This window comes from Saccopteryx bilineata, chromosome 4 (assembly GCF_036850765.1).
Source record: "Saccopteryx bilineata isolate mSacBil1 chromosome 4, mSacBil1_pri_phased_curated, whole genome shotgun sequence".
NCBI classification, from domain to species: Eukaryota; Metazoa; Chordata; class Mammalia; order Chiroptera; family Emballonuridae; genus Saccopteryx; species Saccopteryx bilineata.
In genome coordinates this window covers 266,354,862-266,494,911 of record NC_089493.1, presented here as the reverse complement: position 1 = coordinate 266,494,911, position 140,050 = coordinate 266,354,862, and the positions used below count along the sequence as shown (strand labels likewise).

General features: G+C 49.4%; 6 protein-coding genes, 1 long non-coding RNA gene and 1 other non-coding gene across 13 annotated transcripts; 4 read left to right on the top strand and 4 right to left on the bottom strand.

Annotated features, from left to right (window-relative positions):
- The first annotated feature begins 35,104 nt into the window (after positions 1-35,104).
- Positions 35,105-36,466, top strand: CLDN3 (claudin 3). Its single transcript, XM_066274551.1, has one exon. The coding sequence runs from the start codon at positions 35,441-35,443 to the stop codon at positions 36,101-36,103; it is 663 nt and encodes a 220-aa protein (XP_066130648.1). The 5' UTR covers positions 35,105-35,440; the 3' UTR covers positions 36,104-36,466.
- A 26,490-nt stretch (positions 36,467-62,956) lies between these two features.
- Positions 62,957-65,729, top strand: ABHD11 (abhydrolase domain containing 11). Of its 4 annotated transcripts, none has more exons than XM_066274545.1 (6): positions 62,957-63,460; positions 63,627-63,762; positions 64,343-64,588; positions 64,743-64,931; positions 65,032-65,213; positions 65,434-65,729. In XM_066274545.1, exons 1-6 carry the CDS (start codon positions 63,342-63,344, stop codon positions 65,564-65,566), a joined length of 1,005 nt encoding a protein of 334 aa, XP_066130642.1. In that variant the 5' UTR covers positions 62,957-63,341; the 3' UTR covers positions 65,567-65,729. The 4 variants fall into 4 exon arrangements, with proteins under 4 accessions (XP_066130642.1, XP_066130644.1, XP_066130645.1 ...); XM_066274547.1 differs by having other exon boundaries at positions 62,966-63,460; positions 64,761-64,931; XM_066274548.1 differs by having other exon boundaries at positions 62,974-63,460; positions 64,415-64,588.
- Positions 65,686-66,893, bottom strand: LOC136334411 (uncharacterized). The gene is made up of 4 exons (XR_010731152.1): positions 66,743-66,893; positions 66,316-66,410; positions 65,972-66,092; positions 65,686-65,890 (listed from the first exon to the last, which is right to left on the bottom strand). It is a non-coding gene; the product is annotated as an uncharacterized lncRNA (long non-coding RNA).
- A 15,256-nt stretch (positions 66,894-82,149) lies between these two features.
- Positions 82,150-101,682, top strand: STX1A (syntaxin 1A). 3 transcript variants are annotated; one of them, XR_010731151.1, is made up of 10 exons: positions 82,150-82,212; positions 92,774-92,851; positions 93,219-93,318; positions 95,917-95,991; positions 96,745-96,818; positions 96,914-97,022; positions 97,124-97,197; positions 98,039-98,176; positions 99,781-99,970; positions 100,312-101,682. XR_010731151.1 is itself a non-coding variant. In XM_066274542.1 (10 exons), exons 1-10 carry the CDS (start codon positions 82,183-82,185, stop codon positions 100,387-100,389), a joined length of 867 nt encoding a protein of 288 aa, XP_066130639.1. In that variant the 5' UTR covers positions 82,150-82,182; the 3' UTR covers positions 100,390-101,682. The 3 variants fall into 3 exon arrangements, 2 of the variants coding, with proteins under 2 accessions (XP_066130639.1, XP_066130638.1); XM_066274542.1 differs by having other exon boundaries at positions 99,860-99,970; XM_066274541.1 differs by lacking the exon at positions 100,312-101,682 and having other exon boundaries at positions 99,860-100,302.
- A 1,104-nt stretch (positions 101,683-102,786) lies between these two features.
- Positions 102,787-117,794, bottom strand: BUD23 (BUD23 rRNA methyltransferase and ribosome maturation factor). The gene is made up of 12 exons (XM_066274543.1): positions 117,660-117,794; positions 117,532-117,569; positions 115,996-116,091; positions 115,839-115,921; positions 115,643-115,739; positions 110,446-110,542; positions 109,216-109,266; positions 107,915-108,000; positions 107,684-107,729; positions 107,462-107,520; positions 103,266-103,355; positions 102,787-103,115 (listed from the first exon to the last, which is right to left on the bottom strand). The coding sequence occupies exons 1-12, from the start codon at positions 117,705-117,707 to the stop codon at positions 103,061-103,063; spliced, it is 846 nt and encodes a 281-aa protein (XP_066130640.1). The 5' UTR covers positions 117,708-117,794; the 3' UTR covers positions 102,787-103,060.
- Positions 103,769-103,899, bottom strand: LOC136336710 (small Cajal body-specific RNA 20). Its single transcript, XR_010731537.1, has one exon. It is a non-coding gene; the product is annotated as a small Cajal body-specific RNA 20 (non-coding RNA).
- An 87-nt stretch (positions 117,795-117,881) lies between the features above and the next one.
- Positions 117,882-119,949, top strand: DNAJC30 (DnaJ heat shock protein family (Hsp40) member C30). The gene has a single exon (XM_066274544.1). It carries the CDS (start codon positions 117,916-117,918, stop codon positions 118,591-118,593), a length of 678 nt encoding a protein of 225 aa, XP_066130641.1. The 5' UTR covers positions 117,882-117,915; the 3' UTR covers positions 118,594-119,949.
- Positions 119,950-125,912: 5,963 nt separating this feature from the next.
- Positions 125,913-129,942, bottom strand: VPS37D (VPS37D subunit of ESCRT-I). The gene is made up of 4 exons (XM_066278105.1): positions 129,713-129,942; positions 128,190-128,361; positions 127,599-127,681; positions 125,913-127,053 (listed from the first exon to the last, which is right to left on the bottom strand). Exons 1-4 carry the CDS (start codon positions 129,848-129,850, stop codon positions 126,691-126,693), a joined length of 756 nt encoding a protein of 251 aa, XP_066134202.1. The 5' UTR covers positions 129,851-129,942; the 3' UTR covers positions 125,913-126,690.
- Between the last annotated feature and the right edge of the window lie 10,108 nt (positions 129,943-140,050).

Here is a 140,050-nt window from a genome sequence, read left to right as displayed (position 1 = left end):
CTGGTTAAGGCACATATGGGAGTTGATGCTTCCTGCTCCTCCCCCCTTCTCTCTCTCTCTCTTCTTTCTAAAAAATGAATAAAAAATTTTTTAAAAAAAGCAATATGGCAATATCTTAAATAACAGTTTATTGTGTTTTGTCAGGTATTATTTAATATTTTTTCATTAGTATGTTAAAACTCTTTCTATAACATAATCTAGTTTTGTTCACCTCTTTTATTGTTCTTATTTAAGTATTAAGTGCATGAAATAATAAACTACCTTTCAGTATATCATTTTTTATACTTCTAACAATCATTAGGGCAGAGCACCGGTTGTTAAATTATTTGAATCCCACCACTGCATTTAAGGATATAATAAATATCTTTATAAAACTGGAGGAAAAAAGGAAGGAGTCACTCTCAGCTCAAAAATTAGTCTAGCTGGAGGTTGGTCCAAACTATTTCTTTTTGAAGAAGTTCACTGACTTCTCAGACCACAGACAGAAGTTAAAATTCTAGGTTTTTTTTAACCAGAGACAACGCCATTATGTTATAAAAATTTCTAATTTCAGCCTGACCTGTGGTGGCACAGTGGGATAAAGCATCGACACCTGGAACACTGAGGTTGCTGGTTCGAAACCTTGAGCTTGCCTGGTCAAGGCACATGTGGGAGTTGATGCTTCCTGCTCCTCCCCTTCTCTCTGTCTCTCTCTTTCTCTCTCACTCCTCTCTCTCTAAAAATCAATAAATAAAATATTTTAAATAAATAAAAAATAATAATAATAATTTCTAATTTCAGTCTGTGACCTGCAGTGGGGTGTCATATTCCTCTGTGAGTGTACAATCACTTCAGGGCCAGCTCCCTGAACTGTTCCAAAGGAGGATTTCCCAGAATCTTATAGCAAACAGGCAGACAATTCCAAACCTGGCTGGTATGGACTGGCCACCTTCTGCCTGGTTCTGGAAGCAATGGGGATTTCCCCAGGGCGGGCCCAGCCATGGCCAGAAGGGCTGGGAGCGCTGGTCCCCAGGCTGGGACTTTCAGAATCTACGGGAAGCTGTGGTGACTGACCCCTTTGTGGCTCTCATCTGCAATGACCCCAGCCTTCTCTGGGTCGAGTCCCACTCTGCCACTACCAGTTCTGTGACATTGGGCAATAGAATTAAACTCTCTCAACCAATTCCCTCATCTGGGTAAGAGGATGACACCTCCCTCCCAGACTCTGGGAGGCTCGGTGAAGACACGCAGTGAAGGCCCAGGAGCTGGGCCTACCGAGATTCCTCTGGCTTCCCTAACAGGGGGTCCAGTGGGTCAAGCACAGGCTCTAGAAAGCCACAGGCCCTGGACTCAGAAGTGGAGGTCCAGCCTAGGCTAAGCAGGTAGCTTCCGGGGTCTCGGCCCTGCGGCCAGTGCCATTGGCCATTCTCTCACTTGGCCCAGGACCGGGTAATGACAGACCCTGACGGCACAGGAGGCCTAGCTGCCCAGCTGGCCAGACTGGCTGAGCAGGTGCTGCCCCCAGGCTGGGCCCCACGTGGGCTGAGAGAGAAGGTGGGGGTGGGGGAGGCCACAGGTGAGGAGTCTCCCAGGAAGAGAAGCAAGGCCACACTGTGACCTGCTGGCTGGAGTCCCATAGTCCAGGCAGAAAGGGCAGCTCTCGGGACAGGATTGAAGGACAGGAGATGGGGCAAAGAGAGGGAGCAGCTGAGTGAGATGTTAGAAGCTCAGTGAATGGACTTAGAGAGAGGCCCAGATGAGGGAAAGGGGAGGAGATTTAATGAGAGAATGGGACTTTTTTTTAGTGGGTTTTTAAAATTAGTGCATCCAGCCCTGGCCGTACAGCTTGGTTGGTTGTCCTGATACAAAAGAGTTGCAGGTTCGATCCCCCATCAGGGCACATACAGGAAGAGATCAATGTTTTTGTCTCTCTCTCTCTCCCTCTCCCTCTAAAATCAGTCAATCAATAAAGCACCTTTCAACTTAGTGCATCTACCTGGCCTGTGGTGGTGCAGTGGATAGAATGTCAGCCTGGAATGCTGATGTTGCCGGTTCTAAACTCCGGGCTTGCCTGGTCAAGGCACATGCAGGAAGCAACTATGAGTTGATGCTTCCTGCTCCTCCCCCACCCCCACCCCTGCCTTTCTCTCTCTCTCTCTCTCTCTCTCTCTCTCTCTCTCTCCTCTCTAAAATCAATAAATAAAATCTTTTAAAATAATTTTTTTGTATTTTTCTGAAGCTGGAAACAGGGAGAGACAGTCAGACAGACTCCCGCATGCGCCCGACCGGGATCCACCCGGCACGCCCACCAGGGGCAACGCTCTGCCCACCAGGGGGCGATGCTCTGCCCCTCCGGGGTGTCGCTGTGCCGTGACCAGAGCCACTCTAGCGCCTGGGGCAGAGGCCAAGGAGCCATCCCCAGTGCCCGGGCCATCTTTGCTCCAATGGAGCCTTGGCTGCGGGAGGGGAAGAGAGAGACAGAGAGGAAGGGGGGGGTGGAGAAGCAAATGGGCGCTTCTCCTATGTGCCCTGGCCGGGAATCGAACCCGGGTCCCCCACACGCCAGGCTGACGCTCTACCGCTGAGCCAACCGGCCAGGGCCTAAAATAATTTTTTTCTAGATCAGTGCATCCAACTCCAGCTTCCATCTGTTGGTTTCAAAAGCCCCATATTCACCTGGCCAGTTAGATCAGTTGGTTAAAGCGTCATCCCAACACACTCCAAGGTTGAAGGTTTAATTTCCTGCTCAGGACACACACAGGAATCAACCAATGAATGCATAAATAAGTGGAACAACAAATTGATGTTTCTCTCTCCTTCTCTCTCTCTCTGATATCAATCTTTTTTTTTTAAATCCTCACAAATAAAAGTAAAAATAACAACCAAAAAAAAAAATCCCCACATTCATTTATGACCTTGGCTTCCTTCACCATCCCACCCAGCTGTCCAGCCCTTCCCAGGCCACTCCGCTACTTCTCAGAGAGGCCCATCCCAGGTGCCAGACATGGGACCTCCTTCCCAGCCCCCCGCCCCCTGCTCCCCTACCTCACTTCAGTGATGACTTCTTCTCTGATGGTCGTGAGCTCAACTTTTCAGAAGCAGTGGAAGGAGAGGCCTTGAAGACCAGGGGATCCCAGAGGACTTTCCAACCTGATGGCGCAGTCAGCTCTTCCCAGCCTCACTCTCCCCAGCTAGGGAAGTCTCCTTTTATCCTCTCTCAGTCAGCTGGTCAGCACACATTTTTGAGCACCCTGTTATGTACCAGACACTTGGCTAGGTGCCTTAGTATTTTTTTTTAAAAATATCATTTTCTCTTACTGCAAAACTATGCAGGGCATTATCATTCCCATCTTAGAGATGAGAAAATAAGGCTGCGATTGCTGATGTGACATTCCAGGGCCACCAGAATAATGACAAGATCAGGATTCACAGTAGCCTTGCCTGACCCTGGGGCTCATTTTCTACACCCACCCTATCATTTATTACTCCTCTTTTGTTTCTCCTTTCTTTCTTTCACAAAGAATGTACTGAGGACCTGCACTGGGCCAGCCGGACTGGGCATGGATTTCAGCAGGGAACTGGGCTGATGCCTGCCCTCAAACCCCCACCACCACCACCTGACCATCTAAATAGCCAACTCCTGACACCAGAGAAGCCAGCTTTATGTGAACTCTGGAGAGGAAACAGCCTCCCCAAGGCTCAAGGCAGGCTTCCTGGAGGAGGTGGCAGGTGGAGAGGGGACCTGAGGGGTAAGTAAAAGCTTAGAAGTTTATGAAGAAAGAGTTCTCCAAAATGGGGGGTGGCAAGCGGCAGAGCTAGGGGCCTCCGAGAGGCCTGGAGCGGGGCAGGTGACGGAGCTGGCCTGGAAAGCAAGTTGGGCAGCTCAGGAAAAGCCTTAGGCACCCAGCCCAGGAGCGCAGGGACACAGGAGCCAGGGACAGGTTTTGAGCAAAGGCAGGCCCTGCCAGATGTGATTTGTGGGCAGAGGCAGATTAAGGTCGGTTGAAGCCCTGGGTGCAGAAGAAAATATTAGGCCCCTTACATTAGAAAAAAGTGTAAAGTTGAGGTTTTGCGGGGCCCTTCAGAAGTGGGGGCCCAGGCCCCTCCCCCCGTTAAATCCGCCTCTACTTGTGGGAGGTAACTGGGCCAGTGTGGCAGGTGGTTGTAGGGGAAGAGACAGGAGGGCCGCTCCACTGTGGTTGGACGATAAAGCCTCCAACCAGAAGGGGTGGGGCTTCTTTGAGGGCATATCTTGACGCAGCACCATCCCAGACGCCCAGAGCAGCCCCCTGGCCCCAGGTCCAGAACAGGCCTGGTCTCTAATGGGCAGAGCCAGGGTGGGGGGTAGGGTCATCCCAGTCTGCTTCCTCTCCACTCCTCTGGTGAGAGCCTCAGAGGGTCCTGGAACCCAGCACCCTTCTCCAAGAAGCCAGGGCAGGTCAAGCACCTGATGACGACAGCTTACAGAGGAGCTGTCTCTGCTTCCATGACACACCGAAAGGGAGAGAGAGAGAAACCAGCAGGCTGATCAGGGGACTCCCGGGCAGGCAGCCAGTGAGTCAGTGCTGACAGGCCAGGGACAAAACCCAGAAGTCTAGGGATCATCAGTGCCCCAGCCCCAGGTGACTCAGAGATTAGATTGCCCCTCCCTCCCAGTGCAGAGGCCCCCAGACCTGGCCTTCCGGGCATCCAACCTCTCCCCTGCTCCATGCCTCCTGGCATGGGTGGGTATATACCACCCATGCTCATTCCTGGCACACACAGATCCTGACCCCTTGCCTTCTTGGGGCCCAGAGGCCCAGCTGCCAGATCTTGGCCTTACTGCCAGATGCTCCTACAGGCCCAGCCTGGCTGGCAACCCTCATTCCCTGCTGGCTCCCGGTTCTGGATCAGACTAGCCCCAAGGAAGGGCACGCCCCACCCCGACCTGCCTCATCAGCTGGGGAGCAGAAAGTGGGGCCAAGCCTGGAACAGCCACACTTGTGGTTAGGTTTGAACTTTTTTATTTTGAATGTTCTTTTTATAGCAGGGCTTAACTTACATGTTTGAACTTTTGACATCTGCCTTGTGCCTGAGTACTCACTCAATCATACCCTCACTCGCTCCCTCATTTTGCACACTCCCTGCTTCTCTCCAACTGGGCTGGGGGAACTGACGATGCCCAGGGGCTGGCCAGCCACCATGGGTTCAGTGTCCCTGCCGCTCAGTATCACCCCCACAGTTCACCCAGGTCAGGCCTCCCCACCTGCAGGCTCTGCGAAGCTCCTACCACACACTCGAGCATGCAACAAGGGTCCCAAGTTTCTTTTTTTTTTTAACTAATACAGCAGGCTTTTCTTTTTTATTTTTCTTTATTTATTTAATTTTTAGCAAGAAAGAGAGAGACAGAGACAGAGAGATGAGAAACATCAACTCCTAGTTGCATCACTTTAGTTGTTCATTGATTGCTTCTCATACCGTAGCAGGAAGCGACCCAATGGAGGATAAGACACTCAGATAACTTGATCAGAGGAAAGAGAATTTATTAAAAGCCAGTGGAGCACGTGAGAATAGTAGCTCCAAAGACACATATTCCCCGAGATTTTCTTACAGGTTATATACCTTTTACAGAATACATGTGTCCATGCAAGGGGCTGGTGATCCCTTTGTCTAGAGGTATATGTCATTCTCATGACTCCAGGAGGGGAGGGTGAGTTTTGGTGGGGTCAGCAAGGGGGAAGGGGTTTCAGGACCACAGTTCTCAGCTACAAGTCCTGTCCTTGCTTTCTATTGTAACCGGCTCCAGGCAACCTTTCAGGAAACTATAAGAAGTAGTTAATCTAGGCCCTGGCCGGTTGGCTCAGCGGTAGAGCGTCCGCCTGGCGTGCGGGGGACCCAGGTTCGATTCCCAGCCAGGGCACATAGGAGAAGCGCCCATTTGCTTCTCCACCCACCCACCCCTCCTTCCTCTCTGTCTCTCTCTTCCCCTCCCGCAGCCAAGGCTCCATTGGAGCAGAGATGGCCCAGGCACTGGGGATGGCTCCTTGGCCTCTGCCCCAGGCGCTAGAGTGGCTCTGGTCGCGGCAGAGCGACGCCCTGGAAGAGCAGAGCATCGCCCCCTGGTGGGCAGAGCATCGCCCCTGGTGGGCGTGCCGGGTGGATCCCGGTAGGGCGCATGCGGGAGTCTGTCTGACTGTCTCTCCCCATTTCCAGCTTCAGAAAAATACAAAAAAAAAAAAAAAAGTAGTTGATCTACACCTGGCTGACTCAGTGGCCCCCTGCAGGCTGCTTCCTCTTGCATTCTTTTCATTTCTTCCTTCTCAGGGAAGAGGGGGCCTGCCCCTCCTTCTTCAATATGTGCCTTGACTGTGGGCGGGAGGGGGCTCTAGCCAAGCCAGTGACCCTTTGCTGAAGCCTTCCTTGGGTTCAAGTCAGTGACCTTCGAGCTTAAGCCAGTGACCATGGGATCATGTCTATGATCTCATGCTTAAGCCAGCAGCCCCACGCTCAAGCTGGCAATCCTGTACTCAAGCTGGATGAGCTCGCCCGCAAGCCAACGACCTCGGGGTTTCGAACCTGAGTCCTCAGCATCTCAGTTCGATGCTCTCTATCCACTGCACCACCAGTGGATTGAAAGGCTTTATTTCCTTTCAATCAACTCCATTCCAGTTCTTTGCTATTCCAGCAAGCTGACGGGACTCTCAATCTCAATCGTTCTTAAAGCTCCTTCTCTGAGCTTCAGGGATATTCCAAGTCGCAGGACATTGGGAACTCCTTCTTGTTCAGTTACTGCCAAGCCCTGGCTGCCATAGAAACCTCCAGGCTCCAGTCTATGTGCCCTCTTCAGTGTCCCAGGCACACTGAGGAATCAGAAATCATTGGCCGGGAGCCACGCAGCCATCAACTGAAAGGTTTCACTTTTGTTCCTGTGAAAACTGCCACAGTGACCTTTCAACACACACTCATCTTCCCCACTCACCCATAGAAGTCTCCCTGGCACTCCCTAAGTGAGCAAGACGATGTCTTACCCCAGTTGTAGATACTAAAGTCTGCCCTAGTCTGGCCCAGCCTCCTGTCCTGCTTCATATCCTGATAGCCTGGCCACCACACCCACCAGCCACTCATCCCTCACTAAGCTTTGAGTAAGTAGTTTGAGTAGTGAGGGCCCATGAGTCTTAGCACATGCTGAGGCTTCTGCCTGAAGTGCCAAATGGCAAACCCTGTCCCATCCTTCACACCCCAGCTCCAAAGCTGTTCAGGGACTGCCTCAGGGCTCCCCCAAATGCTTGCCATCACTCCCATGAGAGTACTCGCCACTCTGTGTGGAGGTGGCTTCTTCCTCCCGCCTAACTGCAGCTAGTCTGGGAGTTCTTTGAAGACAGGGACAGCATTTTCTTCTTCTCCACCTTCCCCAGGAACAGCCTCTGGGTGTCAAAATATGCATCAATGATAAGCTACTGAATTAATATTATTACTAAACAAGAGTAAAAAAAGAAGCCAGATATTGATCTGAAGGAAGGAAGGAAAGAAGGGAGGGAGGGAGGAAGGAAGGAAGGAAGGAAGGAAGGAAGGAAGGAAGGAAGGAAGGAAGGAAGGAAGGAGAGCCAAAACTCCCATATAGAAAAGCTCCAAAAAATGTATGTGGATACGGAGCCCTCATGGAGGGGGAGCATAAGCCATCCTCCTCAAGTATGGACTGCATTGGAAGTGACTTCCTTCCAATGAAAACAATATGGAAAAGAAGAACTTTACAGTGGAAAAACCTGACAAACACTGCCTCAGCCTGGTGATCAAGGTCAACGTCAATAGCCATAACTCATGCTGATAGTATGTATGTCCTTGCTATACTCTGGGGGGAAAATGGCACTTGACCTCCATGATCTTTTCTTCTTCAAAACCCATAATCCCAGTCTAATCATGAGAAAAACATCAGACAATTTGCAGTAGAGGAACGTTCTATATGTTTGGTCAGGATGCCTCAAAACTGTCAAAGCCATCAAAAAGAGAAAAGTCTGAGAAATTGTGGCAGCCCAGAGGAGCATCTAAGGAGACAAAAGCAATCTGGCATCTTTGATGGGGTCCTCGGAGCAAAAATGTCTATTAGAAAAAAAGAAAAAAAATGTCTATTAAGTAAAAGCCAAATAAATATAAAATACAGGGGGTCCTCGGGTTATGACACAGTTCTGTTTCTACAACAGTGACATAACCTGAATTTTGGTGTAAGTCGAAACATACCCTAGCCTGTTACTTACCTATCCTAACACAGTTTTAAAATCATAATCTAGAACATAAAAACACAACTAAGCCACAGAAAAGAAGAAAAGGACATAAATATCCTACTGCATACTGTACTGTAGTAACAGAAAAAATGAGTGTAAAAAAAAATTTCTTACCTTTATTCCTGTGGTTGGCTTGCACACTGGAGGGGGCATTGCAAAGTAGGAGAGAATGACCTATTGGGAGGAGGAAGCTAGAGAGGCAGGAGAACCTGCAGAAGGTGCTGGAGATACTGGGTCAGGTGAATCAGGGTTGCCTATGGAACATGCAGGAGACACTGGAGATAATTCTACCTGTACTACAGGTGTTTCATCTTGAGAAGCAACTGATGTGGAGGGTACAGGATCTCTTGCAGGCCTCTCTCTACCTTCTTCTCCCTCCCCCCTTTTTTTTTACAGAGACAGAGCGAGAGTCAGAGAGAGGGATAGACAGACAGGAACGCAGAGAGATGAGAAGCATCAGTCATCAGTTTTTTGTTGAGACACCTTAGTTGTTGATTGCTTTCTCACATGTGCCTTGACCGCGGGCCTTCAGCAGACCGAGTAACGCCTTGCTCGAGCCAGTGACCTTGGGTCCCAGCTGGTGAGCTTTGCTCAAACCAGCTGAGCCCGTGCTCAAGCTGGCGACCTCGGGGTCTCGAACCTGGGTCCTCCGCATCCCAGTCCAACACTCTATCCACTGCGCCACCACCCGGCCAGGCATCTCTCTACCTTCTTAAAGAATTGTTCCAGGCTAGTCAGGAATGTTGATGATCTCTTCCAAAATCTGCCTATAGCATTGCAAGGCATCCATAACAGCTCTGTAGACCTCACTGAATTTGTCATCACTAGGGTCCTCGGCCTGAAATTTTGCCAACCCATCCCCTACCATAGAAAAGCCTTCTGCCAAACCCTTGGTAGTAAATCTCTTGGGTTCTGGGGTCTATGTCTCTTCCTCTTCAATCAGCTGCTTCTCAGCAGACAGCTCCTCTCCGTGTAATGCCAGTAGCGCTCTGACATCCTCAGCCTATGCTAATGGCATCTCAATTTTTTTAAGTTTTTATGGGAGTGAGCATCATAAACTCAAAACATCATATGTAGAGACTATGTAATCTGAGGACCCCCTGTAAAGACTTTAGTTAGTAATAATGTATCAATATTGGCTCATTAATTGAAGCAAATGTGGCATACTAATATAAGATGTTAATAAGAAGAACACTAGGGCCCTGGCCGGTTAGATCAGTGGTAGAGCGTCGGCCTGGTGTGCAGGAGTCCCGGGTTTGATTCCCGGCCAGGGCACACAGGAGAAGCGCCCATCTGCTTCTCCACCCCTTCCCCTCTCCTTCCTCTCTGTCTCTCTCTTCCCCTCCCGCAGCCAAGGCTCCATTGGAGCAAAGTTGGCCCAAGTGCTAAAGATGGCTCTGTGGTCTCTGCCTCAGGTGCTAGAATGGCTCTGGTTGCAACAGAGCGACGCCCCAGATGGGCAGAGCACCGCCCCCTGGTTGGCATGCCAAGTGGATCCCGGTCGGGCGCATGCGGGAGTCTGTCTGACTGCCTCCCCATTTCCATCTTCAGAAAAATAAAAAAATAAAAAATTAAAAAAAAAAAAAAAGAAGTACACTGGGTGTGGGAGTTACCATATTCCCACGTATAAGACACACCCTTTTTGAAAATTTGGGGTCTAAAAACTGGGTGCATCTTTTTTTTTGTGACAGAGACAGAGAGGGATAGATAGGGACAGACAGACAGGAAGGGAGAAAGATGAGAAGCATCAGTTCTTCGTTGCAGCACCTTAGTTGTTCATTGATTGCTTTCTCATATGTGCCTTGACTAGGGTGGGGGGCTACTGCAGACCAAGTAACCCCTTACTCAAGCCAGTGACCTTGGGCTCAAGCTGGTGAGCCTTGCTCAAACCAGATGAGCCTGCGCTCAAGTCGGCGACCTCTGGGTGTTGAACCTGGGTCCTTCGTGTCCCAGTCCAACACTATCCACTGCACCACCGCCTGGTCAGGCTAAAAACTTGGTGCATCTTATACAGTGGTTGTAGATATTTTTACTTGCATTTCCCGCTTTTTCACGTTTGTTTTTGTGCTCATTGTTGAAGACAGTGATTCGTCATTAGACACAGATGAGGACAAGCTAATGGATGGGAGTTTTGACAGTGATGAGGAGTTGTATGAATTTTATGATGAATAAAACTTGAGTTCAAAACTTTATGTGGCCTGACCAGGCGGTGGCGCAGTGGATAGAGCGTCGGACTGGGATGCGGAAGACCCAGGTTCGAGACCCCAAGGTCGCCAGCTTGAGCGGGGTCTTCTGGCTTGAGCAAAGCTCACCAGCTTGAGCCCAAGGTTGCTAGCTCAAGCAAGGGGTTACTCGGTCTACTGAAGGCCCGCGGTCAAGGCACATATGAGAAAGAATCAATGAACAACTGAGGTGTCGCAACGAAAACCTGATGATTGATGCTTCTCATCTCTCTCTGTTTCTGTCTGTCTATCCCTCTCTCTGACTCTCTCTCTCTGTCTCTGTAAAAAACAAAACAAATAACTTTATGTGCCCTGGCCAGTTGGCTCAGTGGTAGAGCATCGGCCTGGCATGCGGGGGACCTGGGTTTGATTCCCAGTCAGGACACATAGGAGAAGCGCCCATTTGCTTCTCCACCCCCCCTTCCTCTCTGTCTCCCTCTTTCCCTCCCGCAGCCAAGGCTCCATTGGAGCAAAGATGGCCCGGGTGCTGGGGATGGCTCCTTGGCCTCTGCCCCAGGTGCTAGAGTGGCTCTGGTCGCGGCAGAGCAACGCCCCGGAGGGGCAGAGCATCGCCCCCTGGTGGGCAGAGCATTGCCCCTGGTGGGCGTGCCGGGTGGATCCTGGTCGGGCGCATGCGGGAGTCTGTCTGACTGTCTCTCCTCATTTCCAGCTTCAGAAAAATACAAAAAATAAAAATAAAAATAAATAACTTTATGTAATACATTTATTTTCAAATTTTGGGCCCCAAAGTTAAGGTGTGTCTTATACATGGGGGAATACGTATGAGAACTCTCTGTATTATATTCTCAATATTTCTGAATCTAAAACTGTTCTAGGCTTGACCTGTGGCGGCGCAGTGGATAAAGCGTCGACCTGGAAATGCTGAGGTTGCCGGTTCGAAACCCTGGGCTTGCCTGGTCAAGGCACATATGGGAGTTGATGCTTCCAGCTCCTCCCCCCTTCTCTCTCTCTGTCTCTGTCTCTGTCTCTCTCTCCCTCTCCCTCTCCTCTCTAAAATGAATAAATAAAAAATTTAAAAAAAACTGTTCTAAAAATAAAGTATTTTTGTTTAATTACTATATTTAATAAAGCCTATTTTTAAAGAGAAGGAAAGAAGAAAATAAAGAGCTAGAGGAGCTGAGCCTCCCCTCTCCAGGAGCCTTCCGGGCTCACGCTTGGGCAGCGAAGGGGCAGCGAGGTGCCAGCACGCAGGACTCAGCACTCAGCCCTGCTCTCGTTCCAGAAGCTCTGTGGGGAAATGTCCTGTTCTCAGGCGGTGCATGCTGAAGTACTGAGCCGTCAACAGGCGTGGAGTGTTCACGTAACTCTCAAGAGGTTCAGGAAAAAAGTATGTGTGTAGGAAAGCGAGACAGAGTGTGCAGATGTGCCAAATGTTAACAGTTGGTGAACCTGGGTGAAAGGTATATGAATGGTCATTGCACTATTCTTGTAACTTTTTGGTAGGCTTTAAATTTTTCAAAATAAAAAGTTGAGGGAAAAATTAATAAGGGACTAGTCAGGCAAGTATGTAGGGCAAGCCACAAGTGCAGAGCTGGTGAGGCATGGGGGGGGGGGGATGCAGGAGCTGAAGCCTGGAGGGGAGGAGAGGGAAGAGAGTGGACAAGGTGCAAGGTGAAGGGTGGGGGAGGCCTGAATCTTCGGGGCCTGGCGGGTCAGGTGGGATGCTCAGGTAGAGCTCAGCCTGCGTGGGGACAGCAGCAGCCCATGGGCAATCTGTGGGGCAGAGAAGGAGCTCCCCGGGCCCGGCTTCCTCATCCAGCCCGTTCTACCACCTCAGCCCTAAATATAACTCCCTGTCCAGAATGAGCTGGGATGCCTAGCAAGGAGGCAGAGCCCCTGGGAGTGGCACTGCATCCCAGGGGACAAATGTTGGGTGTCCATCTCCTGGCCAAGACTGAGCCAGCCTGGCCCGCGGCGGGTTTCTCAAGAGCCGCCCTCTTGTGTTTGCAGCTGGGAACTGCAGCCCATTGACCGGACTTTGGAAAATTACTTCTATGCTGTGGCAGGTGGAGTGAGAAAGGAAGTCCTGACAGGCAGAAATATGATGGGTGTCCAAAAGTACCCCTCAAATGGACTTTGGTGAAGGTAGGGGTGACCCATAGGTGGGGTTTACATATTTTCCATCATGATGAAAATAAAAGCTGACCAGTGCCATGTGAGTGACAGGTCCATCCTCTCACAGCGAGTGAAGCTGGAGGTCACAGCAAGTGTGGCTGAGGCCCTGAGGCAGAGGCCGAGGAGGTGGTCATCCACAGCAGGACTATGACGTCCACAGGAAGGCAGTAGCCCACACCCGCTGGTGGTCCCAGGAGCAGGGGAGCGCCCCCTGGGGGAGACCACTGCCACTGCAGTCCCTGACCCAGAGCTGGCCTAGACCAAGGGTGGCCTGGACCACGGGCTGGGACCTGAGGGCTGAGAGCCTGGAGATGAGGGACTCCTTCCAAGCCCTCCACTGAGGGGGGAAGGAAGGGGGACAGGTAGATGAGTGACGGTTCTGTGAGGAGAGAGAAGGTGGGGAGGAGAGGCAGGAGCTGTCCAGGAACCCCTAGGACAGCGGCAATTCCAGACTTGCAACCTTCTACTCTTCCCTCTTCCCAGCAACAACACCCTCCATCACCGCCAGGCCTACGTAGGCCTGGGAAGATGGTGAAACCTTGGCCCACACATTCGTAATGGAAAGGAGAGCCAGCCATGCCACTGAAGACAGGCTGGCTACCTCCCAGACCCCAGCCTGAGCCCCCTCCCCTCTCTCAGCACCAACCCCTCTGAAACTCCTGCCTCTGGTCCCACCTACAACCTCCCCTGGCCCCTGGGGAGGAGAGAAGGGCTTTGTGAGGTGATGAGGCACAGACAGTGGAAAGAGACTCCAAGAGGGGGGTTCAGTGAAGGGAGGGCCTTCAACGAGAGGAGTGAGGACTCAAGGAGAAGAGGGGAGTCTGGGAGGGAAGAGACTTTCAGGGAGGGAGGGGCTCGACGTGGGCAGAGGGGGCTCAGGACCCAGACCGGTCCAGACCAGGCAAAGTCATGTGGAGCTGATCTCAGGCCACCTAGCTTCCATGGCAACGTGGTCCCCTCTGAGCAGCACCCTGGCACAGCTTCAAGGCAACCCCAGGCTCAGTTTTAGCAGGTCTCTGTGAAAGCGGAAAAGGCTTGGGCGGGGCCTCTTTATGGCTCCTGGTGAAACCTGGCCCTGGGGGCAGGGAAGAAGTTTCTCTGAGGCAAGTGGGGAGGGAGAAGTGACTCAGTCCTCTCTTCCAGGCTCCTAACACCTCAGAGCCTGGAAATTACCCAAAACCAGCCAACCAGGCCAGTCTGAGAGACAACAGCTCCACCCTGTCCTGGCCGCTCTTACCTCACAGCTCCCATGTCACCCACAGGAAGAGTCAGACCACGCCTGGAACTGCGGACACCCTGGGCAAGAAACCAACCCTCTCGCACAAGCACAAACCCACATACACATACACCCACGCACTAAATCCAAACACAGCCACCCTCCCCTAGAAATAAACACCCACCACACACAGACCCTCGCAGGATCCCACACACAGACCCTCGCAGGATCCCACACACAGCCCCTCAGTTCAGACCGCAGAAGACAGTCCATCAAGAAGCCCACCACAGCATACCACCCAGTGGACATAAAGACCTGCTCGCGGGCACAGCAAGTCCCAGGTGCGGGCCCACCCACTCTCTCACTGGCCCCAGAACCAGTTTCGCTTCTCAGGTGGCCAGTTTATGAGGCTCCTTGGGGAAAGAGAGGGAGGAGACAGGCAGCAGAGTGGAGAGGATACCAAACTGGAGTGGGGCACACCCCAGCGGCCCCCCCGCTGAGGAAGGAAAGCACAGATTGGGTTTTAACCGCAGGCCGAGCACTTGATCACCACAAAAGCCTGAGGTGTCCCTACGCTGCCTTCACTGACTCCTGCTCCCCTTTTCCCTGCTGCAGCCTGGGTCTCAGAGAACACACCTAAAGCTTGATGTCTATGTAACAAAAAGCTGGCTGCAAAATCACCCCTCCAGGGGTCCCCTGATGGAATTTTCTGTCAGGGCCGGGCAGCCGGGAAGCTCAGGGCTACAGCTTCCCATCTGTGGCATCTGCTGACTTATTCGGCAGCTTCTGGTATATGTGATGCTGCTGTTCCACCCAACTGAGACCCCAGGCCAGGGTCTGAGTCCCCTCAGAAAGGCCTCTCCAAAGGCAAGGCCATGTCTCTCCAATCAGACCAGGATCACTGGATTGGAGAGAGTGGATGTGCTAGATACGATTATTTGTATTGAAAGCAAGAAAAAATGACATTTTTTTTATTGATCTGAGAGAAAGAGGAAGGAAAGGAGAGAGAGAAACATCAATTTGTTGTTCCACTTATCTATACATTCATTGGTAGTTTCTTGTATGTGCTTTGACCAGGGATCAAACCTTGGTGTATTGGGACAATGCTCTGACCAACTGAGCTACTCAGACAGGGCCATAAATATAAAATTTTTATTATGCTGTATCTTTAAGATTTGTGTTTTTTGGCCTGATCAGCAGTGGTGCAGTGGATAGAGCATCAACCTGGAACGCTGAGGACCCAGGTTCAAAACCGCAAGGTCAGCCCTGGTCGGTTGGCTCAGTGGTAGAGCGTCGGCCTGGCGTGCAGGAGTCCCGGGTTCGATTCCCGGCCAGGGCACACAGGAGAGTGCCCATCTGCTTCTCCACCCCTCCCCCTCTCCTTCCTCTCTGTCTCTCTCTTCTCCTCCCGCAGCCAAGGCTCCATTGAAGCGAAGTTGGCCTGGGCGCTGTGGATGGCTCTGTGGCCTCTGCCTCAGGTGCTAGAATGGCTCTGGTCTCAACAGAGAGACACCCCAGATGGGCAGAGCATCTCCCCCTGGTGGGCGTGCCGGGTGGATCCCGGTCAGGCATATGCGGGAGTCTGTCTGACTGCCTCCCCGTTTCTGGCTTTGGAAAAATAAAAAATAAATAAATTAAATTAAATTTAAAAAAACCGCAAGGTCACCAGCTTGAGCACAGGCTCACCAACTTGAGCATGGAGTTATCAACTTGAGCATGGGATCATAGATATGATTTTATGTTCACCAATTTGAGCCCTAAAGTAGCTGGCTTGAAGCCCAAGGTCTTTGGCTTGAGCCTAAGGTTTCTGGCTTGAGCAAAGGGTCACTGGCTCACCTGGAGCCCCTCTGCCCCCAGTCAAGACACGTATGAGAAAGCAATCAGTGAACAACTAAGGTGCCACAATGAGTTGATGTTTCTCATCTCTCTCCCTTCCTGTCTCTCTCTCTCATACACACACTAAAATATATATATATATATATATTTTTTTTTTTTTTTTTAAGGACCCCGCTGAATATATTTTATGCCTCAAAAAAAAAAAAAAAGAAAGAAAGAAAGAAACAGCATGGTAAAAGGCAGAATAAAAATGTTAAAAGAGGCCCTGGCCAGTGGGCTCAGTGGTAGAGCGTCGGCCTGGCGTGCAGAAGTCCCGGGTTCAATTCCTGGCCAGGCCACACAGGAGAGGCGCCCATCTGCTTCTCCACCCCTCCCCCTCTCCTTCCTCTCTGTCTCTCTCTTCCCCTCCCACAGCCGAGGCTCCATTGGAGCAAAGATGGCCCGGGCGCTGGGGATGGCTCCTTGGCCTCTGCCCCAGGCACTGGAGTGGCTCTGGTCGCAACAGAGCGACACCTCGGAGGGGCAGAGCATCGCCCCCTGGTGGGCGTGCTGGGTGGATCCCGGTCGGGCGCATGCGGGAGTCTGTCTGACTGTCCCCATTTCCAACTTCAGAAAAATAAAAAAATAAAAAAAATTAAAAAATTTAAAAAATTGTTAAAAGAGGCCCTGGCTGGTTGGCTCAGTGGTAGAGCATCGGCCTGGCGTATGGAAGTCCAGGGTTCGATTCCTGGCCAGGGCACACAGGAGAAGTGCCCATCTACTTCTCCACCCTTCCCCCTCTACTTTCTCTTTATCTCTCTCTTCCCCTCCCACAGCCAAGGCTCCATGGGAGCAAAAGTTGGCCTGGGCACTGAGGATGGCTCCATGGCCTCCGCCTCAGGCACTAGAATGACTGGTGGCAACAGAGCATGCTCCAGATGGGCAGAGCATCACCCCCTAGTGGGCATGCTGGGTGGATCCTGGTCAGGGAGTCTCTCTGCCTCCCTGCTTCTCACTTCAGAAAAATACAAAAAAAAAAAAAAAAAGGTTATAAGATAAGTCATAGTCTTGGAGAAGATATTTGCAACCCAGATAACCAACGAGTGGTTGATACTCAGAACACATATAAAAAAATTCCAGGCCCTGGCCAGTTGGCTCAGCGGTAGAGCATCGGCCTGGTGTACAGGGGACCCGGGTTCAATTCCCAGCCAGGGCACATAGGAGAAGCGTCCATTTGCTTCTCCACCCCCACCCCCCCTCCTTCCTCTCTGTCTCTCTCTTCCCCTCCCGCAGCCGAGGCTCCATTGGAGCAAGGATGGCCTGGGCGCTGGGGATGGCTCTGTGGCCTCTGCCCCAGGCGCTAGAGTGGCTCCGGTCGCGACAGAGCGATGCCCCGGAGGGGCAGAGCATCACCCCCTGGTGGGCAGAGCGTCGCCCCTGGTGGGTGTGCCGGGTGGATCCCGGTCGGGTGCATGTGGGAGTCTGTCAGACTGTCTCTCCCCGTTTCCAGCTTCAGAAAAATACAAAAAATACACAAAAAAAAATCCAGCATGGCCCATAGTGGCGCAGTGGGATAAAGCGTCGACCTGGAACAATGAGGTTGCTGGTTTGAAACCCTGGGCTTGCCTGGTCAAGGCACATATGGGAGTTGATGCTTCCTGCTCTTTCCCCCCTTCTATCTCTCTCTCTCTCTTGCTCTGTCTTGCTTCTCTCCAAAATCAATAAATAAAATCCTAAAAAAAAGCATTATTTAAAAAAGAGGCCTGACCAGGCGGTGGCGCAGTGGATAGAGCGTCGGACTGGGATGCGGAAGTACCCAGGTTCAAGACTCCGAGGTCGCGCGCGGGCTCATCTGGCTTGAGCAAAGAGCTCGCCAGCTTGGACCCAAGGTCGCTGGCTCCAGCAAGGGGTTACTCGGTCTGCTGAAGGCCCATGGTCAAGGCACATGTGAGAAAGCAATCAATGAACAACTAAGAAGTCGCAACGCGCAACGAGAAACTGATGATTGATGCTTCTCATCTCTCTCTGTTCCTGTCTGTCTGTCCCTGTCTATCTCTGCCTCTGTAAAAAAAAAAAAAATAAAATAAAATAAAATAAAATAAAATAAAATAAAAAAGAGAAAGAAATTCTATAAATCTACAACAAAATTACAAACATCCCAATAGAAAACTGGGCAAATGGCATCAAGAAGAAGCTCATGAAGAGAACACCAAAATAAACAACAAACAAATGAAAAGATAAACCAGAAATGCAGATGCCTTGAGATGCCACTTGACACCCACAGAATGACAAAAACAATAAAAAGTCTGGTGCTACCAAGTGTTGGCATAGCTGTATTGCAACAGGGAGCTCTCTAACATGCTGGAGGAGGCGCCAATTAGTACAACAATTTTAGAGAATCATTTGGCAATACCTGGTAAGGTGGTATACCCTATGATCCAGCAGTTCCACTCCTAGAGATACTCTCATGCATATGCACCTGAGGCATGTACAAGGGCGTGTGTCACACCTTATTTGTAATAGCAAAACCGTTGGAAATTATCCAAATGTTCATTAACAGACTGGATATAAGCTGCAACCTACTCACACAGGGAATACTTCACAGCAGGTATAATAAATAAACTAGAGCCTCTTGTATAAACATAAATAAATTTCTTTTTTTTTTTAATATTTTTTATTTATTGATTTTTAGAGAGAGAGGAGTGAGAGAAAGAGGAAGAGAGAGAGAAGGGGGAGGAGCAGGAAGCATCAACTCCCATATGTGCCTTGACCATGGTTTCGAACCGGCGACCTCAGTGTTCCAGGTCAACGCTTTATCCCACTGCGCCACCACAGGTCAGGCACATAAATAAATTTCTAAACATAAGGTCAATTAAAATAGTAAGTCACATCCTGGCCATTTAGGTACATTGATTAAAGTATCATCCTGAAGTACAGAGGTTGTTGGTTCAATCTCTGGTCAGGACACCTACAGGAACATATCGATGCTCCTGTCTCTCTTTCTCTTTTTTTCTTTCTCCCTCCCTCAAATCAATAAATAAAAAGTTAGCCTGACCAGGTGGTGGTGCAGTGGATAGAGCCTTGGACTAGGATGCAGAGGACCCAGGTTCGAAACCCCAAGGTAGCTGGCTTGAGCACGGGCTCATGCGGCTTGAGCGGAGGCTTACCAGCTTTAGCAAGGGGTCGCTGGCTTGAGTATGGGATCATAGACATGACTCCATGGTCGCAGGTTTGAGCCCAACGGTCGCTGGCTTGAAGCCCAAGGTCACTGACTTGTGCCCAAGGTCACTGGGTTGACCAAGGGGTCACTCGTTCTGCTGTAGCCCCCACCCCCAGTCAAGGCAAATATGAGAAAGCAATCACTGAACAACTAAGGAGCCGCAATGAAGAATTGATGCTTCTCATATCTCTCCCTTCCTGTCTGTCTGTCCCTATCTGTCCCTCTTTCTGACTCCCTGTCTCTGTCAAAGTAAATAAATAAATAAATATTTTAAAACAAAAAAAGTAAATTGCCAAATATGTGCAACATAAGATGATCTATGTGAAAATGTTTGACGCACAAGACTGTTCTATGTATTGTGAATGAGTATATACCGAAGTAGCATAACTATAAATGCCTGGTCAGAGAGATGACACCTCAACTTCAGGACAGTGTGACCTGGAGGAAAACAAGGGAGTGGGAAAGGGAAGGGGTACAAAGAGCCTTTGGCAGAATGTTAAGACTTGTTCAATCTGAGTAGTAGGGTATGACTGTTTCTATATTATTCTTTGTACTTTTTTGTATGTTTGAAATATCTCATTATTTTAAAAATATGTTAAAAGGGAATGGGGCCTGACCAGGCGGTGGCGCAGTGGATAGAGCATCAGACTGGGATGCAGAGGACCCGGGTTTGAGACTCCGAGGTCACCAGGTTGAGTGTGGGCTCATCTGGTTTGAGGAAAAAGCCCACCAGCTTGAACCCAAGGTCACTGGCTCCAGCAAGGGGTTACTCGGTCTGCTGAAGGCCCGCAGTCAAGGCACATATGAGAAAGCAATCAATGATCAACTAAGGTGTTGCAACGCGCAATGAAAAACTAATGATTGATGCTTCTCATCTCTCTCCGTTCCTGTCTGTCTGTCCCTGTCTATCCCTCTCTCTTGACTCACTCTCTGTCTCTGTAAAATAAATAAATAAATAAATAAATAAATAAATAAAAAGGAATGGGGCAATTTTACAGTCTAGCAGCAAGAAGGTGGACTGTCATCTTGGTTTCTACCATGATTCCAGCTCTGCCTTCCTTCCTTCCCTCCACACTTCAGCATTGATAGCCTCTTCACTGGGCCTACACTCTCCTCCCGCACAGGTGACTTTGCCTTCATTCCTGGGCCTCCCAGCCCTTGGGAGTCCTGTCACTGGGGGTGGGAGGTGAGAGGGAGTGTCTTCTGTGAATGTTTATCAATTCCTGAATCCACAGATAACACCAAGATCCTAGAGACCTAACACAGCCCAGTCATGTTCCCAAAGCATGTTCTGGAAAGGCGTAGGAACCGGAACCCCCCTTATCCTTGTCTTTTGAAGGATGTCAAAGGTTTCAAAATATGTGGTCTACTGCAACACAGATGAGAGCCTCCTTTCCTCTTCTCTCTTCTCAACTCACACCCCATAACTGGTGCGAAGCAGATCTTCTAGAAGAAGTTGCCCACAAAACCTCTCTAGAATCTATCCCTGCTTAAAGAGCTCTGTTGCTTTCCTGCTCATCTAAACATTCTATTATGTATATCTGCATAGTCTTTCCCTCAGCAAGAAAGTCTTCCTCCTTTTGATGAGTGAGAGGGGGTAGGAGGGAAATCTGGTACAGTTACTGAACCTTCTTTAGCAGAAGCGGGGTGAAGGAACTCTGTGTTCTGCCTACAGGAGAAAGAGCACAAGGCATAACAAGCCTGTGCTAGATGGCAGGAACTCCCACACTACTGTCTCCAGGTGGAGTCAGCTTTATCGTCAAAAGGCCATTTCAGCCTGACCAGGCGGTGGTGCAGTGGATAGAGCGTCAGACTGGGATGCAGAGGACCCAAGTTCGAGACCCCGAGGTCGCCAGCTTGAGTGCGGGCTCATCTGGCTTGAGCAAAGCTCACCAGCTTGGACCCAAGGCCGCTGGCTCGAGCAAAGGGTTACTCAGTCTGCTGAAGGCCCGCGGTCAAGGCACATATGAGAAAGCAATCAATGAACAACTAAAGTGCCACAACGAGAAACTGATGATTGATGCTTCTCATCTCTCTCAATTCTTGTCTGTTTGTCCCTGTCTATCCCTCTTTCTCTGACTCTCTCTCTCTCTGTCTCTGTTAAAACAAAAAAAAAAAGGCCATTTCATTATCCTGCAAGGCCAGATGCTTTTCGATGGTGAGGTTCATGGTAAGAGCAGGCTGTCACCCCATACTTCTCTTTCTGTAAGGCAGCTTCTAGATCTGAAGCAATACTGCAATATTCACCAGAACAGCATATGAAGCATTAACAAGTTCATGAATGGTGGTACTAGCAATAGCATCATATGCAAGTAAGTATCTTTTTTGAAAGAGAGAGAGAGAAAGAGAGAAAGGGACAGACAGACAGGAAGGGAGAAAGATGAGAAGCATCAATTCATAGTTGCAGCACTTAAGTTGTTCATTGATTGCTTACTCATACGTGCTTCAACCGAGGGGCTCCAGCCAAGCCAGTGAACCCTTGCTCAAGCCAGAGACCATGGGGTCATGTCTATGATCTCATGCTCAAGTAGAGGACCCTGCACTCAAGCTGGTGAGCTCATGCTCAAGCTGGATGAGCCTGTGTTCAAGCCGGTGACCTCGGGGTTTGGAACCTGGGTCCTCAGCATCCCAGGCCGATGTTCTATCCATTGTACCACCACCTGGTCAAGTTTGCTTTTTTCTTTTCTTTTTTTTTAAGTGACAGGAGGGGAGATATTGAGAATCCCGCATGCACCCCCCCCCCCCAGGGATCCACCTGGCAACCCCTGTCTGGGGCTGACGCTTGAACCAACTGAGCTATCCTCAGCACTGGGGCAGACACTCAGACCAATCAAGCCACTGGGGGAGAGGGAGGGGAAGAGAAGTAGATAGTTGCTTCTCATGTGTGCCCTGACCAGGAATAGAACCTGATACATCCTCACGCCAAATGGATGCTCTATCCACTGGGCCAACAGGCTAGGGCCCAAATAAGCATCTTTTGAGGTATAGATAAATTGCTGATGACCTTACAACAGAGTCTGGAGTGATGGGGTCACATTAGCCTGGCTGGTCCCTAAGGAAAAGAGGTACTGTATTGGATTCCGGATTGGTGTTATTTTGCTGCCAGTGGGCACTCAGGTCACCCTAGAAGAAAGAAAACCTTCCATGGCCTCCTTACCTGCCATAGTGGCTGCTACGGTCTAAGCCTATTGAGCAGGCACTGGGCTGGCTGGAAAAGAAAGCACCCACAAGACAGTTAATAGGCTATTCGAGCCCCTCCAATAACAAGATGTTCCTTTGAGTGGGAGCTCAGAGTCAGGGCACACAGTGCCATGGGACTGCCCTAACAGCAGAACATGGCCTCTGCCAGCGATAAGGCAGGAGGCACTAAGGGTTGAGTAACCTCTGATAGAGCCCTATCTTAAATCAACTTCTTTCTCTTGGGCCTCAAAAGCTGCTTTGTTTAACGTCATGCTATTTGGTGAAGATATGATAAGATCCTCAGGGTTTAAATAAACTGAGAAGTCAACAGAGTCTATGACTCTCCATTCCCTAGGAGGGAGGTTTAGTGAGAGGTGAGGACACAAGACCCCGGAGGGGAGGGGACCAAGGTCTCACATTCCTCTCTCCCCTGCTGTTCCCCCAGGCCCAGCCCATCCCAAATGAAGTTCCCTTGAGTTTCTTTCTTTTCCTGTTTCTCGGTTTGGTTGCTAGTAGGGAACCGAGGACCAGAACATTGAAATACAAAGGCAAAGGCAGGCATCTCAAACTCAACTGGTTGCAGGAGCCAGATGGGAAATGAAAATGCATACAAGGAGCCAAGTAAAAGGCAGTGGGTGGGGGACTTCCACTTCCAAGAAAATAGAGTAGACATATATTTCCCTATTCTTTCTGCCAGGTACAACAGAAACCCATGGACTTTATAGAGAAAACAAACAAGAAAAGATTGAAAGTAAAGAGAAATAGACCAGCTAAGGATCGCCAGACCCAAGGACAAGTGACACTCTCATTGTTGTCACCTTGGCTGTCTTCAGGCTCTTCATGGCTCATGGGAAACTCCCTGGATGGTTATCTTTCTTTCTCTCTCTCTCTCTCTCTCTCTTTCTTTTCTTTTTTTTTTTTTTTTTTTTTTTTGTATTTTTCTGAAGTTGGAAATGGGGACGCAGTCAGACAGACTCCCGCATGCGCCCAACCAGGATCCACCCGGCATGCCCACCAGAGGGTGATGCTCTGCCCATCTGGGCGTTGCTCTGTTGCATCCAGAGCCATTCTAGCACCTGAGGCAGAGGCCACAGAGCCATCCTCAGTGCCCAGGCCAACTTTGCTCTAATGGAGCCTTGGCTGCGGGAGGGGAAGAGAGAGACAGAGAGGAAGGAGAGGGGAAGGGGTGGAGAAGCAGATAGGCGCTTCTCCTGTGTGCCCTGGCCTGAAATCAAACCTGGGACTCCTGCACGCCAGGCCAATGCTCTACCACTGAGCCAACCAGTCAGGGCCTTCTTTCCTTCTCTCATTGATTTTTAGAGAAACATCACTCTGTGTTCCTATATGTGCCCTGCCCAGGGATGGAGCCTACACACTTTGTATATCAAGACGACTGTCTAACTAACTAAGCTATCTGGCCAGGGAGTGCCCTGGGTTTTATTTTCCCTCACACATCAGCAGGCAAGTGAGAGACACCAATAGGCACAGACAGAAAAAGTCCCAACAAAAATATGTTTTCCCTAGTCCAGGGGTAGTCAACCTTTTTATACCTACCGCCCACTTTTGTATCTCTGTTAGTAGTAAAACTTTCTAATCGCCCACCAGTTCCATAGTAATGGTGATTTATAAAGTAGGGAAGTAACTTTACTTTATAAAATTTATAAAGCAGAGTTACAGCAAGTTAAAGCATATAATAATAATTACTTACCAAGTACTTTATATCAGATTTTCCCTAAGTTTGGTAGAATAAATCTTTTTTAATTTTTTTTTTTTTTTTACAGAGACAGAGAGAGAGTCACAGAGAGGGATAGACAGACAGGAATGGAGAGATGAGAAGCATCAATCATTAGTTTCTCGTTGTGCATTGCGACACCTTAGTTGTTCATTGATTGCTTTCTCATATGTGCCTTGACTGCAGGCCTTCAGCAGACTGAGTGACCCCTTGCTTAAGCCAGCGACCTTGGGTCTAAGCTGGTGAGCTTTGCTCAAACCAAATGAGCCCACGCTCAATCTGGCGACCTCGGGGTCTCAAACCTGGGTCCTTGGCATCCCAGTCTGACGCTCTATCCACTGCGCTACCACCTGGTCAGGCCAGAATAAATCTTTATGAAACAACTTACTATAGTTAAATCTATCTTTTTATTTATACTTTGGTTGCTCCGCTACGGCCCACCATGAACGCTGGAACGCCCACTATTGGGCGGTAGGGACCAGGTTGACTACCACTGCCCTAGTCAATGAATCAAGAAAGGGGCAGCCTAAAAAGACAGAATTTTTTTTTTTTACAGAGACAGAGAGAGAGTCAGAGAGAGGGATAGACAGGGACAGACAGACAGGAAGGGCGAGAGATGAGAAGCATCAATCATCAGTTTTTCGTTGTGACACTTTAGTTGTTCATTGATTGCTTTCTCATATGTGCCTCGACTGTGAGGCTTCAGCAGACCAAGTAACCCCTTGCTCGAACCAGCGACCTTAGGTCCAAGCTGGTGAGCTTTGCTCAAACTAGATGAACCCGCGCTCAAGCTGGCTAGCTCGAGGTCTCGAACCTGGGTCCTCCACATCCCAGTCTGACACTCTATCCACTGCGCCACTCCCTGGTCAGTCAAGACAGAAAATTTTTAAATAACCAGTGTACTCTAGCCAAACACCAGAGAAAAAAAAACTGTGGCCCCACCCCACCCACACTGCAAAGGCCAGGTGGGGAGCGTAGACTTTCACCCTCAAGAGGATGTAACAAAGCACACCAACACCCACATAAAACCCCCATCCTCACCATGTCAGTGGAGACCATGTGGGAAGTCTAGCCTTCCACACCCACCAAGTAGTAAAAAGGCACCGCACCCACTTCTACTGCATTGCTGTCAGAGGAAGCCATACAAATGTGCAATCAGTGGAAATCACTTAGAGGGTTGAAGTTCCCATCCCTGTTTAGAATGACAAAGGAGCCACCTTCTTCCCTTGCTCCAGGTGTCCATCAAGACCAAATGAGGAACCTGAACTTCTATCTGGCTATATAAGAAAGTCCCTAGCCCTTCTCCTGTAGTGTCAAAATAGAACAGATTGGGCCCTGGCCGGCTGGCTCAGTGGTAGAGCTTTGGCCTGGCGTGCAGGAGTCTCAAGTTCGATTCCCAGCCAGGGCACACAGGAGAAGTGCCCATCTGTTTCTCTACCCCTTCCCCTCTTCATCCTCTCTGTCTCTCTCTTCCCCTCCTGCAGCCAAGGCTCCATTGGAGCAAAGATGGCCTGGGTGCTGAAGATGGTTCTATGGCCTCTGCCTTAGGTGCTAGAATGGCTCTGGTTGCAACAGAGCGACCCCCCAGATGAGCAGAGCATCTCCCCCTGGTGGGCATGCCGGGTGTATCCTGGTCGGGCACATGCGGGGGTCTGTCTGACTGTCTCCCTGTTTCCAACTTCAGAAAAAAAAATAGAACAGAATGTTTATATATGATCCAGACTCTTGGAACATAAGTCAACAATGTCTAGGATTCAACTGAAAATCACTCATCATACTAAGAACCAGGAAAATCTCAAACTGAATGAAAATAGGTGCCAACACCAAGATGACAGAGATAATAAAATTGCTAAACAAAAATGATTTTATTTTAGCCCTGGCTGGATAGCTTGGTTGGTCAGAGCACCATCCTGAAGCACATAGGTTGTCGGTTTGATCCCCAGTCAGGGCACATACAGGGACAGATCTATGTTCTTGTCTTTTTCTCTCTCCCTTCTTCTCTCACTAAAATCAATAAAAATTTTAAAAATATACTATTTTATTTTATTTTATTTATTTTTCTGCCAAAGATAATTTTAAACCAATTGTGATAAAAATGATTACAAGAGTAATTATAAATGCACTTGAAACAAATGAGAAACAGAAAAGTTCAGCAATAATAATAAAAGAGCCCTGACCTGTGGTGGCACAGTGGGATAAAGCATCGACCTGGAACACTGAGGTCGCCAGTTCGAAACCCTGGGCTTGCCTGGTCAAGGCACATATGGGAGTTGATGCTTCCTGCTCCTCCCCCTTCTCTCTCTCTCTCTCTCTCTCTCTCTCTAAAAATCAATAAATAAAATATTAAAAAAACCATTTAATAATAATAAAAGATGTAAAGCAGAGCCAAAGGAAAGTTTAGAACTGAAAAAATACAATAACTGAAATAAAATTTTCAGCAGATGAGCTCAAGAGCAGAAGGAAGGAGACAGAGGGAAAAAATGAGTGAGCTGGAAGACAGAACAATAGAAATTACCCAATCTGAACAACAGAGAGAAAATAAGCTGGAAAAAAAAGTGAACAGAGAGCCTCAGGTAACTTCAGAACTATTACAAACACCTAACATTTGTGTCATCAGAGTCCCAGAAGGAGAAGATAAAAAGGGGAGAGCTAGAAAAGTACTTGACTAAATAATAGCTGAAAACTCCCCAAATTTGACAAGAGACATAAACCTACAGATGCAAGAAGCTAAGCAAATCTCAAACTGATTAAACACAAAGAAATGCACACCAAGCTATCATGTCCAGACTTCTGAAAACAAAAGACTGAGAGAAAACAAGGTTTTTTTAAGCAACCAGAGATAAATAACATCATACCTACAAAGGAAAACAATCAGAATGACAGCAAATTTATCATGAGATACCATGGAGGCCAGAAGGAATTGGCACATTTTTTTTATTCATTTATGGAGGGGAGAGCAGGAAGCATTAACTCCCATATGTGCCTTGACCAGGCAAGCCCAAGGTTTTTGAACCGGCAACCTCAGTGTTCCAGGTCAATGCTTTACCCACTGCGACACCACAGGTCAGGCATGGCACAATATTTTTCTAGTGCTAAAAGACAAGAACCTAGAATCCTGTATTCAGTGAAAATATTCTTAAAGAAAAAAGAAAATATCTAGGCCCTGGCTGGTTGGCTCAGTAGAGCATCTGCTGGCATGTGGAAGTCCCGGGTTCGATTCCCAGCCAGGGCACACAGGAGAAGCACCCATCTGCTTCTCCACCCCTCCCCCTCTCCTTTCTCTCTGCCTCTCTTCTCCTCCCGCAGCGGAGGCTTCATTGGAGCAAAGTTGGCCTGGGTGCTGAGGGTGGCTCCATGGCCTCTACCTCAGGCACTAGAATGGCTCCAATTGCAGCGGAGCACCACCTCAAATGATCAGAGCATCACCCTCTGGTGGGCATGCCAGGTGGATCCCAGTCAGGGTGCATGCGGGAGTCTGTCTCTGCCTCCCCACTTTTCACTTCAGGGGGGGGGAGGATACACACACACACACATACACACACACATTCACAGAAAAAGGAAAATTAAGAGGATTTGTCATAGGCAGACCTACCCCAAAAGAGTTACCATGACTGCCTCTGTAGAAAATATCAAGAAATCTAAAATAGCCTGACCTGTGGTGGTGCAGTGGATAAAGTGTCGACCTGGAAATGCTGAGGTCGCCGGTTCAAAACCCTGGGCTTGCCTGGTCACGGCACATATGGGAGTTGATGCTTCCTGCTCCTCCCCCCTTCTCTCTCTCTCTCTCTCTCTCTTTCTCTCTCTCCTCTAAAGTGAATAAATAAATAAAAAATTAAAAAAAAAAGAAATCTAAAATAATAATAATAATAATAATAATAATAGAGTTCAGCAAAGTCGCAGGATAAAAGGTAAACATATAAAGTACAACATAAAAAAGTTTTTGATCTGCCTGACCTGTGGTGGTGCAGTGGATAAAGCGTCGACCTGGAAATGCTGAGGTCGCCAGTTCGAAACCCTGGGCTTGCCTGGTCAAGGCACATATGGGAGTTGATGCTTCCAGCTTCTACCCCCTTCTCTCTCTCTCTCTCTCTCTCTCTCTCTCTCCTCTCCTCTCCTCTCCTCTCCTCTCTAAAATGAATAAAAATAAATAAATAAATAAGTTTATGATCTGTGGAAGAGCCTGTTAAGAGGATAAAAAGATAAGCTATAGAGTGGGGGATTATCTGCTAGCCACACTATTCTACAAAAGATAGTACTATCTAAGATATATAAAGAACTCTCAAAATTCAACAGTTATCCTGACCCGTGGTGGCACAGTGAATAGAGCATCGACCTGGAATGCTGAGGTCGCTGGTTTGAAACCCTGGCTTGCCCAGTCAAGGCACATACTAGAAGCTATCAATGATCAACTAAAGTGAAGCAATTATGATCTCACTCCTTCATTCTCACTCTCTCTCCCTCCCTCTCTAAAATCAATAAATAAAATCTTTAAACCCATTTAAAAAAAATGCAAGCAATCCAGTTAGAGCATGGACAAAAGACATGAAGAGACATTTCAATGAAGAAGATATACAGATGGCAAATAAGCATAGGCAATGATGTTTACCATCATTAGTCTCTAAGGAATTGCAAATTAAAACCACAAGGAATTGCCACTACACACATAGCAGAGCGATGAAAAAATATAGTGAAACCATCATGGGCTGGTAAGATTGCAGAGAACCTGGATGGCTCACACATTGCTGGTGGGTATGTGAATGGGAAGGCCTTGCTGGGGGCAACTCTGGAGAACGTTAGGGCAGTTTCTTTCTTTCTTTCTTTTTTTTAAAGTATCCTCTCGCCCTTTTTATTCTTTAATTTTATTTTTTACAGAGACAGAGAGAGAGATAGACAGGGACAGACAGGAATGGAGAGATGAGAGCATCAATCATTAGTTTTTCATCGCGCATTGTGACACTTTAGTTGTTCATTGATTGCTTTCTCATTTGTGCCTTGACCGCGGGCCTTCAGCAGACCGAGTAACCCCTTGCTCAAGCCAGGGACCTTGGGTCCAAGCTTGTGAGCTTCGCTCAAACCAGATGAGTCCGCGCTCAAGCTGGTGACCTCGGGGTCTCGAACCTGGGTCCTCGGTATCCCAGTCTGACGCTCTATCCACTGCGCCACCGCCTGGTCAGGCCATTATGGCAGTTTCTTAAAAAGTAAAACATGCAACAACCAGAATTTGCACTGCTAAGCATTTATCCCATAGAAATAAATATACTGCCCTGGCCGGTTGGCTCAGCGGTAGAGCGTCAGCCTGGCGTGCGGGGGACCCGGGTTCAATTCCTGGCCAGGGCACACAGGAGAAGCGCCCATTTGCTTCTCCACCCCTCCCCCTCCTTCCTCTCTGTCTCTCTCTTCCCCACCCGCAGCCAAGGCTTCATTGGAGCAAAGATGGCCCGGGCACTGGGGATGGCTCCTTGGCCTCTGCCCCAGGCGCTAGAGTGGCTCTGGTCGCAACAGAGTGACACCCCGGAGGGGCAGAGCATCGCCCCCTGGTGGGCAGAGTGTCACCCCTGGTGGGCGTGCCAGGTGGATCCCAGTCAGGCGCATGCGGGAGTCTGTCTGACTGTCTCTCCCCGTTTCCAGCTTCAGAAAAAAAAATAATAATAAAAAAAATAAATAAATAAAATAAATATACTGCTCACAAAAATTAGGGGATATTTAAAAATGAATATGAAGCAATAAAATGTCCCCTAATTTTTGTGAGCAGTATACATGTTCACACAGAAACCTGATGGCTACTTCTTGGGGATTGGAAAGTATGCAGGAGATAGAAAACAGGCTAAACTCCCAGCTGTGGGAATTCTTTTCTCAATCCCTCTTTTCTTGGCCCTTTGCTCCTTGGACTCACAGACAACATTCTTCCCCAACACACCTTGTCACCTCCACCAGCTAACTCCTTCTCCATCAACTTCTGCCCAACCTTCTATGGGAAGCTTTCCTGGAGCAATGTAGTCACAGGGCACCCCTTAATATGGTCACTTGGCACTTACCTTAAAGGGTCCATTCCTGTAGCATCTGACCCACCTTGGGCCATGCTGCTGTTTCTATACAAGAGGTTCAGGAATCTGTATGTGTATAGGTATGTGTGTGTGTGTGTGTGTGTGTACATGCATGTGCATCTGCCTGGAGCCCTGAGCCTCACCCTCCTCCCAACCCTTCACAGTACTCTCCATTCAAAAACAGCTTCATCCCACCCTCTGGGGTGCACACACACCCACACACATACACACACAGACACACATACCACACTGCAGGCCCCAAGCACCCTAGTGGTTTTCACTTAAAAGCTTTATCTAGATATATTGATAATTTACATACCATTGATTCATCAGTTTAAATTGTGCTATTGAAGAGTTTTTTAGTATATTCATAGAGTTATGTGACCATCAGCACAATCGAATGTAGGACATTTTCATCACCCCCAAAAGAAACCCTGTACCCATTAGCAGTCAAATGCTGTAACCCAGAAGCAGGAACACCCTCACCTCAGCCCCTGGCAAACACTGATCTACTTTCTGTCTCTGTAGATTTTCCTACTCTGGATAGTTTCTATATATAGAATCATACAACAGGTCATCCTTTGCAACTGGTATCTCTCGCTTACCATGATATTTTTGAGGTTCATCATGTTGTTGCATGTATTAAAACTATATTCCTTTCTATAGCTAAATAGTATTCTGTTGTATAGATATGCATATCACTTTTGCTTATCCATTTCGTCAACTGACATTCAGGATGTTTCCTTTTTTTAAAATACTTTTTTTAAATTTTTTTTTAAGATTTTATTTATTCATTATAGAGAGGGGGGAGAGAGAGAGAGAGAGAGAGAAGGGGGAGGAGCAAAAAACATCAACTCCCATATGTGCCTTGACCAGGCAAGCCCAGGGTTTTGTTTTTTATTTTATTTTATTTTTTTACAGAGACAGAGAGATAGTCAGAGAGAGGGATAGACAGGGACAGACAGACAGCAACAGAGAGATGAGAAGCATCAATCATTAGTTTTTCATTGCACATTGCAACACCTTAGTTGTTCATTGATTGGTTTCTCATATGTGCCTTGACCACCGGCCTTCAGCAGACTGAGTAACCCCTTGCTTGAGCCAGCGACCTTGGGACCTTGGGTCCAAGCTGGTGAGCTTTTGCTCAAACCAGATGAGCCCGCGCTCAAGTTGGTGACCTCTGGGTCTCAAACCTGGGTCCTCAGCATCCCAGTCCGACGCTCTATCCATTTCGCCACTGCCTGGTCAGGCAAGCCCAGGGTTTTGAACCGGCAACCTCAGCATTTCCAGGTTGACACTTTATCCACTGCGCTACCACAGGTCAGGCCTGTTTCCTTTTTTTTGAATATTATGAATAACGCTTCTATGAACATTTTTGTACAAATATTTTGTGAACATGTTTTTATTTCTCTTGGATAAATAGAATTTCTGGGTCTCATGTAAATCTACCTTTTGAGGAACAGACTGTTTTCAAAAGCAACTGTAGTGCTCGCTTCGGTAGCACATATACTAAAATTGGAACGATACAGAGAAAAGCAACTGTAATACTTTACTTTCCCACCAGCACTGTAGGAAGGCTCCAATTTCTCCATGTGCACTTTTTTTTTTTTTTTTTTAATTTTAAAGAAGACAGAGAAGGGGGAGAGGAGCGGGAAGCATTGACTCCCATATGTATGTGCCTTGCCAAGCAAGCCCAGGGTTTCAAACCTGCATTGTCAGTGTTCCAGGTCGATGCTCTATCCACTGCGCCGCCACAGGTCAGGCCACATGCTCTTTCTGATTTTCATACTCTGTGTGGTTTTGCTTTGCGTTTCTCTAATGACCAATGGTGTGGAACATCTTTTCATGTGATTTATGGACATTTGCATTCTTTTTTGCCTATTCTCAATGTCTATTTAGATTCTCTGACAATTTCCTTTTTTTTTATTATTTATTTATTCATTTTAGAGAGGAGAGGGAGAGACAGAGAGAGAAGGGAGGAGGATCTGGAAGCATCAACTCCCATATGTGCCTTGACCAGGCAAGCCCAGGGTTTCGAACCGCCGACCTCAGCATTCCCAGGTCGACGCTTTATCCACTGCGCCATCACAGGTCAGGCCTCTGACAATTTTCTAATTAGGATGTTTATCTTTCTATTATTGGGCTGGAAAACCCATGGTAGATATTAAGCAAAAAGTGAATTGGGCCTGACCTGTGGTGGCGCAGTGGATAAAGCCTTGACCTGGAAATGCTGAGGACGCCGGTTTGAAACCCTGGGCTTGCCTGGTCAAGGCACATATATATGGGAGTTGCTACTTCCTGCTTCTCCCTACCTTCTCTCTCTCTCTCTCTCTCTCTCTCTCTCTCTCTTCTCTGAAATGAATAAATAAAATAAAAATAATTTTTAAAAAAAGTGAATTGGAGCTGTTTCGCCCAGAGCCAAAGTCATATTCACAGAGTCCCTGAAGTTTGGCTGCTGGTCATCGGGCTTTCTGTCCTCATCTCCTCATAGCCTTCCCCAGCAGGTCTACCTCACTTAGATTCAGGAACAAGGGACCTCTTCCTGCTCTCCCCTCTTACCTGAGCAAATCAAAACATACCCCTATGCACAGATGAGGAAACTTAGGTTCAAGGTGGAAAAGGACTTGCTCAAGGTCATACGACTGGTGAGAGTAGAGACCAGCTCAAATTCAAGTCAATGTAACTAAACCTCTCACTTTCTCCACACAACTTCCCTGCGTATTGGCATGTCCTGAAATGGTTGTTTTATGGTTTACAATACACTTACATCACCTCCATGTCGTCACAAATCTGTGAGGTGAGTCATGTAGACATCATTTTTTTCATTTCACAGAGGAAACTGAGCCTAACAAAGGTAACATGACTTTCCCCAGCCTCACAGTTAGCAAGAGAAGAGCTCACGGCACCCCACCCAGAAACAACTAGCAGGGAACCCACTTTCTGGCCAAAGGACCTAATCTCTGCCCTCCACTAAGCCCATCCGCACTACCTGGGGGTTCTGCCTCCCTTCTGAACCAAAGCCACCCCCACTAATCAGGAAACTAGCAGCCAGCAGTCCACTGAAATGGACCTCGGCTCCACGAACTTCCTCCAGGGCAGCCCCCACCCAGCAGCAGCTAAGCCCTCTGGCCAGGCACTCCCAGCCCTGCCCAGCACAACCCTAATAGGCCCCACCCAAGACCTTTGCGCCTGCAAGTAGGACCCTGGTTTCCTGTGCTTCTGGTCCTGTCTACCTGCCTCTTCTATCATGCCAGGACTTGGGTACTTACAGACAAGGACACAAGCTACATGCCTGTGATTTGAGAGATGTAGAGAAAATTTAAAAAAAAAAAACCTCGGTCTCGCTCAATGAGGTTTCTTATCTAGTTGGATGTGTGCTGGTTCCTACTAGATTACAAAGCCCTGATTGAGGTAACACAGTCGTGTCCCATTATTAGTCATTTGTACCAATAGGAGGGTCCAGGCAGGCAAAGTTGCAAGAACACAAGAAAGTGATGCCCTCCCTTCTTTCAAATCCTGAAACCAACTTAGTACCCAGCCCTGTTCTAGGCACTGAATAAAACCAGCAGACATCCATGCTTGTTTGGGAACATTCTGGGTGTCCCAGTGAAGCTGACATATTGGAGCAGAGAGAGAGAGAAAATAAAATAAATAAGAGAAATATAGAGTATGGCAGGTGGTGTGAAATGCTCAGGAGAATATAAAATATGAAAAGAGGGCAGAACACGGTGGAGCGAGTAGTTGTCATTTTAAACAGTGTGGTCAGGGCAGGCAGACCTTGCTGGAAGCTAAAACCTGAAAGGTAGAGGGAGTGAGCCATGTGGGTATATGCAAGTGTCCCATTGTCACAAGCACAAGGGACTTGAAGTGGGAGCATGCGGGATAATAGAGGAACAGCCAGGAGATCCAAGCACTGGAGTGATGGAGAGAAAGAAGATGGAGGCAGAGACAGACTAGGCAGAGCCTCCAGGGCCAATCTGAAGGGCTCTAAGCAGGGTGAGGGAAGGCCCAGGTGTGGAAGCAAGAGCATTGCAGGCAATATCTCTTGACTTCCCACTTTTGCCGGAATCAAATCTTTCACCACCATTTCATTAAGGTGGATCCCAGCACTGACTCTGGGTCCAGAGGGAGGGATGACAGGGTGAGAGAGGAGAGGACTCAATAAGGAGGAGGAGGAGAACTTGTGCGAGGGGAGAGCAGCTCAGCTAAAGGGATCCAGAGTCATTGCGAGGGATAAGAGTTCAGGAGGCTGTAGTGGGGCTGTTGAATTTTGTTCAGCACTGGCTCAGGGGCGTCTTCTGGGTGCCTTTGCCAGCAGTCCCTGGCTATAGAGCACAGACCTCTAGGGCTGGCAACCTCATGGACCTGAATCAGTCCGAGATCGGCTCCTGAGTGCTTCCTTAAGAGGCCTGAGGAGAGACGGAGGAGCAGGGGCACAGCTCACTCGGGAAACAGCCCTAGCCACACCCGCTACACCTTCCAGTCCCCAGAGCAGCTGGCAGAGCCCCTTTCATTAGTCGCGTGGGTGCCAAAGGCCTTGAAAATACGGGGCAGCCCTGGTCGAATAGCTCAGTTGGTTAGAGCACCATCCCAAAGCACAGAGGTTGCTGGTTCCATCCCTGGTCAGGACACACACAGGAATAGATCAATGTTCTTTGTCTGTCTGCGCCCCCCCCCCCAACTCTCTAAAATTAAAAAAAAAAATTTTTTTAAGAAAATTCAAGGGCTGTAAAGGGGAGATAAACGGTGATGCAAGACGAATTTACTTGGGGTGGTGAACACAAAATGCAATATACAGATGACATGATATTATAGAATTGTACACCTGAGACCTCTATAATTTTATTACCCAGTGTCATCCCAATAAATTCAGTTATTAGTGCTGGCGTGCCCGGCCTGTGGTGGCAGTGGCCAGAGCCTCCACCTGGAACGCTGAGGTCGCAGGTTCCAAACCCTGGGCTTGCCCAGTCGATGCACCTACACCAAGCAAGCAATGAATAACTAAGGTGAAGTAACAATGAGTTGTACTTCTCGCTCCACCCCCTCCTCTCTCTGTAAATAAATAAATAAATAAAATCTGTTTTTAAAAAAATGCTGGGTGGGGCTGGTGGCCAAACAGATTGTGATGTGCACCCCATCCCCCACCTGCCCTGAGGAATTAGTTTACCAGTAGCCGGGAACTAGGAGAGAGAGGCGGGGGCTCAGGCCTAGGCCCCACCCTATCTTGCACACCAACTCCCTACCCTGCGCTGTGCGCCACCCCTGGCTAAGTTTTTCCTTCCCCGGCTCTCAGTCAAGGTGGGAAGAGGGGCCACGTCACTGTCTCCAGGCCCGGGAGAAAGCAGCTCCGCCCCTCCCGCCCGCGCTGGAGCGTTGGACACGGATCTAAGACCAATCGGCCCCTACTTAGGGCCAGCTCAGTCGCGCCGTCCCGCCCACAAAGCCACAGGCAGGTGCAGAGGCAGCCTCGGCGCGAGCGGCCAGAGCGCAGCCGTTACCGAGAGCGGGGTTCGTCGGTCTGTCCGTCGGGGCGTGCGTCGGTAGGCGCGCCTCCGTTCCTGCCCAGGCCCAGCGGCTGCGGCCCCTCGTCGTCCCCGACCCGGAGCTGCCCGGCAGAGCCGGCTTTGGAGCGGCAGCCATGTCCATGGGCCTGGAGATCGCGGGCACGTCGCTGGCCGTCCTGGGCTGGCTAGGCACCATCGTGTGCTGCGCGCTGCCCATGTGGCGGGTGTCGGCTTTCATCGGCAGCAGCATCATCACAGCACAGATCACCTGGGAGGGCCTGTGGATGAACTGCGTGGTGCAGAGCACCGGCCAGATGCAGTGCAAGGTGTACGACTCGCTGCTGGCGCTGCCGCAGGACCTGCAGGCGGCCCGCGCCCTCATCGTCGTCGCTATCCTGCTGGCTGCCTTTGGGCTCCTCGTGGCTCTCGTGGGCGCCCAGTGTACCAACTGCGTGCAGGACGACACTGCCAAGGCAAAGATCACCATCGTGGCGGGCGTGCTCTTCCTGCTAGCCGCCCTGCTCACCCTCGTGCCGGTGTCCTGGTCTGCCAACACCATCGTCCAGGACTTCTACAACCCCCTGGTGCCGGACGCGCAGAAGCGCGAGATAGGCTCCGGCCTGTATGTGGGCTGGGCGGCCGCGGCGCTGCAGCTTCTGGGGGGGGCGCTGCTCTGCTGCTCGTGCCCACCGAACGAGAAGAAATATGTGCCCGCCAAAATCCTCTACTCCGCGCCGCGCTCCACCGGGCCCGGCACTGGCACCGGCCCAGCCTACGACCGCAAAGACTACGTCTGAGGGACAGTCGCGTTCCACCATCTCTAAGCGCTGGAGCGCTCACCAGTCCATCGAGCCACCTTGCATCGGATACCAGACCAAACCAGATGTCAGGCAGCCCTCTCGCTGGACTGGAGGGACCCTCCCGGACCCGCCCATCGCCCCCTTCCTCAGCTGCCACCCCTCCGCGGGCAGGCAGCAGGAAAGCGGAACCTGGTAACCCGCATAGACAATGAAACCTCCCCCTCTGGAGCCCAGGCCAGAGCTACTTGCTCATCCTCCTTGGGCCAGGGCCCCCAGGCCCTTGTTGGTCAGGCACCGGCACCGGCAGCCTTGAAAAGGGCCACTTGATATTCTTCAATAAAAGCCTTTCGTTTTGCAGTTGCCGGCGCCTCGCCTCCTTGTCCTGAGTGCTCCGCGTGTCTCCACCTCCGTGCGAGAGTTGGGCCTTGGCTGAATTTTGCTAGGGACGAAGCTTAGAGAGGGACAGGGGTTCAGCAACAGAAGAAGTGAGGTTATAAACTGGATTGGGTGCCGGCTAGGCGGTCATTTGGCCTACTCACTAGGGATTCAGACAATTAACGCCCAATCTAGAGAGGCGGGTGCGGGCAGTTTCAGGTGTAGCAAAGAGCGGTGGGGGTAGGAGTGGGAGGAGGGTATCAGGGACCCCTTCTCTAGGTTGTGACATCTGGATTTGTGCTTGAAGCGTCAGTTTCCACAGTGGCTGCATACCAGAATCTCCCCAGTGTTGCATGAAAGAGCACATTCAATGCTATGATTTCATATTTGAAAAAGGAGAACAGAAAGACCTATTGTTTTCTACCAGAAGTAAAACTGGGCAGAATCTTCTCACCTGGGGGGAGAGATGAGAGAGGGGCCTCTCCCTGCCCCCCTCCCTTGGGGTCCTCCAGGGAAGGAAAGAGAGAGGGACTTGAACCCTCTGGTGACACTGAGATGCTGAAGATAAATGAGGTCTGGGAGGATTGGCATCTTGGAGAAGGTTCAGGACTTTCAGGCACTGGGAAAGGGGGCCGCCCGTGCCCAGGGCCAGGAAAGAGAAATTCCTCATCGCTGGATGGATAGCAAGGTGAGAGAGGAAGTGGCAATAAAGTCCAGGGGCTCAGAAAAGTCAAAGGCAGGGAGTATGTCCTGGGTGGAACGACAGACTTTGGACCTTACTCTGGTGTTATGGGAATCATGGAAGGGACGCACCTTGTCAGAGTTACGCTCTAATATAACCTCTTCATCAGCCCCTTCAGGGCTGGGATTTAAAGAGGCCAATGAAGGTGGGAGACCATCTGAGAGGCTGTGTAGCCATTCCAGATGAGATGATGCAGGCCAGAAACAAGGCAGGGGCAGTGGGGCTGGGAGGGGGACCTCATGGGCTGTTAAGGAAGCAAGATGAGCAGGGCTTGAGAACCATTTGAATATGCAAGGTGGGGAAGAGAAGAGAGCTAGGTCATTCATTGATTGGATGGTGGTACCATTTACCAAAATAGGGGGGCAGATTGCTGGGGGAAGATGGTAAGTTCAGTTTTGAGTGTACAGAGTTTGGCAGGCCTGAAGGACCTCTAGGCTGAGATGTCCAGGAAGTAGCTGGGCATAAAGCTCTTGAACTCAGGAGTGGCAAACTTGGCTGTTAGCGTATAGAAGGGAACCGAAACCAGGGAGTGGATGAGGTCAGTCTAGAAACCAAAGAGCGAAAGGGTTTCAAGAAGGCAGGCATTGGCCACAGTGTTCAAGGCTGCACAAGTGGTCAAACAAGATGAGACCGGAGGAGTAGCCACGGGATTAAAAGCAGCGAGGCATTCACTGGTGGCCTTAGCAAGAGGCGTGGGGGCAGACGCAGGGGACAGAAAGTGAGTGGGAGAAAAGAAGCAGAAACAGAACATGTAGACCCTGCATCCAAAATGTTTGCTTATAAAGGGAATCTAGGCCAAGTCAGCAACTTGAGGGGGAGTAAGGGTCACAGGACAGGTATTTAAGATTGGGAAAACTTGGCCTGATCTGTGGTGGCGCAGTGGATAAAGCATCGACCTGGAAATGCTGAGGTCGCCGGTTCAAAACCCTGGGCTTGCCTGGTCAAAGCACATATGGGAATTGATGCTTCCAGCTCTTCCCCCCCTTCTCTCTCTCTGTCTCTCTCTCTCTCTGTCTCTCCCTCTCCTCTCTAAAATGAATTAAAAAAATTTTAAAAAGATTGGGAAAACTTGAAATTGTTTCAAAGTCATTGTGTCTTGAAGTTCTTTGCCTGAAGCAAAGCTAAAGCAAAAGGTCCTAGTGGCAGATTTTTCAGTAGAACACTCCACTTAACTCCCAAGAAATTCTCTTCTGGTTAAGGAACACTGACATGCTATCACCCTGTATGACCCAAGGAAGAGGAAGTAGGTTACTATGAATGAATAGTAAGAGTACCCTATATTCAGGTCATCCTCTGTGTGAATCAGGAAAGAACTTGGGCTAGTCATTACTCTCTCTCCATCCAGTTCCCCCTTGGGAACCTCTCTTCTAGCCTGAGGGGAAGGAAACAGGGAGAGTGACTGGATATGAAGGTGAGGGGGACAATTGACATAGATGGGTCCTAGGGAGAGCTGGAGAAGGGATGTGGGCTCTGAAAAGCAGATCAGCTCAGTGAGGGCAAGATGGCATAGTGGGGGGACCTCAAGGGGAGGACCAATGAAAGGGCAGGGTATGAAGAGGTGGGGACTCAGTAAAGGGAAGGGTCAGAGAGGGAGGAGGCTTAGCAATAGGTGAGGGGGAGGGAACTGAGAGGAGAAAAGTCCTCTGGGCCTGTCTGGGATGGAATTTGGGGGGTGGGCAGAGAGCTAAGGGATTGCATCTGACTTTATCCCCTTAGTCACTGGCACGAATCTAGGTTGGGCCAAGCCAGAACTGAGGGGTACCAGGTGGCTTCTTGGTCCCAGAGAGCCCTGCAGACAGGAGCAAGGTTACTCATTCACCACTAGCTTCAAGAGAGCAGCCAGGACAGCCTGAGGCCCTGGACACTGCCTAACACTGCCTGCAGCAGAGCTGCAGCCTGCGGCCCAGAGCCTGCTGACCCACCCAGCACCCCCAAGCCAGAGATGTGTGGCAGAGAATGCAGGCTCGGGCCTCAGACTCTCCCCTGGCTCCCTGTGTCTCCCCAAGCCTGGGCTTCCCTGGGTCCTCTTAGGGCAGTGCTTCTCAAACTTTTGGAAGTCAGGGCGCATTTAAAATTCTACAAATAATTGTAGGTGCACTATATACAAACTTATGAGAAATATGTTATAATAATTAAGTCAAATGTTAAAGAAAAAAATATAAAGTCCAAGCATGCTTTTATGGTAATTAAATGAAATAAATATGACAAAATTAAATTTATTCTGACATTAAAAAACATTTTTATGTTACTTTTTTATTTTCTTTTGTGACAGAGACAGAGAGAGGGACAGATAGGGACAGGCAGGAAGGGAAAGAGATGAAAAGCACCAAATCTTTGTTGCAGCACCTTAGTTGTTCATTGATTGCTTTCTCATATGTGCCTTAATTGAGGGGCTACAGCAAACCGAGTGACCCCTTGCTTAAGCCAGCAACCTTGGGCTCAAGCTGGTGAGCCTTGCTCAAACCAGATGAACCCATGCTCAAGCTGGCGACCTCGGGGTTTCGAACCTGGGTTGTCTGTGTTCCAGACCGCCTAGTCAGTCCTATGTTACATTTTTTGAATTATGCTTTTTAGAATTTGTTAAAAAGAGGGGTTAAAAAATTAAAAACGACAAAAAAGTTATCTTTTTATATATACAGATACATTCTTTTTTTTTCTTTTTAAAAATTTTTTTTTTACAATTTATTTATTTTTTTCCATTTTATTTATTCATCTTTTTAGAGAGAGGAGACACAGAGAGAGAAAGACAGAGAGAGGAAAGAGAAAGAACAGAGGGAGAAGCAGGAAGCATCAACTCCCATATGTGCCTTGACCAGGCAAGCCTGGGGTTTCGAACCAGCGACCTCAGTGTTCCAGGTCAACGCTTTTACCCACTGCGCTACCACAGGTCAGGCTAGATACATTCTTAGTAAGATTTAGTCAATTTGGCAGGTCCCGGCACAAATGTATTAAGTTTTTTCATTCTTGTGTTTATGAGAAACATGAGCCTGATGTGTCCTAGCAATTTCTTCAATGTTTGGGCATATATTTGAAAGGCAAACTCTCATTTCCTTGTCAATACATTGAAGAATTCCTCTCTTTTTACTCTTAATTGTGATGAGGGTAGAAAATCCTAATTCACATAAATAAGATGTTGAAAATTGTAGTAAAATGTTCAAAGTTTTTTTAGATATTGCCACATATTCTTCTTTTATAGAAATCCAAAGGGCTTCAAGAGACAATTTCTTATGTTTAATCATCAATCCAAAACCCCCACCATACATATCATCTTAACTTTACACCAAACAAAGGATAGAAGAAACTTGCCTCCAGTCTTTCCGGGGAACATGGGGGGTAGTGTAAACAATCCCACACCACAGCTTAACAGCCTTTTGCAACCTAATCAAGCAAGTGAGGTGGGGGGTTGGGCAGACTGTCAGCTTATAGCCAATTCCCCACACCTCTTTCCCCCAAAAGTCTAAACTCCAAAAACCCTGTTGGTTTTTTGGTCCCCAACAGGCACATATTTCTCTGGAATACCATAGAGCACACCTAGAAATCTTCTAAGGCACACCAGTGGGCCCTGGCGCACACTTTGAGAACCACTGTCTTAGTGAGTAGTGAGTTATCCTACTCTAGTCTATGTCCCGCCCCCCCACACACACACACACAACAAGCACACACATCCTTGCCTGGCTTCAGAGCCTGTTCTAACTCATTCTCTTCTTGTCCTTTCTGGAGTTTAGGGTCTAAACAGTTGGTGGATTTTCAGCATATAAAATTTTCAACACAAGCTGAGGAAGGTCTCACATGAGGGGGTCCCAGGAAATCTTCAGATGGAGAAGAGACAGGCATTTGGTGTCAAGAAACACCCTGGACTGGGAATTAGGTGCTTTCTACAATAGATCCGCTCCTTTTCCTGTGTGACTCTGAGTAATTCGCTTCCCCTTCTGGTTCTCAGTTATCCCAGCATGTCAATAAGGGGTTTAGACTGGATAATTCAGGAGGGCCTCTCTAACTTGTCTTTATATCCTCATCCTTTTTTTTTTCCTTCATGCATTACTCAATAGTGCCACATTTATCATTTTTACCAAATACATTTAAACAACAGTTTTACAATTCCTTTGAGGACTCTCTAAGATGATTTTTTTTTTATAGAGACAGAGAGAGAGTCAGAGAGAGGGATAGACAGGGACAGAGGGACAGACAGACAGGAACAGAGAGATGAGAAGCATCAATCATTGGTCTTTCGTTGCGCATCGCAACACCTTAATTGTTCATTGATTGCCTTCTCATACGTGCCTTGACCGCGGGCCTTCAGGAGACTGAGTAACCCCTTGCTCGAGCCAGCAACCTTGGGCTCAAGCTGGTGAGCTTTTGCTCAAACCAGATGAGCCCTCCCTCACTCAAGCTGGAGACCTCGGGGTCTTGAACCTGGGTCTTCGTATCCCCGTCCGACGCTCTATCCACTGCGCCACCGCCCGGTCAGGCTATATCCCCCTTTTTATCCTTATCACCCCCTTCAGAAGAAAATTAGAACCAAACTGATGACCAGGAAAGCAGGTTAGTACATGCCTCTGAACCTCAGTTCTTTCCTTTTTTTTTTTTTTTTAAGATTTTATTTATTCATTTTACAGAGGAGAGAAAGAGAGAAGGGGGGAGGAGGAGGAAGCATCAATTCCCACATGTGCCTTAACAAGGCAAACCCAGGGATTTGAACCAGCGACCTCAGCATTCCAGGTTGATGCTCTATTCACTGCACCACCACAGGCCAGGCTGAACCTCAGTTTTTTCATCTACAAAATGGGTATGATAATAGCACTGGGCTGAGTTGAGGATTAGCTAAATAATCATCTGGGTTTTATGGAGCCTATTCTAACCGCATCACAGTACATATTATGCTATGTTATTGTTTTGTTTCTTGTCATATTTCCCCATCAGAAGGTCATCTTCCATCTTCCAAGATCAGGGGCACTTCCTTGAGTTTCTCTATCTGTAGCACCCAGTGCAGGCCAGCAGCAGCTTGTGGAATGAAGGCATGCCTGTGTGCATGAAACACATCTGGCACACAGTAGTTAAGGTGAGTAAGTATTGTTTTTTTTGGGGGGGGGGTTATTTTTATTTATTTATTTTTTACAGAGACAGAGAGAGAGTCAGAGAGAGGGATAGACAGGGACAGACAGACAGGAATGGAGAGAGATGAGAAGCATCCAATCATTAGTTTTTCATTGCGTGTTGCAACACCTTAGTTGTTCATTGATTGCTTTCTCATATGTGCCTTGACCGCGGGCCTTCAGCAGACCGAGTAACCCCTTGCTCGAGCCAGCGACCCTGGGTCCAAGCTGGTGAGCTTTGCTCAAACCCGATGAGTCTGTGGTCAAGCTGGCGACCTCAGGGTCTCAAACCTGGGTCCTTCCGCATCCCAGTCCGACGCTCTATCCACTGCGCCACAGCCGGCGGTGAGTAAGTATTGTTAATAGTTTGCTGTATCCTGGAAACATGAGGGAGATGGCTGGGTGGTAAGAAAGTTCCCAGATTTCTTCACAATCTACAGCCCTGAAGCCCACTGCCAGGCCCTGGCACCCTGTCCCATCCCTCCTTCCACTGTGGTGCCGCAACTCCCTGGTCTTGCCACACCTATTCTAGCTCTTCCTCCTGCTGAGACCAAAAGCCAAGTGTTTTATCAAACAAGCATAGCATTTATAGTGGCTCCCTCAAGGTCTACAGCAGGCTGGTAAGAACAGATAGTACCTTCCTTCTCCCTCCCCTACCAGGGCTACATTAAAGGTCATCTGTGCCAAGACAAGTATGCTGTGCAGAGCAGATAAAGAAAAGAGTGAGAGCACTGGCTCTGGTGCTCACAAAGGGACGTTGGGCAAGTCACTGGCTACTTCTCACTCTCATCAGAAAGAGAGGTGATACTGTTAAAACCAGCGTTCACGCTGCCTATCATCAGTTCAGAGACAGAGATTGAATCTTTATGGGTGCTTTACTCAGATAGATGGCCGGCAATCTCAACTCCCTTTCTCCAGCCAACCTCTTTATAAGAGGAAAAACAGGGTAGGTAAGGGCTTTGGGATTTCAAGGGAGATTTAAGCAGATCATAGGCAAAGTTTATTGGAGTACAAAGGCTTTGCTTGCAGTCCCCTGGGACACAAAGGTGGGTTGCTCACAGATCTTGTTAAATCTTTTTTTTTTTTAATTTTTTTTTTTTTATTTTTTATTTATTTATTCATTTTTAGAGAGGAGAGAGAGAGGTAGAGAGAAGGGGGGAGGAGCTGGAAGCATCAACTCCCATATGTACCTTGACCAGGCAAGCCCAGGGTTTTGAACCGGCGACCTCAGCATTTCCAGGTTGACGCTTTATCCACTGCGCCACCACAGGTCAGGCTTTAATTTTTTTAAAAGACTTTATTTATTCATTTTAGACAGGAGAGAGAGAGAGAGAGAGAGAGAGAGAGAGAGAAAGGAGGAGCAGGAAGCATCAACTCCCATATGTGCCTTACCCAGCAAGCCTAGGGTTTTGAACTGGCGACCTCAGCATTCCAGGTCGACGCTTTATCCACTGCGCCACCACAGGTCAGGCCAGATCTTGTTAAATCTTGATCTTGTTAAATCTTATAGGCCTGACAAAGGTGGATCACTCGCAGATTAAATCATGTAGACCTGCTCAGGTATCCCAGTGTTGTAAAGTATCGTACCCCAGTTGCTGAAAAGTACCGTACCTTCTGCGGGTTTATGTAGAGACATCAAGTCCAAAAATGAATTTTGAAGGATTTTATTAAAGGAGGAGATTTATTAAATATGCCGGCTGCATATGGCTGACACGGGGCATTTGCAGACCCAAATTATGTGCTCCAAATACATCTCAGGGGCTGGTTATATACCCTACCCTTGATCACACATGGGCTGGGGAGAGCATGACATCATGGCACAAGCTTACAACATTTGTTTAGGGGATACACAAAAACATTAAAACTTTCAAGGTAACACAATCAAAGATATTTACAATCTTCCAGGGTTCATCTTTCCTCCTTTGCCTAGAGGTATGTTACTCTCAGGATTCCAGGAAGGGGGGAGGAACTACAATCAATGCAAGGTGGTATGTAAATTCTGTCTCCCATTGAAAGAGAAGAAGTTTCTCGCCCTAGCTGGTTGGCTCAGTGGTAGAGCGTCGGCCTGGCGTGCAAGGGGTCCCGGGTTCGATTCCCGGCCAGGGCACACAGGAGAAGCGCCCATCTGCCTCTCCACCCTACCCCTTTCCTTCCTCTCTGTCTCTCTCTTCCCCTCCCGCAGCCGAGGCTCCATTGGAGCAAAAGATGGCCTGGGCACTGGGGATGGCTCCTTGGCCTCTGCCCCAGGCGCTGGAGTGGCTCTGGTCGCAACAGAGCGACGCCCCGGAGGGGCAGAGCATCGCCCCCTGGTGGGCAGAACGTCGCCCCCTGGTGGGCGTGCCGGGTGGATCCTGGTCAGGCGCATGCAGGAGTCTGTCTGACTGTCTCTCCCCGTTTCCAGCTTCAGAAAAATACAAAAAAAAAAAAAAAAGAAAGAGAAGAAGTTTCTCAGTTAACCTTTATTTTAGTTTTAAAACTAAATGAACCATTGTTCTTGCAAGCCAGAAACTTCTACATTCTTCTCCCTCCCCTCCCCAAAGGAAGGGCAGGACAGGAAAGCCTGACCTTTCCTCCTAGAATATCAATATTAATTTTTCAGGTTTTTGGTACCTTACTACAACAGTTCCTGAAACAAAGCTTTTACTTGCATTAACCATTATGCCCACTGACCATAACCAAAGCCACCATTATTTAAACTAAAATGTAAACTCGAGTTTCTCTAACACTGTCCCTTTGATCACCATAAGAACCCTGAAACGTAGGCATTACACAGTGAGGCCAATGATGAGACACCATTGTGGAAGAGAGGAGCCTGGCACTGTGGAAACATTCTCGTCCAGTAACTATTGCCTCCCTGGGGCCCTTCGCATTCCCCTATATCTCTGGCTGTGGTAAATGCAGCTTTTCTTATTGTTTAAGCCAGTCTGATTTAGGATTTCTAGCCAAATGCATCCTAAAAAAGTACAATTTGGCTGCCGTAAAAAAGAAATTAAGTACATCTCTTGTGAAGTAGTCTTGCAGAAAAATTAAAATAATAAATGAAACCTGAATCTGATCAATTTTCTAGATCTAGTAGATAAAATGGCTACTCAGCCACCATCTTAAGAACAATGTAGGCCTGCAGGAGGAAGAAGGACTTGCCTACTACTCAGTAATTAGGCTCAGACCTCCCTTGTAACTAGATGCTGATAAGGGACGATTGGATTAGGGTACAGACAATTTTGAGGAACTGTGGTGCCATTCCAAATCACAAACAGAAGAAGTTATCTTGCAGCTTTGTCCTTGCCTTGCAGTTATCTTGCCTTTGTCCAAGGCCCTTGACAAATCCATATAACCCTTGACCCAGCCCTCCCTCGGGGCTGACACCCTCTGCTGGTCTCAGCCCGCCTGCACTCAGGCATTTTTGAAATAAACTTTCTTTTTGGAATATACTAGCCTCGTGTTTTTGATGGCCCTCTGTTTCTGCCTTTCAAGATCCAGTTTCAATTTACAGGCCATGCAAAGGAGAGAGGAACACATTAACAAAACACAATCAGCGAAATCCAGATGTAAATTTATTGAACAAATAAATGGGTTTCTCAACAAAAGCTTTTCAAGGGAAATAAATGAGATGTTATAAAGTACCATACCCCAGATTCTGAAAGGCACTGTACCTCACTTCATCGAGTCCGCATAGAGACACCCAGTCCAGATGAATTTTGAAGAGTTTTATTGAAGGAGGAAATTTGTTAAATATGCCGGCTGCATATGGCTGACATGGGGCATAGCAGGCCCAAATCGTGATCGCCGAGTATATTTCAGGGGCTGGTTATATACCCTTTGACCACATAGAGGTTGGGGGGCATGACAGCATGACACAATCATTAACAAGATTATAACATTTGTCTCTAGGGGATTTACAAGAAACGTTAAAACTTTCAAGGTAATACAATCAAAGACATTCACAAATCCTTTTAGTATCTATTTCTCCTCCTTTGCCTAGAGCAGGGGTCGGGAACCTATGGCTAGCAAGCCAGATGTGGCTCTTTTTTTTTTTTTTTTTTACAGAGACAGAGAGAGTCAGAGAGGGGCATAGACAGACAGGAACAGAATGATGAGAAGCATCAATCATTAGTTTTTCGTTGCGCATTGTGACACCTTAGCTGTTCATTGATTGCTTTCTCATATGTGCCTTGACCACGGGCCATCAGCAGACCTAGTAACCCCTTGCTGGAGCCAGCGACCTTGGGTCCAAGCTGGTGAGCTTTTGCTCAAACCAGATGAGCCCGCGGTCAAGCTGGCAACCTCGAGGTCTCAAACCTGGGTCCTCTGCATCCCAGTCCGACTCTCTATCCACTGCGCCACCGCCTGGTCAGGCCCATCTGCTTCTCTTCCCTTCACTCTCCCCCTTCTCTTTATCTTCCTCTCTTACAGCCAGTGGTTTGATTGGTTCAAGCGTTGGTCAGGGCACTGAGGGTAACTTGGTTGATTCGAACATCAGCCCCAGATGGGAGTTGCCAGGTAAATCCCAGTCAGGGTACATGCTGGGGAGTTTGTCTCTGTACAACTTCATTAAATTATATTATTTTCCTTCTACTGATGGAACTGTCCCCCTTCCTCTTCCTATAATACCTTGTCTTTGCTAGTCAAACATTGTTTGGGCTTCTGCCTGAATTAATGATATTTGAATTATCCTTATTGATAATTCAATATATCCTTATTGATCTCAAATAAATGCTCATTTGCTTCCCACTTTGAAAGGCTTTTTCATTTTTAGTTATCACAAGGAATTATTACTTTTATGTTTATTTATTTTTAAATTTATTTTAGAGAGAGGAAGAGAGAAAAGGAGAGAGAGACAGGAACATCAATCTGTTCCGGTATGTGCCCTGGCTGAGGATCAAACTAGCAACATCTGTGCTTTGGGATGATGCTCTAACCAACCGAACTATCCAGCCAGGGCGAAGAATTATTACTTTTAAAAATGTGCAGATGATGTCGGACCAGGTGGTGGCGCAGTGAATAGAGTGTAGACCTGGGATGCCGAGGACCCAGGTTCAAGACCCCAAGGTCGCCAGCTTGAGCGCAGGCTCATCTGGTTTGAGCAAAAGCTCACCAGCTTGGACCCAAGGTCGCTGGCTCGAGTAAGGGGTTATTCGGTCTGCTGACAGCCCGCGGTCAAGGCACATATGAGAAAGCAATCAATGAACAACTAAGGTGTTGCAACACGCAGCAAAAAACTAATGATTGATGCTTCTCATCTCTCTGTTCCTGTCTGTCCCTGTCTATCCCTCCTTCTCTGTCTCTAAAAAAAATACAAACAAACAAAAAAACCAAGGTGGCTGGCTTGAGCACAGGCTCATCTGGCTTGAGCGTGGGATCATAGACATGACCCCATGGTCGCTGGCTTGAGCCCAAAGGTCACTGGCTTGAAGCCCAAAGTCACTGGCTCAGCTAGAGTGCCTCAGTCAAGGCACATATGAGAAAGCAATCAATGAACAACTAAGGTGCTGCAACTATGAGTTGATGCTTCTCATGGCTTTCCCTTCCTGTTTCCTTGTTTCTTTCTCTCTCTATCTCTATTTCTCTCTCCCTCAGAGGCAAATAAAAAAGGAAAACCTATATGTCACCAAATTCAGTAACCTAGAAGACATGGACAACTTAGAAATACATAACCTGAATTATGAAGAATTGGAAAACCTAAACAGACTGATCAAAAGAAAGAAAATGAGCCTGAGTAAGCAGTGGCACAGTGGATAGAGAGTAGGACTGGGATACAGAGGACCCATGTTCAAAATCCCGAGGTTGCCTGCTTGAGCATGGGCTCATCCAGCTTTAGTGCAGGCTCACCAGCTTGAGTGCAGGGTCGCTGGCTTGAGCGTGGGATCATAGACATGACTCCATGGTCACTGGCTTAAGCCCAAAGGTTGCTGGCTTGAAGCCTAAGGTCGCTGGCTTGAGCCCAAGGTGGCTGGCTTGAGCAAGGGGTCACTCACTATGCTGTAGACCAGGGGTCCCCAAACTATGGCCCACAGGCCACATGCGGCCCCCTGAGGCCATTTATCCGGCCCCCGCCGCACTTCCGGAAGGGGCACCTCTTTCATTGGTGGTCAGTGAGAGGAGCATAGTTCCCATTGAAATACTGGTCAGTTTGTTGATTTAAATTTACTTGTTCTTTATTTTAAATATTGTATTTGTTCTCGTTTTGTTTTTTACTTTAAAATAAGATATGTGCAGTGTGCATAGGGATTTGTTCATAGTTTTTTTATATAGTCTGGCCCTCCAACGGTCTGTAGGACAGTAAACTGGCCCCCTGTGTAAAAAGTTTGGGGACCCCTGCTGTAGACCCCCACTTGGCCCTGCTTAAAGCATATATGAGAAAGCAATCCATTAATGAACAACTAAGGAGCCGCAACAAAGAACTGATGCTTCTCATTTCTCTCCCTTCCTGTCTGTCTGTCCCGATCTGTCCCTCTCTCTGACTCTGTCTCTGTCAAAAAAAAAAAAAAGTAAGAAAGTTAACAGTCATTAAAAACCTCCCAAGCCTGACCTGTGGTGGTGCAGTGAATAAAGCAACCTGGAATGCTGAGGTTGACAGTTCCAAACCCTTAGCTTGCTGGGTGAAGGCACATATAGGAAGCAATTTCTACAAGTTGATGCTTCCAACTTCTCCCCCTACTTTCTCTCTCTCTCTCTAAAAGTCAATGAATAAAATCTAAAAAAAAAAAGAAAAAAGAAAAAAAAATTTTAAACCTCCCAAAAAACAAAAGTGCAGTACCAGATGGCTTAACTAGTGAATTCTATCATCATTCAAAGATTTATACCTTTGTGTGTGTGTGTGTGTGTGTGTGTGTGTGTGTGTGTGTGTGACAGAGACAGAGAGATAGAGAAAGGGACAGATAAGGACAAACAGGAAGGGAGAGAGATGAGAAGCATCAACTCTTCGATGAGGCACCTTAGTTGTTCATTGATTGCTTTCTCATATGTGCCTTGACCCGGGGGCCACAGCAGACCGAGTGACCCCTTGCTCAAGCCAACGACTTTGGGCTCAAGTGGTGAGCCTTGCTCAAACAACATGAGCCCGCACTCGAGCTGGCAACCTCGAGGTTTTAAACCTTGATCCTCTGCGTCCCAGTCCGACGCTCCATCCACTGCACCACCACCCAGTCAGGCTCAAAGATTTTTTTTTTTTTTTTTCATTTTTACAGAGACAGAGAGAGAGTCAGAGTGAGGGATAGACAGGGACAGACAGACAGGAACAGAGAGATGAGAAGCATCAATCATTAGTTTATTGTTGCGCATTGCGACACCTTAGTCGTTCATTGATTGCTTTCTCATATGTGCCTTGACCATGGGCCTTCAGCAGACTGAGTAACCCCTTGCTTGAGCCAGCGACCTTGGGTCCAAGCTGGTGAATTTTTTCTCAAACCAGATGAGCCCATGCTCAAGCTGGCGACCCCGGGGTCTCGAACCTGGGTCTTCCGCATCCCAGTTCAATGCTCTATCCACTGCACCACCGCCTGGCCAGGCATGGGCTCAAAGATTTAATACCTATCCTTCTCAAACTCTAAAATTGAAGAAGAGACAATACTTCCTAACTCATTTTATGAGACCAATATTACCCTGATCCAAAACAGGCAAGGACAACACATAAAAAGAAAATTAGGCCCTGGCCTGTTGGCTCAGTGGTAGAGTGCTGGCCTGGAGTGCAGGAGTCCCGGGTTCGATTCCCGGCCAGGGCACACAGGAGAAGCACCCATCTGCTTCTTCACTCCTCCCCCTCTCCTTCCTCTCTGTCTCTCTCTTCCCCTCCTGCAGCTAAGGCTCCATTGGAGCAAAGTTGGCCTAGGCACTGAGGATAGCTCTATGGCCTCTGCCTCAGGCGCTAAAATGGCTCCGGTTGCAACAGAGCAACGCCCCAGAGGGGCAGAGCATCGCCCCTGGTGGGCATGCCAGGTAGATCCCGGTTGGGCACATGTGGGAGTCTGTCTGACTGCCTCCCCGTTTCCAACTTCAGAAAAAAAAAAGAAAAGAAAATTACAGGCCAATATCTTTCATGAATATAGATGTGAAAATTCTAAACAATACATTAAATTGAATACAACAATATATTAAAAAGATAATACATCATAATCAAATGAGATTCATTCCAGGGACACAAGGATGGTTTAACATACACAGATCAATTAATGCAATAGGATTAAAATGATATGATCATATCAACAGATATAGAAAAAGCATTTGACAAGATAGAACATCCATTTATGATTAAAACACTCAATAAAATGAGTATAGAAGGAAAGTACCTAACAAAATAAAGGCCACATATGACATACTCTCAGCTAATATTATACTCAGTAGTGAAAAACTGAAAGCTTTCCTGTAGGATCAGGAACAAGACAAGGATGACCACTCTCACTACCGTTATTCAACATAGTACTAGAAGTAGGCCTGACCTGTGGTGGTGCAGTGGATAAAGCATTGACCTGGAAATGCTGAAGTTGCCGGTTCGAAACCCTGGGCTTGCCTGGTCAAGGCACATATGGGAGTTGATGCTTCTAGCTCCTCCCCCCTTCTCTTTCTCTCTCTCTCTCCTCTCTAAAAATGGATTTTAAAAAAAAGATTGAAAAAAACAAAAACAAAAACATAGTACTAGAAGTCCTAGCCATAGCAATCAGGCAAAAGAAAGAAATAAAAGGCATTCAAATTAGTAATGAAAACGCCTGACCTGTGTTGGAACAGTGGATATAGAGTCAACCTATAATGCTGAGATCACCAGTTTGAAACCCTGGCCTTGCCTGGTCAAAGCACACACAGGAAACAACTACTATGAGTTGATGCTTCCCACTTCTCTCCCTTCTTTCTTCCTCTCTCTCTCTCCTCTCTCTAAAAATCAATAAATAAAATCTATAAATAAATAAATAAATAAAAATAAAAAGGAATGAAGACACAAAATTGTCATTTTTTGCAGATGACATGATTCTATATATAGAAAACTCTAAAAACTCCACTAGAGCCTGACCAGGTGGTGGCGCAGTGGATAGAGCATCGGACTGGAACGAAGAGGACCCAGGTTTGAGACCCCGAGGTTGCCAGCTTGAGCACGGGCTCATCTGGTTTGAGCAAAGTTCACTAGCTTAAGCCCAAGATTGCTGGCTCGAGCAAGGGGTCACTCAGTCTGCTGTAGCCCCCCCGGTCAAGGCACATATGAGAGAACAATCAATGAACAACTAAGGTGCCGCAATGAAGATTGAAAAAAAAAAAAAAAGACTCCACTAGAAACTATTAGACAATAAAGAAGTTCAGTAAAGTTGCAGTATACACAAATCAATGTACAAAAATCCATAGATTAGCCTGACCAGGCGGTGGCGCAGTGGATAAAAGCATCGGACTGGGATGCAGAGGACCCAGGTTAGAGACTCCTAGGTCACCAGCTTGAGCGTGGACTCATCTGGTTTGAGCAAAAGCCCACCAGCTTGAACCCAAGGTCGCTGGCTCCAGCAAGGGGTTACTCGGTCTGCTGAAGGCCCATGGTCAAGGCACATATGAGAAAGCAATCAATGAACAACTAAGGTGTTGCAATGCGCAATGAAAAACTAATGATTGATGCTTCTCATCTCTCTTCGTTCCTATCTGTCTGTCCCTGTCTATCCCTCTCTCTGATTCTCTCTCTGTCTCTATAAAAAATAAATTAATTTAAAAAAATCCATAGACTAATTATGAAATATCAGAAAAAGAAATAAAGAAAGTTCTATTTATAATTTCACATTCAAAAAAGATAAAATACCTAGGAATAACATAAGGAAGTGAAGTCCAGTATACTGAAAACTGTAAGACATTGTTGAAAGAAACTGAAGAAATAAAAAAGAAAAGATATTCTATGTTGACAGATTGGAAGAAGAAACATAGTTAAAATGGCCATATTACCTAAAGCAATATATAGAGTTAATGCAATCCCATTCAAAATCCCAATGACATTTTTCAAAGAAATAGGTCCAAAAAATCATCAAACTTTTTGTGAAATCACAAAAGACTTCAAATAGCCAAAGCAATCTTGAGAAAAAAAGAACAAAACCAGAGGTATTACACTCTCTGACTTCAAATTATACTACAAAGCTACAATAATTTTTAAAGTATGGTATTGGCAGAAAAATACATAGATTAATGGAACAGAATTGAGAGCCTAGAAATAAACCCACTTGTATATGGGCAACTAATTTCCCACAAAGGAGCCAAAATGTACAATGGAGAAAGAAAAGACCCTTTAATAAATAGTGTTGGTGTAAAGCCAGCGCTGCCACCATCACAGCCGCCTGGCCAGTGCAGGTTCGCATTAGATTCAGACAGTCGGTAATGAAACAATGGAGCCAAGAACTGGTGGGCCATCACCTTTAATCCTAGCTTGCACTGGGCTCCAAAACCCACTCATTCAGTGCTCCCAAAGCCACTGACTTATCCGAGTTTTCCTAGGATCAAAAGTTTCTAGCTCACCAGTCTCATTCACCTCTGTTCCCCATCTCCTTCTCTCTGCACAAACTGGCTTCTCCTTCAGCACTCCACCATCTTGGCTGCTTTCCCTGGCCTCCTCCACGTGGCCTTTCTCTGCTATCCTCTCTAATGTTAATCTCAGGAACCATGAGAGAGCAAGCTCCCGGTCTGCCCCCATTTTTAGTGTAGAAATCAAAACCTTTAATCCACTATACAAATAAGGAAGTCTCTGATTCAAAGTCACTTATCTGAAGCATAATGGGATTCCTCATGAGAGTGCACCACCCCACACCATGCAATCAGTCAAGGGTATGGGGAAAAGCTATAACGACCCACTTGCTTACAGCCTGTCCCCCACACCCAATACAAACTATAAGCGAGCAAACATATATATCATATTTTAAAACTTATTTGACCAACAGTTGGGAAAGTTGGAAAGCCACATGCAAAAGAATGAAACTAAACTTCTATTTGACACCATACGCAAAAGTTAACTCAGGCCCTGGCCTGGTAGCTCAGTTGGTTAGAGCATCATCCCGACATGCCATGGTTGCAGGTTCAATCCCCAGTCAGAGCACATACAAGAATCAACCAATTAATGCATAAATACGTGGAACAACAAATCAGCATTTCTCTCTATCTCTCTAAAAATTAATGATAAAAAAATGTTTAGGCCCTGGCCAGTTGGCTCAGTGGTAGAGTGTCAGCCTGGTGTGCGGGAGTCCAGGGTTCAATTCCCAGCCAGGGCACATAGGAGAAGCGCCCATTTGCTCCACCCCCCCTCCTTCCTCTCTCTCTCTCTTCCCCTCCCACAGCTAAGGCTCCATTGGAGCAGAGTTGGCTAGGGTGCTGAGGATGGCTCTGTGGCCTCTGCCTCAGGCGCTAGAATGGCTCTGGTTGCGACAGAGCGACGCCCCAGATGAGCGAAGCATCGCCCCCTGGTGGGCATGCCGGGTGGATCCAGTCAGGCACATGCGGTAGTCTGTTGACTGCCTCCCCGTTTCCAACTTCAGAAAAATACAAAAAAAAAGTTTAAGTTAACTCAAAATGAGTTTAAAGACTTAAATATAAGATCTGAAACAATAAAACACATTAAAAAACAGATACTGAATTTATAGACCTTGGTCTCAGAGAGACTTTTATGAATTTTACCTCACAGGCAAGGGAAGTAAAAGCAAAAATAAACAAATGGGACTACATCAAACTAAAAAGCTTCTGCACAACAAAAGAAACCATCAACAAAACAAAAAGGCGACCAACCAAATGGAAGAAGATATTTGCAAACAATATCTCTGATAAGAGGATAATATCCAAAATATATAAAGAATTCATACAACTCAGCAACAATAATAACAACAAAAAATCTAATTAAAAAATGGGCAGAGGACCTAAATAGACACTTTTCCCAACAAGGCACACAAATGGCCAACAGATATATGAAAAGATGCTCAATTTCACTAGCTATAAGGAAATTACAAATGAAAATCACAATGAGATACATCTCACACCTGTTAGAATGGTTTTTATCAATAAGACAAGAAATAACAACTGTTGGAGACGATGTGGAGTAAAGGAAACCCTCATGTACTGCTGGTAAAAATCTAAACTGGCACAGCCACAGTACAGAAGTTCCTCAAAAAAAAAAATAAGAATAGAACAATCCTGCCTGGCCTGCGGTGGCTCAATGGAGAGAGTGTCAACCTAGAATGCTGAGGTCGCCAGTTTGAACCCCAGGGCTTGCCGGGTCAAGGCACATAAGACAAGCAATGAATGGACAACTAAAGTGAAGCAACCATGAGTTGGTATTTCTTGAGACTTCCCCAACACTGTAAAATCAATAAATAAAATCTTTTTTAAAAAATGTAAATAACCCTGGCAAGATGGTTCAATTGGTAAAGCTTTGTCCCAAAGTGCAGAGGTTGCAGGTTTTTTCCCTGGTTAGGGCACAGATAGATGTTCCTGTCTCTCTCTCTTGCTCTCCTTTCCTCTCTTTAAAGTCAATAAAATAAACATTTTTAAAAAGGTAAATCATATCTCTTCCTGCTTAAACCCTTTACTGGCTCTTTTTCTCTTAGAATAAAACCAACTCTCCTACTAGTTCCCTGCTTGGACAAACCCTAGCCCACCTCATATATGCTTTCCTCCCCTTGCTTTCTGTGCTCCAACTTCCTCTAACAAAGAAGGTCTTGTGTACCTCAGGGCCTTTGCACTCACTGTTCCCTCTATCTAGAACACTTTTCTGTCTGATGTCCAATACCTCCTTCTTATCCTTCAGATTTCACCTTACCTGAGGTTTTTCCTTATTGTGGTAGGCAGTTAAGACAGTCATAAGCAGAGCAAGGACTACAGATCAGGCACAGAAGGCCACCATGGCAGAAAGCCCTGGTTGCCTAGCAATGAGAAAAACTGGGAAAACAAGGACATTGCCCCCAGGGTAACCTTCTTCCCTTAGCTGGTCGTGCAGTTTAGACCCCCTGATTTAATATCACTGGTCATGGGATTCAGACCCTCCCTTTGTCATATCACCAGTCATGTGGTTTTAGACCCCTTAGAAGAGGAACAAACAAGAAAACCAAAGAATAGCACTTAAGCATTAACCCCTAGAGAAAACACCTAGGCTTCAGTTGTGTTTCAGCTCCAGGCCCAGAAAAGCAGCAAAACCAGACAAAGGGAAGCCCCAGCTGATGGGAGAGCTGATGAATATTCTATTGAGATCTTCTCCTGGAAACTTCCCTAAAATTCCCACCCTTAAAATCCCTTAGGATGCCTGACTGGTGGTGGCGCAGTGGATCAAGCATCTACCTGGAACGCTGAGGTCGCTGGTTCAAAACCCTGGGCTTGCCTGGTTAAGGCACATATGGGAGTTGATGCTTCCTGCTCCTCCCCCTCTTCTCTCTCTCTCTCTCTCCCTCTCTCTCTCTCATCTCTAAAATGAATAATAATTTAAAAAAATCCCTTAGGATGAGGTTCTAGTGCTCTCTCCCTTCTTCCTTTTGGGAACATGCCTGTCAGCATCTTTTCCTTTTCCCTCCTCCTTATCCTCTTCTTCCCCCCAGGCATATTTTCCTCACTCCTCTCTTTCACCTAAACTTTAAGGGACCCCAGAAAACAGCAACCAGTGCCTGACCAGGTGGTGGTGCAGTGGATAAAGCATCGGACTGGGGTGTGGAGGACCCAGGTTCGAGACCCTGAGCTAGCCAGCTTGAGCCCAAGGTTGCTGGCTCAAGCAAAGGGGTCACTCAGTCTGCTGTAGCCCCCCCCCACCTCATTAAGGCACATATGAGAAATCAATCAATGGACAACTAAGGAACTGCAGCAAAGAATTGATGTTTCTCATCTCTCTCCCTCCTTCCTGTCTGTCCCTCTGTCTGACTCTCTGTCTATGCCACAAGAGAAATAAAAAAGAAAACAGCAACCAGGGGAGTAGTGGGCAGCACCAGCTCATCCTAGGCTCCAAGGTCCCCTTTTCTCTAACTCTTCCTTCATTGCCAATAAATTCTTCCTTCACTTGCATCACTTTGTCTCTTATAATGTTATCATCCTACTTATTAGCTCCCACCCAATTATTATGGAACACAGCACCCTAATGTTGAACAAACAAGAGTGTTTGGCTGGCTTGCTTGAACTTTGCCTGATTGGCGCAGGAGGGGGGGGGGCAGCACTTCCTGTGTATAGTCTACGTAAGGCTGCAGGTGCTTGGCCCTCAGGGTGGCAGATTGTGGATTGCCGACTGCCTGCTGCCATTGGGAGGGGACATTGTTTGCTGGAGAAGGGGTTTCTCCCTCCCTGTTTTGGCTTGTGAGTCCAGAGAGAGAGAGAGACAGACAGACAGAGACAGAGAGACAGAGAGACAGAGAGAGGGAGAGGGAGAGAAGCGGTTCTTAGCTGCGTGCTCGTCCGCAGTTGCAACACTATAATAAATGGAATGGCCCACCATCCTTCAGCTCCACAGTTCCTTTACCGTCTGCCCGAATTCAATGTGAATCTTCGTGGCCATGACCACCAGCCTTACACCTACTTCCTGAATTTATCACAATTTGTAGTTATATAATAGGTCCATGTAATTGCCATATTCCTCTACAACTCATACATGGTATTAGCAGGTGGTCAGTAAATATGTGTTGAATGGATTATTGAATTGATTTAAAAAGAAAGTCGGTTGACAAAAGTGTATTGTATTGCAGCCATTATGAAAGTCACAAACTCAGACATGGAATGACATTATTTCCTGGATGCTCCATTTTGCCCAGGCAGTTGGAAATAAACTGAACTTTAATTCTCACGAGGTTGGGACACAGTTCCAGGATATTCAGCAGGATCAAATTTGCTGGGGGGTGAGGATCAGGAAGAAGGCTGGCAGGGGTGGGGGTGGGAGGGTAGGGGGTAGAGGCTGGACAGCATCCAGCTCTCAAGCAACAGTGATCACTGCTAAGACATCACCATCATGTCTCATTGGCCCCTTTAGTCTTATGATTTACACTGTGTCTGTTTGGGCTTGGAATCTAGAAACATTTTGTAAGCTGCCTATGGTCTTGCCTCCCTGGTAAGCCCACGAGCCATTCCTCTCTGGGGACCCTGCCAAGAAGCAGGTGACAGACCCCTCCCCCACTCCTATTCTTGGCCAAGATACTTGTCTCTGCTGAGGCATTCCTTTCCCCTCAGGGCTTCAGCTTTTAAAACGCAGAAACCAGCTTTTCTACTTTTGGGTCTGCCACATGTGTGCGTCCCCAAGGGGCAATGAGCTCAGAACCCAAAGCACAGAAAAATGCAGGAACGAAGAAACTAGATCAACATAGAAATACATTAGACGTTTAGTAAAGATCATGCTGGTTACCACTTAGGGACTGGAGTGGGCAAAATGGACAAATCCAGTGAGGAAGCAGCAATGCCCAGGAGAGATGGGGCCGTGGAGATGAAGAGAAGTAGCTGGGTATCAGCTACTGGGAGATAAAAATCAACACAGCTCTGTGAGGGATTGGGTTGGAGGGAGGGTGGGGGGTAAGGAAGAAAAGGAAGAAAGAGGCATCAAGAATGACTTCTATGATTCTGTACTGGGTGATGGAGTGGCTTTACCATGACACAAGGTGTTCCCAGTTTGGGCATACTTTCTTCCATTGTAACCCTCACCTGGCCAACTCCTACTAGTCCTTCAGCTCTCCATTCAAGCATCACTTCTTCAGAGCCAGGTGCCTTACCTCACCCGGGGGCCTGTCAGAGTCCTCAGTTTTATACTCTCACTTCCCTTTGTATATTTACTCAGTGTGTGATTACACTTCCATTAGTATAGTCCCCACCCGACTGCCAGGTCTGAGTTGATCTGGGCTCACCCTTGCATCCCCAGTGCCTAGTAAGTGTTCAATAAATGAAGGCTCCAAAATGCAGGCAGAGGAGGCTGGAGTGTACCTTGCAGGCTGGTTTTCTCTCCTTTTATTTTTTTAATTTTTTTATTTTTTACAGGGACAGAGAGAGAGGGATAGATAGGGACAGACAGACAGGAACAGAGAGAGATGAGAAGTATCAATCATCAGTTTTTCGTTGTGACACCTTAGTTGTTCATTGATTGCTCTCATATGTGCCTTGACCGTGGGCCTTCAGCAGACCGAGTAACCCCTTGCTCGAGCCAGTGACCTTGGGTCCAAGCTGGTGAGCTTTTGCTCAAGCCAGATGAGCCTGCGCTCAAGCTGGCAACCTCGGGGTCTCAAACCTGGGTCCTCCATCCCAGTCCGATGCTCTATCCACTGCGCCACTGCCTGGTCAGGCATAGGCTGGTTTTCTCAAGGGGGAGTGGAGGTTGCTGGTTTTCAAAATACAAGGGCTCCCTCCACCGCCTCCACTCCAAGAGGGAAGGTGACCTCACCGCACCCACTTCAAGAATCTGTGTGGAAAAAAAAAAATCTATGTGTGTGATGAGACTGTTACTGGGGATACAGTGACTGTGCACTTGGGACTGAGCGAAAAAAAAGTTGACAAACATTGCTGTTAGTAGGGCCTGTCTGAGGTTCTGAAGCAAAGAAGTGAGTGGATGAAAGCAAGAGATTGAAATGGGGGGTGGGAGCTTGGAGGGGAGGCGGTATGAGTGGGGCCTGGAGGTGGCAGAGAGGCCCCCAGAGGTGTTCGTCATACCAGAGCTATGGGGTGATCAAGTGCAGGGCCCCTCTTCAAACAGTGGTTCCCAGGGGTTTCCCTAACCTGCTCTGAAGAAAACAAACACTCCATGGAATCTACTGTTGGGTGGTTCACGAGCTGCTTGTTGTCTTCATGGCTGTGTCTACAAAGGTGCCTATGTGTTGAAGGGCATGTAGTAGAGAGGTTCTAAAAGTGTGGGTTGTTGAAGTAAGAAGAGAAAGGGCATGTTCTCAAAGTATTCGGTGAGTCTGTGGGAGATGCAGGGGATTGTCACTCCCACATGGGAAATGTGGGGATTAAACAAGATAATGTATATGAAAGTCCTTGCAGTTTAATAAACTCAGGTTCAAAATCTGGGAAGAAAAGCTGAGCTGGGGTGGTGGGGGAGGAGATTGGGTGGGAGTCACAGAGGGGCCCCTGAGGACAGCAGGACAGCCCCAGGGGTCTTCCAGAGCCCTAACCCATTCCAGCACGACTGACACCGCTGCCCCACCCTGACGGCCCTCAGGAATTTGCCCCGGTGACCTCCCCAGGCATACTCCTGTCACTATGGCGACCAACCCCGGAACAAGCGGCCTGATTGTCCCTGCTCAGCGGGGCAGGTGAAACCCTGGCCACGTGACCGATACTTGTCCAGGTGCGGTTATGGGACACCAGCCACCTCCCCGCTTTAACCCATTCAACGCCACCACCGCCGCCAAGGTGCAGTGTCTCAGCCTTTCCTGGCCGGCCACACCTCTTGGCCCTGCAGTCCCTAGCCGGAAGGGCAGAGCACTGCTCTAGGAGTCACTCAGCCTGGGAAAGAATTAGGACTGTGACACACACACACAGGCTTAGTAAATGGAGCTGGGTTACCTCTCTGCCTCTCCATTTTTTTTATTATATATATATATATATATATATATTTTTTTTTTTTTTTTTTTTTTCTTTTCATTTTTCTGAAGCTGGAAACAGGGAGAGACAGTCAGACAGACTCCCGCATGCGCCCGACCGGGATCCACCCGGCACGCCCACCAGGGGCGGTGCTCTGCCCCCCAGGGGGCGATGCTCTGCCCATCCTGGGCGTCGCCATATTGCGACCAGAGCCACTCTAGCGCCTGGGGCAGAGGCCACAGAGCCATCCCCAGCGCCCGGGCCATCTTTGCTCCAATGGAGCCTCGGCTGCGGGAGGGGAAGAGAGAGACAGAGAGGAAAGCGCGGCGGAGGGGTGGAGAAGCAAATGGGCGCTTCTCCTATGTGCCCTGGCCGGGAATCGAACCCGGGTCCTCCGCACGCTAGGCCGACGCTCTACCGCTGAGCCAACCGGCCAGGGCTATTATATATTTTTTATATTTTATTGATTGATTTTTAGAGAGAGGGAAGAGAAAGAGAGAAGGGGGAGGAGCAGGAAGCATCAACTCCCATATGTGCCTTGACCAGGCAAGCCCAAGGTTTCGAACCGGCAACCTCAGTGTTCCAGGTCAATGCTTTATCCCACTGCACCACCACAGGTCAGGCTCTGCCTCTCCATTTTCACATCAGTGAAATGAGGATGAGAACATCCTTCCACCTCACAAGGGAGGCCAGGACTATTAGGAACAAGGACGCAGAGTGTAGAATAGACCTCAGAGGTACCAAGTTATTCCGAACTGTTCCCCACCCCCATCACCTCAGCATATCAGGGGCTCAGAAGGCCTCCCCTCCAGCAACCTAATACCCACTCACCTCCCCAAGAGGGAGACCCTCACCAATAGTGAGTCCACCGTCCTGTCCCTAAGAAACTGGGGTTGGGGTGGGCAATTCCAGGTTGCCCCTTCCCCAGTGTCCTTCCCAGGTGGGAAAACCTCAAGCTGACTGGTTTTTCTGCTTGTTGACCCCACCATAATCAGCCACATGACAGGGCTGGAGGTTCTCAAGGTTGTGTCTGCCCTTAGACCCAGGGCTCTGGCTGGGGCTGATGTCAGGGTCCTGGGTCAGGCCAGACAGGCCGACATGGGGGCCAGAAGGTACTCTGATAAATACCTAGCTGAATCACCAACGTTAAATGAACTCCCTTCCTCTTTTCCCAACTCTAGAGAAAACTGCTTGATCCACTCTCTGAGGACCCCTTCTGGCCTTGGACCAGCTCCCATTCAGGACTCAGATGTCCTCATCACTCCCCTAATGATTCTGCTGGTAATAAATGATAACACCACCTGGTGTGTGTAGAATCCCCAGTGACTTCAAAGCCCTTCTCAGATTAAAACACCTGCCAGTCCTTAGGTTGATTCAATGGTGGGAGCCATCTTATTAGTTATGGTCCTTAGTAAGCCTTAGAGTAAGAATGCCTCCTACTGGTCCTGACTCTATCCTGCTGGCCCTGCAGAGGGTGAGAAAGGACAGTAACCCAGATGCTAGCCCAGATGTTATCCTCTGGAGGGGACACAGACCCAGCCACCAGCTGAACCTTCACCTAAGCCTCGGCTACTGCACTGAATCTCCCCCATGATCATTCAGTAAAATTACTGTTGCACTTAGCACCGGATGAACAAAACATGGTTCTGGTCCTCCAGTAGCTCCCAGTTTATGGCAGAGAGAAGGCCAATTCTATTGTATAATACTGCATAGTAGATGCTGACAAATGCTTTGAGAACATAGGGTGGAGGAGACTAATTTCAACCAGGGAAATCTGGGAAGGCTTGAGGAGGAGGTGACAGTTATCTTGAACTCCGGAACTGGCCATCTGGATGGCAGGCACAGCATCCCAGTAGGGGAACCTAAAGGGAAGTATGCAGTGTAGTTCTCAGGGTGCCTCACTGGGGAGTAAGAGAATGGGGAGCATGGATAGAAATGTAGGTAAGATCACACTGGGGGAGGCTTAGGATACAGTGATGAAGTTTCAACTTTCACCTTTAGGGATGGGGAGTCCCTGGAGGTTTCTGAGCAGAATGATGTAGAAAGAGCAGCCATTCTTGCAACTGCTGAAGGGTAGACTGCAGTGGAAGCCAGCTGAGACCTGAGACAATATCACCACCACCATCTCTACCCCAGACTGAGGAGAGAAGATGGCAGCGGGTCAGAGTTCCAAAGGTAGTCAATTCTCTGTGGGATGTGCTGAGTTCTGGGGTGGGAGGGCTGTTTATTTCTCTACTGGTAAAGGGGGGGCGGGAGAAATAGGGAGTAGATCTGAGCCATTTCAACTCAGATGCCCCCACCAGTACAAACATCTGGCCAGGGTTTGACCCTGGCCTTACATTTTGACTCGCATTATGAATGGCAGACCAGAGGTTCCAGTTTGCCTCAGTTTCCCTATCTGTAAAGAGTGGGGATGGGAGATGGTTAAAGATAACCTCTAGGGTCCTTCCTAGCTCTTTCTATATAGTTCACGACTTCAGGATGTGTAAGAGGTACTCCTTTAGGCCTCTCTGGGCAACCTCGCCCCTGCCCCTCACCCCCCAGCCCCTCACCACCACCCCTACCACGCCCCCCATCCCACCCCCGCGCTGTAGAGCGCCGCGCCTCCAGGCTGAGCTCTAAGGGAGCCATTCCAGGTGCCTCCCGCGGGCGCCCCCTAGCGGCACAGAAAGTACAGCACGCACCCAAGGCCGTGCGTGAGGCGAGAGGAGCGTACCAGACGCGGCGTCGGACGCGGATCAAGGCAGCGCCTCCCTGGCTTGCCTACAGCCCCGCGGCTGCCTAGAGCAGGCATCAAAACCCAGGACCAGGCCCTGGCCGGTTGGCTCAGCGGTAGAGCGTCGGCCTGGCGTGCGGGGGACCCGGGTTCGATTCCCGGCCAGGGCACACAGGAGAAGCGCCCATTTGCTTCTCCACCCCCACCCCCTCCTTCCTCTCTGTCTCTCTCTTCCCCTCCCGCAGCCAAGGCTCCATTGGAGCAAAGATGGCCAGGCGCTGGGGATGGCTCCTTGGCCTCTGTCCCAGGCGCTAGAGTGGTTCTGGTCGCGGCAGAGCGACGCCCCGGAGGGGCAGAGCACCCCCCCCCCCCCGTGGGCAGAGCACCGCCCCTGGTGGGCGTGCCGGGTGGATCCTGGTCGGGCGCATGCGGGAGTCTGACTGTCTCTCCCCGTTTCCAGCTTCAGGAAAAAAAAAACAAAAAAAAAAAAAAAAACCAGGACCCAGAACAGCTGGGGCCGGATACCCAGACTGGAGGGCCCAGACTCGTCGCAAGGACTCTGCGCCGGACAGAGCCAGGTCTTCCGGTAGTCCTGCTCAGGGCGTGGCCAGGGGCGGTGCTGCCGCCTTCGGGATTTGTATTGGCGCAGGGGTCGAAGCTGGAGGGGCAGACTGTTCCCTGGGATTTCGTAAGGAATCGTGAACGAAGGCGGGGAACTCCGCGATACCGGGCGGGCAGAGGGCGGAGCTCCAGTGGGAACTGGGCGGGGCTCAGCAAAAGCAGAAAGCGAGCTAGGCTACAGGACGTGCTTGCGAAACACGTGCCGCTCCCGGGCACCCGGGCATGCTCAGTTGGACCCGCGCCTGGAGGCTCCCGTATGGGGGTCTCGAGCCCTCCAGAACCAGCTTGTCCAGGCTGCCTGTCGCACCCAGCAGCAGCGGCCGAGGCGGAGCCGAGCCAAGGTCAGCCAAGGGCGCCCGGTGGGAGGTTGTCGTTTAACCACCCTCCTCCGGTCCGGCGCCGACAGTCCCACCTTCTTCGCTTGGACCTGCCTCCTCCCAGGCCGTTCCACCAAATTTCTTCCCCAGCAGGCTCAGTATCACCCCTTATCCTTGCTCCTTCCTCCAGACCGTTGCCGCTTTCCTACAAGCTTCTGGATGGGGAGGCGGCCCGCCCGGCCCTCGTCTTTCTGCATGGGCTTTTCGGCTGCAAAACAAACTTCAACTCTATCGCTAAGGCTCTGGCCCAGCAGACAGGCCGGAGGGTGAGTTTCCGAGGGAGGCGGGATCCCGCAGGAGGCGGGATCGGTGGGCGGGATCAGGGCTGAGGCTGAGGCGGGGCCAGCTACTCTGCCCTCACTGCTCCGCCTGAGCGGAAACGAAAGGACAGACAGGTTGACCTTCTAAAGATGGAGTCCGTAGGGCAGACCCAGGTCCTGATGGACCCCATTCATTCTCTCCATCCAGCCAGCCTATCTCCATCTAAATGCTCCAAAATGAGCTAGGCTCCGCTGTTCATTGCCTAAATAGCCCTATTCTCACTAAGGGGGCCAGCCCCTTGCTTGTTCACCAGGGATGACAGGGTACTACTTATCCCCGCTTATAGCAATACATCTTTCTGTGCTTCAGCTGTCGGAAATTCTTGGTGTTTGCTTTCTCTGGGGTTGTCAACCCACCAGGCCAGGCCTTCAGAGATGTGGTTACACTCCTTGGCCTTCTCTTCTGTGTCATTGACCCCAGGTTCTTCATCTGGGCCACTTAGGTCTGGGAACTGGGCCCTCTTACCATCTGGGCCCTTCTTCTTCTTCAGAATCTCTCCAGTTTCTCCATCCCTTCAACCTGTAGGTCTTCCAGGCCTTTGGCTGTCCATGCCCTGAATGTGGATGCCAGTGCTGCCCCCCTCACTCCACTCTCCAGGTGCTGACAGTGGATGCTCGGAATCATGGTGACAGCCCCCACAGCCCGGACATGAGCTATGAGGCCATGAGCCAGGACCTTCAGGACCTCCTGCCCCAACTGGGCTTAGTGCCCTGTGTCCTCATTGGCCACAGCATGGGAGGCAAGACAGCTATGCTGCTGGCATTACAAAGGGTGAGCTGTTCCAATCTGGGGCTTCCTCCCATCCAGTATTAGATCCTGAGGGTCCAGCAGGCAACCTGACACCCAAAGGAGCCTCGGATGGTCAAGTTCAGGATAAGGGACTCTGCCTGCAACTTACTGTGCATGCCCTACGGCTGGTCTCCAGTCCAGTTCTCTCCCACAGCCAGAGCTGGTGGAGCGTCTGGTTGCTGTGGACATTAGCCCAGTGGAGACTACATCCGTCTCGGACTTTCCAGCCTACATGGCAGCCATGAGGGCCATAAACATCCCGGATGAGGTACCCCGCTCCTGTGCCCGCAAACTGGTGGATAAACAGCTCAGCTCTCTTATCCAGGTGATATCCTCAAGTCCCCAAATAGTGCTGGTTGAAACCTGTCAAGGGAAGAGTGGCTTCCCAGGCCTCACAGAGAGCCCCCCAACTGCGCCCCTCGTAGGACATGGCTGTGCGGCAGTTCCTTCTCACTAACCTGGTGGAGGCAGATGGGCGCTTTGTATGGAGGGTGAACTTGGATGCGTTGGCCCAGCATGTGGACAAAATCTTGGCCTTCCCACCACGACAAGAATCCTATCCTGGGCCAACCCTCTTCCTCCTTGGTGGAAACTCTGATTTCGTGCAGTAAGCCAGTCTGGGTGGTAGGTGGGGCATACCTTACTTATCCAGTCCCCTGCCTTGCAGTGCGGGGGGTGGGTGCTTGAGTGTGGGCAGGGAGCTCCTGAGAGCTTGGAAACACCACGGGGCATGTGGCTCTTCATCTTTCCTGCTCTGCCTTCACTTCTCTTTTCTAACCATCTTCCCACTTTCACCCCTTTTTGGCGGCCTTCTCTTCAACGGACAGCCCCAGCCACCATGCTGAGATTAAGCGACTCTTCCCTCGGGCCCAGACGCAGACCGTGCCTAATGCTGGCCACTGGATTCATGCTGACCGTCCACAGGACTTCATGGCTGCCATCCGAGGCTTCCTGGCCTAAGAGTTGCTGGGGAGAAGGGTCGTATTTGAAACCCCAGGCTTCGAGGCCCTGTGGCCTGCTCCGTGCTTCTGCACGGAGGGGTTCAGGTGGTCACTACGAGGGCATGATGTGCAAAGGTGGACGGACTTCAAGTTTTAATGAATAAAGACAGCTCTCAAGGTTCTGGGCTGAGTTCTCTCACCACCAGCGCCTCCACCGACCCCGGGGGAATCGGATCCATGGGGCCCTGGCTGCTCCGGGGGCCGTGGAGGCTCTCAGTGTGCCTCTGGACTCTCTCTGCAGCTGACTCTCGACCCGCTGCCTCACCAGCTGCTGCACGTCCTCCTGGGGGCAGAGAGCAGTTTCAGGGGCAGAGCCGGGGCCATCTCCCCTTTCCTCCCAGGCCCACTGGCATTTCCACTCTACCTCCCAGGCCTCCAACTCCTGCTTCAGTCTCAGTTTCTCCTCCAGGACCTCCAGCAACTGGGCCTCCACAACTCGTAACTTGGCTTTGCATGTGTCCAGCTCAGCCTCCACTGCCTGCTTCCTGCAGGTAGCAGGGAGAAGAGCCTGAGGCCTAGGACCTACAGATGTGATGCTGGGCCCTGGGAGTGGGCAAGTATGGCCACAGCCCCTGTCTTATGACAGGGTGGTTATTTTTGTATGGCTTTTCTTCTAGGAATATCTGACTTGCCCATCCCCTCTTCTAGCAGGACAGAGTCCTGAGGGTGAGCCACCCACTGCCCCTGCAACCCCCAGCGGCCTCTCACTTGGCAATGGCTTCATCCCGTTCCTGGAGGACTTGGTCCAGCGAGGGCTCGGTCTGGATGTCCCCCAGTGCTCTAGTCACTTAGGATTCTGGGCTCTGTTGTAGAGTGGTAGAAGAAGGAACAGTGATCGTGGGCTGGCCTATATGAGGTGCCCCACTCTGGGTCTTTCTGCCCTGGTCCTGGGGCCTGATGCTGATACCAAGAGAGGCAGGGTCTGAAACATTTTGTACCTGCCCCTCAGTGCCCCAGGCTTGTGGACTTGTGAAAGTAGGGCAGGGGAATTCATGCCCTGGTGGGGGGTAGCAGGTGTGGCCTGTGCCTGGCCTAAGGGTAAGCAGAGAAAGCACCATGTTTGGACCCCCAAGGGGAAAAGGTGTTCTCACCTGAGCCCAGGACCGAGACAAAGTGGGTTGAGGAGAATACTTACCCCCTTAAGGGCCCCAGACAGAGAGGGTGGCCTGGTGACAGGAACTCTTGTCAGTTGGGTGGGGTGGGTAGAGGACATGGCACTTTGCCCTCCCTTCCTGGCCAGGCACTCCCTGTTAGGCTCCACCCCAGGCAAGCAGGCAGGCCTGCCAGATCTCTGCCCCCCACCTCACCCCCAGATTCTAGAACCCTCCAGCCAGGCTGGGATCCTCATTTGCTTTCCTTACCCCAAGGGGGCACTCTACCCACATCAGGAAATGAGAAAGGCTGGACAGAGCCAGGGCTACTCGAATGCTGAGAGATAGGTACCCCCGCCCCCAACTTGAAGGGCTGGCATCTTGGTATTTTTTTTTTCTTTTTTTTTGTATTTTTCTGAAGCTGGAAACGGGGAGAAACAGTCAGACAGACTCCCGCATGCGCCCGACCGGGATCCACCCGGCATGCCCACCAGGGGCAACGCTCTGCCCCTCCGGGGCGTCGCTCTGTTGCGACCAGAGCCACTCTAGCGCCTGAGGCAGAGGCCACAGAGCCATCCCCAGCGCCCGGGCCATCTTTGCTCCAATGGAGCCTCGCTGCGGGAGGGGAAGAGAGAGACAGAGAGGAAGGAGAGGGGGAGGGGTGGAGAAGCAGATGGGCGCTTCTCCTGTGTGCCCTGGCCGGGAATTGAACCCGGGACTTCTGCACGCCAGGCCAACGCTCTACCACTGAGCCAACCGGCCAGGGCCGCATCTTGGTATCTTGAATGGCATTTCCACACATACAACTATAACCTCACCTCAGCAGAAAACAGAAGGAAAAAGTTGAACCATTCCTGGCACATTCTATTCTTAGCAACATTGCTCTTTATTCCTCCAGTATTTCCACCATTCTGATCCTTGAGCATGGTGGGTCTGCTGTGCTCTGGAGGGGTCTTGGTGTACCACTCCTCTCAGATTATTGAGCACATCAGTGACATCAAAGGTGTAAAGAAATTTTTTCCATTAAGAGACCTCTTCAGTAAGGTTACAGCTTGAAGATTAGATCCTCAACTCAGCTGTAAATAGTTCCTCCAAGACCCCCCAGGAAGTCCCCTGCAGACAGGACTCGTGGCTGTCCATAGGCCCTACTCAGGTACTTCTCCACCAGCCAGACTAGACAGTTTCTTTGGTTGAACCCCAGGCAGAGGTTAGGGTTGGGCTGTGCCCCCTAATGTAACACCCCTTTTGTTGAGATTCTGTGTGTTTCAGGAGGTTGCTCTTATGTATGAGCCAGACAGGACCCCTGCTCTCAGGGACCTCCAGGGCTAACAAAAGTGGAGCATGGATATAATCAGAAAAAGGTGTTAGGGGACCAGAGGCAGTGGGAGCACAAAGGCTCTTCACCCCCAGTTAGTCAAAGGGGGCCCCACAGGAGCTTGACCAAAATGAATTCTGCAGCCAGCCAGCAATCAGCCAGGGGAAAGGCTAACACTGCCAGGCATGTTTTTTATTTCGACTTTATTTGGAATCAATTTCAAACTATTCTTTGATGTCCAGAAAAATATCCTTTTAGGGTAACAAAAAAAACATGGTATCAAGCATTGTACCCAGTTGTCACATCTCTCTAGTCTCCCTCTATCTAGAACAATTTGTTTGAGTTTCATGGCCTTGACATATTTGAAGATTACAAGGAAGTTCTTTTTAAAAACTATAGGAAAGTTATTTTAGATCATCCTTCGACCTGGGTTTGTCCAATCCTTTCTCTTGATTAGACCACTGTTACACATTTTGGGACGATCACAGAAATGAGGCAGTGTTCTCATCCAATATCATTTGGAACCATGACTGATGGGTTTTGGGGGGATTTTTTGGGTTTTTTTTTTTACAGGGACAGAGAGAGAGTCAGAGACAGACAGGAACGGAGAGAGAGATGAGAAGCATCAATCATCAGTTTTTCGTTGCAATACCTCAGTTTTTTTGTTTTGTTTTTTTGTATCTTGGGGTACTTTCCTTCTATATCCATTTTATTAAGTGTTTTAAACAAATGAATATTGTATCTTATCAAATGCATTTCCTGCATCTATTGTTAGGATCATATTTTTGTCCTTTGTGTTTTGTTTTGTTTTTTAATTTAATTTATTTACTTATTTTATAGAGAGAGAGAGAGTCAGAGTGAAGGATAGACAGGGACAGACAGGAACAGAGAGATGAGCAGCATCAATCATTAGTTTTTTGTTGCGCATTGTGACACCTTAGTTGTTCATTGATTGCTTTCTCATATGTGCCTTGACCATGGGCCTTCAGCAGACCGAGTAACCCCTTGCTTGAGCCAGCAACCTTGGGTCCAAGCTGCTGAACTTTTTTGCTCAAACCAGATGAGCCCACGCTCAAGCTGGCGACCTTGGGGTCTCGAACCTGGGTCCTCTGCATCCCAGTTTGACGCTCTATCCACTGTACCACCGCCTGGTCAGGCTGACTGATGGTATTAATGTTAATTGATAGTGATTAATAAGTGTTAGGGAAGGAGGTACTTTGAGATGTTTGTTTTTTTATTCATTTTTAGAGAGGAGAGAGAGGGGGAGAGAGAGAGACAGAGAAGAGAGAAGGGGGGAGGAGCTGGAAGCATCAACTCCCATATGTGCCTTGACCAGGGAAGCCCAGGGTTTCGAACTGGCGACCTCAGCATTTTCAGGTCAACACTTTATCCACTGCGCCACCACAGGTCAGGCCATACTTTGAGATGTTGACACTTCCTTTTCTTCATCCCACTTCCACTCATAGATTTTAATTAATTTTTATTTATTCTTTTTTTTTTTTTTTTTTTTTTTTTTTTTTTTTTTTTTTTAGAGAGACAGGGAGAGAGAGGAGAGAGAGACAGAGAGAGAAGGGGAGGAGCTGGAAGCATCAACTCCCATATGTGCCTTGACCAGGCAAGCCCAGGGTTTCGAACCAGCGACCTCAGCATTTCCAGGTCGACGCTTTATCCACTGCGCCACCACAGGTCAGGCCTTTTTTCTTTTTTTTTTTTTTTTAATTAATTTTTATTTATTTTATTTATTTATTTTTTTTAGAGAGGAGAGAGAGACAGAGAGGGAGAGAGAGGAGAGAGAGCCACTCATAGGTTTTAGCATCCATTGATGTTCAGCATCCATCACAAATTTTAATTTTTTGGTGACAGACAGAGGGACAGATAGGGACAGGCAGACGGAAGGGAGAGAGATGAAAAGTGTCAATTTTAAAAACTTTTTAGATTTTATTTATTCATTTTTAGAGAGGGAAAAAAAGGGGGGGGGAACAGGAAGCATCAACTCCCATATGTGCCTTGACCAGGCAAGCCCAGGGTTTCAAACCAGTGACCTCAGCATTCCAGGTCAATGCTTTATCCACTGCACCACCACAGGTCAGGGTGATGAGATGCATCAATTCTTCATTGAGGTACCTTAGTTGTTCATTGATTGCTTTCTCATATATGCCTTGACCAGGTGTGTGTGGGGGGGGCTACAACAGAGCAAGTGACCCCTTGCTCAAGCCAGCAATCTTGGGCTTCAAGCCAGTGACCTTTGGGTTCAAGCCAGCCAAAATGGGGTCATGTCCATGATCCCACATTCAAGCCAGCGACCCCACTCAAGCTGGTAAGCCTGTGCTCAACGCGGATGAGCCCATGCGCAAGCCAATGACCTCAGGGTTTCGAACTTAGGTCCTGTGTCCCAGTCCAACACTCTATCCACTGCGCCACCACCTGGTCAGGCTAAAAAAAAAAAAATAGAACGAAAAGGCAGAAGAGGGTTGAATTCTCTCTTCCTGACCACTTGAGGTGGCATACTGGTTTTCTCCTGCCTGGAACTGGTCATCAGTGTTCCTGGATCTCAGGCCTTTGTACTCAGACTGGAACTACACCAACAACTTTCCAAGTCTCCTTCTTACCCGTGGCAGATTGTGGGACTTCTCAGCCTCGGTAATCTGTGAGTCAATTTCACATAATAAATTTCTCCATATTTATAATATTTGTCTGATTCTCTGGAGAACCTTAACTAATACAATTTACATATATGGAAAAGTTTACATTTTGAGCTTAAATTCCAATCCAACAGCACAGGGATTGCTGTTGGATCATCCAGCTTTCCCTCTTTCCATATTTTACCCACTTGCCCTAATTGTCTTCAATATATTTCATAATTTGTTCAATCTCCCTGTATGTAGCTAATCACCCACCAAAAATATGGCTTTCTCCAACTTAAATGCCCTTCTCACATGAGCTCAGCTCCTGCAGGGCTGCCTTCCCACCCCATTCCCATGCCTTCCTCATGTATGGCCCTGGCTGCCACTGAGGTGTCAAACCTTTCTAAGAGCTTTACAGTCACTCATTATGCATTCCACAAATATTTATTGAGCACCTACTATGTTCCAGGCGTGTTTCCAGGTGATGGACATAAACCGGAAAGACAGACATAATTCCCTAACATCACAGAGTTCACATTTTTTTTTTTTTGTATTTTTCTGAAGTCGGAAACTGGGAGACAGTCAGACAGACTCCTGTATGCGCCCAACCGGGATCCACCCAGCACGCCCACCAGGGGGCAATGCTCTGCCCATCTGGGGCGTCACTCTGTTGCAACGAGCCATTCTAGCGCCTGAGGCAGAGGCCATGGAGCCATCCCCAGCGCCCGGGCCATCTTTGCTCCAGTGGAGCCTTGGCTGCGGGAGGGGAAGAGAGAGAGAGGAAGGAGAGGGGGAGGGGTGGAGAAGCAGATGAGCGCTTCTCCTGTGTGCCCTGGCCAGGAATCGAACCTGAGACTTCCGCACACCAGGCCAACGCTCTACCACTGAGCCAACCAGCCAGGGCCAGAGTTCACATTCTAATGAGGGGAGATAAATAATAAACAAATGGCCAAGTATATCAGTAAGAAGTGCTGTGGAGAAAAATTGAGCAGGGAGAAAGAGAGGAAGGACCTGGAGCCTGCTATTTTACATAATCTGGTACTACGTTAATGATCACAATTTTATTTATTTATTTTTTTTTTCCTGAAGCTGGAAACGGGGAGAGACAGTCAGACTCCTGCATGCGCCCGACCGGGATCCACCCGGCATGCCCACCAGGGGCTACGCTCTGCCCACCAGGGGGCGATGCTCTGCCCCTCCGGGGCGTCGTTCTGTTGCGACCAGAGCCACTCTAGCGCCTGAGGCAGAGGCCAAGGAGCCATCCCCAGTGCCCAGGCCATCTTTGCTCCAATGGAGCCTCGCTGCGGGAGGAGAAGAGAGAGACAGAGAGGAAGGAGAGGGGGAGGGGTGGAGAAGCAGATGGGCGCTTCTCCTGTGTGCCCTGGCCGGGAATCAAACCCAGGACTTCTGCACTCCAGGCCAACTCTCTACCACTGAGCCAACCGGCAGGGCATGATCACAATTTTTTTTAAAGATTTTATTAGTTTTACAGAGAGAGGAAAAGTGTTGGGGGGGTGAGAAGTATCAACTCATAGTTGCTTCACTAGGTGTTCATTGATTGCTTGTCATATGTGCCTTGACTGGGCAAGCCCAGGGATTTGAACCGGTGACCTCAGCATTTCAGGTCAATGCTTTATCCATTTTGCCACCACAGGCCAGGCAATCACAAATATTAAAACATCACTTAGGCCTGACCAGGCGGTGGCGCAGTGGATAGAGCATCAGACTGGGATGCAGAGGACCCAGGTTCGAGACCCCGACGTCACCAGCTTGAGCGCGAGCTCATCTGGTTTGAGCAAAGATCACAAGCTTGGACCCAAGGTCGCTGGCTTGAGCAAGGGGTTACTCGGTCAGCTGTAGCCCCACGGTCAAGGCACATATGAGAAAGCAAGCAATGAACAACTAAGGTGTCACAACGAAAAACTAATGATTGATGCTTCTCATCTCTCTGTTCCTGTCTGTCTGTCCCTGTCTATCCCTCCCTCTGACTCTCTGTCTCTGTAAAAAAAAACAAAAACAAAACATTACTTAGGCCTGACCAGGCGGGGTTGCAGTGGCTAGAGCATCGGACTGGGAAGCAGAAGACTCAGGTTCGAAACCCCGAGGTTGCCAGCTTGAGCGCGGGCTCATCTGGTTTGAGCAAAGCTCACCAGCTTGGACCCAAGGTCGCTGGCTTGAGCAGGGGGTTACGTGGTCTGCTGAAGGCCTGCGGTCAAGGCACATATGAGAAAGCAATCAATGAACAACTAAGGTGTCGCAACAAAAAACTAATAATTGATGCTTCTCATCTCTCTCCGTTCCTGTCTGTCTGTTTTTATCTATTCCTCTCTCTGACTCTGTTTCTGTAAATAAATTAAATTAAATTAAAATTAAAAAAAAAACATCACTTAGACCTAACCTGTGGTGGCACAGTGGATTTGAAACCCATAGCTTGCCCAGTCAAGGCATATAGGAAAAGCAACTAGTACAAGTTGATGCTTCCCACTCCTCACCCCTTCTCTCTCTCTCTCTCCTATCTCTAAAATCAATAAATAAAATATTCCCCAAAATAACACTTACATGAAAAACAACCATTCTCATGACTTGGAATAATATTTCCAGCAGTAGACTCATTCATGAATTTAAAAAGTGCTGTATTTCCAAGTGCAAGTGAAGGTGTCATGTTCAAGAAAACTGTACAGGAAAGTCAAAGGAGATGCTAGAGAAAACATATGACATATGACAATGAAAGACAGAAATGAAGGGTTTGAATAAACACTTTCACAAACCACAAAAATAGAACAGAATTTGTTTCAAAATAGTTATTCTAAAAAGTAAGTAACTTAAAATATTTTAATAAAGATAAGTAATGAGATAAGATGAGCTTATCTCATTTGCATCTCTAAATGTTTATATTAGAATATTGGGCCAAAAAAAAAATTTTAACCTTATCACTGGGAAAAAGAGGGAATGACCTTATTTATATTCAGGCATATAGTGAATTCCATCACAAAGCTCTTCCTCAAACATCACACACTGAGCACTGGGACTCATCCCAGCTTTCCACTGCCCACATCGCCTTCTTCCCCAGCTCCCCTAGGGTGGCTGAGCCCGGGTCTCGGGGAAGATGGTTACAGGCTATGGTCGATTGGGTGGGGGAAGCCAGAGGGGGAAAGGGAGCTGCCAGTGGGGCTTTGTGGTCAAAATAGCTGGAATGTGCAGGGCTGGGTAGCTTACAAAGTGTGTCTCGCAACCCTCATGATTGTGTTTGTGTTTAATCCCTGAGCCTCATCATCCTCTTCTGTGGACTCATGGAGGGCCACACTGATAAGGTCATGGTCAGGTTACACAGTGGCCAGCACTTTGATGGGCTCAGGGCCAGACTTACCAGAAGAGGAGAAAGAGGGAGTAAGCCTGTCAGAAAACAACAGAAAAGCAACGACGGGAGGATGTCAAACACACACACACACACACACACTTTCCCTGGCCAAGGGATGCCCCTTCCTGCTCCACACCCCCTATGATTCTGACCCAGGGACATTTCTGTTCCTGAATCCTACACAAGCTGTCTCCTCTTTCTCCTCCAGATCCCTACAACCTGTACTTCCCCATCATTGTCTTGTCACTGTCAAGGTGTTTCTCCCACCATCCCAAGGGTATTCTGAAAGGCAGGTCGTGACTGCCATCCCAACCTGGACACAGGGGTGCTGAGCTGTGATGGAATCGGCAAGGCGACACCAGCCTTGTCCAGCAGATGGCAGCAGTAGCCAATATCAGGGATCCAGTGGGCTAGGGGCTGCCTCAGCCCTGCAGCCTATGGGATAGAGATCCAGGGGCCTTGGTTGCTTTCAAATGCCCAGCTTTTCTCTCAGTGCTCCTCTGTGGGAACACTGTTCATTCCAGAGGGTGTTTGCCACTTACTCCTCAAATACACTTTTTGTGCCAGCCTTGGGGAATCAGTGAGAACTGATCCGGTTGCTTCCCTTCATCTAATGAGGGGACAGACACCCGTCACAAACTATATCCACACAGGACAAGAAGTGCTATGACAGCACTAAGTGCTATTCTCCATCTGATCTTCCTCTATTCATCCTTTAAATCCCAAATCAAATGCCCTGCCTCCTCTGTGAAGTGGTCCCTGATCACAGGAAGTTGGCTGCTCTGGGGTCCAATGGCATCTTGTGCAGCAGTGTCCGTTTTAGCCTCTGCCATGTTCTGGCTCCTCTGTCTGCCCGTCCCTCACCTATCAGGGAGTATTCCAGTTCCACCTTGAGCCCTTGTTTCTTCTTCCATAGACATACACATACACACACACGCTCCCTGGACTGTGGCATACAACTTCCATCTCCACACCAAACTAAAATACTTCTGCCTCCCAAGTCTCCAGCTGGTATTCCACACCAACTCCTCATCAACCATCTACTTGTCTTTCTAGATGTCAGGGCTATGCATCTGGTCTGAAGCCTTCCCCACCCTCAATCTCTTCCTCCTCTTAAGCACCAATTCTGCCCTCATCTGCACACAATCAGTCACCAAGGCCTATTGCCTCTAGTTCATAATATCTGTCGTCATTTTCATGTTTTACAATGGACATATTACTATATATTTTTAAAAGATTTTATTTGTTGGCCCTGGCCGGTTAGCTCAGTGGTAGAGCATCGGCCTGGCGTACATAAGTCCCGGGTTCGATTCCTAGCCAGGGCACACAGGAGAAGCGCCCATCTGCTTCTCCACCCCTCTCCCTCCCCTTCCTCTCTGTCTCTCTCTTCCCCTCCCGCAGCCAAGGCTCCATTGGAGCAAAGATGGCCCGGGCGCTGGGGATGGCTCCTTGGCCTCTGCCCCAGGCACTAGAGTGGCTCTGGTCGTGACAGAGCAACGCCCTGGAGGGGCAGAGCATCACCCCCTGGTGGGCAGAGCGTCGCCCCCTGGTGGGCGTGCCGGGTGGATCCTGGTCGGGCGCATGCGGGAGTCTGTCTGACTGTCTCTCCCCATTTCCAGCTTCAGAAAAATACAAAAAAAAAAAAAAAAAGATTTTATTTGTTGCTTTTAGAGAAGAGCAGAGAAGGAGGGGAAGAATTGGAAGCATCAACTCATAGTAGTTGCTTCTTATATTTGCCTTAACAGAGCAAGCCCGGGATTTCAAACTAGGGACCTCAGTGTTCCAAGTCAATGCTTTATCCATTGTGCTACCACAAGTCAGGCTCCATATTTTTTTTAATTATTGAAATAAGGTTAGTAATATTAAATAAACCTTTGAAGTGCCTTTGACACTTTTCTGCAACCCAAAGGGTCCTGCTTTTTTCTCTTTTTTTCTTTTCTTCCTGCTTTTATTCAGACAGTCATGGTCTCTGGTCTCTCTAGTCTCTGTCCTGAATATCACAGCAACCTGCTACAGCTAGCTATCCTCCAGGCTGCCACAGGGGGGCCTCTTTCCTTGCTTTGAGAAACTTTCATGCTAGCCCCTTCCTGCCTGGACTTCTCCCAGGAATTCCAGACTCATGTGGGCAATGGCCTACTTGTTCTCCCTATTGGGAAGTCTAATGTACAACTCAAACTTAATAGGTCCAGACCCCAAATCCTGATTTACCCACACCTTCAACCTGCTCCTCCTCCAGTTCTTCCTCCACCTTTGCAAACGCAATATTTTCTCAAGTGTTCAGGTCAAAACCCTTGACTCCAGTCATCCTTGAATCCTCTCTCTCAGTTGGCTCTACCTTTAAAATGTATCCAGAATAACCTGACCTGTGATGGCGCAGTGGACAAGCGTCAACTTGGAATGCTAAGGTCGCCAGTTCAAAACCCCGGGCTTCCTCAGTCAAGGTACATATGAGAAGTAACTACTACTAGGTGTTGATGCTTCCTGCTCCTACCCCCACCCTTTCTCTCTCTCTCCTCACTCTAAAATCAATAAATAATATCTTAAAATTTTTTATTTTTTATTTTTTTTTTAATGTTTTTTTTATTTATTCATTTTAGAGAGGAGGGGGAGAGATAGAGATAGAGAGAGAGAGAGAGAGAGAGAGAGAGGGGGGAGGAGCAAGAAGCATCAACTCCCATATGTGCCTTGACCAGGCAAGCCAGGGTTTTGAACCGGCAACCTCAGTGTTTCCAGGTTGACGCTTTATCCGCTGCGCCACCACAGGTCAGGCCATCTTAAAATTTTTTAAAATATCCAGAATATGACCACTTCTCACCACTACCACTGCCATCCTTTTGTGCCAACTACCTGCAATATTGCAACCACTTCCTAAATGATGTCTCTGCTTCCTCTATGGCCCTTCAGTCTTTTCTCCACCCATCAGTCAGAATAATCCTGTTAAAGCCCAAGATGGATCAGAATAATCCTGTTAAAGCCCAAGATGGATCGTGTCCCTCCTCAGCTCAAAACCCTCCTGCGGCTCCCATCCTACACTGCCTGGTCGGTGGTGGTGCAGTGGATGGAGTGTCAACCTGGGATGCTGAGGTAACAGGTTCGAAACCCCAAGGTCCAGGCTTGAGCAGGGGCTCACCACCTTGAGCGCAGGGTCATCAGCTTGAGCATGGGATTACAGATATGACCCCATGGTCGTTGGTTGGAGTCCAAGGTTGTTGGCTTGTCATCGGCTTGGCTTGAGTCCCCCCTCTCAACTCATGTATGAGAAGCAATCAGTGAACAATTAACTAAAGTGATGCAATTGATGCTTCTCATCTCTCTCCATTCCTGTCTGTTTCTTGTTTAAAAAAAAAAAAAAAAAAATGCCAAAGGATGCAATCACTTACAAGACCCCTTCCTCAACTTCTTTGACTTTAGCTTTTCTGAGCACTTTCTCACCTACTATGCTCCAGGCATCATCTTTGCCTTCTTGTTGTTTCTCCAACATGCTCCCTACTCATGGTCATTGCACTTGATGTTCCCTCTGCCCAGAATGCTTTTTGCCAAAGACACACATGGCCCACTCCCTCACATTTACTCAAATGCCACCCTCTCAGGCCTCTTTGACTGTTTTATTTAAAATTGGAATGCCTGCCTCAAACCCAGCACCCTTTACCCCTTCTTTCCTAGTTTATCTTCTCCATAGTACTTTATCACCATTATATATGTTATTTGTTCTTTTTAGAAAGTTGGTTTTTGTTTTTAAGATTTTTTTCATGCCTGACCAGGCGGTGGCGCAGTGGATGGACCCAGATTCGAGATCCCGAAGTTGCCAGCTTGAGCACGGGTTCATCTGGTTTAAGCAAAAGCTCACCAGCTTGGACCCAAGGTCACTGGCTCGAGCAAGGGGTTACTCAGACTGCTGAAGGCCCACGGTCAAGGCACATATGAGAAAGCAATCAATGAACAACTAAGGTGTCGCAACGAAAACCTGATGATTGATGCTTCTCATCTCTCCATTCCTGTCTGTCTGTCCCTATCTATCCCTCTCTCTGTCTCTGTAAAAAAAAAAAAAATAGAAAGTTGGTTTTTGTTTCTAAGATTTTTTTTTTATGCCTGACCAGGCGGTGGCACAGTGGATAGAGCGTCAGACTGGGGTGCAGAGGACCCAGGTTCAAACCCCAAGGTTGCCAGCTTGAGCACGGACCCATCTGGTTTAAGGAAAGCTCACCAGCTTGGACCCAAGGTCGCTGGCTTGAGCAAGGGGTTACTCGGTCTGCTGAAGGCCCGCGGTCAAGGCACATATGAGAAAGCAATCAATGAACAACTAAGGTGTCGCAATGAAAAACTAATGATTGATGCTTCTCATCTCTCTCCATTCCTGTCTGTCTGTCCCTATCTATCTCTCTCTCTGACTCTCTGTAAAAAAATAAAATAAAACAAAATAAATTATTTATTCATTTTAGAGAGGAGAGAGAGAAAGATAAGGGGGGAGGAGCGAGAAGCATTAACTCTCATATGTACCTTGACCAGGAAAACCCAGGGTTTTCAATCAGAGACCTCAGTGTATTTGGTTTTTTGTTTGTTTATCATATTTTTCCTCTACTAGAATGTGGACTCTATGAGGACAAGGATTTTTGTCTTTCTTGTTTTCTGCCACGTCCCCAACATCTAGAACAACCAGCATGTAGTAAATGCTCAATTAATACATTAAAAAAAATTTTTCCACCTGGAATGCTGAATACACTGGTTCAAGATCCTGGGCTTGGCCTGATCTGTGGTGGCGCAGTGGATAAAGCGTTGATCTGGAAATGCTGAGGTCGCTGGTTCGAAACCCTGGACTTGCCCAGTCAAGGCACATACAAGAAGCAAGTTGATGCTTTCCACCCCCCCATCCTTTCTCTCTCTCTTCTCTCTAAAACCAATAAATCTTTTAAAATTTGCCTGACTTGTGGTGGCTCAGTGGATAAAGCGTCGACCTGGAAATGCTGAGGTCGCCGGTTCGAAACCCTGGGCTTGCCTGGTCAAGGCACATATGGAAGTTGATGCTTCCAGTTCCTCCCTCGTCTCTCTCTCTCCTCTCTCTCTCTCTCTCTCTCTCTCTGTCTCTCTCTCTCTCCCTCTCTCTCCTCTCTAAAATGAATAAATAAAATAAAATAAAAAATAAATTTAACCGGCCAGGGCACACAGGAGAAGCGCCCATTTGCTTCTCCACCCCTCCGCCGCGCTTTCCTCTCTGTCTCTCTCTTCCCCTCCCGCAGCCAAGGCTCCATTGGAGCAGAGATGGCCCGGGCGCTGGGGATGGCTCTGTGGCCTCTGCCTCAGGCGCTAGAGTGGCTCTGGTCGCAATATGGCGACGCCCAGGATGGGCAGAGCATCGCCCCCTGGTGGGCAGAGCGTCGCCCCTGGTGGGCGTGCCGGGTGGATCCCGGTCGGGCGCATGCGGGAGTCTGCCTGACTGTCTCTCCCCGTTTCCAGCTTCAGAAAAATGGAAAAAAAATAAATAAATAAATAAATAAATTTAAAAAATAAAAATAAAATTTACTGATTTTATCATGAGAGGAAGGGAGAGAGAAAGAGAGTTAGACACAGGAACATTGATCCTGTATGTGCCCTGACCAGGGATTGAACTGGGAACTGCTGCACTTCCAGACAATGTCCTAACCAACTGAGCTATCTGACCAGGGCTCATTAATTCATTTTCATTAAAGCACTGGTAGTCAACCTGGTCCCTACCGCCCACTAGTGGGCGTTCCAGCTTTCATGGTGGGCAGTAGCGGAGCAACCAAAATATACATAAAAAGATAGATTTAACTATAGTAAGTTGTTTTATAAAGATTTATTCTGCAAAACAGCGAAAATCCGACATAAAGTACTTGGTAAGTAATTATTATTATATGCTTTAACTTACTGTAACTCTGCTTTATAAATTTTATAAAGTAAAGTTACTTCCCTACTTTATAAATCACCATTACTGTAGAAGTGGTGGGCGGTTAGAAAATTTTACTACTAACAGAGATACAAAAGTGGGCGGTAGGTATAAAAAGGTTGACTACCCCTGCATTAAAGGAATGAATATGTGACCTTTGTCTGAACAATAAAATTTAACATTCAGGCCTCCTTCACTCATCCCCTAGCCATGCTCACTCTCACACCTAAGCATCACAGCAGGCTCCTGAGGTTCTCCAAATGCTCCCCACCCCAGTGATTTTGGGCATACTCCTTCTTCTGTCTGGGAAACCTGCTCCACCCGCTGCTGCAATCCCACTCCACCAACCCCCAGCTTGAACAAAACCTCCTCTGGGAAGCCATCCTGGATTTCTCACATATTGAAACCATGTCTATCTCTCCCACTACATTAGGAGCACCTTAACTACAGAACAGTGGCCCCAGAGCATGGTTTCCAAGGTAATATTTGATGAATGAATAAATGATTGAATGAGGATGAGACCTATATCAGAAAGGCAGAATTTAAGGTGATGGGCACATGTTCATTCTTTATTTTCCATGTTATTATTTAATGTGCATTTCAATAAGTGATGCTTGGCATGACACCTGGGCTATCTGAGGACAGGAGCTGTGTCTCCTCTTCTTGCCCTTTCCTCACATGGCCAGACACTGGGTTCTGGGGAGTACCTATGCCTCACCCCATGAATTATGAGGCACACAGGAAAGCGCTCTGGACCAAAAGTCAGGCAGCACCTTCCCTGTCATTTGTTCCCTGTAATCCTGAGGCAAGTCCCTCTAGCATGTGAGTCCTGGTTTTGCATCTGTCAAATGGGCACCACCAAAAAGGGAGGGCACCACTAAAACTCATTCTATGGGTCGCTCAAGGTCTGGACAACTGGGAGGGGTGTGGCTGTCTCTCATGCCTAGCTACACTGAACTAGTTTTGTGCCAGGTTTTTCAGAAATAGCTGGAACAGTGTCTCTGCCAGTTAGGTAACCTGTGCCCACAGACTGCCAGCCAGGTAACCTGTGCTCACAGTCTGGGACAAATGCCAGGCCCAGACACATTGGACAGCAGGAGCTGGCCTAGCTCCAGAGAAACACCTTGGCAGCCCTGGGAAAGGGAAGAGGGTGTGCTTGGCTTGAGGGCAAGAAGGTCTGGTCCAGGGCACAGAGGGGACAGCTGGGGTGTGTGTGTGTGATTGCTGTCTCAACAAGATGCTGGCAGCGACCGGAAAAGGAGCATCTGCTACTGACTAGCCCCCCCCCCCATCACCCCTCTACAGTACTGCTAAGATCTTCCCAATAGTGCCAGAGTGTTGGGTCCCAGTTTCTAGATAGGAAAGAGGATCTCAGGCTTGGGGCTGGGGCTCACGGTTGGGGATGCATGGACACACAAGGACATACAGGCACGAGGGAAGGAGAGAGGACTATAACTTAGATCTCCCTTCCCCAAAGATAGAGGGTTTCTGTATTCTGCTGGGAGTGGAAACTAAAGGAAAAGGCGCGTTCATCCAGCTTCAGACCCATGAACTGAGAAATTCTGGGGAAAGAGGTCAGAGCTCGAGTTTAGGTGAGAGGATGAGGAAGAGAGTGAAGGGACTCTGGAGGAGATTTCTGGATGGGGGTGCTGGAGGTCCTAAGCACTAAAATCAAGGCTGGGCCTGACCTGTGGTGGCGCAGTGGATAAGGCTTCGACTTGGAATGCTGAGGTCGCCGGTTCAAAACCCTGGGCTTGCCTGGTCAAGGCACATATGGGAGTTGATGCTTCCTGCTCCTCCCCCTGTTCTCTCTCTATCTCTCCCTCTCTCTTTCCCCTCTCTCTCTAGTAAAAATGAATAAATCAAATCTAAAAAAGTAAATAAATAAAATCAAGGCTGGGAGTCCAACCTCCAGCAAATCTCTAGGGATGTGAGGGTCTCTGAGGGTCAAGATCTCAAATGAGGCTGAGAGGCTAAGTCGAGATAGGATTGGGGCAAGGGATACGATTCAGGCAAGAATCACGCGTCGAGAACGCAGGGGGACCAGGGCTTCGACCCAACAGACGACCTTGTTGGGGATGGGGGCAAGGATCTGGACACCCACATGCAACACTAGGCGTGGGCCTGGTGGGGCGGGGCGGACGCTGGGCGGAGCTGGGCTGGGGGCTGGGCCGGGGTCCCAGGGGCCAGGGCGGGGCCGGGCCAGCGCTGCGCAGCCGCGGGGCGGCCGCCGCGCATGCGGGACACACAAGGCTGCAGCCGGCACCGCGGCCACTCCCGGGAGCATGAAGGACCGAACCCAGGAGCTCCGCACGGTGAGTCCGGCCGTCGCGCGCCGCCGCTCGCCGCCCGTCCTGCGCGCGGGCCACTCCTAGCCCGGTTCCGGCGGTCAGCCAGGCGGCAGCCCCTGCGTCCCCGACCTGGACCGGAGAGCGGGGCGGAGCCGGGAACCCTGACCCTGCAACGGGTCCCACTCCTCCGACCCACGCCGGGTCATGAGCTGGCGTGAGCTTGGCCCCGTTGGCCTGCGGGCTGGCGGCTAGAGTCTGGGGTCCCAGATAAACTTTTGGGCTCTTCTCTTTATTTGGGGGGCAGCGTGGAAGGGGTATTATTTGGGTATCCGTGGCGGAAGAGAAGCCTGACCTCTCTCCCGGCCCGCGCAGCAAGTCCGGTCTCTGTCCCCACGCGGCGCCTGATCATTGACCGTCCTGTCCCTGCTGTGGTATAGACAGGCGACAGGACCGCAGTGGGAAGGGTCTGGGAGCGGTCCTCTGCCTAGAGAGCCCCGCTGCGGGGTGTGCTGCGGAAACTGGGCGACCGAGCGAGCGAGCTGGCGGGCGGGTGGGGCTGCGCTCCCAGGCGGGCGCTGGCTCTCGGGGCGCCCCGCCTTCCCCATTACCTCCCGACACTTGTAGCTCCCATCACCTGTGGCTCCCCACCAAGTCGTGATTGGGATCTGCTGCCCGCTCGGGTGCGGGAGGCGTCAGACTCGCCCCCTGTCCACCTTCATGGCTTCCGGGCAGCCCGGCACAGCACTTCCAGACCCTTCCGGAATTCTCTGGTCGAATTCAGACCTGAACATATTTTCCACCTGTGTCTCAGAGGCCGCGGGGTGTGGCTCCTAGGGTGGGTTTTGAGGGGAGTAGGAGGATGCTTAAAGGTTCTGAGTTAGAGCCCACCCTCTCCCAGCCTGACAGAGACCCCAGCGGCCTGCTCCTCATCCACTACCTCCACCCCCTCCCCGGCTTCTGCTATTTAGTAAGATGTTGGCACCTCTGCCCTTAGGGATGGCAAGTCCTCAGGCCTGTGGGGGACAGTGAAGGAAATGAAGCCTGCCTGTGGGGAGCGGAGCCATCAGGGCTCTAGAATGGGTTGAGTTTGCTCTGGTCCCCTGGCTCACCATCCTGCTGTTAGGCCATGCCCACTGTTCTCTGGTGGAGCCTTAGCTCCTACAGCTTGGAACCAGAGGCCTGGGTCCCCTCATATAGAAAGTTTCAAGTGTCCTTTGGGCTTTTTTTTAATTTTTTTTTATTTTTTATTTTTTTTATTTTTTTGCATTTTTCTGAAGCTGGAAACAGGGAGAGACAGTCAGACAGACTCCCGCATGCGCCCGACCGGGATCCACCCGGCACGCCCACCATGGGGCGACGCTCTGCCCACCAGGGAGCGATGCTCTGCCCATCCTGGGCGTCGCCATGTTGCGACCAGAGCCACTCTAGCGCCTGGGGCAGAGGCCACAGAGCCATCCCCAGCGCCCGGGCCATCCTTGCTCCAATGGAGCCTTGGCTGCGGGAGGGGAAGGGAGAGACAGAGAGGAAGGCGCGGCGGAGGGGTGGAGAAGCAAATGGGCGCTTCTCCTATGTGCCCTGGCCGGGAATCGAACCCGGGTCCTCCGCACGCTAGGCCGACGCTCTACCGCTGAGCCAACCGGCCAGGGCCTGTCCTTTGGACTTTTGATTCCATGGCTTGTCCTTACTGCCAAGAGGTTCCTCATGTTTGTGCCTGGGTCTCCCCCATTATATCAGTCTTGGCTGCCCCCCCCCCCGCAGCCTGGGGCTGGGACCTGTACATTCCTTATATTACTGCCTCCATTTCCCCTTTGCTCTGGCTGTCAGCCCCCACTCTACTGGCAGACCTGTGTTATTCCTGGCTGAGTGCCTAGCCCCCAGGGTAAACCCCAGGAGGTTTCAAAGGAAGATGGTGGTGTCTAAACATTTCCCTGCCAGCTTTTGCGGTTGCCCTCAAGTTTCCTGTGCTGTGTTGAGTCAGAAAGAGTTATCTTTGCATTGAATGGTCTTGTGGTGCATCTGCTGATGTTTGGGCATCTGGTGTGTCAGACAGGAGTATATGTGGAAGCAATAGTCAGAGAGGACACAGTCCTCTGCATCTGACAGAGTCTCTGGCTCATTGGCCTTCATTCCCTCTGCTGAAGGGGATACTGAGGCACAAGAGAGCAAGTGACTTGCCTGGTGGATCAAGAGCGATGATAGAAAGGGGCTTTGCCTATGACAAGGCAGACTTAGGTCCGGCTGGGACTGGGTGGCCCCCAGAACAGCTTAAGTTGTAGGGACCTTATCTGTTGCTCTGGTATGTGTCTCAGTGACCCCTCCCACAGTATCCATTTAGGCCATTTGATGAAGGTCCTAAGGAGGAAGATGCAGTAGGACTTAGTAAGGAAGGGTTTCTCTGTGAACCAACTGAAGCTTCCTCTCCAGACCCCAGCTCTCAGGTATTCTGAGCCCATGGATGCTGGCCATAGTCATTGCTGGGGGAAGCCTGCCCATTCGGGGGGTTTAGCAGCCTGAGTGGGGGCTGGCAGGAACCCACAATTGTGGAAATAGTTATTCTGGGAGGCTGCCATTCCCACAAGTCTCCCTTTGGGTCTCAAGTTCCCATCTATGAAGTGGAGACAGGAAAACCTAGAACCCAGATTCTCAGGGCAGTAGGGGTAGTCACAGATCTCCCGACTCTGACTCCATATTTAGGGAAGACCTTGAATCACAGGGATCAGAATTTTTTTTTTTTTAACTTTATTTTATTTATTCATTTTTAGAAAGGAGAGAGAGAGGGAGAGAGAGAGACAGGAGAGACAGAGAGAGAAGGGGGGAGGAGCTGGAAGCATCAACTCCCATATGTGCCTTGACCAGGCAAGCCCAGGGTTTTGAACCGGCGACCTTAGCATTCCAGGTCGACACTTTATCCACTGCGCCACCACAGGTCAGGCAGGGATCAGAATTTTTAGAACACAATTCCCAGGAACCAAGAGGCTAGTTCTGGCTGGCTGGACAGAAGTGGTACTTGGGACAGCAACTTGCCTCACTCTAACCCTCCCTCCTAACTCCTCCCCACCCAACACCATCACGTTTGGAAGGAAGGCCTGCGAAGGGAGCTTACTTCTAAAAATCACAGTTGGTAGCCTGACCTGTGGTGGCGCAGTGGATAAAGCGTTGACCTGGAAATGCTGAGGTCGCCGGTTCAAAACCCTGGGCTTGCCTGGTCAAGGCACATATGGGAGTTGATGCTTCCAGCTCCTCCCTACCTTCTCTCTCTGTCTCTCTCTCCCTCTCTGTCTCTCCCTTTCTCTCTCCTCTCTAAAATGAATAAAAAAAAAATAAAAGTCACAGTTGGTAAAGGAGCTGGCATGTTTCCTCAGTGCTCTGCAGGCAGGTTCAGCCCTCTGGCCTTCTCTAGTCCCCTCATCTAACACAGAGAGTGAAGGGATGGTCGTCAGGGCCAGTGTGGGGGGCCTCAACACTAAGGCAGCCATCAGAGATCAGAAGGGCAACCGGAGGCTTAAGAGGGGCAAAGACTAGCCCAGAGTCACTAAGCCTGGGAGACTTTGGGGCAAGATGTTTCAGGCAGCTCTGCCTGGCATGCTGCTGCCTCCTTCCCTCAATTCAGAGGCCTCCCTGGTTTTCTCTCTGAGAACTTCTCAGAGCTGACCCATCCCTCCCTGGGCCCAGAAGAGTGTTTATCTACATGCTGGGCTGTACGGGACACAAGGGACCCACTGCAGGAGCCAGAGGCAGAGGGAGGAGGAAGAGTTGGGGCGTCCAGACCCTAGAAGAAGCCTTTCTGGAAGAATAGGATTTGGGATGACTCAAGAGAAGTAGTGTTTGTTTGTTTGTTTGTTTGTTTGTTTGTTTGTTTGTTTTACAGGGACAGAGAGTCAGAGAGAGGGATAGATAGGGAGAGGGATAGATAGGGACAGACAGACAGAAACAGAGAGAGATGAGAAGTATCAATCATCAGTTTTTCGTTGCAAAACCTTAGTTGTTTATTGATTGCTTTCTCATATGTGCCTTGACCGGGGCCTTCAGCAGACCAAGTAATCCCTTGCTCGAGCCAGCGACCTTGGGTCCAAGCTGGTGAGCTTTTTGCTCAAGCCAGATGAGCCCGCACTCAATCTGGCAACCTCAAGGTCTTGAACCTGGGTCCTCCACATCCCAGTCCAACGCTCTATCCACTGCGCCACCACCTGGTCAGGCTTAAGAGAAGTAGTTTGATTTGAATGGGAGGAGAAAGGTGGTCCAAAAGGAGGGACCAAAGTGGAGAAAGGCAGAGAGGTGGGAATGTCCAACAAAGTATGGTGGGTGGTCCTGATACCTGGTTTAGAGCAGGGCCCAGCCCACTGGAGCAGCTGGGAAGGCCTTGATGAGAAGCCCAGTGCCCCACTTTGCCCACCAGTTTCCCTTTTCTCTCTCACTACTGGGAAGGGACTGGGGGTCCCAGGGCAACACCAGGCAGGTTTGTGTCTTAACCTCTCTCTCTAGGCTCATTTCATCTGTACAGTGGAGCCAGCAGGATATTCCTTGCAGAGTAGAAGAAATGGAGGTATAAGAATAGGCCCAGGGTGGTGTCTCTCTCCCTCCCTAATTACCTCCTTGGGGTTTCCCAAAAGAAGCAATGGATTTGAGTACATTTTCATCTGGGATGCAGTTAGAATGGCCTTTAGGGACTATCTAGTCCAACCTCCAATCTTACAAGTTGGAAGACTGAGGTCCAGAAAGGGCCAGAGGTTTATCCAAGGTCACACAGCGTATGGGGGCAGAGCCCAGCCCCTCTCTACCATCTGAAGCTGTCACCCTGAGCTCCTGCTAAGGGGTAGACTCTGCTAAGAGCAGAGATCTGATGGGAGAGGGAGTACACAGGATGGGGAGAAGGTGAAGGGCCTCTCACATACCCGACTTGGCTCTGGACCTCTCTCTAGTGATACTGACTTTGATTAGTCATTAAAAAGAAGAAGGGAAAAAAATAGCCTTCCAGGCAGACAACAACAACTCCTACTCAGTGGGAATGAATCAACCCTGCCGGCTGGCTGGCTGCCATCCCTGGGGACTGGCTGCAGGCGCCTCTCAGAGGAATCAAACCCTTGTTTCCAGGAAGGTATCCTGGAATCCTGCAGCCTCTGCCAGGTGAGACCACCAGGGCTCCCTGGCTTCCATTAGGGGAAGCTTTGGGTTTCCTGCCAGTGATTCTAGTGGGATCTTCTCTTCCTAAAGGTTGCTTTGGGGGGCGGCACCCCCTCCCACCCTGCCCAGTTTTTATTCTTGGTTGCTCATGCTGAACTGGAAGCGGTGAGACTAGAGCTGGGACAGTCTTGGCCTCCCTCTTCTAGCTCTGATCAGAAAGGAGTGAGACCCAGACCAGCAGTTCTCAGCCCTGACGGACCTCACCAGTCCCATCCCCATACATTAGGATTTGATTTCTGTGGGGTAGGACCCTGGAAGCTTTTTTTTCTTTTCCCCCAAAGACCAGTGTTGAGAACTATTGAAGGATGAACAGAAAACACCAGGACAAATTGAATATTGGTTGGGTGTGAGATGAAGAGGAGAGTGTGGCTGTCTTCCAGTGTCTGACTTGAGGGGCCCTGGGGAACAGGGAGTTCTAAGCGGGAGGGTTCAGAGGAGGGGGTTCCTGAGGAAGAGGTGGAGGCTAGTTTTGGCCATCCAGCAGGCAGGTGCCCACATGATGTCTGGGTGGGTGGATCCAGAGGATGTTTGAACCTTCAAGCTTGTAATTGCCCAGTGGCTGTAGGTGTCACTCTCCTGTGGAAACTTTCCAAGTCCCAGTTTCAACCCAGCCCACCTTCTGGAGCTGTGACTGCCACTCAGAGAAGGTTGGTGGATTTCCAAGGGAGTTGGGGCCTAATCATTCAAAACATATCTGGATACTTACTTTGTGTATATGGATGATGTTTACTCTGGCCAGCCCAGGCCACTGGGAAAGTGGCCTGCCAGACTAGTTTCTAGTTCCTTTTGATCAACCGTGTATCTGGGTTTGGGCAGGGGAGGTAGGGGTGGCATCCTACATCCTTGTCATCTTTTCAGTGTCCAGTGAGAACTGATGAGGGGTCTGAGTTAATCTGGAGGACATCTCTAGAAAGGTGCTAGATATGGATGAGAATGCAGTGGGCAGCAGACTCATGAGCCACCGATTCTCACAAACTAGAACAAGGACAGAACAAATGGAGAAATGAAACAGCCTGACTGGTGGTGGCGCAGTGGATAGAGCATCGACCTGGGACGCTGAGGACCCAGGTTCGAAACCCTGAGGGCACAGGCTTGAGCACGGGCTTATCCAGCTTGAGTGCAGACTCACCAGCTTGAATGCGGGGTCACTGCTTAAGTATGGGATCTCTGACATGATCCCCTGGTCACTGGCTTGAGGTCCCTCACCCTCTATCAAGGCACATATGAGAAGCAATCAATGAACAATTAAAGTGACTCAACTATGAGTTGATGCTTTTCTTTTCTTTTTTTTTATCGTAATTAAATTAAATTTACTCTGCCTGACCTGTGGTGGCGCAGTGGATAAAGCGTCGATCTGGAAATGCTGAGGTCGCCGGTTCGAAACCCTGGGCTTGCCTGGTCAAGGCACATATGGGAGTTGATGCTTCCAGCTCCTCCCCACCTTCTCTCTCTGTCTCTCTCTCTCCCTTTCTCTGTCTCCTCTCTAAAAAATGAATAAATAAAATTTTTAAAAAAGATTTTAAAAAATTAAATTTATTCTGACATTTAAAAACTTTTTTTTTTTTTTGTATTTTTCTGAAGTTGGAAATGGGGAGGCAGTCAGACAGACTCCCGCATGCGCCCTACCGGGATCCACCCGGCATGCCCACCAGAGGGCGATGCTCTGCCCATCTGGGGCATCACTCTGTTGCAACCAGAGCCATTCTAGCGCCTGAGGCAAAGGCCATGGAGCCATCCTCAGCACCCGGGCCAACTTTGCTCCAATGGAGCCTTGTCTGCGGCAGGGGAAGGGAGAGACAGAGAGGAAGGAGAAGGGGAGGGGTGGAGAAGCAGATGGGTGCTTCTCCTGTGTCCCCTGGCCAGGAATTGAACCTGGGACTCCTGCACACCAGGCCAACGCTCTACCACTGAGCCAACTGGCCAGGGCTATAAGTTGATGCTTTTCATCTCTCTCCCTGACTCTCTCAAAACAAAGGGAGGAAGGGAGGAAAGGAAGAAAGGAAGGAGGGAGGGAGTAAGTTAAGGAAAGAAATTAAGGAAGAAAATTAAGGAAGAAAAAAAGTTTCTTCACTTGAGCCCAAAATCCTTCCAAGAAGACAGTGATAGGAAAGGACTGCAGCTTTCCTTGGCAGAAGGTGCTGTAAGATCACTTATGTAATCTCTGTCTGGCTGTATTAACCGAAGTAGAATATGTGGACAGAGGGAGAGGATGGATCAGCTCTTCAGCACTGCTCAGACCACAGTCAGCAACAGATTGCGTTTGTATCCTTTACTACAGGGGAAGACAGAGGCCAAGCTGAGTAAGTCAGGGGCAGGAGCTACAATTTAGGGCCCCTGAGAAGGATCTGAAGGGGAGGGAATATCAACTTGAGAAGAAAAACCCAGGTAGGATGTGGATTCTGCCTTCAGATTTTTGGCAGGCCCAGCCAAGGGAAAGGGCACCAACAGGTTCTTTATGGCCTAGGGCCAAATCACAGGAAAGAAAGTGACTTTCTGACAATCGGGGCTGCCCAAGATGGGCAGGGCTTTCCATCACAGGAGTTGTGTAAGTTGAGCCTGGAAGCTGGGGCCGAAGTGACTTTTAAGGTCCCTTAGGGCCTGAGTGTCTGTGGCTGTGGCTTCAGAAGGGATGTGACTAGGGTGCCGGAAACCAGAGGATCCAGATACTGACTCAAGGATCTGGGGAAGGCTTCTGGAAGATGGATCTGAAGATGAGGAGAATGTCAACGTCATGGAATGAGCATCCCCAGCAGAGAACTGCATGGAAAACAGGAAGGATAGTGAATTGATTGTAGAGGTAGGGAACCTGTTATAGGTGGGTATGCTGGGCTCCGATTTCAGGCTGGAGCAATGAAGTAAAGAGCAGGTGGGGGTGAAGAGTCCTAAGGAGGAAGATGTAGTAGGACTTAGTAAGGAAGGGTCTGGTCCCCTTGGTGCATCCCCACAGGGTTTTGCTTGGAGCCACAGCTGGTTTGACCAAATCTGCAAGGTCAGGCTCTAAACCCTCCAGTTGTATTTGGGACTAATCGAGTGCCTCTTGGTGTCCTGTTTCCCATCTCTGCCTTCATAGACGGAGAGCCTGGAGGTGGGCTCTCCTGCCAACCTTCCGTTGGAGAAACTACCTGAGTCCAGCCTTCAGTCCTCTGGGGAGGCTGTGGAGGCAGCAGGTCAGAGTTGGCTGGACATCTGGAGAAGATAAGTCCTCATTTTACAAAAGGGCAAACCGCCTGACCAGGCGGTGGTGCAGTGGATAGAGCATCTGACTGGGACGCAGAGGACTCCGGCTTGAACACGTGCTCATCAAGCACTGGCTTGAACCCGGAGTGGCTAGCTTGAGCATGGGATAATAGATATGACCCTATGATTGCTGGCTTGAAGCCCAAGGTCATTCATTGGCTTGAGCAAGCGGTCGCTTGGTCTGCTGTAGCCCCCCAGTCAAGGCACATATGAAAAAGCAATCAATGAACAACTAAGGTGCTGTACCGAAGAATTGATGCTTCTCATCTCTCTCCCTTCCTGTTTGTCTGTCCCTCTCTCTGACTCTCTCTCTGTGTCAAAAAATAACAACAACAACAACAAAACAAATGGGCAAGCTGAGGCCTAGAGGGGGCACCAGCCCAGATCCCAGGGGTCTCAGGCAAGGACTCTTTATCTCTGTGACTCAGATGCCCTAGTCTTGGGCCCTAGCTGGTCATTACTCTTTCTGGGAAGGGAGCTGGAAAATTCTTCTGTCCCTTTGAGCCCAACCGTGTCCTCTGGGCATCAGAACAGAGGACAAGGCGCTGAATGGCAGGAGCTCCTAGGGTCACTGGCCAACCTGGCAAGCTGCCCAGGAAGGGGAACTGGTCTCTTCCAGGCTGAATGCTACATCTGTTTCCCCAGGGAGTGCTTCTCGGGCTCAAATCCTGGGCCCGATGTGGTCTAAAAGTGTGGAAAAGGCTCCTTGATTCCCTGTGTCTATGGCTGGGCTTGGTTGGGGGGACACCTGGTAGCAACTCAGGCACTTGTGGGAGCCAGGATTTATATTAGATCATGGGGGAGGAGATGTGATCTCTTGATGAAAGGGGCCCCTCCAAGCTGTCTCCATAAAGCTGCTAGTCAAGTCCCACTTTGGGACCCCAAGAGTCCCAGGGACACAGCCCTTTAGGACGTGCTGTGCTTCCCTTCCTTCCTCAGCCCTCCTTGCAGCCAGGTGTCACTGACCTCATTTTGTAAATGAGCAAATAGACCCAGAGGGTGAGTCCCTCAGCTTCCTTATCCCCTCTACCTCTGCCTGCTTCTGTCCTGGGTTCCGAGGTAAGAGACTGGAGGGAGGGCCAGTGCCTAGACAGTTAGTGCCTCCTCCCCTTGGGGCCCTGAGAAATAAGGAGGCATGACCAAGCTGGAGAACTCCATTCTCAGGGGTATCCTGGCTTTGGCTGTGGAGAGGGACCTTGGCTTGGCAGCAGAGTAGGTGACACTGGCCGAGTCAAAATGTGGGGTGGGTGGACAGTAATGAGCGTGGCCAGCATGCTGGGAAGTCGGAGATGTCATTACCATCACCCCGTGATGAGAGTGGCTTTTGTATGGCTGCTTCTAGGCCAGCAGAGTGGGGCCTGCCACTGTGGCCGAGGCCTAGGGCTGGCCCCAAGCAGGTGGCAACATGACTTGTCTCTTGTACCTGCTGGGCCCAGCTGTGGGCCTGGAAAAAAGGGCATCCAGGCCTCAGGTCAAGACTGACCAGGAGAGACAGGATCCGAGAGCACCGAGTGGGCAAGGCTGGCAGCCGGCAAAGCCCCATGAGGCAGTCTCTCTCAGGCCTGTCTGGGGTGCTGTGAGGTGGCCTTGTGCCTTAGCCAGCCAGCTTTTTGGTAGGGAGGTGTTGGCATGCGCAGGCCTGGGACAGCCTAGGTCTCCCTTCCAGGGCCCTCCCAGGAAAGAGAGTTTAGGAACACCTAGCCAGGGGAGGGGACAGCTCAGGTGTCGAGGCAGCCTGTCTCAAGCAGGGTCTGTGAGTTGGGGCTATTGGCCTGGGACCAAGCACTGAGGTTTTCTTGCCCAGCCAATGCCAGGGTCCTCCAAGCAGCACCCTAAAGTGAGGAAGGTTCTGGGAGGACCCTAGTCCTGTGGGGAAGGGGCAGGCAGCTGGGCAGGGGAAGGAGTTCCTTGCCTGGAGATGGAGTCTTGGCCCTTTCACCAATTTGACAGGCAAGGCCCCTCTCTTTATGCTGAGTGACCAGAGATCTTTCGGGTCTCACCGTGGCTGGGAGCTGAGGGCCTTATCCCTGCCAAGAGGACAGAAGGGAGTGGTTGGGCTCTGGAGCTGTAGCCAGCAAGCCTGCCAAATATGGATGCCAGGCATTTTGGGGTCCCAGATCCAGTGGTCCTACTACAGGTATGCTCATGTGTACACATCCCCATGCAGGCCAAGGACAGCGATGATGACGATGATGTCACTGTCACCGTGGACCGAGACCGCTTCATGGATGAGTTCTTCGAACAGGTGGGAGCCAGCACACCCAACCTCTCCCCTTACAATGGCAGGCTTTGGGCGACCACATCTCAACTCTGAGCCAGGCCCTCGCTTACACACCTATTCCTGGTTCGGCAGCCCTTGAACACCAGTTAATGAACCTATTTTGAGGGTAAATTGACGGAAGCTCAGAGGGGAACAAAGTTTAGGATGGGACCAGCCCACTCCTCCTCACCCTGCTCTAGAAGGAGCTTGGAGCAGCCAGCCCTGCCACCACCACTGGAAGCCTGGCCCAGCCTAGTTCTGAGCCTGACCTGTGAGCCTGCTCTGGACAAGCCACGGGCCCAAGAAGCCCTGGCCTTGGCTTTTGTCCTGATCACCTGGCCTTGGTCCATAGGTGGAGGAGATCCGAGGCTTCATTGACAAAATCTCAGAGAACGTGGAGGAGGTGAAGCGGAAGCACAGCGCCATCCTGGCCTCCCCCAACCCTGATGAGAGTGAGTGTGTAGGCAGGAGGGGTGGGTTTCAGGCCCCATATGCCTCTAGGAAGGGGCTGCTGCCCCAGAGGAGTGCCTGGCCACGCTGGGGAAGGCTCTGTGGGAATCTCAGGAAACACAGCTGTCCGAAGCCCAGGATAGTGGGGTCAGTGCCCAGTATCATATCCTGGACCCTGGTCTCCCACAGAGACTTGCGTGGGGAGAGGGGTGGCCTTTCTCAAGCCTGGATGGGATCACGCAGCCACCCGCCTTCCCTAGGTAAGCTGGTTTTTTCCCTAAGGCCCTGGGCTGGCTGAAGCCCCGGGATTTCTGGAAGACAAGGAGGGAGGGAGCTGCCTCTGATGAACAGGAGGCCTCTCAGCCTGGCCCCTCCGTTTCCCTTGCCTCCCCGGGGAGCAGATGGCAGCTCTGAAGTGTCAACGCTGTAGGAGGGCAAGCTGGCCAAGCAGGCAGAGCTTCCGGAAAGAGCTGGCAGCCTTAACACCTGGCCACTGGTACCCTGGAGCCAGGCATTCTCAGGGCTCCAGGAAGTCACCTTTCTCTCTGTGCAGGGAGCCTGTCTGTGTCTACATTCCACTTTGTCCCCAGACAGGTCTCCCTGACCTGGCTCCACAATTTCTGTTGAGGTGTCGATCACTACACTATTATGTGCCAGGCTGACAACATGCAGGCCAGGGATCCCCTCCTCTGTAGGGGCTCACCCTCAGTCCCAGGGGCAGTGACAGGGCCGGGCTTACAGCCTGTGGCCCAGGCACTGAGGGCATGCTTTCAGTTTCAGCACTGCCTCCCTGTCCATGGCCTCGCACCCCAAGCACACAGGCACACAGGCATCCTCATGCACCCAGAAAAAAAATCTCTCCACAGCCCCAAGGTGTGCAAGGTCAATGCCACACCAGCCAAGCCCAGTGCCAGGCCCCTTGGAAGGCAAAATGGGTCGGCTGGGAGCCTGGTGACTGTCTCAGAAAGGGGTGGAAAGGAGAGGGGGAGCCACCCAAAGTAGGGCCTCCATTCGGTGCAGTCCTGCTTGGGCCCTCTGCCCAGAGGCCTGTCCGGGGCAGCAGCATGTGATGTGGTTTGTGTGCCCCCGTGGATCTGGGTCGGTGTGTGTCCGTGGTGGGCCACTGCTGCTCAGAAGGGGGCTGATTGTGGGGCAGAAACTATAAAGAGCTGGGGAGTTGGCCTCGCACCTGCTGGAAGGTGGGGTGGCATGGGGCAACAAGCTGCCCAGCCCCCCACCCCCACCCAGGCTGCCTGTGCCATCCTCCTCACTTCCCCCGTGTCACACAGTCAGAAACCAGTTCAGAGGTGCCACCGGTGAGCTGAGCAGGCAGGAGGTCACTGATATGGGTTGAGGAGAGGGGAGGGTTCTAGGCAACGGTGAGCAGAGTTAAGGAGTCACAAGGAAAGATGGCAGTGAGTGGAGGGGCTTTCCTGGACTGAGGCTTGCTCTATCTCCTCTGGGGGCTGCCATCCGGCCTGGGCTATTTTAGGTCTGAGCTAAAAAGGCTGAGACAGAGCAGCTGGTAACCAAGTTTTTCTTTGTTCATACTAAAGAGTCTCCCTCCTCCGCTCCTCAGAGCTCCCCACTCCACCTCATGCATCCTCTACTTGGAAGTGGCCCCTCCTGATTGTCCACTGTAAACATCCCTCCCTGTCCCCTATAGAGGAAGCCCTCGTCCTGGAGGCAAGCAGAGGGTGGATGAGAAAGGTCAGTTGTAGTTTCTCTGGGAGATGAAGTCTGGGGTGCCACCAGGACCTCTCGCTCCACCCAGCACCCAGAGGGAATCAGCCATCTTGCCCCTCTTTGCTAACCAGCCCCTCACAGGGAGTGGAGCAAGCTGGGCACCCTCACAGCCTCTGCCCGCTTCAGGGAGATGGTTCCGGTTGGAACAGGGGCCAGAAACACCAGCTACCGCCCTCCCTCAGCCTCACCCAGTCAGAGGCCCAGCTGCTTGCTACCTCCAGGGCCACCTCTATACTCCAGGGGACCCACCTCTTTGAAGCTTAAAGCTCTTCCCCACCCAGGTTAGGTGCCTCCTGCCCCCATCCACCCCCTAGGCACTCAGAGTTGGCCTGCACTGAGTTAGCACCTGGGGAGGGGCCTTTGTGAGCAGAAAAAGGTGTGTCCCGCCTAGGGAACTTGATGTAGGGGCTGGCTTCTGCCTCTGGACCCTGGCCCTGTCAGCCCACTGAGCCACCAGGTAACACTAGGTGAGCCCACACCCCCCACCTTCGACTCAGGCAAGTATCAAGTAAATGTTCCCCGGTGCCAACTGCAGAATCACCAGCTGCTCCACAATTATTTCTGCCTTAAATTTAGACCCATCTGTTATCTGCAGGGGGTGGGGAACCTGTGAAAGAAGAGAGGCTCCTTGGAAGGCTGCATGAGAGAGGGTGAGGCTGCAGCTGGTGTGGCCCTGGCCCAGGATTGGAGGGACAGACAGAGACTTAGCCAAGGAAGGGGGGAGACCCAGGACCAGGGCCTGTCCAGAGACCCCATCTGCGGGCCCCTCTGTGGGCCCCCTCTGTAGGTGGCTGAGCCAGAACATTAGAATGGGGAAACCCAGGGTGTCTACCCCCACCTTTTTGCCTCCTCAGAGACGAAGGAGGAGCTGGAGGAACTCATGTCTGACATAAAGAAGACAGCAAACAAAGTGCGCTCCAAGCTGAAGAGTGAGTCTGGGCTCCAGCTTGTCTAAGGTGGGGGGCATTTTAGGCCCGCTTCCTCCATGCAGCCCACAGGGTTTCATCAACTTTGAGGGGGTACAACGGGTCTTGCTTTTTTCTCTGAGGCTGCCTTCATGTGCCATTCACTCAATAGCTACCTTGCAGACCTGTTTGTGCCAGGCTTTGGGCTGGCTCTTAGGGTATATACCTAAAGCTTCGTCCAGGGAGTACTCCACTCTGGGCACTGTCTCCCACTTCACCCAAAGAGGGTTAGAGGATTGATCATCACTGCCTAGTTCCACACAGCCTCGATATGCTTGTGTTAGCATAGATGTGCATGCCCGGAGTGCACAGGCCTAGGGCCTGTGTGCCCTGCAGGTTGGAGCCACCTGACCCTCCTCACTCTGGACATGGTCCCATGTTGGGTGTACCGCCTTCCTGAGCAGGAGAGAGATTCATGGGCCTAAGCCACTAGGCCTAACATAGTAGGTGTTCCCATACACACACACACACACACACACACACACACACCTTGGTACGTGCCTGAGGCCTCACAAGTTGTACACACACATCACGCCCAGAAAGGCCTTTGGCTCTTTCTGTCAATGCCTGGCCCATATGACCTCACCCCCACCACCAGGCTGCCTTGTGCCACACAAGTTCCCCCAGGGAAGTTCCTAAGCTAGATCCAGGTTGTGTGGGTCAGGGGTCAGGGTGAATGGGGGCAGATAATGGCTCAGCGGTCATCTGTTCCCCCAGGCATCGAGCAGAGCATCGAACAGGAGGAAGGTCTGAACCGCTCATCCGCAGACCTGAGGATCCGGAAGACGCAGGTGCGGCTGGGCCTCTGGGGTGGGCTGCTGGCCTGTGAGGCTCTAGAGCCATGTGGGGCTGGGCCTGACACCTGCACCCCCATCTCTGACCCCAGCACTCTACACTGTCCCGGAAGTTTGTGGAGGTCATGTCAGAGTACAATGCGACACAGTCTGACTACAGGGAGCGCTGCAAAGGCCGAATCCAGAGGCAACTGGAGATCAGTAAGCAGAGGCAGCGGCAGGGGGAGACCAAGGCCAGGGGCGGGGCGGGGCTACTGCTGAAGTCTCTCGGGGTGCTGCATTCAATGGGCACCTGCTTGCAGCTGGCCGGACCACGACTAGTGAGGAGCTGGAGGACATGCTGGAGAGTGGGAACCCCGCCATCTTTGCCTCTGGGGTGAGTGTGGACCCCACCTTTCCCACAGGGATCCCTCCTACCGTGACTTGGGAGTGCTTGATATGGGCAGTATTTGGACATGGCCACATTATGAGGCAGATTTTAGAGAAGAGGATGAGTCCCAGAGAGAGGGAGGACCAGTTTGAGGTCACATAAATGTTAGTGGCAAAGGTCGCCTGGCTCCTCTCAGTTGAATTCACTTCCTTTGTCACCTCTGCTCATTTGCCAGTAGCTTAGGCTTCTCCCACCATCCACAGGACCTGTTTCCCCTCCTGGGGGACATGGTGCCCTTGGCCGTCTCTATATTCAAGTGAAACTCCATGCTCTTCTGAGCAGGGGACTTTCTGAAAGAGGTGGCATGCAGGTGGAGAGGCAGTTTGGAGGTGTGGGTTCTATGAGGAGAAAGTGTGGGATAGCTACATTCAGTGCAGGAAGAAAGAACAGGAGCAGAGGGGACAGGAGAGGGGCGGGTTAAGGCCTGGGTCCATGGGCCAGTCATCTTGGGTTCGTTACAACACTGGTGATGAGAGCTATCACTTAGCAGTCACCACGCACAAGCCCAGGTCAAGAGTGTTAATAGCCCCATATTACAGGTAGGAAACCGGGTCTCAGAGAAGTTAGGCAACAGCTAGTAAGAGCTGAGCAGAAAGTGGGGGGAGGACTGCAGCTAAGGAGGAAGCCTCTGGCCTTCCTTCCAAGACATTCTGCTCAGGTCAGGTCACTGCCCATCTCAGCTGCCTTTGCAGTTGGCATCCTGCTGTCCTGGTCCCCACCCACCCACCCACACACACATACACACCCCCTTCAGCAAGCGCCTGAGTCCCAGCCCACTGCTCCCTAGATCATCATGGACTCCAGCATCTCGAAGCAGGCCCTGAGTGAGATTGAGACGAGGCACAGTGAGATCATTAAGCTGGAGAACAGCATCCGTGAACTGCACGACATGTTCATGGACATGGCCATGCTTGTGGAGAGCCAGGTGAGCGCCCAGGGCCCCACTGCCCTGCCCCTCAGCCCATAGCAGCACCCAGGACTGCACTAACCCCCACCCCTTTCTGCTCAACACGCTGCCCTGCCTGGGAGGGACCAAGTCTTCAGGTAACTAACCACCTGCAGTTGAAAGTGCCCTTCAGGGCCTCACTTACCTAAAGGCCCCTCTCTGCATGGCTCAGCCACCAGACCCAGGTGCTGCATGGCTCCGCTTGGCCCTCCAGGACCCCAGGCCCTGCATGGCCTTCCCCACCTTGTCCTACCTTGTCTGCCAGCTGTTTGTCATGTAGACACTGTGGACGGACAGTTTTCTAGGAGCTGGAGGTATAGCAGTGACCAAGATAGCTCAGGGCCAGCTTACAGGAGCTAGTGTTTGCTGGATGAAGGGCAGCATAAGTAATGACAGCTGGAACACTCTCCAGTTGTGCCGAGTGCTCAGAGATGTTAGAGGCAGCATGGTGATAGAGCACTGGTTCTCTAACTGAAAGTGCCCAAGAATCACTTGGACAGTTTGTTTTCTTAGAAATTTCCCTGTTCCAGTCCCCATTCCCAGAGATTAGCAGTTTGGGGTAGGAGCCCATAAATCTGCATTTCTGACATGCTCAAGGGTAATGCTGATGCTACTATCCCAGGAGTTACACTTAGAGTACCACTTTGATGCGGTCACTGTGAAGGCCACTTTGGATGGGGTGGTTAGAGAAGGCCTCTCTGAGGAGGAGGTGGTGTTGGAGCTCTGGAGACATCTAGAGGATGAATGAAGAGCTGGCCCAGGGAGAGTAACCAGCAACACCATGGTCCTGACATATCTGAGGAGCAGAAACAAGGTCTGTGTGGCTGGAGTACAGGGGCAGTTGGAAATGAGGTAGACGGGGGCCTTGACAGACAGGTGGAGTCTCTTCTAGATTGGAGGGTCTTAAGTGTGGGAGAGGTATGACCTTAGTCAAGAAGCAGGGAGATCATGAGGATGCCGCCGCTGCCATCTGGGTGAGAGACCATGGTGACATGGACGACATGGGAGTGGTGGACTTGGAGAGCTGTCAGTTGTCAGCACATTGCTGCTGTAGTTTTGGGCAGCATCATGGTTGGAGTGGCCTCTGCAGGCTGCAGGAGACCAGACCACAGGGCCCAAAGGGCTATGAGGCTGATTGATTTGAGAGAGCGGAAGGGAGGGAAAGAGAGGGGGACAGAGAGAGAGGCATCAACTCAGTGTTCCACTTAGTTCCATTTAGTTGTGCATTCATCATTGACTGCTTCTTGTATGTGCCTGACCAGGGATTGAACCCACGACCTCAGCACACCAGGATGACATTCTCTCCACTGAGCCACTCAGCCAGGACTGGGTAGGGGGCTGTCCTTAAAGGCTGAAGGCCAAATGCAGAGCTGGAGGAAACCATCAGGCCTGGAGCCCAGGGCCCCAGCTGTGCACTCTTTGCATGGTCCCCGCACCCTTGGCTGAGGCTGCATGGCCAGTTCCCTCCCCAGGATGGCTGCTCTGAGGGTAGGCAGGAGCTGCCACAGTTGCATGGCCTGCAGGACACAGATGAGAAGCTCTACCCCATATTCCTCACACCCCTTTTCTCTCTCTAACCTCAGGGCAGCATTTTTCTGAAGTCCTGCCCCCTCCTGACCCTGAGGTGGGCCCTCTGGAGCTTGGGTGCCTCTGGCCCTGCAGGGAGAGATGATTGACAGGATCGAGTACAACGTGGAGCATTCAGTGGACTATGTGGAAAGGGCCGTGTCTGACACCAAGAAGGCTGTCAAGTACCAGAGCAAGGCACGCCGGGTCAGTAGTCCCAACTCTGCCCAACCACGTTTCTCACACACACACACACACACACACACACACACACACACACCCATCTGTGATTACAGATCTCCCCACTCTGCCTCTATCCCACCTCTCAGCTCTTACCACAACCTCACCCACCTCTCCCAGGTCTTCAGTGCCTCATTATAAGCACCCCCAGACCCCTTCTAGATCCTCCTGTTGCCCCCATTCAGCCGCTCAGACTCCTAAACCCTCATCACAGCCCCTCTCCAATAGCCCCAATCCCCCAAAAGCTTTGCCCAGCCCCAGCTGCTTCTGTGCTGTCTGAGGCTTTCCTTCCTGCTTTTTTGGTACAGAAGAAGATCATGATCATCATCTGCTGTGTGGTCCTGGGCATTGTCATTGCCTCCATCTTTGGAGGTATTTTTGGATAGAAACTGCCACTCTACTCTGATGGTCCATCCTAAGGAGGCCCCCTGGCTGCTACCACTCTTCAGCTCGGAGCCCCCTCCTTCCCATCCCATACTGCTCCTTTCTCTGCCACGGGGCCCTCCACACCCACCCTGCCCTGAGCCGTCATGTGCATGATCTCTGTAACAGTGTGCGTCTGTACAAGAGGCAGAAGGGAGTCAGGCTGGGAAACAGCCAGTGGGGTGAGGGTGGGTTAGCAAGGGACAGGCTCAGGCCCTGGCCCAAGTTGCCTCACCTGTCCCAGATAAGGCTGCCCGAGGTAGCCATCCATACTCCCCCTTCCTCTGCCTTCAGTAATTCCACTCTTGACTTGGGGTCTGCCCTCGCTGGGCATCAAGGCTCCCTGGACCCCAGCCTTGCCTCCTACTGATCCACCCATCTGCCCTATCCCCTCCAGCTGTCCTCCTAAGCCCGTCCCCCTGAGGGGTGGGGAGCAGCTGGCCACATGGTGCTGCTTTTCAGGTTAGGGGAGGGATGGCCCTGAGAGACAGCCTAGCTCTAGCCTCTAACAGCCAGTCACTGCCAGGGAGGCTCAGGGTGCTGTGGCCAGGTGGTTTCTGGCTGTGTCGAGAGCAGGCTCCCTCCCCTATCTAGGGGCAGAGTCCGACAGTTCTTGGGCTGCCTCAACCTCCCTCCCCACATTCCTAGAGCCCCAGGAGCAACCCCCTTGGCTGTGCCTGACCCCAGGTTACATTCTGGAAGAGGCAGGTTGGTGCCTGGTCTCCAGTGCTACCCGTGGAGCTAGGGAGGGAGAGCAGGCCCGTCAGTCCAAGCCCACAGCCTGGACCAGCCATTCTCCTCAGCAGGCCTTAGTTGGGTCCTCAAGCCATTGTGTGTTGCATGTTTGGGACAGTGGTCCCTGCTCTCTCGTGCTCTGGGAAGTCAGATGTCACTTCAGGCCTGCAATCATGTCCTGCCCTTGCTGTCCCCCATTGATGTGCCACATGAGTGTCAGGTGTCTTAGATGCAGTATTCAGCAGCCAGCCAGGAAAGGGTACCTCCCTCCCCACTATCTTGGGGCTTCTCAAATCAGAAATGGGTCCCCACTTCAAGACTCCTCTCCCTCGATGACAGGCAAGGAGTTTGCATGCCAGTGCATGCAGTAGGGGGTGGGGCCGTGTTGAGCCCCACCTCCCCTCAGCTTTGCTCCTGCCCAGTGACTATGACCACTGCCCGTGTTGCCTTCTTTAACAACTTCCTTCCCGTCCTTTACCCCTTTCACCAAAGGTCTTCGTACCAGCTTCCCATTTTGTGGAATTTTTATGTATAATAAACATTTGTATCTGTACCATGCCTCTGCTTTATATTTCGATTACAATGTCACAGCCTTAGGACTTGGGTCAATGTGTGTCACAATAGGGGGGAGGGACTTCGAGGCAAGGATCCCAGCCTGCTCCCCAGGCTTTAACTTGCAAACCTTCTGGTCCTTTCACCACAGCCTGTTTCAGCCCCTGCTCAGTGGCTGACATTGATGGCCCAGATTTCCACTTTTCTCAAGTCATTGGTGACCAGTGGACCCCTTCTCTTAGCAGTCTTCTAGTCCCCAACCCCCGGGCCGTGGACCGGTACCGGTCCGCAGAGAAAGAATAAATAACTTACATTATTTCCGTTTTATTTATATTTAAGTCTGAATGATGTTTTATTTTTTTTAAATGACCAGATTCCCTCTGTTGCATCGTCTAAGACTCACTCTTGACGCTTGTCTCGGTCACGTGATACATTTATTCATCCCACCCTAAAGGCCGGTCCGTGAAAATATTTTCTGACATTAAACCAGTCCGTGGCCCAAAAAAGGTTGGGGACCACTGATCTAGACAGTCCCCTCTCCCCTCCATGTCCCAGCTAAGGAGGACCTTCCCTCTGATCACCAGTGACTGGACAGAAGGCCAGAGAAAACCAAGTGCTGGGCTGGTCAGCAGCTGCCAGTGCAGCTCAGGGCCAAAGGGCAGCCCAGACTCCTGGGCTGGATAATGCTTTCTGACCATAGGGAAACCAGAGTGGGCAGAGACCTCAGGCCAGTGGGCACCATGGACCCACTTCATCCTGCCCATCTTCCCAACTTTGCCTACTAATATAAACCCCAGATTCATCTTGTAGGTTAAAAAGAATACTTCCATGTTCAGTTCTTTAAACCTAATTTATACCTATAGAATTAATTGCTAGCTTCCACCAACAGAGGAACTTAAATTTGTTTAGGATCACAAAGCTGGAAAATGCCAGTTACAGAGAAAGTAGTTTATTGCTTTTAGAACAAAATAAGATGCTTTAACACTGTTTAATGAAGAAAATATTTTTAGGACTTTTTTTATAAACACTATTTTGTCAACTGATGAAAGAGACACTTTAACATATAAAACTTTCCAGAGGCTGCCTGACCTGTGGTGGCGCAGTGGGATAAAGCGTCGACCTGGAACACTGAGGTTGCCGGTTCGAAACCTTGAGCTTGCCTGGTCAAGGCACATATGGGAGTTGATGCTTCCTGCTCCTCCCCTTTCTCTCTCTCTCTCTCCCCTCTCTCTAAAAAAACCAAACAAACAAACAAACAAAAAAACTTTCCAGAGGCAAGTGCCTGAGCTGATGGCACAGCTCCCAACTGTGTGGACCCGAGCTGCCCCATTCGATGCAGCTAACTGCTCAGAAGTGGGACCTGCGCTTGCGGCCGGTGTACTGAGTGTCAGGTCTGACTTTCCTGTGAAGAAATGCAGGGGCGGGAAGAACAGAAAAGTTTCAAAAGAGAGAACAACAAACCTCTGGGACCCCTTCAAAGGTAGGTGGGCCTTTAGTAGTGGCCACGATGTCCCTTTATCCCCAGCAGCCTCTCCCCAGCCCAAGCACTCACTTGCCCTGACGTCTGCGGCGCTCCTTCTTCTCCAGCACCCACTGCCGGCTCTTCCTCACCAGCCCGCGCCTTGCAATGCTATATGGGACCCTGTGCAGGAGACACAGCTGTGAGTTGATGGATGAAGCAGGCTGGCTGGCACCAAAATTAATCCAGGCAGAGAAAAACAGTGAGCTTCCTTTGAGTTAGGTAGCCTCAGATGCCCCTTCTACAATGTAAGTCCACTTCTGGACAACCCCCCCATCCTGGTAACATCAGCGGGGTCAAAGCAGTTTATTTAGTAGGACAGGAGGTGCAAACCCCCACTCTCTCACAGGCATCTTTGTGGTAGGCGGGCAGGCAGCGGACAAGACTACTTTTGGGGCAACCTAGGCCAGGATTGGCTCACAAGAGCAGAGCAGTTATCTACACAAAGCTAGAGGCCCAATGCCCACTGCTGCCACTTCAGGCCCTAGTCTGGCTGTGAGGTCAGCATACACCATCAAGTACGGGCTCCCTAAAACAAATATTTGAGGTAGGAAAACAGGACTGCCCAGCTCATGGCAGCCCCGACAATGATCCTCAAAGGTTGATCTTGGCCTCGAGCCCTGGCTGAGGAGAAAAGAAACCCCTACAGCCCCATGGAAGAGAGGCCCTGAGAACAGGGAATGCCTGGACTTTTCAACCACTTCCCTACCTGGCAGCTGGATCAGTTTCCGGCATAACTCACACCAAGCAGGGATGCTCGCCATTTGAGTGACCACCATTTCCTGAGCACCTGCATGTACAGCCATGGATGTTCTACAAGGGTTACCAAGCAGCCTTGCCCTGGAAGAGTCCAGGGCTGTGCTGTGGCAGAGCTCATCCACACAGGCAAAGCAAGTGCAGAGAGGCCAGGAGCTAACTGAGCGAGTGACAGGAAAGGAGAAGCACAGGGTCTGGGACAAGAGGGCCATGGAGATAAACTGGTACTTTTACAGGCAGGCGGTGGGGACAGCACTCCAGACAAGAAGCAATACATGAAAATTGGACACAGAATAGAATAAAGGGGAAGGTTAGGGAACAGACAAGTGCTGTGTGCCTGAGGTCATGGGAATAAGAAGGGTCTGTGGAAGATTAATTCACCACCTCCTACACAAGCTTCCTCGTTAGAGGACCAGTGGAAGCCGGACTGCATGACAGATCCTTTCTGTTACTACTTCTCCTCTATTCTAACCTAACAAAACTCAGAATCACATTAAAAATAGTCAATCACTGCCTGACCAGGCGGTGGCGCAGTGGATAGAGCGTCGGACTAGGATGCAGAGGACCCAGGTTCGAGACTCCAAGGTCACCAGCTTGAGCGCGGGCTCATCTGGTTTGAGCAAAAATCCCACCAGCTTGAACCCAAGGTTGCTGGCTCCAGCAAGGGGTTACTCGGTCTGCTGAAGGCCCGCAGTCAAGGCACATATGAGAAAGCAATCAATGAACAACTAAGGTGTTGCAACACGCAATGAAAAACTAATGATTGATGCTTCTCATCTCTCTCCGTTCCTGTCTGTCTGTCCCTGTCTATCCCTCTCTCTGACTCACTCTCTGTCTCTGTAAAAAAAAAGTCAATCACTTGGCTAGCCCAGTCCATAGAGGTGTGTACACCACCAGCAAGGAGCATGCCTTCCCTTCAGTAAGCTGTGGAAAATTGGTGACATTTTAAACCAAAGGAATGACAACATGATCTAGATATTAGTGTGTAGAGAGTCAGTGGTTCATAAAAGACATGTAAAAGGGCCCACAACTATGATGCAAGACTGTGACATGCCAGGTACAAAGCAAGAGACAGCTGCAAACTGGGGTCTGGAGATGAAGGATTAATCCCCGTGTGTCTCTAAGGAAGGGCGAGCTGTGGGGCTCAATGAACAGGGGCAAGAAGTGAGCCACAGGAGCAGCAATGGTCAAGAGTCATCAGGGGAGGTATCAGTAGCCGGGGAACATGGTGACTGGCCCAGACAAGGTGGGCAACAGTGGCAAAGGTTCAGCGGTTAGACTGAACCTTTAAAGAGCGGTTTAGGAGTGGTAAGGTGGAGGCCAGATGGCAAGGATTAAAAAATGCACAGGTGAAATTTGTAAGTGGCCAAAATGGGATTAGAGTGATAGTAATGGGAAAAGCCTGATAATCATTCCAACAGGCCAACAGTCTCTTTCTTTCCTTCCTCTCCCCAACTCTGAGTTTGGAAGAGTAAGAGCCTACAGAACGGGGGTGGGGGTGGGGATGGGGTCTGTGCCAAGCACTACCAAGTCCTGTAAAAACATGCTCTCTACCCTCAACACACTGCCCAAGTGGGTGGCGACACTCCCCCTTTTAAAATAGAGAAATGGATGCTCAGATCACAGTTAGGACATGTCATCTGTGGACACCGGTGTGAGGGTAAGAGACCAGAGGGATCCCAAGATGGATGGAGGGGGTTAAACAACTTGTTCTTCCTTTGTGAACTAGACGGGACCACTCACTGGGAGCAGGTGATGGGTGCCTCAGAGCAGAAAACATCTAGAAGAACCCCAAAGTCCCCATGGCGAATAGGTTGAGGAAGCTAAGAGAGATGACTACTGAAGGACAAGGGATCAGACCACATAAATCTGTGGTGGACACAAGGAACACAATAGTGGTTTTCACTAACAGTGGGCCTTCCAAACTCAATTTAATTCTCTGTCCATTTTTTCCCTTAAATGTCTTCAAAGTCTTAACACCTTCCATTCATATCAATCAGAACTAGGAAATAACTTCTTCACTATCTTATAGTTAATTATTCATTGAACAAATATTGAATGCCTTTTATTAACAAGATACTCTTGCTATCAGGGATATAATACCAGTACCCACAAAGTTTTTATTCTAGCTGGGGATACAAATAACCATGTAAACAAAAGTAGGATTTAGAGCAGTTAAAGGTGTTAAGAAAAATAAAGGTAAGGAGAACTCAACTGAAGACAATGAATAGAAAAATAGCGGATAATATTTTTTAACAAAGAAAAAGGATCAGTCTTGCTGCCACGCAGAAAATAAATGGAAAGAAGCAAAGACAAAGCAGGGAGACAAGTGAGGCAGGTTTCAGTAATCCAGGCAAGACTGGTGGTGACTTGGACCAGGTGGGAGTGGGGGAAAAGAGCTGGAACTGGGATATACACTGAGGGAAGGGATGCAGGACTTGATGAAAGACTGACTGGATATGAGATGTAAGAAAGACAGGAATGACTGAGAATGGTAAAGAATGGAGGAAGGAGATTTAGGGGTGAATACCAAGAACTGTTTTGTTCGAGACATCTGTGGGAAGTTCAGGTATGTATACTCAGAAAGTGGGCTGGAAATCAAAGGTGAGATTGAGGCCAAGGATATAAATCTGAGTTATGAACCTGCTGTTAGTGTTTAAGGCAATTCAGAGAGAGAAGGGGTCCAGGTTGGGCCTGAATGCTCCAGAGGGGCTAGCACAGTGGACAGAGAAGAACAACCAGTAAGGTTAAGAGAAAACCAGGACAGTGAGTGGGAGGCCAAGTGAGAAAAGTGTTAAGTGCGTGATGGGCTGTGTCAGCTCCTACTGAGCATGGAAGTTAAGATAAGGACAAAGTAGGGAAAAAGACTGAGAAGTGACCACATATTTGGCAAGACAGGTTGGTGGTGGCCTTGACAGGAGTAATTAGTGAGGAGACAGAAGCATGAGCCAGAGAAGTGGACTGAGAGAATGGCAGGGTAGGAAGCAAGAAGGGGCAAGTAGGAGGAGTTTAGTTATATAAAATAAAGGGAAGCAAATAAATAGGGTGGTAACTTAAGAGTTGTTAAGGGGTAAAGGGAGGATCTCTGGGAAGACATGAGAAACTGCAGCATGTTTGTGAGCTGATGGGAATGGCCTAGGAGAGTAAAGGTAAGGATGCAAAAGACAGGAGATCCACAGAGCCAAGAGGGGATGGGTCCAGAATGTTGGCGGAGGCAGCCTAGGGGAAGGACGGGACAGCCTGCCAGGCGTGGTGAGAGGTAACACAGACAGTAAAGCTGCAAGGATGCCCACAGCAGGCACAGGCCCAAGGGGTTCCCTGGTTCTGTTACCACCTTGATATCCTTGCCACATCTGAGCTTGGGACCTGGTGCACGCATAGAGAAATGCTCTTGCCACCTTCTGCCATGTCTAATAAATCTAGTGGCAGTAACTCCCTGAACCTTAAGCAGGTTCACCTACAGTTCACTTTACCTCTCTTTTGTGAATGTGGATTCCCTGGGCTCCTCTTCATCCTCAATTTCGTTCAGGCCCTGTAGGAACCAAATTGCTTAGATCACCCTGGCGCTCTCTTAACCCATCTGCCCTACCCCAGCCTGGGCACTCACCAGGCGTAAGCCCTCCCAACATGTACTAGGCCCAGCCTCACAAAAGGGAACCCAAAAGACATGGGCCTGAAAACTCAGGCTCCCTCACCTCTGGCAGGAAGGTCGATGGTCCAGAAAACAAACAGAGGTAGAACCTGAAACAAGAAAAGTACAAGGACTTTTTCAAAAAGCCTTGTAGGACAAGACAAGTCCTCACCTTCCCTTCCATAAACAGGTCAGGGGCCTCCTGCCTGTGCCTCAGGGACCCAACCCAGCACTACTCTGATTCCACCACCAACCTCTATCCAGCAGCACGGGCACCAGTGGCCCCAGCACTCACTTCTTTGCTTTGGCACTGTTGGGATAGTCCACCACCACTCCACCAGTGAAGCCAGCCTTGATAGCCTGGGTTGTAATCAGCTCCAACTGAGGACAGAACATCGGTGAGTCACAAAGAGAAGCTGAGGGAGCACATGCTTTTCCCCTCTCCCCTTAAGCCAATCGGGTTCCACTATGGACTTTGCCTGGGAAAACTAAAGGTCATCTTTTTTTTTTTTTTTTTTTTTTTTTTTTTTTAAAAAGACTTTATTTATTCATTATAGAGAGGAGAGAGAGAGAGAGAGAAGGGGGGGGAGGAGCAGAAAGCATCAACTCCCATATGTGCCTTGACCAGGCAAGCCCAGGGTTTTGAACCAGCAACCTCAGCGTTTCCAGGTTGACCCTTTATCCACTGCACCACCACAGGTCAGGCTCATCTTTTTTTTTTTTAAATAAAGATTTTATTTATTGCCTGATCAGGTGGTAGTGCAGTGGATAAAGTGTTGGCCTGGGAAACAGAGGACCCAGGAACAAAACCCCGAGGTCACCAGCTTGAGCACAGGGTCACCGGTTTAAGCATGGGATCATAGATGTGATCCCATGGTCGCTGGCTTGAGCAAGGAGGCACTTGCTCTGCTGGAGCACACACACACACACACACACACCCCCCCCCGGTCAAGGCACACATGAGAATGAGAAAGCAATCAATGAACAACTAAGGCGCCATAACGAAGAATTGATGCTTCTCATCTCTCTCCTTTCCTGTCTGTCCTTTTCTATCCTTCGCTTTCTCAAAATAATTTTTTTTTTTTTATTTATTTTTAGAGAGCGTGGAGAGAGGGAGGGAGAAGTATCAACTCATAATTGCTTCACTTTAGTTGTTCATTGATTGCTTTTAATATGTGCCTGTACCGAGCAAGCCCAGGGTTTCGAACCAGCGACCTCAGCATTCTAGGTCAACACTAGATCTACTGCACCACCACAGGTCAGACAAAAGGTCTTCATTAGACTGTTCCCAATTCTGAGTTCCCAAAAGCCACACAGAGGAAGTGCAGGCTAGAACCAGCCATGGCATACACTTCTCTCAAGGGAATTACAGTACAATTCTTACTTTCTAGCCCAGGGACCCATCGACCCATTCAAATCTCAGGAAATTAACAGCCAACAAGAGGACGATAAAGACCACTCTTTTCCCACCAACCAGCCTAAGGTTCTTCTGTCACTCCTCAATGACAGGAAGGTGAGTGAGGAACAGGGCAAGGGCAGTTTACCTGTTCTGGACCCTCCCTCCTTCCCTGCACCTCTAGAAGCCAAGAGGCTCACCTGCTCCGAGTTCTCAGGGTACAGCTGCAGAACAGCTCGGGCTCCACGGACCTACAAGAAACAGAAACATTCACTATCTTACAAACCTCCTATGGCGTCAGAACCCAGACACTCCTCCCTTCCTTATTCACTGACATTTGAGTTCCCATTATGTGCAAGGCATTGTTTTTAGGGCTGGGCATACAGCCATGAACAAAAGGGCCTCTGAACTTTTGGAGTTCACATTTTAGCAGAGGGGGCAGCTAATTTACAGTAGAGATTAAGAGCCAAAAAGAAAAGTAAATTAGGACAAAAGGATGGTAAGTGACAAAAAAACTTAAGTTTATTTTTGGTTCAAGGAAGGCCTCTCCTGGAGAAACACTCAAGCAAAGCCCTGTATAGTGGGAAGCTGGTCATTCAAAGACATGAGAAAGAGCATCTCAGCAGAGAGGCAAACACAAAGGCCCTCAGAACTTCAGGATTAACATTAGTGCATGAACAGGAGAGAAACCATGGAATGCAAAAGACCAGGCAGCCATCTGCAGAAACAACCCATCCTAGGTGAGGTGGAGGAGACTAAGGAGACCAAGAAACACCTGAATCCTTCAAAAAAGTAAAAGAACTCATTTTTAGGACTTGGAATCTCAAACTATCATCTAATCCAGGCATCCCCAAACTACAGCCCGCGGGCCGCATGTGGCCCCCTGAAACCATTTATACAGCTCCCGCCGCACTTCCGGAAAGAGGCACCTCTTTTACTAGTGGTCAGTGAGAGGAGCACTGTATGTGGCGGCCCCCTAATGGTCTGAGGGACAGTGAACTGGCCCCCTGTGTAAAAAGTTTGGGGACCCCTGAAATCCAAGTCTCCAGCTGAGCATCAGCAGTGGGAGGAGGAAGGGGTAGGAGTCAGAGGATGTGGATGCTCTGGAGGTATGCTCTGTGTATCCTGGACATGATGTCCCTGTCCTCACTCTGGAGTCTATGTCCCCAAACCAACTACTGATTAAAATTCAGCACATGGACACAGGAATGGTAATCAGTCACAGATTTTGACATCAGCATCTTTTGCATTTCATTAAGGAGTGCCAGCCCACTTAACTTTCTGTTTAGGCTGAGGTTCACAATAGGTTCTGCCACCCTAAGCAGTCCCACCCAAACAGCCCTGCCATGGGACCCCTTAACTTCATCACTCTACCTGCAGGGCAAGGAAGGGATAGGCAGCCAGCTCACATGGGGAGATCTTATACTCACCAGCACAGAATAAAGAGAAGAAAAAAAGCGGTACAGGCGTTTGGCAGGGATGTCAGACTTCTTGTTAGCGTTACAAAGCCACTGCACAGCAGAAATGCTAAAAAAAAAAAAAAAAAAAAAAGAAAGAAAAAGAAATATACGAGAAGGGCCTGACAAGTCCATGGTGCAGTGGATAGAGCGTCTGGGATGCAGAAGGACCCAGGTTCGAAACCCCGAGGTCACCAGCTTGAGCACGGGCTCATCTGGCTTGAGCAAAAAAAAGCTCACCAACTTGGACCCAAGGTCACTGGTTCGAGCAAGGAGTTACTCGGTCTCTGAAGGCCACGGTCAAGGCACATATGAGAAAGCAATCAATGAACAACTAAGGAGTCCCAATGAAAAATGAATGATTGATGCTTCTCATCTCTGTCCATTCCTGTCTGTCTGTCCCTATCTATCCCTCTCTCTGACTCTCTCTCTGTTCCTGTAAAAAAAAAGAACGAGAAGGGACCTAGTCAGGAAAGTGACCAGCACACATGGCTCACCCCTGCCTCTTCCAGACTCATACACCACACATCATTGATGTCCAGGTAAAACCCTCCTGCCCACTCCCTTTCTTGGCATGTGCAGGTCAACTCTAGGTCACTATTCTACAACACTGGACCTAACAGGGTATACGGAAGATCAGCATTAACCTCCTTGCAGTCAGTTCAAAGAAATATTTTCTCAACATTTTTCTACGTGCATCTCAAGTTCAAAATTATTCACCATATCAAGGCTCTTACCACCTCCCCCTTTACATTCTCTTGCTCTAAGTCACAGGAAACATGTTTTATAGTACTTACAAAGCCATTCACAGTCTATTCCAAAATCAGTTCCTTCAACTATACCTGTTGTCTCAATAATCCTCAGATTTAAAATTTTAAGCAGCTACTATGTCCTTTTTGGCATTCCCTTCCTCAGTGCTATGAACACCCACCCAACCACAGAACCCCAAACCCTGATTTGTCCCACTGCCTCTCCAAGCTTTTACTTTCCCCCACCCCTCTCCTAGGTTAGCACTTATCATGTCTACTGTTGCAACAACCCATCTCTCCTGTCTTCTTCTCCTATATTAATTTTCCTAAAACACAGATCTGAGCCTGACTGGACGCGGAGGTCCCAGATTTGAAACCCCAATGTCACAGCCTTGAGAGCAGGCTCATCAACATGATCACAAGGTCACTAACTTGGCTGGAGCCCCTTGCCCCCCCACCCTGGTCAGGAGAAGCAATTAGTTAACAACTAAAGCGACGCAACTACAAGTTCATGCTTCTCATCTCTCTCCCTCCCCTCGCCTCTTAAAAAAAAACCACACAGGCCTAACCTGTGGTGGCGCAGTGGGATAAAGCATCGACCTGGAAGTGCTGAGGTTGCCGGTTCGAAACCCTGGGCTTGCCTGGTCAAGGCACATATGGGAGTTGATGCTTCCAGCTCCTCCCCCCCTTCTCTCTCTGTCTCTCCCTCTCCTCTCTAAAATGAATAAATAAATTTCAAAATTAAAAAAAACACACACATATACACACAGAGATCTGATATTGTCACTCCCTACAATCTCAATTTCTATGACATCTCTCCTTTCCCCACCCACTTTTGTACCTATGCTCACACTATTCCTTTACTTAGAAACCCTCTCCTTAACTATCCAAATTCCTCCCAGCTTCAAGGGCCCAGCCTCTCATTTTTCAACTTTCCTGTGCTCTCTTGCTTCCTTCACACCTCTGGTGGTCCCATGATTCCCTAGTGTACACCACACACTCAGCTTATGTTTAACCTGATCTTTGTTAATTAATTAACCATGATGAATTTTTTCTTTTAAGAAAGTGAGAGGTGGGGAAACAGAGAGACAGACTCCCACATGTGCCCCAACCAGGATCCACCTGGCAAGCCCACTAAGTGGCAATGCTCTGCCCATCTGGGGCTGTTGCAACTGAGCTATTTTAGCACCTGAGACAAGGCCATGGTGCCATCCTCAGCACCTGGAGCCAACTTGTTTAAATGAACCATGGCTGTGGGAGAGGGAGGGAAAGAGAGAGGAGGAAGGGAAGGAGGAGGGGTGAAAAAGCAGAGGTGCTTCTCCTGTGTGCCCTAACTGGGAATTGAACCCAGGACTTGCATGTGCCAGGCCAACGCTCTACCATTGAGCCAATTGACCAGGGACATGAAGAGTTTTAAAAACAGGCACTATATTTTATTTCCAAACTCCAGAGCACCCTGTACAATGTCTTACATATAGTAAATATTACAAAAAGGAAAGTATGGTATACCATCTCGCCTCTTAAAAACACACTAGAAATGGGCCCTGGCTGTTTGGCTCAGTGGTAGAGTGTGGAAGTTCCGGGTTCAATTCTCAGTCAGGGCACACAGGAGAAGCATCTCTTGCTTCTCTCTCTCCTCTCCTCCCCTCCCACAGCCATGGCTCAATTAGAGCGAGTTGGCCCTGGGAACTGAGGATGGCTCCATAGCTTCTGCCTCAGGCACTAAAAAATGGCTCCAGTTGCGACAGAGTAAGGGCCCCAGATGAGCAGAGCATCGCCCTCTATTGGGCTTGCCAGGTGGATCGCAGTGGGGTGCATGTGGGAGTCAGTCTCTGCCTCCCCTCCTCTCACTAAATTAAAAAAAACAACTAAAGCCTGACCAGGCGGTGGCGCAGTGGATAAAGCGTCGGACTGGGATGCAGAGGACCCAGGTTCAAGACACCGAGGTTGCCAGCTTGAGCGTGGGATCACCTGGTTTGAGCAAAGCTCACCAGCTTGGACCCAAGGCCACTGGCTTAAAGCAAGGGGTTACTTGGTCTGCTGAAGGCCCACGATCAAGGCACATATGAGAAAGCAATCAATGAACAACTAAGGTGTCACAACAAAAAACTGATAATTGATGCTTCTCATCTCTCTCCCTTCCTGTCTGTCTGTCCCTATCTATCCCTCTCTCTGACTCTCTCTCTGTCTCTGTAAAAAAAAAAAGAAGAAAAAAAAAAGAATCAAGTACTTACACTAATAAAAATAACAGAAACTAACCCAAATGTTAGAAAAAAAACTAGAAATGACTACTTATAATTAAATCATACAGATCATAACATTGGCGTTTGGTTTTCTACAACTTAGAACATCTCACCCAATCATTACTAAAAAGCAACAGCTATCCTTGAAATGTCTTTTTCCCCAATCTTGTTCCCAGATGTAAGCTTACCCTAGAAGGAAATCCAGTCTGACAAGGCAATGGTGCAGGGGATAGAGCATCAGATTGGGATGTGGAGGACCCAGGTTCAAGACCCCAAGCTCACCAGCTTGAGCGCGGGCTCATCTGGTTTGAGCAAAGCTCACTAGCTTGGACCCAAGGTCGCTGGCTTGAGCAAGAGGTTACTCGGTCTGCTGTAGCCCCACGGTCAAGGCACATATGAGAAAGCAATCAATGAACAACTAAGGAGACTAAAGGGCCACAAGGAAGAATTGATGCTTCTCATCTCTCTCCCTTCCTGCTTCCTGTCTGTCCTTATCTATCCCTCTCTCTGACTCTGTCTATGTTAAAAAAAAAAAAAAAAAAAAGGGAAATCCAAATTTTTACTCACCCAGATCCCTACTGCTCAACATTAGGATCACAGAAGGTCCCTCCCAGACAATGATTAAACTATGACTTCCTCTCCTATTCCCTACCTCCACTCCACCAACAAAACACTCTACCAAATACAGAACTTACATAGAAAACAAAGAACAACTTTATGTTTTCAACAGTAACTTCAATGGTCTAAGACCTATTAAAGTACCATGTACAGCCTGACCTGTGGTGGTGCAGTGGATAAAGCGTCAACTTGGAAATGCTGAGGTCGCCGGTTCGAAACCCTGGGCTTGCCTGGTCAAGGCACATATGGGAGTTGATGCTTTCCAGCTCCTCCCCACCTTCTCTCTCTGTCTCTCCTCTCTCTCTCTCTATCTCTCCCTCTCCTCTCTAAAAAAATTTAAAAAAAAATAGGCCCTGGCCGGTTGGCTCAGTGGTAGCGCGTCGGCCCGGTGTGCGGAAGTTGATTCCCGGCCAGGGCACACAGGAGAAGCGCCCATCTACTTCTTCACCCCTCCCCCTCTCCTTCCTCTCTGTCTCTCTCTTCCCCTCCCGCAGCCGAGACTCCATTGGAGCAAAGATGGCCCAGGCGCCCTGGCCGGTTGGCTCAGCGGTGGAGCGTCAGCCTGGAGTGCGGGAGACCCGGGTTCGATTCCGGCCAGGGCACATAGGGGAAGCGCCCATTTGCTTCTCCACCCCCCCCTTCCTCTCTGTCTCTCTCTTCCCCTCCCGCAGCCGAGGCTCCATTGGAGCAAGGATGGCCCGGGCGCTGGGGATGGCTCCTTGACCTCTGCCCCAGGCGCTAGAGTGGCTCTGGTCGCGGCAGGGCGATGCCCCGGAGGGGCAGAGCATTGCCCCCTGGTGGGCAGAGCTCCGCCCCTGGTGGGTGTGCCGGGTGGATCCCAGTCGGGCACATGCGGGAGTCTGTCTGTCTCTCCCCGTTTCCAGCTTCAGAAAAATGCAAAAAAGGGGAAAAAAATTAAAAAAAAAAAAAAAAAAGATGGCCCGGGCCCTGGGGATGGCTCCTTGGCCTCTGCCCCAGGCACTAGAGTGGCTCTGGTCCCGACGCCCCCTGGTGGGCAGAGGGTCGCCCCCTGGTGGGCGTGCCGGGTGGATCCCCGTCGGACACATACGGGAGTCTGTCTGACTGTCTCTCCCCGTTTCCAGCTTCAGAGAAATACCAATAAATAAAGTACCATGTACATGCTCAGAGCTTGACTGACGCTCAAGAAAGGATTCCTAAGCTGCTGAAGAAACTGGAGCAGTCTAGAACACTCTCCACTACAGAGTTCTTCAAGAAGGCAACAAGATGGCTCCTGAGGCCCACAAAATGGCTCCTTGTTGTTCAGAAGACCACCCCTGCCCTACTACACACTCAAAGTGGACAGAGCATCTATACCAGTGGTGGCTGAATCTGGCAGCACAAGATCACAGGAGTAGATAATTTTGAAATACAAAACACACACACACACACACACACACACACACAAACATACTTTTGGGCCTGACCTTATTAATCTAAAAAGCCCATGGAATATCTATTTTTAGGTATCCTATGGGACTCTGATGCAGGTATGGGAAGCACTGACCTGCAGGACTCAAAGCAAAACATGATGACTTTTACCTAATACAACCATCAAAGGAGCCTGGTTTGAAGGGGATGCCCTGACCCATGTCTCCCAAAAGCAGGTCTCCTTGTGTTTCTCGGTCCAAGGCCGCATCTATATCAGAGAAGAGTAATTGAGAGAAACAGTCAATGTGCATAGCTGCTCCATATTCATGAGGGTAGTCCACCCCAGTGCTAAACAGAACATACTTACCGAGCATGTCAGGGCTGATGTCGATGCCCACCCAATAGTGCCCCTCATCCGTGAGATAATCTCCACTCAGCCCAGTCCCACAACTGGAAGATACAACATCGTAAGAAACATAGATGCCCCACAATCTGGACAATGTGACTGGGTCCCAGGATCTCACCCAATATCCAACAGGTAACAGGGCTTTTCCTCAGGCAGATCAAGGAGCTCCAACGCTCGCCCAGCCATCTTAGTCTGAACATCAATTATCCTAGAGCTAGGAAGGCAGAAAAACAAGTGAGTAGTCAAGTTCTGGGCTAAAACTGCACCCTGACCAAAAAAAAGCGAAAAAATGAGAAAAAAGAATAGGTACTCATCTTTGGTCAACAGACTCAACAGCAATTATTTAAAAGTGACCCCCAAATGTCCATATAACACAGTGACATGTTATTTTGTTGTGACGTAAATTATAACCGTACCTGATGCAATGTTAATAATCACTTAACTGATGACCAACCATTGGGTATTTTCAAATCTATCACGCTTTGATGCTGTATTACTTAAGAACATGTTTTCTGGAAGAATTACACACCATAGTTACTCTCAGATATGAGGATCAACAATGCACAACAAAAATCTAGCAGGACCCATGAGAAATATAATGCCACAGCTAAGATGAAATTAAATATGCAAAATTAACTGGAATAGTTAACCAAATCCAATGCATCTAAAAATATATTTTACTTAACCCAGTATTTTACTGAACCCAATATGTTCAAGTTATTTTAATACATAATCAACACAAAAAGTGATGAATGAAATACTTCATTTTTTTCATTCTAAGTAATCCAGATTAGACACGTTTCAAAAGGTGATTGATGAATAGCTATAGAAACAGCTACTGGCCCTGGCTGGTTGGCTCAGTGGTAGAGCATCGGCCTGGCGTGCAGAAGTCCCGGGTTCGATTCCCGGCCAGGGCACACAGGAGAAGCGCCCATCTGCTTCCCCACCCCTCCCCCTCTCCTTCCTCTCTGTCTCTCTCTTCCCCTCCCGCAGCCCAGGCTCCATTGGAGCAAAGATGGCCGGGGCGCTGGGGATGGCTCCTTGGCCTCTGCCCCAGGCGCTAGAGTGGCTCTGGTTGCAACAGAGCGACGCCCCCTGGTGGGCAGAGCGTCGCCCCCTGGTGGACTTGCCGAGTGGATCCCGGTTGGGCGCATGCGGGAGTCTGTCTGTCTCTCCCTGTTTCTAGCTTTAGAAAAATACCAAAAAAAAAAAAAAGAAGAAAAGAAAGACACACCTACCCTCTATGAACTTCAGATACTACAGCAACAGCTGCCAAGAGGACTTAGTGAGGAACACAAATAGGGGCACACAATACACGTTCTACAAATAGTTTCCTTTCCCCCAACAGCACTAACCCCTTGGACGTATCCACCGCCTCCTGCCTATTTTACCACATGCTTAAAACAAGCTGTCACAACAACGTCTTCAAAGAAAAGTATGGTCACTCCCGTATTAACGCCATACTGAGGCCCAGATGGTCCAGAGATTTAACTAAAGTTGACTTTGCCAGTATAAAAAATGGGATCGACCCTGGTCCCTTCCTCCTATCCCCCCCCCCAATTCTGTGTGCTTTCCAAGCAATGCCCCAGATCAGGGCAACTTGCCGGTTCCCGACCCCCGACGCCATCCAAATAACCAGCTCCACCTCCCTTACTTGCGCATGTATTTCCGGGCTTCATTCTTGTTGTAAAACTGCGAGAAAGAGAAACAGAGGGTAAGGGGGAAAATCAAGATGCGGAGGGCCTATATGACGAAGGGGTGCCGCAGGACCACAGCACTTACCAGTTCTGGAGGTCCGCTGTGCTCCGGTCTGCGTCGGTTACACGCCATAACGTCGCCTCACCTGGACTAATGTTGCCGGCGTCTCCCGGAGTCCGGCATTTATAGCATCGGTGCCGCGCCCGCCTGGTATACGCATGCTCCATTCTTCTTACCGCCTTCTTTTTAACCCGATTGGGTAAAGAGCCAACGCGCCGAGAACAATGTAAGTCTTCCATTGGCCAGTTAATCTTAGCACCGCCCGCCAGGCCCATTCAAGATGGCTGCCAAGCACGATTTGAGGTTGCCGCGGCTGCTACTGTGGAGGTTATGGCAGACTCGGGGGCCTCTACAAAACCGAATATCATCCCTGGGCCTAGAAGCGAGGACTTATTCTCGGGGCGACGGCCCGTACTCGCGCACCGCGCTGTATGAGCTGCTCGGCGTCCCCTCCACGGCCACGCAGGCGCAAATCAAGGCCGCCTACTACCGGCAAAGCTTCCTCTACCACCCGGACCGCAACTCCGGGAGCGCCGAGGCTGCCGAGCGCTTTACGCGTATCTCCCAGGCATACGTGGTGCTGGGCAGTGCCACCCTGCGCCGCAAGTATGACCGGGGCCTGCTCAGCGATGTGGACCTGCGCGGACCTGGCGTCCAGCCCTCCCAGACTCCCTCAGCGGACTCCGCACCTCGCACCCCGCCGCCCGCCGCTCGGCCCCACGACCGTGGTCAGGCCGCGACGGGCGCCAACCGCACTATGTTCAACTTTGACGCCTTCTACCAGGCGCACTACGGAGAACAGCTGGAGCGCGAACGCCGCCTGAGGGCCCGGCGTGAGGCCCTTCGCAAGCAGCAGGAGGATCGGGCTAAGAAGGGCTTCCGCTGGGACGAGACCCGAGACACAGCTTTAATCTTCCTTCTCCTCATAATCTTCATCATCATGGGCTTTCGTTTTTAACCGGAGAAAGGAAAGAGGGCAGACCCCAGAAAATGGCCTTTCCTGATTTGAACCCTTCGCCTTCCATAGTCTACCTCTGCTGGGGTCCGAAGAAACCGCTTTCCTCCTCCGCTTCCCCACCCGCCCACCTTAGCCGTTTGAACTGCACATCCCTCCCTCTGCGGTCCAGAAAAGGCTTTCTGATGCCCGAGAAGGAGGACCTCAAGTGAAGAGCCCCGAAGGCCCCAGAGTGAAGGGTTGTCTGGAGTCCCTTGGGTGCGTGCTTCCAGAGGTTGCCTCCTGATGTCAGCTTCTGGAACACTTGCTCTGGCTTTATTGTGAAGCTCTGAGCAAGAATTGTCTGCTCCTGCCCCATGTTTGTACTGGGTGGGGCTCTGTAACCTTGAAACGTGCAATGTGACCAATTGTTGGCTGCCAAAAGAAAAATTCTGGGGTTGTACAACCTTGTCTTTCTGTGAGTTCCCCAAGCCGCAGGTGAGCCCTGATGGAGGCTAAAAATGTGATATGTGGAAACCTTACTATTCTGTGGTCAGCCCAAACCCCACTCCCCCTTCTGTTGGTGGCATGAAAGAGTGGGAAAACAAGGGCGTTGAGCCTAAGGAATGAGTGTCCTGTGCCCATACTTACCTAACGAATGACCTTGGTGAAGTTACTTTGTGGGCATGACAGCAGAGAGCGAATCATTTGCTCTCTTGAGGTCTGTCATACTTTATTATCTGTAGTTCTAATGGGCTCAGTGGTTAAAACAGGCTAGTAGAGTCAAGTTTATCCTTGAGACAGTGTACCTGTCGCCTGGTCATCCCTTGACCAGCTAGCCCTGTCACTGACACTGCAGCCTATCCCCTCCAGAAGTAGAGCTCCTCTGATTGTGGCCCATCCTGCCCAGCTTGCAGTGCTTACTGCGGGCTCTACAAGCCAAGGCCTGGAGACGCAGCCGTGGGGAATTTTGAGAGTTTGGAGTTGGTGGGACTACTGAAGTACTGAGTATCAGGAAACTCAGTCCCTTGTTCAGAACTGCCTGAGGCTTTTTTGTTTGTTTCTAATTTGTACTAAGCAGTTGGTCAGTCTCTCTTGGCTAGAGTGGTAGTAGTTAGGTTTCTTAACCAGGAGTCACTGCACATAGGGAGTGCGAGGCTGTGCGATTGTCAGTGCTGATGTTTATGCCCTGGGGCTGAGTTTAAAGCTGTGGAATAGGAAAACCGGAATCTGTCGCAAGAGATCTACCACAAGGGTACTGGCCTAACTCGAGAGTCTAAACAAAACCAGAGGTGCTTTGGTATATTAACACCAGTTCCTGATTTCACACTCTTACCTGGAATAATTGTATAAATTGGGATAAACCCATAACCATTTCAACTTGGCCTCTCTGACTCTCTCTAGCCATAAAGGTCAGGTACAAGTCCTTAATCATGACTTTGCAGTTACCAGACACTTAAGTAGTCAAGATTTGAGCACACTCTGGTTCAGGCAGGCTGAACCAGGGGGTGGGGCATATGTACTTTGAAAAAGAACATTGTCGCCTGACCTGGTGGTGGCGCAGTGGATAGAGCATCGGACTGGGATGTGGAAGGACCCAGGTTCGAGACCCCGAGGTCTCCAGCTTGAGTGCAGGCTCATCTGGTTTGAGCGAGGCTCACCAGCTTGGACCCAAGGTCGCTGGCTCCAGCAAGGGGTTGCTGAAGGCCCACGGTCAAGGCACATGTGAGAAAGCAATCAATGAACAACTAAGGTGTTGCAACACGCAATGAAAAACTAATGATTGATGCTTCTCATCTCTCTCCGTTCCTGTCTGTTTGTCCCTGTCTATCCCTCTCTCTGACTCACTCTCTGTCTCTGTAAAAAATAAATAAATAAAATTAAAAAAAAAAAAAAAAAAGAACATTGTCTACAGCCATAACACCCTGAACGCTCCCGATCTCGTCTGAAAAAGAACATTTAGTGTTATTATGATTCATATTTGAAAAACAAGAGAGTTTGTTTCTCTCTTTTTTTTTTTAGATTTTTATTCATTTTTAGAGAAAGAGAGAGAGAGAAGTGGGGAGGAGCAGGAAGCATCAACTCCTCTATGTGCCTTGACCAGGCAAGCCCAGGGTTTTGAACCAGCGACCTCAGCATTCCAGGTCAACGCTTTTATCCACTGCACCACTACAGGTCAGGCAAGAGTCTGTTCTTTTTGAAACATAAACTATAGGAAGTGAAGCTTAGTAAAATGTACAGAAACTAGTGATTCTCACAGAGGAGGAGTTGGACCATAACAGAGTATCCTTGGGGCAAGATTTTTTTTTTTAGATTTTATTTATTGATTTTAGAGAGAGCGGAAAAGAGAGAGGGAATGAGAAGCATTTGCTTGTGCCTTGTCCAGGCAAGCCCAGGGTTTCAAACTGGTGAATGTTAATGCTCTATCCACTGTGCTACCACAGGTCAGGTGGGGCAAGATTTTATCAAAGTTTCTATCAAAAGTTGGAGTTCTTCTGGGTCTTGGATGTGAAAGCACTGGTGGTCTGTAATAGCGGGGGCCTTTTGCAGGCGCTCCTTGATATAGACCTTTCAAGTTTGTTTTCTTTCTGTGAAGATCACAACATTTCCTGAGGCCCCCAGAACATGGAAATAGAAAGTTCCTGAAGGTTTCAGGTGGGGTGGGGGGTCCAGACTATGTGAAACTTCTGGAACATACCAGAATATTTCACGCAGAGTAGTCAGTAAAATTTATTAACCATCTAACTCAGCTCCCTTTTAGGCCTAGAACTAGTAGAGTACCCATATAGTACCATTCTGCTTGCCTCAGGGTTTTTTACTCCAGTGAACTTGAGAGACCCTGCTCCCTACCCTCCCTAAACTGAATAATATGGGCTTTTCATGGAAGGGGAGATGTGAGAGAGACGCCCCTCCCTCACCGAAGTGTTAACTTGTCCCCATGGTAACATTTCTCTCTTCTTACTCTGGGGAGGAGAGCCTGAACTACGCTATGGACATTAGTTCTGCCTTTTAGGGGCTGTTCTTCAATTCCTGATAGTGGAGGAAGGCTCAGACATGCTCAACTTTGGTCTCTTTTCTACAGGAGATGGACAAGAGGGGCCTAGCCTGTCCCAGGCTGTGCTTACTGTGGTGGGAATGGGGTTGCAAGTATAGAGCAAGGCTGAGTGAGCAGCACACACAGGTCCTAAATGGGGACACTCAGACAACAAGACAGGGTCAAAGGTGTGCATGTCTCTAGGCAATTGTGATATTGTGTTTAGACTGGATCACAACTTTATTTCTCCTGAACCAAACTGCTTTTCCCTCTCTTGCTCTTTATTTATTGCTGGGTGAAGTCCTTTACCCATCCCAGAGCTGAGGGAGTAGGTTTTCTTGCTTCCTTCTGAGGTTCTGGCATTTTGTTCACAGAATGTACCTTACTCACTAGAATGGTTCCAGCATGAGTGAAAACAAGTAAGAATAGCCTACCTTAGGCCAATGAGCTGTCCATTTGGTCACTGACTTTGTGTATGTGTGTATACATACATTTTCACATGTATAATATATATGTGTGTCCTTACAGCCACAGCCTGAGACTGAGACACAAAGGGTGCAGTACAGATGAGTGGCCACCACAGTCGTTTTTGGGAAAATGCTGAGGGGAGGGAGGCTATGTCTTGGACCTTTGGGCTTCCTGGAGGTCACCAGGTCTCATGAAGAGAGGCTAAGAGAAGGGACAACTGGTAAGTGGTGATACTTCTTCACTCTCTTGAATTCAGTGCACTAGAAAAGTGGTCTTTCTCCCGGCGTTTGCCTCCTCTCAGCTCCTCGGCCCTGTGATGAGATCACACACTGCCACCTGCCTATGGTTAGGATCATAGGAAAAGGCCTGCCTTGCCTGCTCGCAGGCCCAGCTTGTAGCCCTAGCAGCCATAGGGTTTGTGCAGAGCAGCTCAGGGTACTTCTGTTAGTGCGTTAGGACGATAGTAGAACCTGAGTTTGGACCTCATGAACTTGCACGTGCTGAGAACACTCAGTGTGCTCATTCCTAAGAAGCCAGTGCAGACAGTTCATCCTCACCATGTATCATGAGGAGATAGCGTAACTATGCATCTAGCCACTATGCCCTTACCTCTTGTTGTTGTTGTTTTTTGTTTTTGTTTGGTTTGTTTTTTTACAGGGACAGAGAGAAAGTCAGAGAGAGGGATAGATAGGGACAGACAGGAACAGAGAGAGATGAGAAGCATCAATCATCAGTTTTTCGTTGCGACACCTTAGTTGTTCATTGATTGCTTTCTCATATGTGCCTTGACCACGGGCCTTCAGCAGACCGAATAACCCCTTGCTCAAGTCAGTGACCTTGGTTCAAGCCAGATGAGCCCACGCTCAAGCTGGTGACCTCGGGGTCTTAAACCTGGGTCCTCTGCATCCCAGTCTGATGCTCTATCCACTGCTCCACCGCCTGGCCAGATTATGTATGCCCTTACCTCTTAAGGCTGTCAGAAACTGGGAGCCTGTCATTAGTCTTGAGGTAGGTTGGCCCTCCTGTCCTGCCTTTGCCTCTTCAGCATTCACACTCAGTCCTGAGGCGGGGACTGCTACTAGATGTAAAAAAGCCTTTTCAGAATGACCAAGAACAGACCAAGATCAAGATTCATGGTTCACACAGTGTTTGGCTATGGCTGGCACAATGTCTTAAAATAACTTTAGCCAACATTCATAACTGAGGATACTGCATAAAACTCTTAGATTTCTGACTTCTCTCAGAAAATGAGAAAAAGTGCCATCATTGAGCTTACTCAGATAACTGTGTTACTGCCTGGAAGAAGTTGTAACATTTGCCTTTTTGGTAGGATATTTCTCCACATTTCGCTGCATTCCCACAATCGGGAAATATAAAAGCCCTTGATGCCATACTTGCACCATTTTGCTCACAGTAGAGAAATATCTCTTCTATGTCTTTCAAGAATGAAAATTTTGAAAAAGAACCATGCATTTCCAGGAAAAAAAAATGGGAGAGGGTATGTTTCTTATGGAAATGGACTGCTTTGTACCTATGTGATCTTCCTGGCCCCTATAGGCATTTGAGTTTATACTGTATCAATTTCACTTTCATGTGGGACAAGAATCTTACACAGTCCTTGAATTTGGATGTCCATGGCAAGTGCCTAGCCATGGCTTTGTAATGGCCATAGAATTCAGTGGTCAAGGTTTGAGCCCACCCTGGTTCAGGCCTCCTTAGGTCAGTAAGCCTAGATTGGCAAAAACAAAAAAACACATTTGATATTATGTTTCATATTTGGAAAACAAGGGGAGAAGCTTAAGGAAACATGCTAGTGATTCCCAAACAAGAAAGTACACATAACACACTTTATTGAGAGGCAAGAGCTCTTTGTTTTTATCCAAAAGGGATGGTAGTTTTGTTACATGGACAACTTTTCTTTTCTTAAAGATTTTATGTATTGATTCTAGAAAGGCAGGGGTAGGGAGGAACGGGAAAAGCACCAGCTCGCAGTTGTATGTGCCTTGACCCAGTAAACCTGGGGTCTCAAACCCTCAACCTCCGCATTCCAGGTCGACGCCTTATCCACTGCGCCACCACAGGTCAGGCAGGACAGCTTTTCGTTGTTGTTTTTTGAAAGCACTGGTGGTCTGTAATAGATGGTACCTTACTCTTGGGCTCCTTGATGTAAACTCTTAAGTTTGTTCTCATAGAGAAGTACAGCCAGGAACATTCCCTGGGACCCTAGAACCTGGGAACAGAAAGTTCCAGGTTTCAAGCCAGAAGACAGCCATATCTACAATCTTCCAGGACATTCCATGTATCTTCAAGCAGGGAAGTTTATTAAGTGTCCAATTTTAAGTCTTTCCCATGGCCCAAGAATAGGCCCACTCCACTCTGGTTGTAGCTGTACCCACCTGCCTTGGTCTTTTTCAGGCTAATTCTGCACAATAAGGGGCCTCAGTCCCTACGTACTCTAAAACAGTCCGAGCTCTGAGGTAGGTGAGGTGTGTGGAAGGACTTTTGAAGGACTCCATCCAGTTCCATGGAAACACTCCCCGCCTCCCACCGTCCCTCCATTGTCTGGGTTGTTCCTTTCTCTTACTTGCCCTGGGTACAGGAGGCTGTTCCCCAATTCATGATAGTGGAGGAGAGCTCAGACATGCCCAACCTTAGCCCCTTTTCTCCTTTTCTAGTGACAAACTTCCTGGAAGCATGGATCTGGAATAGGAGGCCTGGGCAAGAAGGGCCTAGCTAGCTGCCTCAGGTTGTGTTTAGAATTCGGGTTATCCTGAGCAGTTCCTTCCGTCTATTGTCCTCTTAGGCAGAGAGGTTTTGATGTTCCTCAGCCTCCAGCAGCTCAAGTGGTAAGAGAGTAGGAGAACCAAGGCCAATATAGATGGAGGGTCTTAAGTGGGCATTATCAGTGCTTTAACTGCGCCCCTATGTGGTAAATCTGGACTTGAAGGGTTCGAAAAAGCTCAAATGGGTCAGTCCCTCCAACTATGGCCTAAATCTCTAAAGATCAAGCAGTCACTCAGGTCACATAACTTGAGAGATGGGGACCATCTGCCTCCAATAGCAACCCTGACTTAAGGGCCTCATCATGAGCCAAAATCAGGCTCCTTATGGTTTCCACCCATTGGTCTAGGCTCTGCCTTTTGGGTTTACACAGATCCCTCAATTGTTCCACATGGGACTCAGTCACAATCCTCTTATCATTACTCCAAAGGTTCTGTTTTGAGGAATCTCCCAGTGTAAAATTTCAGTGAAAAGGCATGCCAACCCAACACTTCCTTCTAGATGGTTATATCCTGTTAACATGGACCGAGATCGCATTTGCTTCTACAGCACCCTGACTGTCCCCTGTTATTTGTAAGACCTTCCATGCCTCCCTGCCAAACTTCATCTCGTCAGGCTTCACCTAAGCCGATTCCGGGCATGTTCCTACTCTCCCATCTTGTCCCACATTCATCAGCCATGCTGGCCACCTAGTGTTTACCCTAGCTAAAGACAGATACCTTCAGCACTATAGAGCCCTCTACATCACTCAGTGGGGGTGGCCATTTGGCAGGCAAGAGAAGGAGCAGGTACCATCCTGACTGGGCTTACAGGTGACACAGGAAAAGAAGTTGCCTACAGGTGAGGCAATTGGAGAACAGTGAAGAAGCAGGGTGTGCTTCTGGCCCAAAGTGCCTGGAGGTTAAGAGTTGGGAAAGTCTCCCATGGGTTGGTAAACAGAGAAGGCTTCATGGAAGAGGCAGGAGCAGTGCTGGACCTGAAGGACAGCTGGGCTTTGGATGGGCAGAGAGGAAGGGAGGACATCTTAATAGTAGGAAGCGCAGGAGCTGAGATGTGGAGTCTGCAACATCAGAGTGGCTCGTCGAGGAAGCAGAGAGGAGTCCGGCAGCAGCATCATCCTCATCATCACATTTATTGACGGCCCCTGGGAGGCGGGGCTGGGGACAGAACATACAAAGACAAGGACCTGCCCTCAAAAAGATTCCATTCTAAGGAGACAGGACAGAAAAATACAGAATGGTCTTTCCTGGGGATGGCCCACTCTCACCTGTGCAGGTCAGAAGCCCCTGGCCTATCTTGCCCCAGGGTCTGGAACATGAGTGGAGCATGTAATAGCCCCAGGGCCATAGTGTCCCTGACCCTGCAGCTGGGACCTAACCACCTGGCTCCTAGGTGGCAAGCCGCAGGACTGGGGGAAAGGTAGGCTCAGTACATGATGAAAAACACACCTGTCAGCTTTGGCATTGTGCCAGCCCAGTGGAGTGGTAGGGTGTAATGGGCCCTGAGGCTGGGCCCCTTGGGGGGAAGTGGGCACCTTCCTAGGTCACCATGAGTCAAATTCTTTGACTGGGTTTTGCCCAACACCTGGGAGACCCCAGTCAGGGACAAAAAAAGGCAGTTTCCTTAGTGCCAGAGGCGTAACAACCTGCCCACCCACCCCCAGCCCTCTCTGGGCATCTTCCAGGTGACCCTCCTCCCCAGCTCAGCCTCCAGGGCCAGGGCCTGCCTGAGGCCAGGGGAAGGGGCCTGCCCCTCCCCCCACCCAGGCAGTGGGGGAGGAGGAGGAGCCACGCATCAAGTTTGTCTGGGCCCCCCATTGGGGAGCCATACCCTGGATCCTACCGGTGGGGGGGCTCTGGCTGCGAGGGCCGAGGGCTCAGCAAAGGAGCTGGGCCAAGGGGGCACCCGGGGGAGCCCTTCAGTGGGGGCACTGGGCGGGAGTCCAAGGGGGGCAGGCTCCGGGGCACTGCTGGTGGCCCACGGGCAGCCCCAGTGGGCAGGACAGCTGCAGCAGGGAAGGGTTTGGGGGGATCCACAGCAGCAGTGGGAACCGGCTGGGCAGACCGTTCCCGGCGCCGCAGCAGCTCCTGCAGCTTCTCAGCCTGGGTTCGCCTCAGGTGGGCCAGGGCACGGCCTCGCTGGAAAGCCGGCAAGAAAGCCTCCAGGCTCTGTTCCCCCAGCAGCAGCTGCTCCATCTGCTCCTGGGACAGGAGGAAGGGACAGTTTGGAAGAAGCATGACCAAAGGCTGAGGACTGGCCCTCTCTCCCTCCCACCTGAATCCCTTCCAATGGTGACCACAGGTGGGGGACAGGCCACCTGAGTTCCAGCCTGGGTGTGCCTCTGACTTGCTGAGGACTGCAGACAAATGTCCTCTACTCTCAAGTCTCTATTTCCTTACTATCACCAGACTGCTGGGTCAGAGATGAGGCAGAATCCGAGATGGGGACACACTTAAGTAGACTCAGGTGTCCGTTCATCAAGGCTAGGGCCAGGGCTCCTCCTCCCCCACCTACACTGACTCACTGAGTACTATGCTCCCAAACCAGCACTGAGTTGTCCCAGCTCCTCTGTAGACCCAGCCTACATGGTCCTGACACATTCACAGGGGAGCTCTCCTGGGGGCCTGGGACTCAGGACAGACTTCCTGAAGGAGGGGCTCTCAAGCCTGCAATGTAAGAATGAAGGGAGGGAATGATAGAATGGGTCTCTTTCCCTGTCCCCAGGCCCAGCCACCCCTCCCCTCACCTCAGCCTCCTGCTCAGCCTCTTCCAGCTCAGCCTGCAGCCAGCCCAGTGCACAATGGGGGCTCCAGCGATGCATGCTCTCCTCTAGGGCCAGACAAGGACGGAGTGAATATCCCCTGTCCTCAGGCCCTGTCACCCAGGACAGATAGGCCAGAGCCCCAATCCTGACTCTCACTGACCCTGTGTGTGATTCTGTGCTTCCCTTCTCCCCTCTGGGGCTTCAGTTTCCTCATCTGTACAATGCCCATGGGATCAGTTTGTGCATTTCCCCCCAAGGTTCTGCCCATAGTCTTAATGCAAAAGAGGAAGCAGGGGCTTTGTCTTCTACAGCACCCCAGGCCCTCATGAATCCGGTCCCTTTTCTCCCACTGCCAGGGCCCCCGCCTAGCCTCTACAACCCTGCTCTGCTCCCCAACTGTTCACTTCTTCAACTTAGTTTCCCAGGAGAAGCACCCTCAAACTTGCCTGGGGAATAGGTCTGCCCAAGTCCAATATTTCAGAGCCTAGCATTTCACAAGGCCAACCGGCCAGATGGCCAACTGCCACCCATCCCAGGCAGAGTCACATTCATTTCTCCCAGCTGTTCCCTCACCCAGTCGTTGCAGCTTGTCCGCACAGCTCTCGGCCACCTCTCGAAGCTCCTGGTACTTGATGGCCAGGGCAGCCCGACCCATCTCCAGGCGGGGCCGCAATGCTAGGTTCTCCTTGGCTAGTGCATAGTTGGAGGCCAGGCATGCCTCACGCTCCAGCTGCAAGCCCTGGAACTGCCACCAGAGAAGAGCCAAGAGGTGCACTCAGGAAGTCTGCCCACATCCACCTACTGCCACCCTGCGCCACAGTGCCCATAGGTCAAGCTGAAAGCACCCCAATCTCAGGATGGGGAGCCAACAGGTGGAAAAACTGCAAGAGGCCCAAACAGGGCTTTGAGCTCCCTCTCTGAGCCTCAGTTTCCTCCTCTACAAAGTGAGCTAAGAAACCACTACCTTATAGGGCTGTGGTGAGAATAAAGTGAGGAAAACTATGAAGGCTTCTACAAATGTTAGTTAATTTTTAATTTTTCAATTAATATGTCTGCTCAGGTCCCTGAGGAGTCCTCCTCCCTCCTCTGTCCCATTTTCCATGCATGGGCAGCTTCCCTCTCATTCCAGGCCTTTGTCTGCTTCCTCCTCAGGTGTTTGTGCTGAAAACACTCCCACCCCTGCTCTGACTCTCCAGAGTGGTCTTCAGCCCTTCCCTGCATAGTACCCCCTCAAGCCACCCTCTATTCCCCTCACACCCCTCCTTCTGCCCTCCAGTGGAATCCCCACACCCCCAAGAAATACACACCCCCTTTCCCTCCTGAATTCCCTAGCACCCGCTCCCAGCTTTCCTTCTCTTGCAGAAAGCAGAGCCCCTTTCTTTCCCTGGCTCTGGAGGATGCTTTTTCCCTGTTTCTAGGAGCGCCCAGCCTCCCCTCCCTGCCCCTGGAGAACACACTACCCTCCATCTGTCCCCTATACGATGCACATGCACATGCCCCTCCTGTCTGCCTCCCTCCAACACACACTTTCTCTTTCTGCCCCCCACAGCCAACCAGCCCCGGCCTACCGCCTGTGAAATATACAACTTTCTCTTATGGTGGCCTATAGAATACACACCTCATCTTTCAGTACCCATACCCAAAGAAAGACACAAAGCCTCCTCTTGCAGCCCCAGGATGCTGGCGCTCCCACAACGGTCCCCCCAGGTGTTAAACAGGCCCCTAGTTCTCCCTATGGAAGGTGCCTCCCCTTTCTGGCCCTACAAAACGTGGGTGTGCAAGCCAGGGCCCCCCACAACACAACCACCCCTGTCCCCCGGAACACACCTCCCTGGAGCATCCGCTATAGGACACGCCTCGCGACCATCCTGGGGGTGCATGGGCGCCTCCCTGGGTCTCCGGCGCCCCACCCTCCCCAGGCCGACTCGGGGCGCCCCCTCCCCCGGGGGCGGCTCCGCGGGGCCCACTCGTACGTGCCAGCCTCCCGCGCCCACCGGCGGCCCCGCGTCCCGGCCCGCGCGGCCCTCTGGTTGCTCGACAGGTCCGGCAGGCCGCGGCCCGTCCCCCGCGACCCCCGCCCGCGACCCCCACGCTACCTTCCTGCTGAGCCGCACGATCCGGTCCAGCTTGGGTTCATCCTGAAGCAGGTCCCGGAGCTGCCCGGTGCTGAGGATCCCAAAGCGCCCCGGGCTGCCGGGCTCCGGCCCCGCCCGCGCCGCCCGGGCCCGGTACATGCCGCCCGCCCGCGCCCCCAGCTCGGCTGCTGGCTCGGCCCGCTCGGCCCGCTCCGCCCCGGCTCCGCTCCGCTCCGACTCCGGGATCCGGCTCCGGCTCCGGCTCCGGCCGCGCGCGCCGCTCCGCCGCCAGAGGGCGCCCCGCCCCCTCTTAAAGGGGCCGCGGCGAGGGGCCTGGGGGTGGGGCGGAGAGGGGGCGAGCCGCACCCCTACCCACCCGGGTAAAGCAGCGCCGCGCCGCGCATCCCGCACCCGCGGACAGGCGGACAAACCCATCCTCCGGTTTCCATTCGGATATCTGAGGCCGCCTCTCTCAGCACCCCTCCTCCCCATCATCCATCATTCACCACGCCACCCAGGCACGGACTCTTCCACCCCAGGCGTTTACAATTTGCAGGGCTATTTCATACTTCCCCCCTAGATTCTCACAACAATTTTCTGAGTTTGGCTGGGAGCCAGGAGCTCCTGCCCAGTGGCTAACTTGGACAAGTCGGTCACCTTCCCAAGCCTCAGTTTTCTCTTCTGTAAAATGGGATGATGATACACAATGTGAGGATTAGAAATAGCGTTGAGTGCCTTACCTGTAGTAAATGGGTACCTAATATGTTGTTAATATTTTATTTTTTATATTTTATTTATTGATTTAAGAGAGGAAAGAGAGAGAGAAGGGATAGGGGGAACAGAAAGCATCCACTTGCTTCTCATATGTACCTTGACCTGGAAAGCTCAGGGTCTCAAACGCATAACCTCATAATTCCAGGTTGATGCTTTCTTTATCCACTGAGACACCACAGGCCAAGCTGTTGTTATTTTACAGATGAGGAAACAGTCACAGAGATGATGTCACCTTCCCAAAATCACATTATAGATAAATGATAAGCAATCTTAGTTCTTCCTTTCTGTTCAGGGTCCTTAGAGCACATGATGCCTGCGCCCTGGGCTAGGCACTGTGGGGACTCCCTTTCTGCCCACAGGGAGCTCATGGATTTAGACAGAGTCACATTCACTCAGTTTACCCTGGGACAGGACAGAATGTCAAGTATTACCGCACAATGGCTTCCTATGCGATTCCTATGTGATGCCAGAGGACGTCATGTACCTTATCTTTCCAGTTAGGCTTGGCCAGTGCCACTGACAGGAAACAGACACTGAGAGATTGTGTCTAAAATCAAGCAGTAATGAGTGAGTTGTTTCACTTTACCACACAGCTAAGAAAGTACAGAGGTGGGACCAGGGCAATCATAAAGGCTTACCAGAGGAGGTGATATTTGATCTAGATTTTGAAGGATGAATAGGAGTTTTGAAGTTAAAGGAGAAAATAATAAAACCAAAGAGAAGTCCATAAGCCAAGGCACAGGTGCTGAAAAAGCCCAACAAGGACTCTTTTAATCCATCCAAAGCACACTGGGCAGATGTCTGAGAAAGAGAGACAAAACTGGTGGAGTGGGATGGGACAGGCTTGTTGACAGACTGTATAGTCAACCCTTCTTCCACATTTTTGTGATAACTGAAATTTGCTTTTCCCCTTCAAGACTCAGCTGGCCTTGAAGTGGTGCAGTGGATAGAACATTGGCCTGGGATGCTGAAGACCCAAGTTCAAAACCCCAAGGTCGTTGGCTTGAGCATGGGCTCATTCAGCTTGAGTGTGAGCTCACCAGCTTTAGTGCTGGGTTGCGAGCTTGAGTGTGGGATCATAGACATAACCCTATGGTCACTGGCTTGAGCCCAAGGTCGCTGGCTTGAGCAAGGTGTTACTGGCTTGGCTTGGAACCCCACCCCCACCCCATCAAGGCACATATGACAAAGCAATCAATGAACAACTAAAGTGCCACAACAAAAAATTGATGCTTCTCACCTCTCTCCCTTCCTGTCTGTTTGTCCCTGTCTGTCTCTCTCTTTAAAAAAAGACTCAGCTGGAACATCACCACCTCCAGGAAACCATTCTGCCTACCCAGGTAAGGAGCCCTTCTCTGGGCTCCCACAGTCCCTGCTCTCCTTCCACTATGGTTCTGGGCATTATCAAAAGCCCCTCCTCACATCCCAATTTCCTGGCTATGATCTCCTTGGTTCTGCTCTGCCACCTCAGGACCCACCATTTCCACTAAGTTTACAAGGTCTTCCAGACAATCCTACATGACTCTCCTTTGGCCCCTTCCACTCTGGGCTCCAGGCCTTCTTCACCCTTGTAAGACCTAATGAGAGGTCCCTGCCTCAGCTTGTCTACTCTTTCTCACCAATCCCCTTTGTTCAGCTCAGTGGGTTCCATGTTGAATGCCCTACAACCATGTCCCCTGTAAACTTCCCCACACTCCTCAGATCCCTAACCCCACTCCCGCCTGCCTCAGATAACTGCTGCTCAACACAGGGAGAAGCTTCTGCCGCTTTCTGCCTCACCTCTTAAAATTTTCTCTGTATCTGTCTCAGTGCCCCTTCTTCCCTCCCACCTCCAGAAAAGGCAGCCTCTTCTCATTTCACAGCCAATCCAGGTACCGTTCCTGTAGGTCTCACCTTTACCTTCCTTCTCCAAGACGCCTTGCCTCATTCCATCAGTTATATCTCTCTTTCTCTCTGCCTTTAGTCTGATTACTTCCCTTTCACATACCCTCCAATATTTTGAAAGTATCTCATTACAGGCTGAATGTTTTGTGTCTCCCCCAAATTCATATGTGGAATCCCTACCCCTCAATATGAAGGTATTTGAAAATGGGGCCTTTGGGAGGTTATTAGATTTCAATGAAGTCATGTGATTAGATCGCCCATGATGGTATTAGTGTCCTTACAAAAAGAAAAAGAGAACAGAGTTCTTTCTCTCTCCATGTGAGGACACAGCCAGCAAGTAGCTGTCTGCAAGCCAGGAAGAGGGCTTTCACCAGAAACTAAATCTGCTGGCGCCTTGATCTTGGACTTCCAAGCCTCCAGAATTGTGAGAAATCAATATCTGTTGGTTAAGCCCCCAACTTTGTGGTATTTCATTGTGGCAGCCCAAGCTAAGATATACCCTCAACACTCTGCACTGTCTGTATTGCTTTCCCTGCCCTCTTTATTCCCAGACTTGGTCTCACTTCAGCCCCATCTCACCACTTCAAGGAAACTTTCCTGGCCAAGGTCATCAACCATGTTCTGACTGCCCAGGGCCCTTCTTTTTCACATTCAACACCACTGACTGCTATCTCTTTCTTGGCCACATAGCAGTCAGAGCCCAGATATTTAATAGCTATCAGGTTGACAAAAATTTAAAGTCAGATAATAACAAGTGTTGGTGAAAATGGGAGTGGCAGGAATGCTTATGCACACCTAGTGAGAGAGAATCAATTCACTGTGGAGAACAGGTTGACAAACTCGTAATTCAAAGATGCTCATATCACAGTACCCCATTGTCCCCTCTGTGGTGGATAGATTGTGACCCCCCAAAAATGTCCACATCCTATCCTAGAACCTGTAAATATGTTATTTTCCATGGCAAAAAGGAATTTGCAGATGTGATTGCGTCAAGGATCTTGAGATGGAGTGATTATCCATCCAGTGTAATCACAAGGAAGATAAGAAAATCAGAATCAGAGAAGATGTGAAGAGGGAAGCAGAGAGAGAAATCTGAAGACACTATGTGCTCACTTTGAAGCTGCAGTAAGGAGCCACAAGTCAAGGAATGCAGGTGGCTTCTAGAAGCCAAAAAACACAAGGAAATGGATTCTTCCCTGGAGACTCCAAGGGACTGTAACCCTGCCAAAAATTTCACTTCAGCCCACTGAAACCCTTCAGACTTCTGACATCCAGAACTGTAAGATAATAAATTTGTGTTGCTTTAAGCCACTAGTGTTGTGGTAATTTGTTACAGCAGCCATAGGAAACTTATACAAACTCCTATGAATTTTTGCTCTCTTAGACTAGGAGACAAGAACAATAATGTTCACAACATCTTCACTTGTAATAACAAAAAACTGGAAGCAACCCAAGTGTCCAAGCCCAGGAGAGTGACAGAGGAACTGGTGTACCTTTATACAATGGAATATTCCATAGTTTACAGTAACGGAGCAGAGTACAGATACACATGTCAACTTGGATGAATCTCACGAACAACATTGAGTGAAGAAAGGCAGCCTCAGAAGAGTACATTCAGTATAATAAAATGTTTATATAAAGTATAGAACCATGCAAAACTCTTCTTCATACTGTTTGGAGATACGTACAAAGTAAAAGTATGGGAACAATAAAAACCAAATTCAGGATCTTGGTTATATGGTAGGAAAGAAATGGACTCAGAGAGGAGACAGAGAAGGCTTCAATGGCCTTGAGAGAGAGTTTGGCTTCTTAAGCTGAGTAGGGGGTACACAGGAGTACACTGTATCGCTCTTTTTTTCTTTCTTTTTTTAAGAGAGAGAGTGTTAAATATTGACTTGTGTTCCACTTATTTACGCATTCATTGGTTGATTCTTGTATGTGTACTGAGCAGGAATCCAAACCACAATCTTTTTTTTTTTAATTTTTTTTAAATTTTATTTATTTATTTTTTACAGAGACAGGGAGTGAGTCAGAGAGAGGGATAGACAGGTACAGACAGACAGGAACGAAGAGAGATGAGAAGCATCAATCATTAGTTTTCCATTGCGCATTGCAACACCTTAGTTGTTCATGGATTGCTTCCTCATATGTGCCTTGACCGTGGGCCTTCAGCAGACCGAGTAAGCCCTTGCTCGAGCCAGCGACCTTGGGTCCAAGCTGGTGAGCTTTGCTCAAACCAGATGAGCCCGCGCTCAAGCTGGCAATCTCTGGGTCTCAAACCTGGGTCCTTTGCATCCCAGTCCGATGCTCTATCCACTGCGCCACCGCCTGGTCAGGCCAAACCATAATCTTAATGTATGGGGAGGACACTCTAACCAACTGAGCTACCCAGTTAAGAATTAAGGTCTGTTTTTACTTTTATTGATTGATTTTACAGAGAAAGGGAGACAGAAAAAGAGAGAAACATCATTTGTTCCTGTTTGTGCCCTGACTGGAGATGGAACTGGCAACCTATGTATAGCAGGATGATGCTCTAACCAACCAAGCTATCTGGCTAGGGTAGGGGTCTATTTTTAAAACTTAGCTTTGAATCCAGACTGACCTGAGTTCCATTCTGGGCTCTACCACTTCCTATGTGACCAAGAACAAACCTTTTCTTATATCATCAGTAAAATGAGAAGTTGAAGGATTAGGTGACTATACAAGCGTCTAGCATGATGACTGGCACCAGTCAGTGCTCCAGAACCAGTAAATGCAATGGGTTCATCTCTCTGGACATTCTCCTTGGTTTATAACTAATGGAGCAACTACTATCATCCAGGAAATTCCAGGAGCTGGCTGTGCAAAGGAGACGCTTCACCTCCGCGGTTCTCCCAGCTCCAGTCTTTAAATTCATTCTTCTCTGAGGATCTGATCCCCATCCCCTTTAAAAAATCACCTTTATTGATATATAATTCACATGCCATACAATTTAACAATTTAAATTGTATCATTCAATGGTTTTTGGTATATTCACAGAGTTGTGCAACCATTGGCACAATCAATATTAGAACATTTTTCATCATCCCCAAAAGAAACTCTGGCCTGACTAAGCAGTGGCACAGTGGATAGAGCATCAGCCTAGAATGCTAAGGACCCAGGTTTGAAACCCCAAGGTCGCTGGCATGAGCATGGGCTCATCAGCCTGAGCACAAAGTCACCAGCTTGAGTATGGGATCATAGACATTACTCCATTGTCGCTGGCTTGAGCCTAAGGTCGCTGGCTTGAGCAAGGGGTCACTGGCTTGGCTGGAGCCCCCAGGTCAAAGCCCATATGAGAAGCATTCAATGAACAATAAAATGCAGCAACTATGAGTTGATGCTTCACATCTCTGTCTTTGTCTCTCTCTCTCTCTCTTTCTCTCCCACTAAAAATAAAAACAAAACTCTGTATCCAGTAGCATTCACTCCCATTTCTCCCAATTCCACCACCACCACCACCCTTAGCCCTAGGCAATCACTAACATACTTTCAGTCTCTATAGATCTGCCTATTCCGAACATTTCATACCAATGGCATCTTATAATATGTGGTCTTTCTTGACTGGCTTCTATCATTTAACATAATGTTTTCAAGATTCATTCATATTGCCCTGGCTGGATGGCTCAGTTGGTTAAAGCATTGTCCCGAAGGGCAGAAGTTGTGGATTTGATCCCTTGGTCAGGGCACATACAGGCATAGATCAATGTTTCTAGTCTCTCTCCTTTCCTCTCTCTAAAATCAATCAATAAAAATTTTTAAAAAGATTCATTCATGTCACAGCATTTACTAATACAGGGTCCCTTTTGAATTTTTGGCCGTAAAATATACATAACATAAAATTTACCATTTTAATCATTTGCAAGTGTATAGGTCTGTGACATCAAGTACACATTGTGCAACCATCACCACCATCCAGCTCCAGAACTCTTTTCATCTTCTGAAACTGAAGCTCTGCACCCATTCAACAATAACTCTCCGTTCTTTCCTCCTCCAGCCCCTGGCACCACCATTCTACTTTCTGTCTCTATAAATTTGACTACTCTAGGTAGATCATATGAGTAGAAACATACAGTATTTGCCCTTTTGTGATGCTTATTTCACTTAGCATAATGTCCTCAAGCTTCATCCATGTTGTACCATATGTCATAATTTTCTTTCTTTTTAAGGCTGAAAAAATAGTTCATCATATATAGAGAGCACAATTTGCTTATTCATTCATAGGTTGATCAACATTTGGATTGTTTCCATTTTTTGATTAATAAATAATACTGCTATGAACATCCACATACAACATTTTTTTTTCAAAAGCTCTTTTTCTTTTTTTTTTTTTTAAATTGTGACAGAGACAGAGAGAGTCAGAGAGAGGGACATATAGGGACAGACAGACAGGAATGGAGAAAGATGAGAAGCATCAATTCTTCCTTGTGGCGCCTTAGTTGTTCATTGATTGCTTTCTCTTATATGCCTTGACCGGGGGGGGGGGCTCCAGCAGACCAAGTGACCCCCTTGCTTGAGCCAGTGACCTTGGGTTCAAGCTGGTGAGCCTTGCTCAAACAGATAAGCCCGTGCTCAAGCTGGCGACCTCGGGGTTTCGAACCTGGATCCTCTGCATCCCAGTCTGATGCTCTATCCACTGATAAGGTTAGTTATTGTACATCTTTAAAAAAATTTTTTTTTAATTTTTATTTATTGATTTTTAGAGAGAGAGAGAGCGGAACATCAATCTTTTCCTGTATCTGCCCTGACTGGGGATCAAAGCAGACAACCTCTGAGCTTCAGGATGATGCTAAGCAACCAAGCAATCCAGCCAGGGCTGTCTTGTTATTATAGCTATCCCAGTGGGTGTGCAGTGGAACCTCATAGTTTTGATTTGTTCTTCTCTAATGCCTAATGATGTTGAGCATCTTTCCATGTACTATTGGTCATTTTTATATGTTCTTTAGAGAAATATTTATTCAGGTCCTATACTCGTTCTTCAATTGGGCATTTGTCTTTTTATTGTTAAATAATTAAGAATTTTTATCAGGTATATTATTTATAGTTTTCTTTCTTTCTGTAGGTTGTCATTTTTTTTTCTGACACTGTCCTTTGAAGTACAAGAGTTTTTATTTTGATGAAGTCCAGTTTACCTATTTTATTTTTGTTGCTTGTGCTTTGGCATCATATCTAAGAACCCATTTCCTAACTCAAGATCATGAAGATTTATTTTATGTTTTCTTCTTTTTTTTTTACAGAGACAGAGAGTGAGTCAGAGAGAGGGATAGGCAGGGACAGACAGACAGGAACGGAGAGAGATGAGAAGCATCAATCATCAGTTTTTCGTTGCAACACCTTAGTTGTTCATTGATTGCTTTCTCATATGTGCCTTGACCACAGGCCTTCAGCAGACCGAGTAACCCCTTGTTGGACCTAGCGACCTTGGGTTCAAGCTGGTAGACTCTCCGCTCAAACCAGAGGAGCCCACGCTCAAGCTGGCAACCTCGGGGTCTCGAACCTGGGTCCTCTGCATCCCAGTCCGATGCTCTATCCACTGCGCAACCGCCTGATTAGGCTATGTTTTCTTCTAAGAGTTTTTATAGCTTTGGCTCTTCCACTTAAGTCTTTGATCCATTTTGAGTTAATTTTTGTATATGGTATGTGTGTGGTAGGGATACAATTTTATCCTTTTTTAAAAACATTTATTTATTGATTTTAGCGAGAGAGGACGGAAGAAAGAGACAGGAACATTGATCTGTTCCCATATGTACCCTGACTGGGGATCGAACCAGCAACCTCTGCACTTCAGGACAATGCTCCCACCAACTGAGCTATCTGGCCAGGGCCAACTTCATACTTTTTCACATGACTATCCAGTTCTTCCAGCACACACATATGCCTTCCTTTTAATATCTGAAACTCAGGCCTGACATGTGGTGGTGCAATGGATAAAGCATCGACCTGGGATGCTGGGGTGGTTACTTTGAAACCCCAGGCTTACTTGATCTAATGCTTCCCATTCCTCTCCCCTCTTTTTCCTTCTCCTCTCTCTAAAATCAATCAATAAAATCTTTTTTTAAAAATCTGGCCCGACCAGGCAGTGGTGCAGTAGATAGAGCATCAGCCTACGACACAAGTTCGAGACCCCAAGGTCACCGGCTTGAGCGCAGGCTTACCAGTTTGAGCACGGGGTTGCCAACTTGAGCATGGGATCATAGACATGACCCCATGGTCGCTGGCTTAAGCCCAAAGATCACTGGCTTGAAGTCCAGGGTTGCCGGCTTGACCCCAAGGTTGCTGGCTAAAGCAAGGGGTCACTGGCTCAGCTGGAGGTCCCTACCCCTGCCAAGGCACATATGAGAAAGCAATCAATGAGCAATTAAGGTGCCGCAAGGAAGAATTGATGCTTCTCATCTCTTTCCCTTTCTGTCTGTCTATCCCTGTCTCTTTTTCTCTCTCCCTCGCTAAAATATATCTGGAACTCAGGTACACAGAATCAAGTTAATACCGATTCTTGTTGTTTTATATATTTTTTAAAATGTTTATTGTATTGATTTTAGAGAGAAAGAGAAAGGGAGAAAGAGACAGGAACATCAACCTGCTCCTGTATGTGCCCTGACCTGGTATAGAACTGGCAACCTCTGTGCTCAACTAACTGAGCTATCCAGTCGGAGCATGTTGCTGTTTTTATAATATGTTCTCATCTTTGGTTTACATGCGACCTGATTTTATTTCATTTATTTGTGGATTATTAATATTTAATGAGTGCTAGTGAAATTCACCACTCAATGTCAGAATGGGAACCTCATTAATACCCTGCACCTGGTGTGCCTACCCAAGCTTGTGCCCCTTGCCTGCCCACACTCAAGGTAAGCACACTTCTAAATTTAAGATTTATCACTCCCTTACTTTTTCAGACGAGATTGGGCATGTTCAGGGTGGTATGGCCATAGACTCCCTTGCTTCTTTAAAAAAGTAGGTTTATTGAGATATACTTGATGTACAATAAACAGATATATGAGGTATACAATTTTTTTGAATTTTTTATTTATTGATTTTAGTGAAGGAGGAAGGGGGAGAGAGAGAGAGAGAGAGAACATCAATCCGTTTCTGTATGTCCCCTGACCAGGGATCGAACCGGCAACCTCTGAACTTCAGGACAATGCTCTAACCAACTGAACTATTCAGCCAGGGCTAAAGTGTACACTTTGATGAGCTTGGGCATAGGTATATGAAACCATATCCAAAATCAAGGCAATGAACATATCCATTACCCGCAAATTACTTTACACTCTTTTGTAATCCCTCCCTCCAGTCTTTCCCAAGCTCTTTAACCCCATCCCCAGATAAACCTTGATTTGCTTCTGTCACAATAGGTCATTTTCTAGAATTTGTATATAAATGGAATTATACAGTGTATATCACTTTTTTATACTATTCACTGAGAATAATTATTTTGATATTTGTTCATGCTGTTGCATTTAACTGCAGATTGTTCTGTTTCATTCCAGGGTATGGAATTCCATTGTACGTATTTGCATTGTATAGATATACAATAATTTGTTTATTTGTCTGCCTGATGATGGACATTTTGAGTGTTCCAGTTTCAGACTTTCACAAATGAAGCTGCTAGCAGCAAGTATGTACAAGTCTTTGCATGGACATATCTTTTTATTTCTCTTGACTAAATACCTAGAAGTGAAA

Bases quoted from the DNA above. Each gene is read 5' to 3' on its own strand.
- VPS37D (XM_066278105.1), bottom strand. From the start codon at position 129,850: ATGTACCGGGCCCGGGCGGCGCGGGCGGGGCCGGAGCCCGGCAGCCCG. The intron at 128,362-129,712 runs GTAGCGTGGGGG...CTCTGGTGGCAG, and splicing joins TCGTGCGGCTCAGCAGGAAG to TTCCAGGGCTTGCAGCTGGA. The intron at 127,682-128,189 runs GTGAGGGAACAG...GTCTGGCCCTAG, and splicing joins GGACAAGCTGCAACGACTGG to AGGAGAGCATGCATCGCTGG.
- STX1A (XM_066274541.1), top strand. From the start codon at position 82,183: ATGAAGGACCGAACCCAGGAGCTCCGCACG. The intron at 82,213-92,773 runs GTGAGTCCGGCC...ATCCCCATGCAG, and splicing joins GAACCCAGGAGCTCCGCACG to GCCAAGGACAGCGATGATGA. The intron at 92,852-93,218 runs GTGGGAGCCAGC...CTTGGTCCATAG, and splicing joins TGGATGAGTTCTTCGAACAG to GTGGAGGAGATCCGAGGCTT.
- ABHD11 (XM_066274545.1), top strand. From the start codon at position 63,342: ATGCTCAGTTGGACCCGCGCCTGGAGGCTCCCGTATGGGGGTCTCGAG. The intron at 63,461-63,626 runs GTCAGCCAAGGG...TCCTTCCTCCAG, and splicing joins CGAGGCGGAGCCGAGCCAAG to ACCGTTGCCGCTTTCCTACA. The intron at 63,763-64,342 runs GTGAGTTTCCGA...TTCAACCTGTAG, and splicing joins CCCAGCAGACAGGCCGGAGG to GTCTTCCAGGCCTTTGGCTG.
- BUD23 (XM_066274543.1), bottom strand. From the start codon at position 117,707: ATGGCGTGTAACCGACGCAGACCGGAGCACAGCGGACCTCCAGAACTG. The intron at 116,092-117,531 runs GTAAGGGAGGTG...CTGCCTTCCTAG, and splicing joins GCCCGGAAATACATGCGCAA to CTCTAGGATAATTGATGTTC. The intron at 115,922-115,995 runs GTGAGATCCTGG...TGTATCTTCCAG, and splicing joins TGTTACCTGTTGGATATTGG to TTGTGGGACTGGGCTGAGTG.
- CLDN3 (XM_066274551.1), top strand. From the start codon at position 35,441: ATGTCCATGGGCCTGGAGATCGCGGGCACGTCGCTGGCCGTCCTGGGC.
- DNAJC30 (XM_066274544.1), top strand. From the start codon at position 117,916: ATGGCTGCCAAGCACGATTTGAGGTTGCCGCGGCTGCTACTGTGGAGG.